Below are 121,896 nucleotides of genomic sequence, written 5' to 3'. Positions count from 1 at the left end.
AATAAACTCTTCTAATTAAGTTTCAATGACAGATTTATTCGATGAATAACACTATCTGAAAGTGAAAAGACTGCATTTTCACTAATCTTACGAATAAGACTTAATAAATGCGAATAAATTTATTTATTCGCACGTGAAAGTACCGGGCCTGAAATAAATAAATAATAGATATATCTAAATGGTTAATCAGTTTCATCCAAGTTCTTGTCGCTTGCGTTTCTAAGAATTATAAATCAGTTCTTATTTCACATTGATACATTTTATGATTCGGCAACTATTATATCATCGATAGTCAGGAGCGAAAATATTAAGTTATAGTAGTCCAATAATTCATCACACAACAAGACAGTAATATGTTGATATATCTGTTTAAGTTAAGATACATCCTATCTGAATAAACTTCCTGTCTATACACAGAGAAACATAATATTCGTTTTTTTCAAGTAAAATGAAAATGAGGAATGGCTAAAGAAGCAAAATCATATTTGCTTTACCAATATGCTAATTCGTTAATTTACCTAAAGTATCATAATTGAATAAATAAATAATAATGAGCCTCACGACGACACGCTACTTTTAAATGGAACTCCAGAGAACGAATAAAATCAGAATTAAAATAATGCAGTTGTACATTAACTCAATTTCGGTCCCGAATGCCGTTTTAATCTCAATTTGAATAGTATTTTTGTTTTTAGTCAGGGATTTTCTGAGAAGTTTCGTTCGGACAACACCTAATGGAAAGAATTATTAGTCTGGAACTAGCGGAATATTCTCTCCACGAAATGAATCATTGTCAATGTCATTCAGAATATTCAAACTGAAAATATTATAATAGTTTTTTTATAGCTTGAACAGAGTGTTCCTTCTAGGACAGCATGGATCTCGAGCTATTGGGAAATGTTTAGTATGTAATACTGGTTCAATGTCCAATAATGAATTATAAAACTCTTTAAAATGTTCGCAGTTTATTTAACCCTCACATTGTTATCGGATTCAAGTAAAACGAGTTGAAAGAATCTCGTATTAAAATATAATCGAAAACCATTATCACTTCTGGGGAATCAAATTGGGCGAGTTTCTGTATAATTTCACATGTGATTCATTTTTATAATCTATCTTATATATTAATAAAAGAGGATCTATGGTTTACTTCAAAATGCTTTATTGTTCAAACGATCGCACCAAATTGGACAATTCTTTTTTTGTTGTGTTTATTATTGTTAGGGCAAGGTTTATATAACAAAATATTCCAAAAAAAAATTGTACAGAACAGAAAAAAAGGCATTCCTTTTTCTTACGACCAATCGAGCAATCATAGAGTACTTATAGGTTTCCTGGGTCAGCTAGTTATCTATGAAAATAATCTATAATGTATGAGAATATTAATGTTGAAGTTATGTTATGTAAAATAAGAAAGTTGCATATCAAAAGATATTTTCCTTCAAAGTTGCTTGTTGCTTTGTTTGTAGAAATTGTTATTTTGTCACTGGTTGGTCCACTTTCTATGGTAATCTGTGAAAACTCAGAAAAAGTGGAACAGATTGGAGAGATATACATTTCTTTCCTCCATCTTCCCTATGTATATTTCTCCACTTCCACTTTTTCTCTTTTTGTCTTTAGTTCTCTTCCTTGTGTTGTTCCCATTTCTTTTATATCTTTCTTTTTCGTCTATTATTTTTTCATTGTAATTCCATTTGGTATTGTCCCCTAAATATATCAATTCTGGTATAATGAAATTTTCGTTGCTCCTCACTCTTTGTGATATCTTTTGTTTTTGTTCATTGTCCTCCATTATATTTATATTAGCATCCAATTGTTCCCTTGCTTTCTTCAGTAGTTTTCAATGTTTCCTGATTTCGTTTTCTTATTTCTCTGTTTTATCTACTCATGTATTTAAAAAGTCATCAATTTTTATAAAATCTCTTTCTATTCTATTTTTGAATCTATTCGCCATATCTTCCAACATTTTGTTGTTCCTCTTATTGCTCTAGAATTTTCTTTGATTTTCTTTTCCATTTGGTCTGCAAATTCTTTAATTACTTTCTTTATTTCTATAACATTTTCATCCAATTGTGTGGATGGTTCTTGAAATTTTTTGTCTATATTTTCTTTCATCTTCAGTAGAAGATCCAATATAATATTTAGATCATTATTTTTTGGTGTGCTTATTTCTTTTCTTTTTTCTCCGACTAAACTATAATAATTCTTGATTTGAATAAATATCCATCTATCTATCTAAACACTCGCTTCCGGATTCCATATTGTGATTGTTACCACCTATAGCTTGAATTGTATGAACAAATTTAATTTATAATATAACATACTACCCTTACTAATTTGTATTCCTAACTTGTTCCAAAATCTTATTCCCATTGAAGAAACTTACTTAACTTTCTTGGGAAATCTTGAACCTTGATTAGTGGTCAAAAATTTCTAAGAGTTGCGAAATTTCATCCTAGTGGAACCATGTCATATAGTTTGTGCAGTTCAAAAACTTCAATTTCGTTTTCTACGGAATTGGGATTTTATTTGGCGTCGTTTTTCTTTCATAGAGTCAATAATAATCAAGCTATATCCAAACTATGTTGCGAACGCAAAATAAAGGTTGCAATTTTGCGACAGCTAAATGATATTGAAAATGTTTTCTACATTTATAATGAATATATACGTCAATATTTGTTCATCATCGAATTTCCGTAATAAATATTATTTTTGAATTTTCATCCATTCTGAACACAGATTCATTGATATCGAATTGGAAATGGAAATGATTCCAATAATATAATTAATCATGATTGCTTTATTCCAATATTTCTTTCACTTTCCACTGAACATTCCGGCATAGTATTCACAATCGAGAACACATAAGAGAAAATATTTCGTGCAGTTTCGTTTACGATCTTTATCAAGGTATTGAAATTTCAAAACTTTATTGAGTTTTCTGATAGGAATACTAACTATTTCGAGTAAGTACTATTGAGAATCAACAAGGGTTATTTTTCATCCTCAAGATACTAAAAAAACGGTTACCGGCCAATAGCAGAAAAAATCAAACGAAAATAGGTCACAAATTATATGAAAATTTATTGCAATTTATTTATGGGGGTGTGTTTTTGTTCTGTGTAGACGGACGGAAAGGTTCTTATTCTTTCAAGAAAAAAGAAGTAATGTTTTATTTTTCGTGACTAAACTGACACTTCTAGTGAAATAATTCAGGAAACAAATAAATTTGCTGATTGAATTTGTCCTCTTCAATCAATTTTTAATTCCGGTAATTTCAAAGCCTCAAAAATTTTTGATGCATATGTTGATTTTTTCACAGATCTGTAATGAAATTTCGGAAATGAGAAAAATTGTCAAAACGTGACAATTGATAAGTGTCAGTCAACGGCCAAATTTCGCATTCCAGAATTAAAACAGTGGCCCAGAATAATATTATAGGGGGCACACATGGATTATGGGGGGCACATATATATTATAGGGGGCACACATGGATTATGGGGGGGCACATATGTATATATTATAGGGGTGCACACATAGCTCCATGCTTGAAGAAAGTAACACCGGAGACATTTTTTAAGGACTTAGCAAAGCAAAATCCCTTAGGTTTTCGAAGCTTGGGGGTGTAGGTACCCATGCCCTCCCTAGTCCCTGGAAGCGACAATGAATTAAAATGAAATTGTCCATCTAATTCGCAAAAAGGAGGGTTCTTACAACAAAAAATTAAACTACCCTTAACTGGCTTAATTTTGGTCGAAGTATCACTTTCTATCACTTTAGAAAGACCATGTATGGTATATTATGATCCACCACAGATGTCAACGTATAACGGCATAACGTTTCAAGAAACAATATATTGTATGCCTATATATATGTTACGGCTAAAGATAGGTGTGAACATAAACTTAAGATTAGCCGGCTAAACTTAGGTTTAGCTTCGGGTATTTGCTAATGTTAGTTTCTTCTATCTTTAGCCGGCTAAACTTAAGTGTAACCACATCCCATCGGCTAAAAATGTAGAAGGCTTGAGGGGCGCAAATTTTCGGCAATTAAAAGAATATAAAGAAATAGTGATACGAGTATAATCAAACTATTAATGCAATGCATTTTTTGCATGAATTTCACATATTTTAATAGCAGAAAAGCATTCTGTTGAGCAGTTGGATAAATGAGAATGAACATTATATTTGTTTCATCTGTGTCTCAACGAATTCTTTTTGACGAATCTAAAAATCTAAACGCTTGATGACAAAATTCATGACATGCTATTTTGAGTGTGAGGGAAAACTGTAGTGTTAATGATTATTTTTCATCTTGTTATTATTCATAATTTGAGGGAAATTGAATGAGCAGACAAAAACTTCTTCACCAAAATACCAAAGGTTGAATTCTAGAAAAATATAAGTAGAAGTGCCCAATCTTGTTTGTAGTTAACCGGACTATTTGGCACAAAGATTATAGAGTTAACTCTATATCCCTCAGGATGATTAATGAAGGGTGGCAACAGCCATATTTTGGAACCCGTATGTTCAATGACTCGGGAAGAAATTTTTAACAAAATCAGCTAGAGAAAGTGTTTTCAACTATGTTCATGTTCATAGTTTTTTTTTTGTTCTTTTTTGCGCAAGAATTGGTTGGAAAGAAATTGCAACATTAGTTCCTATTTCGTAATTTTTCCATAAACCCAATTATTGAATGGTAGGGAAAATATACTTTTGTTTACGGAAAAAATTTTCTATGTCTAATATCTCATTTTATTGTGGGGTCATATTATGGTTTTTCACGAATGAGGCTCGGTTTGGAGAGCATTAATCTCCTAAACAGATGAAAATAAATCGTTAAATGTAGAATTGAAAACCCATGGGCGTTATGTAATACTTCCCCAATACATTCGATGCTCTTTTGCATATTTCAATTCTAAAAATTTAAACAAAAAAGTGGACGTGAGCTTTCGTCCTCTCCCATCCGACCATTCATGATACATCACTTGTCCGCGTGTCCATCGAATACATTTTTAGCCGTTCCGTTTTGGGTAATGTGCACATTAGCCGGCTAAAGATGAAATGCCCTGACGCGGATGAATATTTTATCGAACTTTAGCCGATCCTCGAATATAAACCTAAGTTTAGCCGGCTAATCTTAAGTTTATGCTCACACCTATCTTTAGCCGTAACATATATACATATATATTTCGGTCCTGTCTGGCTAAAGACTTAAATCATCAAAACGAAATTTTCCCAGCTTTCTCGTTTGTTCATGCGATTCTCCGCCGACTAAATATTTGATGTGATGAATCTGACAGGCGGTACGACACTTGTGTTATTTCACCCCCACTTATTCGAGGCAGGCCGAAGCTTTACGCGATGCGCGATTGTCAAAAGCTTCACAAAGCTTCACAATTACAAGCTCACAAGCTGCGATCGCACTAAACGCTGCCCGATCAAAACATTCATTCAGAGTTTGGCCGCGCACAGAGTAGGATCGCTTTTGCTCCGTGACACCAGAGGCGCGCGAACATTTCGAATTCTCAACGTGTGCTTGTTCATTTAATGTTCCCAAATCATTTGTTTGCAATCTGTGTGTATTTCTATTGACGTGAATAATATTTGTGACCGAAGGAGTTTGATCTCGACCCGGAAAAATCACTGGGTGGTGAAAATAAGCATATAAGTGGTTTGCTAGAAGACTTCAAAATTAAAGCTGTAAGTAGATACCTATTCTCCTATTCATTTATGTGTTGTATATATACTGTATGTAACGTGTTGCCACGATATATGGCAGAATTGAAAGAAATCGACCTTTTAAATCTTATTCTGTCAGTAATACACGTGACAATTCGCAGCTGGGCTCTTAACCTGTTTGCTATGCGTTGAGTTTCATTCAGTGCGATTTATGCCTCATAATTTTCATGTTAATTTTTTATAAATACAATGAATATTCCATGAATTAAAAGTAAATCACCAAAATGTGTTATAATAAGTATAATATAATGAATCCCACTACCCCACATGTTCAACTCACGAATGCAAAACTTGCCCTAAGGATATATTGTTATACAATATTTTTTTATAATATGCGATATGCTGTTTGATTTGTGGGATTCGTAATTCAGATTTTTATTCTCGATGATTCATAAGATGAAGAGAAATCCCTTAATTCAGTAATTTGAATTTTCACGATTCAATATAATTTGTTCACCGCATGAATGAAACGCAAATTTTTACGTATTTACTTTTCGCGAATTGAAGAATGCAGTCGTAATTTCCTGATCCTTGACGTAAACATCCTTCAATGCAAACGATTGTCGTGAATCCAGGTATTATATTTTTATGGTTCATTGAAATGTAAAAAAGTCGTTATGCTGCGAGATAACTCCCTGAATCGGAATATCTGACAAACGTAGCGTGAAATCAGACGAAATTATTCAATAGTCCGAGAGAAACATACGTAAAATTAAACTGATTGATGGGAACTTCACGTTGAAAGATTAAAAGCTTAATTATGAACCCAATTATCAAGGTACACGGTTTTAATTAACCAACCATCATTGTTGATAAATAGAATGTTTACGTTCGATATCAATGTGAATTAGGCATTATTTGATACGGTTGCGGGCAACTGCAGTTGGAATTATGATTTAAGTGCGTGTAAACACACGGTTCAATTTGTTCTCCAGAAATGTTGAATTTGAAAATAGGAAATGTTGCCGTTTATGCACGATGTTTTCGAATTGATGTTATGAAGCTCAGTTTGAAGTTTGAACCGTCTGGAGGTTGGAGATTCAGCTGAGGAATTATGAAGCACATCTAGTGTGATGAAATATTTCATCTGCAATCTACAAAATGTGACAGTGGCGTTTATATAAACATTAACTTTTGGGGAGCTTAGGAAATTGAAAATTTTCATTTAATTATGTTCGAGAATAACATGAAGTAATAAAATAAAAATATGCACTGAAAATAAAATCTGAATGGAAATTGAGATAGAAATTATATGAAACTATCGAAGTTTTCAGAGCGAACGTGAAATAGTATAAAATTGTGTAAAGAAGCTACACACAATATAATATGCGGGGATGTCCTTGACTACTTCAAATGTTATACCGTGTTATACGTAGGGCCAATAATTGAATTGAATTTAATTTTGAAATTCTTTCTATGTATTACATCTATATATATCATGAAATGAATAATCCTCTATCTACACCAAAATTTACCTTTAAATCACATTCGATTACTTATACTCGACAAGGGAATATGGAATATTTAAAAAAAATTTATATTAAAATTGTTCATGACAATTTTATTAGAACTTGATTTATTAGTAGTTAGAATTCATTGAGCACTGAGAAATTATGAGAAAAACAGTCAGAAAAACTTTTCTTAGTTTATTGTGCGAGTAAAAAAAGAAAGCTTTCGGGAAAACCGGAAGTTAAAATAGACAAAAATAGTCAGAAATTGTCTGAAAAACTGCCAGAAAAACCTTTCTTAGTTTATTGTGCGAGTAAAAAAAGAAAGCTTTTGGGAAAACCGGAAGTTGAAATAGACGAAAATAGTTAGAAATTGTCTGTATACCATACAATTTCGAAAACCAGTAAAATTTGCAATTTTTTTCTTCTGAAATATGCGACAGTTTTTCCGATAGCATATTTGGATTGCCCTGAAAAACACTATGATAATGATGAATCCGAGGATGAATCACTATTCAATTTTGTACAGGATCACAGAGCTTCTAACGATTTTATAGAAGATTAACAGCGTGTGTCATAAAACTTTGATTGTCCGATCAACGATTTGACAGTCACTCCATTTCTAGAACGAGATCACTGAAATTTTTTCATTTCTGAATATATTGAAGAAGTAGCAATTGAGAACAATTCAATGGGCGTATTAACATCATAATTTGATGTGAGAATAATCATGACTGAATTATCGATTGAAAACAAATTGACGTCTATTCGTCAATCAAGCGTTGATTCCCCGATCAAGCTTCATAAAACCAGTATTTTAGCGCTCCATTCCGAAGATCAATTATTCAATAGGTACAATCGAGGGTACAATGATCAGAAAGCAGAGAACGCTAATAATAAGATCATTGCATTGTCTCTGAAGCACTCCTTGTATGTACAATTCATTAAATAATGCCATCAATCTTATCGAACGTTCGTGTTATTGTGATCGGTGTCTATTATCGAGGATAGATGATTTCTTCCACGACAAGAATATTGAATATTGTAATTTCCAGAGATTATCTCGTTTGCGTGTAGGTGGTAGGATATTGCAAACTGACTTCAATCTTATCAGCATACAAATGTTAATTTGTTTTAACGATCTTGAAATAATCTGAGTTTTTCAACGGGTAAAAGTTGATTTGAAATATTTATGCTCTTAGAGACCGAGTTACAGACATTGAGAACATGTTTTACTCTCCAACATGGCATCCTGTCAGAAGTAGTTTCCATGAATATGATTTGATTTGAAGAGAAACAGAAAAACCTTTGATAAGGTTCAGATTAGACGCGTATGAAGGTTTCAGCCTAGGTTTCATCATATACTACTTAGGACCGAGCTTAGGACAAAGTTACCATTCCTATACACAGAAGTGGGCAAAATATATACTTCACTTTAATTAAAATACGAATGACAGTCAGAGCGGTGTCTCATACTTATTTCAGTGATTGCTATTTTAACTGTTAGCAATCAGATAAATAAGTAAGCCTTATCGTCTAGCCTGCTTCAAATAAGTCGGTGCAAACAGGCACAAATGTATTTATCTAAAAATGCATTTTGAAGCCATAAGTATTTTGAATGCTAAATACAGAATACAGCGTCAGGTATTTGAAATACCAACTGCAAATAGAATTTTTGAAAAGTAATTTAATTATAAATACCCAATATGAGTTTTCATTTCAATCACAAATGACATATGAGTAATTCAATTAATGCCCAACCCTGCCTACACAGAACATGTCTCTACTAACTCGCACAAGTTCTTTAATGACCTTCTGAGAAGTATCACCTTGGTACCTAGGAGAATAACGATAACAATTATGATTTTAGAAGCAAATATTATGCAAGTTATACAATAGCACATTTCCCTTCTTGCAATAAATTGAATTAATGCATGTAAATGTATATCTCATTTGGGAAAAAAGAGATCGTTTTCCCATGCACATCTACGTCCAATATTATAAGAAATTGAAATTTCGGGAACAGAAATATGAAGTCGATATATCGTTTTCGGTAATGATGAATTAAATTTGGGTTATTACAGCATATGTAAGTTGAATAATTATGAATTTCATTCATGAATTTTTCAAATGCACCGCGGAAACTAGTCAAAATCATTCTTCAAATATGAGGTTTTAAAATTTAAATCGCCTCGTTTCTAGTTTACGATTAGGCAACAGCGCCTACTAGAAAATAAAAAGATCAATGGCTTGTTTATAAAATAACAGCTGTCGATTTACAGCTATCATAAGGCGCGTACTCACTGGCCAGCCCCAACAGCCACCGGCCATAAAAATCCCATAAAATTTTACGACCTTCCTTGTTCGTCGCAGACTTCATAGACAGCTATCTTTGTCTATCTCATCTCTCATCATGATAGTGTATTTGTTGTCCTTTATTATCAACGCATATTTCAGTCTATGTTGCCAACTTGTGCAATAGAAACGAAACGCTTTAAATTTTAAATACCCATTTTTATTTTTCATTTTTAAGTACTTAAAATAATTTTTTTTTTGGGAAACGGTTGAAATGATTATTTCAAAATGTGACGTTTCAAAGATATTTCATAAAAATACATCATTTTCATCAAAAGTCCAAGTGTTCACTATTGCTATTGATTTTCGTTTATCTCAATCCAAGTTAGGATATTTTTCGAGTTCCATTTCGATAGGACCATGGTTATCTCGATGGTTATTGAAATGAAAACTAGAATTGAATTAACTCATTAGAGTCAATTACAGACATTGTAGCAAAATGGTTTGCAACTTGTTCGCAAAAAGTGATAGCATCTCCTAAAGCTACACCAATGCTTTCCAGTTTGCTGGAAATGAAGCTGTCTTGGATCTCAATTGTTCATTAATGATGCATACTGTTGTTCGAGATCCTGTACAAAGGAAAATCAACAATTCCCTATTTGTCTAATCTAAGTCCGTAAGTCCGAACTGGGGGATTTTGATTGATACAATTCAATTACCTATACTCCATTCACTTTTATTTTAGCACTCGGTTGGCCATGGAAATTCGACACATTTCACTCTGTATAGTACGAAAATGTGGGGTTATGGAGCTTGTCAAAAATTTTTGGGTTTTAAATCAAAGCTATGTTGCCCGATCTATGTAGAAGTCTCAGTAATAACGTATGTTATCACAATGTCGAATCTCTTCGGAAAATATGCGACGAACATAATTATTGAAGTTTATACAAACTGATTGAAGACATACCAAATCCAGTCATTTGCATGGAAAATACAAGAGATCAGTATGATATCATAATATGCACTAACTTGAGGAGAGTTAATGTTCGTTAACTTCTTTGGCTAAAGTTGGAATACGTTACATCAGTTGTAGATTTCAAAAATATCAACGCGAAGATGAAATGCATATGATGCAGTGGTTGGTAATGGGTATCTCCCGAAGGAATTAACAGATAATTACAAGAATGTTAAATTCTTCAACAAATCATCTTGCATCAATATAAGTAAAAGGAATTAACGGAAGTTTCAAGTCTCGTTTCAAGTCAAGATGAACTTAGGTATTTGTTGGTCCTTAAGACATTTACAATGTATAGGACAAGTCGAATGAAAAATAGAAAAATCAATTTTCGGGAACTTATTCTACGATGACATTCATCGAAAATCCTGTAGTAAACTTTTCGCATTAATTCACTCAAACATAAAATTCTCGAATGCCACCACTTTTTTGGGTCTCCCAATGGAAGGAAATTCTTCGTCAGCCTCTTCATTCACAATCTTTCTGATTGTGGAAATATTCAGCTGAAATATAAGTCGTTTAGATACAGGTGAAACATTTTATAAATTCTCTTACATTGCATATGTTTGCCACCGTCTGACGTATTGTGGATTTTAGAATATCAGGGTATAACTATTTGAGTGAGCGGACCTGAATACCAAATAGTACTTCCTGAAACCCTGTCTTTTTTTCAACGACATTTCATGAGTGCCAACCTTACTCCGTTCTAGTTACAAAAACTTGAAAAAATTATTTCATGGCCCAACCGACTGCTAAAATAAATGTGAATGGAGCATGTCTTCATGTGATGTACCATCTCCTTCAGAACCACCAGAATCCGAAATTCTACGTGAATAATTCAACTTCCCAATTATCCACACCATTTGCGCTAAATTATTTCGAAAATATGAAATACCCGTTTTTATAGGAAACACGCTGAAATCGATTCTTTTCTGTAATGTTTCGCTTGACGTTCTCAACGGAAATTCAACACTGGGAATTGCTTTGGAAGTAATTGCGTGCTGTTAATACCGAAATGGTTCTCACTTCATGCGGAAATTACTCAATAATTAATTTCATACTTCTGGAACAAATCGATTGATAGATACTAATTACGCTACTCAAAAACGCCGAACGTAATTTTATTTCATTTCCACACAAAAAAGCGTACAGACTGTATTTTATGTTTTATTTTCGTTGGCTACGATTGCAAACCACTACTTTGTAATTTAACGGTTAGTAATTATATCATAGTGGAATTTCAGTTCAGGTATTTCGATGTAGATGTAACACGTGCAGTGTAGGAGTTCCCGCGAATGATTGTATCAGGTGTAATCTGCCAAATGCAAAGCAAGGTTTCGTGACATGACCATTTTTGTAGCTTAGTATATTAGTAAATGGTAATATGTTCAAATAAACGATTAAAATATTGGTAAATGAATCAAGAACTTAAATGACATTCAATTCGTTGGGATAATGCATGTCGCAATTGAGAAAAGGCATAATCAAATCTGTACCAATTATCGCAAACATTAATTGATCGTAAATAGAAGACTAATTCAAAATTGCCCTGCCGTAATAGCCTAATACAGGATTACACAAACTATGTCGAATGAAAAATAAAATTATTGATCGAGTTAAACGCCATAATTTTCTAGAAATTGGTTTGACCGAATGATGACGCTATTCTTGTCGATTTGATCAGAGCAAATTGCCAATCCTTCGGTTGTTATTTGGTGATAACTACGAGAGTCGTATAAATCATTTGTAATAATGTAACATTTCATTCAATCATGGAGCCAATTAGAAATACTATTAGCGATAATTAATCGATAAAATATCGTGGGGCAAGAAGCAATTAATAATTTAATCATTCTTAAATTGTTCGATAGTTCTCGTGTTTATCGCCAAGCGCCTCGAACTGTTCTTGAAGAGGAATAACTATTAATTAATAAAAGTACGAGATACAGTGAAAAATTTGAGATGTTTGATTTCATACAACTGAAAAATTCATTAGTTGTTCATTCATTTATGCACAATTGGTAAACAAAACATGAAGTTTTTTGATTTCTAAGATGTGTTCTCCATGGACTATTTATCTCATAAGCTCAACATTGAGATATGCTCCTTTCATCACTTATCGAATTTTGTCTATTTTAATTTTTTTTGCATATGTCTTGGACGATCAGTTTGATCGTATGTAATGCATCTGAGGTTTTGACAATTTATTGTTTCTGCTTGGACATTTAGAACAATTCAGAACTTAATCAATCACCCAGAATATTACTTCAGTATCGAAGAAAAGTATTTGATTAAGAGAACAGAGATAAAGATGCTCCATTTTTTGTTTTAATGCCAAACGAGGTATAGTTCTTTCAAGAATGATTGATATCTCGGGTGGCTATGGAAAATCGAATTTAAGTAAGTGATAGCCTCGGTAATAGCCCGTTAATGTTGATTTTGTGTTGCGGAATCCAGGTGTGTCTACCGTGATTTGTAGACTTAATATTTGTGAATCTACAGTATGCACTGACCAACGATAAATTTGAATTTTGTACTGCTGTTTATGTTCTTAATACAATAGTACAAATTAGAAACATAATTTCGAAATTTTGAATGCTGATTTATATACTCCTAATTTGTATATTTCTTTTTTTCAAAAACTCTCCTAGGTTATATTGATATATTCCTGTTCTGTGATTGAAATTATAAAGTGTGAGTCTTTTATCCGTACGAATATTTCAACAGTAGATTCTTGAGGTAAAAAAAACACTTTTTTCCTAAACTATTTTTTCCGATTCGGTTTTGATAAAATGATAAAGCCATTTTATGTTTTCATAATGAGCTATGCCACTCCTGAACAAACAAAACTCCCTTCAGAATAACAAGCTAAATCTATGACACTTACACATCTGTGGATCTTTTAAACAGAGTTGCATTCAGCTAAACCACATAATTTTTCGAATATCACATAATTTTTTCATTTGTGAACATCAAATTACTCGAAAATGGCGGATTATACGAGAAAATATGAAGAATACTCTAATTTTATAGAACGTTCAAATATTCATCAGATATCGTCCGACTTAGTTTAAAGAGTTGGGTTTTTTGAATTTTTGGTATGTTTATGGTAGGTAATGGTGGATAATGAAAAAACTGGAAGACGTGTTTGATAGCTTGTATTCGAAAAAGATTAATCAAATAAATGAAAAACTATATTCCGAAATACATTCCATTCGATATAATCGTTTATGAAATAGAACTAAAATACTTTTCAATAGCAGTTTTTTTAATTGGTGTGAAACATTCTATGCCATTGCACCCACAGAGAGACAAGGTTTTTTCCTTCTATTTTACTCGAGATTTTACTACTGATTGTGTGGTACCTCCAGGGAAATCACTAACTCTTTTAATCTGATTTTATAATGTATTGCTCATACTCAAAATAATATCTATACCTACAATGCTCGCTTCAAGATGTTCCAAGATGAATCAATAATCCTGAAACACTTCATAGAAGAGCTATTTGGTGATCTGGAATGAATACGAAAAATAATCTATACCTTATAATGTCTTTTTCAAAATATTGATTTCTACTGCATCAACGATACCACGATACAAATGAATCAAATATATACCAATAAGTATGCACAAAACATAATCATAAAATATCATAAAATGTGATGAATATTTTATTTTGTGACAGTTTGAGATGTGCGAGAGCCTGAGTGGCCAACAATTCAAAAATCTGCGCTTTTCCTGCAGGTTTTGATCAACTGGACTCTTACTAAAATGGAAAGTTCTTCAGCATTGACCGCTAGACTTCCTGGATCAACTCGATGCATAAAAATTTAACACTGATCAATTAGCGGCAAACAGCCGTTGCCCCTGCAATAATTAACACATTTCAGGCGTAGTCATAATATATTTAGAAGCAATTAGGACCGTAATTTGTTGCACTTGTTCCAGGCGCGAAATGAATTATTTCAAAATAACTACACTCATTGTTCCCGTACATATACGAGATAATTAAAATCACTAAGTGCTGGGCCAGGCGTAATTGGTTCAATTTGGAAGATGCCGAGTATGAATTGATTATTAAATATTCAGGTTTCGGATCCGTCCTGAGTTAACTGAACTGCTGCGAGCTCCTAGCCTGGATTTCATTAATACCATAATGTGTATAACTTTACTCGGCGATCGCGGCCTAAAAGTAGATACCTCGGTAGATACTGAAGAAGGGATGACGAGAAAGCGCTAATTATCTGTTCACGTTAATGAACCTCTTTTCTAGATGACGAATTCCACACGTGATAGATTGTGGGGGCTTTGGACCCTGCACCTGAAATTTTGGCATATTCTAATTTTAGATTTTCACAGAAGTACCGTAGGATATTTGCCTAAGAAGTTTTTCAATTCCATTACTTATTTTTCCCATATTATATCATAACTATTTCATCTATTGGGGAAGAATTCCCCAATATAACGATATTGTAAAGTGCAAGAATCTTTTCCAGCAAGTTAGATATTAAGTGTTTATAAATAAGAATTTATCTTGAGTCATCATCAGTACGGAGCTGTATCATACACTTTTCCATTGTAATCTCTTGTTTTTCCGCTTCGAATATAATTTTGACATGGAAGCGATGCGTACATTCAGCTGATTCCGTCTATAGGGTGTGTCTTTGACTTGCATTTTCAACATTTCAACACAAGATTTCCAAGGTCAAAAGGAACAATTTTTTTTAACCATTTTTTCCGTTTCGGCTAGGTTGAAAAGCTACATGCTGTTGAAAGTCTATTAAAAAAATTTAATCATGAGTTATATCCCACAAACGGTTTCATCGAATGGAATACTTTTCGCAATGTAGTTTTTCATTGCTGTGATGAATCTTCTCCAAACATAAAATTCACTCACATCTTCCAGTTTCCGTATTATGATCCTTCATACCATGAAATTTCAAAGAACCCAACTTTGAAAAGTAAATTGAACGCTCACTTATGATCATTTTGAAAAATATAGGTATTCCGTTTTCGAGTAATTTGATATGCAAAAATAAAAACTATCTGTGATTTCGACAAACTCTGTTTGAAAAATCCACAGATTAAGCACATTATTCTGAATTGAATTATGTTTTTCCAGGGGTGGCAAAGCTCATTATGAAAATTCAAAATGGATATATCTTCTTATCAGGGCCGAAACAAAAAAGATTTTAAAGGAAAAAAGTATTTCATTTGATCTCAAGATTCTTCTTCTGTTACGTACAAGTCAGAGACTCCTCGTATAATAGGGAATACCCCTTTTGACGAAAATGATGTATTTTTATGAAATATCTTTGAAACGTCACATTTTCAAATAACCATTTTAATTGTTTCCCAAAAAATTATTTTAAGTGCTTAAAAATGAAAAAGGGTATTTAAAATTTAAAGCGTTTCGTTTCTATTGCACAAGTTGGCAACATCGACTGAAATATGCGTTGATAATAAAGGACAACAAATACACTATCTTGATGAGATAGACAAAGATAGCTGTCTATGAAGTCTGCGACGAACGGGGAAGGTCGTAAAATTTTATGGGATTTTTATGGCCGGTTGCTGTTGAGGCTCGCCAGTGAGTACGCGCCTTATGATGGCTGCAAATCAACAGCTTTTATTTTATAAACAATTCATTGTTCTTTTTATTTTCTAGTAGGCGCTGTTGCCAAATAGTTAACTAGAAACAAAGCGATTCAAATTTTAAAACCTCATATTTGAAGAATGATTTTGAATAGTTTCCGCGGTGCATTTGAAAAATTCATGAATGAAACTCATAATTATTTAGTTTCAATTTGTATAAGCTGTGATAACCCAAATTGAGGAGAATTCCCCATTGTCCCCTCTACGAGGTGTGAAGTGTAGAACAGTTGAGTTTTTTTCGTAGGGTTTGATGAATGATGAAAGAATGCACATTGTCATTCATTCTTGTATATGTGATTTTCATTTCCGATGTTGAATTTCATCAATCACTACCCTATAACGAAGACATGTTTTTGTTAACACTTCAATGAAACAATCAGTTCATGTTATTGACCTCAAAATAGAATATAGAAAAGTAAGAAGTCGAGTTCAATAAATTACACTACATATTTCATCTTATGATAAGCTGAGGGTTGGTCAAAATCTCATAAATGACCATAATATCCTTACTTGCCCTTTGAAAGAAATGTCTAATTTGATATTTGATTAATTCGGTCTTTACTTGACGGAAGTTCATTTTGAATCAGATGAAATTAAACATAATATTTTGTGGAAATTGTCGTTTAATTTGATCTTATGTATAATTGAAACAAAAGTTGACCTGTTCGAGCATCTTTCTGTACAAAATAGTTAATATCGAAAAATATCAATTTTATGCGTTACTCTTTTCAATCTAGAGGGTGTTGAAAATGAAAATTGAAGCGTCTCAAAAATTTCTGGAATTTTAAAATCGAAAACGACATCCTTAAACGATGAAAAATCCAATTCGTTTTCCAATACTACTAGTACGAATTCTCTGATGAGAACCAAAGATTTAATTACGCTAGGATGGACCTCCTAACTAACTAACTGACGTTATTTTTTTTATATCAGGAATGGTTCGAAAATTGGGGAACGTTAACCCTTCGCTCTTTAGTTTGGACAGGAGGAAGTATCAATTGAATCTTATTTAGCATAGGATAAATTCAGTAAATTGAATCGAAAGCTATTTTATAAGGATGGTGCAAGGTCCTTAAGGCGGCTGTCCACTGAAAGCGTTCTTGTGTGGATAATATTTATACAAGCTATTTGCACAAAGTGGCAGTTCGTTCAAGCCGAATAAACGTGTGAACGCAGAAACAGAGTTTGCGCAGGACACAATAATTGGCTTATCTCTAGGGCAGAGAGTCGGCTTGCGCAAACGGCTTCAGCGTGTAAACGTGCTTCAATACTTACATAACTTCTGATTAGAAAGGGCAACAATGAATTAATTTTATATTTAAAACTTGGGAGATACATTATGAAATTATGTTTTAAGAGTTTAATAATGCAGCTATGAGTTGAGGTTATCAGTAAAAAATTACTCGAACCTCATCTGCATACGTCCCTTAGTTTGGATGTATACCCAAGCAAAACTCAACGTTTATATGTGAGCCACCATGATTTCGAACAGCAATTACTAAACGAACCAAAACAACCGATTTTCAAATTCGCGAATACGGCCAATCAGCCAACGTCATTACTTGAATTTAATTGTTGTCAGCATTGCTATTCATCATCTTCCAGAGATGGTAAACAGTCATACGTGTGTAACTCGAACCAAGGATCGTAATGAGAACCACCGGTAACCGAATACAGCTAATTGCCACCCTGTTTTTAATTGAAAAGCTGACAAGTAGATTCCATTAAAGTAATTAGCTCGTAAAAATAAGCTTTATATTACCTGAAAGCAGCATTATGAATATAAAAAGGGCGATATAGAATGAAAGCTGTAACGGGATACATTGTTGTAGGCCATGATGGGCATCAAAGTTGCTAATTGCAAAGTTCCATATATGTTCGTGTGATGGATTAACGTGAAATTGAAGCAGGTATTCAAAAACAGGTCAATGATTCGAATTGCGGTCGCTATAGAAGAATTGCTACCTTTGGAAGCGAGATACGAGGATCTGTTTGAATTTAATCTCGATAGTTCACAGAATTTCGAAATACCATGATGTGCATACAGAAACGTTTCGAAGGATGATAGTTGGTTCGAAAACAATGAGATAGGATGTAAGGATACCTAACCATAAGCCGAAATCTTAAAACCGCTGATCTGAAGAAAAAGAGATGTATGAATTCAACAAATTGGACTTTATGCTGTGATTATTCAGATAATCGCTGACACTAAACAATGATTATTGTAAGTGCCAACTGCAATATTATCACTCAAAACTCCTCAACAAGAAAGAATGAAACAGCATCAAACAATGGAGAAACTGGCATAGTTAGGCTCGTCCAATATGCTTAGGGAGAAATCCATAGGATTGAACATGAAGAAGTTTACAATCGAAGTAAGAAAAAAACGAAGAAAACTTAAAGAGCACCCTTCATGATCCATAACTACCCCTGTTAAGCTAGCCGAACCACCTTGATTATTTGGATCTTTTTCTGGTCTGAACTTTATAGTTAGAAAGCCGACGATGCTAATTCGGAATTTACTCGAGCGTCGTGGAGATCTAGTGGATTTTGAAGATAAGATTGTAGAAAGAAAAAAAAGGTTCTATGATGTATGCACTTTCAGCGGTGGGGAAAGCGTCTGCAGGTTCTCAGAGATGTAAAAAAATCTCGTGTACATACTCGAGAGAGTCAGATTAAGATACTCTATATGCCCTACGTGTCTCTGATAATAATTCATGTTAATCTGACAGTTTGCTTGGTGGGGCTGGCCGTACGGAAGATTTGAAAATGTTAAAAAAAAGTTTTCGAGCGTGTCAGATTTTTAGAGGATATATTAATTTTACCCAAAAAAGCTACTTTTGAAGGGACTGACATTTCAAACGTGATGCAAGGTCACAGCGATCCTTCGAAATTGCAAAAAAATCTCTACTTGTACTTACATACTCGAGCGTGTTAGATTTTCATACAAATTGTTTATCTCGGTGTTGCAGATGTGATCTGATACGCATAAGGGGGAATTTTCTGAATATGACAGTTTGAAGATGATCACGAGGTATTTTTTCAAAATATCTCCCTTCCTGTACCTCTAATCGTTTCTGTATTTATTAGGAAAAATATAACAAAATTCTATAACACTATTTAAAGGGCCAATTTTTATTTTTTCGGCTTGCTTCATGACAAGAAAAAAAACCACCGCGCTCGAGAATGTACAGGTGACGTTTTTTTTTTGCAATATTGGCGCCCTGCCACACATTTTAACGCCTAAATTGTCAGATTAAGAGAATATATACTTTCTAACATGTAGCTAATCAACCAAATATGTATAATATCTTAATCTGACACGTTCAAGTATGTACAATGATCGTTTTTTTTTTCATTATTCTGACAGGCTGTTCTAGACAATTCCCCTGATATACAGATCTAATTTTTGGTGGAAGTCCAGGTATCTTCACTTATGTTATTATTATTATTATTATTTTATTATTATACAATGGTAAAGAGTTGAGGCTAAGCCTATAAACTCACAAAAAAGAAAAAAAAAATAAGCATATAAAAATACACCAAAAAAAGTGAAATACAAAGGAAAAGAAAGGCAACTGACAACTCCTCAAGTAGCACTCACTCGCGACGAATCCAAGCATCATAGCTATTCTTAAAGGCATTCACAGAAACTGAGTCCACCACCGATGAAGGTAGAGAGTTCCACACCGAAAATACGCGGTTTGTGATAAAATACTGACCTCGAAGACGGTCGCCAAGATTCAACTTGAAGAGACTGCTGAGGTCAACTCCGAAAAAGTTGTGGAGAGCACGGTAGGTTATGATGAGATCCCCACGTTGCCTTCTTTCATCAAGTTGATCTGACACGCTCGAGTAAATCCAGAATTTCCCTCTTGGGCTCCCCAACTAATATAATTCTTTACACCTTGACAATCACCAACTTGAAGTTGATTTCTGGAAAACCTTGTTCAGATTTCAATGACTTATAGAATTTCAATTCAATGGTCAAACGAAATAAATACTGATTATTTTTCATGAAATGAAAGAATGGTTGATCAGATCTAGGTTAAACTCCTATTATTCTGATGTTTTCAAACAGACACAATATTCGATCACACTAATTCAAAAGTCGCCTTCATACCTATTGTTATTTATTCACACTCAACTGACTATTATGGATGAAGAAACCTCGCCCAGCAAAATGCACAAATCATACAATAAGTATATTCATTACGCTTCATTCCAGCTACCCAGCAATTATCATATAAATGGCACAATTATATTCAACAATAACAGAAGGGAACGTGGGTCGAAGGAAATGACAATTAAAAATATATAGATTACTCGTACATTCGCTACTTCTTCGAAATCACCGGAATGATAACTTCGGAGTACAGTCATTATATTCGAGGTAGGTTGTCAGGTCTGGTTTTTCGATGGAAAACCAACAAAGCGTTACCGTTCTGCCAATTTGTTACGACTGCATTACAAATTCATTGCCTGTTTTCACGGAAAGGCTATATGTGGAATATTGAATCGATCGTTGCTAATCAGTCGGAAGGAATAGATCTTGAGAAGCAGTAACTAATTTTTCATTCTTTTTCTATTCTCGGAAAACAACAATGCTGTTGTGTAGAATCGAGAACAGATTCAGATTAAAATTTTAAAATTTTACGAAACTAACTAACTGAAAAATATTATGGAAACTTGACTTCTACCTACCCCTATGATAAAACAAACTTACATTTGTATAATAAGATTGAGAACGAGTTGGAAGAAATCACCGAAATAATTGGTTGACGTTTGAAAATAATGTAACAATAATATCACTTTGATCACAGGCACTTTCTTCAATCAACGCTTGGCAAAATACAATAAATTCATACATCGCTTTAATTAATTGAAATTCGAGTCATAAAGTACTATGTAGCATGTACAAAATATAAAATAATTTTGACTCGTGTATTCGAAAGATAAATTACAAATGCAAAACACCCGAGAAAATACTACTTACTAAATACAGCCAGGTGTTTCAGGTTATCAATTGGTAAATGAAAAGTTTCCCTTTATGAATAATACATTTTAAAAGTACAGGGTGTTCCAAATTCTATACTCTCTGCAGCTTCTGGAGAACTTAAGATCAAGAGAAAACATTTCAAGAACTCTTTTTTCGAATTAATATTAGATATCAGAAATCAGAAATACTGGGCGTTTCTGCATAATCTTGGTTTCTGTTCACAATATTTCACTTACTATAGTGGTCTTTCGAGTTCGTCCTATATTGCAGTTTTATCGAAGTTTCGATTCAGTTTCTGTGTACTCTTCATGAAATTAAAACTGTCAGCTGATTTTTCCTTCTATGGTATCATCTTTATCCAAGAAGATGAGTTGATTACTCAAATATCTACGTCAAATTTTCAAAACTAGTGAAACTGAGGTTTTAACAGATTTAAACAGATTGCTGGGTGTGTTGGTCGGATCAACTAAACCTGCTACTGCGACCAAAACTGTCTATTGTAGCACACAAAGAAGCTAATAGAGCTAAACCTCTCCCTCTAGTCTCATCATACTCAGAAAGAAGATGATGTCAGAGGGGGAGTCTTGAGCTCTACTAGAGTCAGCTTGGGAGAGCCAAACACTCCAAGTCTCACCCTGTCTGCCGCTGGCAGTTGCGTCCTCCTCTAGACAGAGTCTGCGGAGTGATTCATTGACGATGTTGAGTTTGTGTAAGTGAGCTCTGAGTCTGCATTGTCCCTCGAAAACCTCCATTATAGATCTCGGATTGGTATCCTAGCTATCAACTGGTGTATGGACTGGAAGCTATTGAAATGGCCCTGCGCGAGTAACGCAGTCCAGGTACGGTTACAGCAGTATTCCAGGACCTTCTGCCTTATCCAGATGTTGTTCTGTTCCCTGAATAAGGAATCAGAAATTCCTATAGTTGGTTCCGGGCCAATAAGCGCTGAAGTTGCGCCTTCTCTGGCTAGAGCATCCGAGAATGCGTTGCCTCTGAAGCCTGAGTGTCCAGGAACCCAAATAAGTTGCAGCCTGTTGTGACTTCCCAAATTTTAGAGCTTGTCTCTATGTCTATGACCTACCCAGACTAGCACTGAGTTTGTTCAGCGGTCTACGACTGTAGACTCCGGCTCCAGAGCCCTGTTTGGTTCTGAAGCCATCAGTAAACCAACAAGCTTCTTGTTAATAGAATTCCTTGTGACAGAGCCATTCGTCTTTGCTTGGAATCAGAGAACTGAAGGTTGCGTCCGTGCTGGTTCTTTTGATTTTTTGGTGAGTTGCTAGTCTTGCCTCTCTCTGGACAAGAATGTGAAGGGGATGGAAAACTGAGGTTAGAACTGATCACGAAGTGGGGTTGGTAGTACCGATTCGATTCTTAGTTTCATTAGTCTCTGTATTTATGAAATGATGGATCTCCTAGCTGTTCGAAGCAAATTTGATATATTTTGCGTAATTCAATGTGGGATGAAACAGTAGAATCAATCATTTCATGTTTTCAGACATGTCCCTAATCCCTATTTCGCATCGTACAGCATTCGTGTTCTGCTCATCCTCCACAATTCCCTTCAATAGATAGTAAACCTACCTACCGCAACAGAAACTGCCGCAATATTGTCATTGTGCCGTTCACGCTCAACATTAAAGATCGCAACGACAGTGGGGTAACTGAATCGTAACCCAATACGGCCAACAAAAAAATAACAATTTCCCTTAACAGGTTTATTCAATCACGAAACACTCGAAATTATATTCAAACCAGACGCACGCATAAACAAATCCAATTAAGGGCGCATTTATTCTGACAAGCGACCCTCCCCTTCTGACTGGTCGCATATGTGTTGCCGGAACCGTAGGGGGGGTTCCGTTTTGCCAAGGGTGGCTCGTTTGCACAGAAATCGAATACGCGATCGAAGCGACGATTTGAAAGGGTTGTGTGTGCCTCCGCTGAATTTGGGTGTCCATCGCGCCTGGAGATAGTGATAGCGAAGGCATCGATCAGGAAGTAAAATCTCGGCGGATTTGGAAGTGCTAAATAGATGCATTAGGTTTTCTCATCAACAGAAAAAACTACAGAAGCTGGCGTGAATTTTTACGAAAACTATAGATTATGACGTATACAGTATTCAACCAAATGAGTACCAGATTTTTCAACGGATGATTCCTTGTCGAAAAGAGACCTTTAATTGAAATTAAAAATCTTAGGCCTTTCAAAATACAACATACTGTAAATGGAATCGAAAAAAATTCAGTATATGACTGTCAAGTCGCTTTGATTTCTGTTGTAGTAGTTGACAGTTCATAAAATGGCACGTCTTCAACACATAAAAGATATAGATAATTTTTTCCCATTTTTGACAGCTTGTAACTTTACGAGAAAGGGCCTAAGAGTTTTAGTTTACACGAAAGATCCCCTATTCGGTAACACCATGTAAATGATACGACACTCGACTTCACTCATGTGATCATATTTTTTGACTATCCACAAAGATGATTTTGGCAGTCAATATACACAAACAACACTACTATCTGTGTCCATATTCTTAAAGGGACAAATAAACTGCGCGTAACTTGTGAATATTCAGTGTTAGTTATAAGAAAATTTAATTTTATCTTGATATCTGGAATAAAAAAGCCATTCCATTTTAAAAATCAGGTTTTTAGTTGTAATATGAGCTGTGCCACCCCTGGAAAAACAAAATAACCTTCAGTATAACTACTAAATCTGTGACACTACACATCTGTGGATCTATTAAACAGAGTTCTATTGAGTCAAAGTACTCAATTTTTCAGATTACTCTGACCGAGTCTCAGACACATTTTAATTTTTGATCATCAAATTACCCGAAAACGGCGCATTACTTTTAGTTTACAAAACGTTCAATTATTCATTAGTTAGCGTCCAACATAGTTTCAAATGTTGGTTCTTTGAATTTTGGAATTTTTATGGTACGTTATGTTCTAGGTAATGGTCATAATGAGAAAACTGGAAAATCTTGTGTTCGAAAAAGGTTCATCAAATAAAGGAAAACTGTATTCCGAAATTCATTCGATTCGATAAAATCGTTTGTGAGATAGAGTTGAAAATAATATTTTTTATGGGTTTTCAACAGCCTGTATCTTTCAAACCGAGGCGATTCGGAAAAAATGGTAAAGGAAAAAAGTGTTTCTTTTTACCTCAAGAATCTACTGTTGAAATATTTGTACCAGTCAAAGACTCGCCCTGTATGGTTATGGATAGTGTTTTTCCTCGTTTTTTTAATGACAACTCTTTTTTGTGCTTGAAATCGATGGATCTCTTGTCACCGAGGACGATTTGGTTATTGAAGAAGTTTTATATCAACCATCTCGTTTATCAGGGAGATGAAATGGTGAAACTTATTGAGGTTTCACTTTATAATATATTTAGAGGTCAATAACATCTCACGGTGGATGACCTATCAGACATAGTTATAAAGAACTAATCACAGTTTTGTGCTGAAAATTCAAATGCTGGGAGTTCTTGATTATGAAATTTCTCCCCGAAATATTTTCATACCTATTCTGCTTTCGGTTATACCGAAAACAGCGTACTACTTTCTTATTTCAAATGTCACACCCGGTTTATCTTTGTACCGTTAGAAAATTTTCATATCAGTTATAGGGTTTACTCATGTAACCCCTCCTGAAGGAGGGTATGAATACTGTTGAAATTGCCATTAAATCAGCAAACTAACGAGGCAAAGATATTGCCATTTGAAATGATGAAGTACCTAGTAGGCTATTTCTAGTAAAATAGTACCTAAGCTGCAGATGTCTGAAAATATTTTAGGAAAAATTTCATAGTGGAAAATCTCAAAATGTTGATTTTTAGTACAAAAGTGTGATGAGTTCTCTAACGTGTCTAATAGGCCATCCACCACCGTAAGACACCCCATATGCTTCAGGCGTGATTGACGTTCTTGAAGTGGTATCGAAAAAGGCCTATATCTACTACTACTCCATGGTCTATCCATTTTGGCAAAAAAAAAATGGTTACCATCGATAAAAACTGAGGAAAAGCTCTACTACTCCCCTCCCCTCGTAGAGGGTGCATGGTACCTTTATTCTAAATGCAAATCTGTGAAATTTAAAATAAAAATTGACCTATTTGAGCAGTGTTTCACAAAATAGTAGAAACTGGAGATATGAATTTTGTCAACTACTTTTTTTCACTCTGTATTTCATTCAACCTTTTTCCCTTAGGGAAACATTCAAACAAGTCAACCTAAAGAAAGTGTAATATCAGTGAAACAATAACTGTTCACTTCAAATAAATTTGTACAAGTTAATTTTGTATTTAACTCATCAACTCTGTTGAGTCTACATTCGAAAATTATATAATATTATCCTCAAACTTAGGAGAATATTTCCAACTCAGTAAAATAAGAGTAGAAACCAAATTAAAAGAAGAACAATAGCATTTCGTATCATTTTCGCTACATTTCAATTCGAAATAATCCCTATAGTATTCAGTTCTATTCGAAAACATTTTTAATCAGCAAAATTTCATTTTCTCAGAAATTGGTTAATGAAGTGAGTTTCAGGAAGCGAAAACTTGCTTCGCTAATCGCACCCTACCTGTGTGGGTACTTTACCCTCTGTACACGTGAGACTCGCTCTATTCTCTCCTGAGTAATGGTTCTTAAGTAACGAACATTTTAATTAAATTTCTGAATAATAAGTGGCTCCATGTATGAATATTCCCCATCCATAATTAAACAAGACACGCATCATACCGGTTCGGGGGTGGAAAATTTATAAATTTGATCAAGTCTACAAAATAAAGGTCCGCACGGCGCATCTGCGGTAAATAGAAAACAAGATTTTCGGCATGGAGAGTTTGCCGATTTGCATACATAATTCAATGAAATATCTCGGTTCATTATTTCCACTGATTAATTAACGGAATAGACAATACAACTGCAATTTAACTTCTTTATCACAAAACCGAAGCTAACAGTGAAATTTTATTTTTAAAATATCATTTTGAAATTCCCTACAAAATCACCAAAAACTACCCAGAAAAAGTTCTTGCCAATATTTGTAGTACATGTTTATTTGAATTTCTGGTGAAAAATATCAGTTCATCAATGTCAACGATATGTTTTTGGAAGCAAGCACGATAAAATGACCCTCCTAGAATAATTATGTTTTACGACAGGAGAAAATTCATCCGGTCATCAGGCACTTCTTGTGAAACTAGAGGTCTAAAATATCAACATTATACATTAAAATAGGTTGTCCGAGTTGAAATGTCCTTATACCTTATTGTGGAAACTAAAATAGCAAGATGAAAAAGTTGAATACAAAACTTGTCTGTAATGGATTGAACTTTTATTTTTTATAACCTACCTTTATACAGGGTACTCCGCTTTTTCCTGTCGGTATCAATTTTCCTATTTTAAAAGGAACATCCTGTATATTATTGCATTTTTGAATTCGTTGTCAAATTTTAAGGTAAATTAGGTATGACAACCATGGTCCTATATAAAACAGATTCTGAGATATTCGACATTTTCCTAAAATTTTGACAGGTGCAGGTGCTCACTAAAATAGCTGATGCTAGTTTCAGAAATATGGACGAAAAAGTGCATTTTTCCGTAAGGACCAACGATAATTATTGATTAGTTCTGATTTTATATTGTTGGCTTTGATTTTTTCGATGAATTCAATTAATTAGATCGACTAATGAAAGACAAAAACTCTGAATTTTTTGTCCTTATTTCTGAAACTATTCACTTTACATAAAAAGTTTAAATACATTTTTTGCTCATTTTAACCTGTTCTACATAATGAACAAGAAAAAAATATAGGTTGCCATTCGAAAAAATTAAGTTCTTCTTCTATTTGAATTTTCAATTTCAATTTTTGAAGACCCTGTATATCAGATTGCTAAAAATAGAGATGTAACTTATGATCCAATATGTTGACAAGAGCTGGGCAAAATTTGGTTTTGATACATTCACTAGAAAACTAGTAAAAATCAGCTATTTTAGTGAGCACCTACACCTACAGCTATCAAAATTTAGGAAAAAGTCGAATATTTCACAATCGTTTATATAGGACATATGATATATGATTGTCATACCAAAGTAACCTTAAAATTTGACAAGGAATTCAAAAATGCAATAATACACAGGGTCGTCCATTTAAAATAAGAAAGTTGATACCAATAGGGAAAAAACGGAGCACCCTGTATCAAAGTGAGTTAAAAAAAATAAAAGTTCAATCGATTACAGGAAAGTTTTGTATTTAACTTTTTCTTCTAGCTCCTTTAGTTTCCACAATAATGTATAGGGACACTTTAATTCGGACACCCTGTACAAAGTTGTCACTTAATTTTAGTCAATTAATTTTATGTGCGCACATTCTTGCCCTCAGTCAAGATGAGGTCATTTTCGACATACTTTTGAACACGTTGTACCCATCTCTATAACCAAATATATACAATACAATAATTCTTGGTTATGTATCACAAGAAAATCAAAACTTCCTGAAAGACGTAGGCGGTTCGACTCGTTTATGTAGAACTCCTGGACTGAAAGCTGGAAGAGTTCCACTGGCAAACAAAACCGCACTCCACATTTCAATGAATCGAATTCAACTTCAAGCCTTATGTTGAAAGTTTATCAGAAAGTTTTTGGTGGAATGGCTTATTTCGATGAGTTGTACATTCTCTAAAAATGGTAAGACTGGAATATTTCGGTAGTGTCAGAAATAATGAACCTATGTCTATGAAAATGAACAAATATTGCGATATAATGAATCGGACTCACCACAAATTTGCAAAGATTGTTAAAGCTGAAAATTTATTCGAGTAAAATAGTCTAAGTGCAGCTTTGCATGCGTTCTGTGCATGATGGTAGGAATCTATCCGTTCTCACCACTGGAATAGCCAAGAGAGATAACACAATAGCCAACCACATAACTTTGAGCTGGGCACCATAATTTGACGTCCACTTTTTTCAAGAATAGGTTTGCCCACCCCAATACACTTGTTCAAACATTTACATAGGTCAATTCTATCCCAAACATCGATTCCTCAAGATAATTGTGGAAGCAACATCGATTTACCTCTGGACTAAATCTCTAGACCAGATGTGTTTACTTAGGATGATTTTCCCAATCAGTAGGAGCCAAGCAGAACGTAGGGTATCATGGCGATAATATCGGTCTTTTTTCGATGATATGGAACACTGGAGCAGTTAGAATAGAAATGTTGTGGTAAATATATTCTGTCAGGAAATACACAAAAAGTATCAATTGCATGCTCGTTCATTTCTGCAATTGTGATTTTTATTGAAGATAGTTAATCAATTACTACCCTACGAAAAATGCATGCGTTCGATAATACTGAAAAGTGCATGTTACTGACCTCAAAATAAATTAAAATTAAATATTTCATATTCACAATAGAAAAGCGTGGCCAAATCTATCAGTGGCCAAATTATTGTCAGCAGTACACACAAAATGAATATTATGAGTTACTTTTACTCACTCTGTATATTGGAGCAAGTCGCTGGAATTACCAAAAACTTACACAAAGATATTCAATAAAGGAGAATAATCTACAATTTTTGCTAACTTAGAATTTTCTGTGAATTGTACCTGTTAAATTCTAGAAATTCTGAAAGAGTTATTCTAATATTTTATTATTCATAAAAATAATCTCTTATTGAAATCGTGTTTATTTTTTCCAAACTTCTTTTCATTTATTTTAATAATTTTTTAAACGAGTTGGGATAATTGTACTCATTATACTTAACTTACTGTGAGCCAACTATTTGTGTCTCGATAACTTTCAATTAGATTTTCTCGAAAACATCTACCTTTTTGTGGAGAAAAGTCTAGAAAATCAGAAAATAACTTGCTCAATAAATAAATTAAAAAAACCAGCAAAGTATCTTGCTCAAAAAAAGTTACTACAGTGCTGGATGATAAAAATATCATCGTAGAATAAGTTCCTGAAAATTAATTTTTTTATTTTGCAGTCGACTTGTCCTTTACATTGTGAATGCCTTAATGGACCAATGAATATTATTATCATTTTTATTATTAAATAGCTCTAAAGAATCCCCATCCTCATTGGCCCAGAAGTTGGTGGTGATACCCCCGAAAACTACGTCATTTGGGCTTAGTAGGATGTGAAAAAATGTATGAAAATATTGAAAATCCTTTGATTACAATTTGAAAAACTAATAACTGCATAATTTCACGGCATTCCAGTAATACTTCCTCGTTCATCATATCACCGAATTCGAGCACGATCCAGATAATAATCAACTTCGAATAACAGCAATTTGGGAAACAACAGAATATGAAAAAAGTTCACCCTTCTCTATTCGTCCCATTGTGTATAGAATGAAAGCGGTCCCCCGAAATTAATTTCCTGAATGAGTTTTTCATCTTTGGGGAGCTAGGTGAGATACCCATCATCTGCTGCTTTCTATAAACACTAATTCAATTTGGTAATGGCCAGCTCGGATCCGTATGCAATTTTAATGGAAATTATGCTAGATTATTTAGAAGTAACTGACAGAAGGAAGGGGGGATCTAAAGACCCCACACACAATACGACTCGGGTTGCTCAATAGACGGATAGTTCTGTTGAAATAAACATTTGGTCCTCGATGATCTGCAGAAACTCTGGATTCCGAGAGAGAGATAATATGTTGCTCGAATGAAAAGAGGATCTCTACATTCCAATATATGGAAAATTCGAATATTAAGGCTGGATTCGTTTAATAGTTTTGATATTTGAAAAAATTGTTTTTTCAATAATTGAATCAATTTTACACATTCAACATTAATTTATTGTACAGGGTGGGCAAAATTCGTCGTCTACTGAGGGGATCTCGAAAACTATACGAGCTACAAGAAAACGGATGACGCAAATTTTTCAGAGAAACAAAGAATGGTAAAAACCGTAGCCTCCTACGATTCTTTGTTTTTGAGTTATTAGCAAAATATGAGATTTCGACGATTTCGAAAAGTTCTTATTGTTTGTCTTTAAAGTTACAGATCTAAAACTTGAACCTTCTTAGGCACTTTTATACGTAGAATGTACAGACAAAACTTTTTTTCCAATTCAAAAATAACAAATTCAATGGAAGTTTGCATTCAAAAAAACGAAAATTCGTCTAATGATTCGAAATGAAAAATATTTTGAGCCTGCCAGTGGATTCTACGTGAAAAATTGCCTGTAGAGGTTCAAGTTTCAGATCTGTAACTTCGAAGACAAAAAAGTTATGAGAACTTTTCGAAATCGTGAAAATCTCATTTTTTGCTCAGAAACGAACAATCGTAGAAGGCTACGGTTTTCATCAATGGTCACTCTGTGCTCCTCATTGAATTATTGATTGGTTTTTGCGCCACTATTCATCTACACCTGTATATTTGGCTCTGGGAGTCTGGGAGACTTGCTCAGGTAGGAGACTTGAACCACCTCAAATATTTCAATTCAAATTTCGCGCTACCGATATCGTAAATCGCTTGCGATATATTCGTAACAAGGCACAACTAGTGGCGGCTCCATTCTGGTCGCCATCAGAACAGTTCGGGAGTGAGAGGGTTGAACGTGATTTTGTTATTAGGAAGTATGAAATTGAATAATTTTTGCTTGTTACACTCTCTGAAAAGTTCAATAGGTGTGTGGTGTTATTTAGTTTTATTGCTTTCATTGATTAATATTGTTTTACAAACGATGAGCCTTTCTAATAATAGTTGTAAAAGTTTCAAGAAAACATCTGTTGAATAGGCTAAAAGGGAGTGCGGGAGACTTGACCCATGCTATGGTCGGGAGACACAATCAGTTGTCCAAGTTTCCCGCACTCAGCTTAGATAATAGTTCGCTTCAAAAAAAAAAAGAAAATTGACTAATAGAAATAAATATAAAAAAATATACAAAGGTTCAAAAAAGTTACACGAGTTCAATAGTGCGTGGTGTTATTTAGTTTTATTGCTTTCATTGATTAATATTGTTTTACAAACGATGAGCCTTTTTAATAATATGTAGTTGTAAAAGTTTCAAGAAAACATCTGTTAAATAGACTAAAAGGGGGTGCGGGAGATTTGACCATGCTATGGAGACACAATCAGTGGTTCAAGATTCCCGCACTCAGCCTAGATAATAGTTTGCTCCAAAAAAATTAAACTGAATAATAGAAATAAATATTAAAAAATATACGAAGGTTCAAAAAAGTAAAAAATATCTCGGAAATAAGTGGGACTGACCCTGAAATAGAAATTATGTATTTCATACGCTGATACATCTGATGATGGAAACCTTGACATACACAATCGTTGGTTGTTGGAAATTGATTTCTTTCAATTTATTTCCTGATAAACAAACTTATGGTAAAGTCTCTCTCCCCCTTGTTCAACCTTCCAATGGTTAGGGAGACATGAGCCAATTTGCGGTTATAAAAAAGGAATCGTTACCTATTTGGGCATGATATCTCCACGCAAAAAAATGATGATGCTACCATTTACAGATACAACTTGAGAATGAAAAGGAGTTCAACTCTCCTGGACTTCCCATACAATTTTAACACATCCAAGAATAAGTTATAAAAAAAATTTGGGTATTCTTCAGTTCATAGTTGAGGAAACTATAGTGATAGGGATAACAGTTCCCCAATAATTTCCATCGAAATGATTTGTTTTGAGTGAACGAACTGAATGGGAACCCGACGAAATGACCCATATTGTATCGTTTGGAGGCTGTTTGAACGCCCTCGTTTCATTTGATCCCTCAGAAAATGAAAGAGGTTCCGAACACGCTTAACGTCTGGTTCACATGTCTGTTTGACGAACTTGTTATTTTATAGATGAATTTCATCATTTGCAGGACCCTCTTCCGAACATGATTGAAAACGCAATATGCTCGCCTTGACGCGAAGTTCATTTATAATTCAATTTCCATCCAATATTTGTAATGCGTCATAATACTAGATGTTATCGGTTGATGGAATTGCTTGGCTTGGGAGTGAGAGAAAGGCTTTCACATAGATTGAGAGAAATATAATAACGAAATCAGAGTGGGCTAGGATATCCTGAAAGCGCCGACTTACAAATGATGGCAGTCCGAGGATATGGATATTAAAATTTGATAGATTAAGGAGGGAAGGATATTTCCATCTGTTCATTCATATCCATCAGTAGAATATGAATTAAGTTATGGAAAACTGCAAATGTGGCGTGCACGAGATGGAGGTGAAGTGCATTGGTCTTCTTGTATACAAATTCGATATACTTACGAGTAATATCCCCATAGAAATTGGTTCACATAAGCATACATCGTCCCTTTTGTTTCAAATTTTGGTTTCGTCATCTTTAGACATTACCCATCAATTAAAATCCCTATTCATACTTCTTGATAATCAATACCAAGCCTGGACTAGAACCCAAGGTTTCGGCAGTGTTAGTCTACTACAGGGTGGGCAAAATTGGTGATACCTGAACTACAACTTTTCAAACCAACGAGAGGAAAATGCATGGCACATTACGTTCGTAATTTTTCGAGTAACTAATGATGACATCAACTGCATTCCTCTATCTTCTTTTGTTTTCGAGTTATAGGCCAAAAGTAAAATCTCAACTTTGGTCATTATCTCCGTTTCTGTTTATGCTAGGATGTTGAAATGAGAAGGTGATACAGGCACTTTTTTGATAGCCATTTAGTGGCGTACTATGATTTTTTCCAACAGGTATATTTGCTGAGCTATAACATAAAGATATGTTTTTCTTTATGAAAACAGTAGTTTAAAATGACTTAGAAAGACTGAGGGTGATGTATGATATATTTCTGAAACAGAAAAAAATGGCGATTCTTCCTAAGTCATTTCAAACTACTGTTTTCACACGAAGAAATACAACTTTATGTTATAACTCAGCAAATAAATCTGTTGCAAAAAATCATAGTACGCCACTGAATTGCTATAGAAAAAGTGTCTCCATAATGTTTTTATTTCAACATACTGGCACAAACAGAAACGGAGGTAATGACCAAAGTTGAAATCGCCCAAATTTCAATTTTGCCCTATAACTCGAAAACAAAAGAAGATAGTAGAATGCAGTTGAGGGCATTTCTCGAAAAAAGACCAACGTAATGTGCCATTCATTTTCTTCTATCTCGTTGGGTTGAAAAGTTGTAGTTCAGGTAGCTCCATTTTTGCCCACCCTGTACATTAAACGCTTCGTTTCCTAAACCTATTGATTGGTGGCTAAAGTCGCGCTTTGTTGAATAGTTCTGCATTCTACGTTGATCTAATGTTTCGTACTGCTTATTGAATAAACGTTGTAAAGGCACAATAAAAACACGTTTCTTATTGGTGGTTAGATTAACGCATTTTTGAATGGTTTTATATTTAACGCTGATCTGATGTTTCTTACTTATTATTGCTTAGTAGTATTAGTAGTGGTACTAAAATGCTTATTGCTTATTACTCTGAGCCAGTACGATGAAGAATCGTTTCTTATTTATTGGTGGCCATATTAACATAATGTTGATTGGTCTCTTATTCAACGTTGATGTAATGTTTCCTAGTCCTTATTGGACATACGTTGTAAAAGCACTATGAGCAAACATTTTTAATTGCAGGCTTTGATAACGAGTGCAATCAATTAAGTTACTTACAGGTGAAATAAACGTGCTATGGAATTCAGGTTACGACAAAACAACAAAATTGAACGATTAATCTCTATTCAACCGCCTCTACCAAATTTAAACTATTCGAAGTTGTGTTGAGAGGAATAAAATTGGTTGAAAATATATATGAAAAAAAAATACCATGCACAACAATGTTGGCAGTTAATTAGAAACATTCATATTATGTTTGGGGCGTTTGGCAATGCCTTGAATGGAACTAGCGTTCTCGAAATCAATCATCAATTTTAGTCGCTTTGCAACTGGTTATAAAATTTATGAGTGAATAGTAGATAAAAAGCTAAATTGATTCTAGCCTGCTTGAACCGGATGAATATTGCGAACAATTACTGGCAGAAAATTAGAAGCTTGGAAACGGCAATTCAGGTTTCTATCTTAATTGAACACGCTGATTGGGGTAGATATCAAATTAGACGAGAGAGATGAAAAGAAGGGAAGGAGGCCCTGATGTGCAACACAAAATACCGACCGTTAAAACCCATTGAGTGTGGCTTGCCGTATATTTCATATCCCCAGTCAGGAACTAAATTGTATTACATCTTCCAATCTATCCGAGAGAGCCAAGAAGCCTCGCTTGCCGCCCCGAAACAAAGCAATCCCATCAGCCGATAGCATCGCACATTATGACGTATTATTAGCGCATTACCGCTATTGGAGAGCGATTCAATTATTGGAATAGCGCCGTTGCGGCGAGCCGACAAACTACGATCAAATATCGCGCAGATTTCCTCGCTAGATTGGGACTTTTTCAATGCGACCCAAAGTAATCAAGTTGGCGTTTTTAATCAAACCTTATTGGTATGTCCGTCTTACGTATCTCTGTGTGGGTTATTGCAGCTAGCTCGACTTTATCGGATAAGGGAGTATTGGCTTTGATTCCATCTCCAATATGGCAAACTTATAGTGGCGATGATCCAAATTGGTATGGATCTCTATACTTCCAGTCTCACTATGTCTACGCTTGCAAGGATAAAGAGTAGTTTGGCTGTGTCATCTGCTTTGACGACCTAGTAGCTAGATGAGAAAATGGAGAGTAAATATTTGAATGACGACTCACGTGGAGAGGAGAGCATAGACGCAGTATCTGTGGCCAAAATCTGCAGAAACTCGAAAGACTGTGCCACAGAAGACATCCTTGAGTCTGTTATCTGCAGAATTTCTTCAAGGCCTCTACCGCTGTCGGTCCTGAAATCTTTGCTCTTGGTCAAGATTTGGCGACCAGGCAGGGAAATCAGGAGAAATTTCCAACCGATTCAGTGAGGAAGGAACAGTAGTGAACAAGATGTGGAATGAGTCCGGGAGAGTTGATCCTCTTTTCACTCTTAAGTTGTATCTGTAAATGGTAGCAGATCATTGTTTTGCGTGAAGATATCATGCCCAAATAGGTAACGATAGATAAGAGTAGAGCGATGGTGAGATGAACATTTTGAGTACAGCAATTCTTCTTTTAGGAACCGAAAATTGGCTCATGTCTCCCTAACTCATGAGAGAGTTGAACAGGGGGCTAGAGAAACTTGACCATAAGTTGGTTTATCAGGAAAAACATTGAAAGAAAACAATTTCCAATGACCAACGATTGCTTATGTCAAGGTTTTCATCATCGTGCGAAATATATATTTTCTATTTCAGAGTTACTCTCTAATTTCCGGGATGTTTTTCACTTTTTTGAACTTTTATATATAATATTTTTTTATATTCATTTCTATCATTCAATTTTTTTAAAGAAAACTATTACCTAAGCCCAGTGCAGGAATCTTGGAACACTGATTATGTCTCCTGACCCATGGGTCAAGTATCCCGCACTCCCTTTTGGTCTATTCATCAGATGTTTTCTCGAAAGTTTTTCAACTATTTTTTAAAAGGCTCATCGTTTGTAAAACAATATTAATCAATGAAAGCAATTAAACTAAATAAAACCACGCACCTATTGAACTTTTCAGACAATGAAAAAAAACTATTTTGAGCACTTAAAAATAAAAAATAAAAATGAGTATTTAAAGTTTAAAGCGTTTTGTGAGAATTGTACAAGCTGGCAACATCGACTGATAATAAAGGACAACAAATGCATTATCTTGATGAGATAGACAAAGACGGCTGGCTGTCTATGAAGTCTGCGATGAACGAGGAAGGTCGTAAAATTTTATGGGATTTTTATGGCCGGTTGCAGTTGAAGCTCGCCAGTAAGTACGCGCCTGTAGATCAACAGTTGTTATTTTATAAACAAGCTTATCGGACATTGTTCTTTTCATTGTATTGTATGCGCTGTTGCCAAATCTTAAACTCCGCACGAAGCGATTTGAATTTTAAAACCCCATATTTGAAGGAGGATTTTGAATAGTTTCCGCGGTGAAATGGAGAAAATCATTAATGAAACTCATACTTATTCAGTTTAAACTTGCATATGCAGTGATAACCCAAATTGAGGAGAATTCCCCATTGTCATATATAATTTATCTGTGTGCCTTTTTGATGTGGGCCCCTTTTCTGACAAATTTAATAAATGTATGATTTTTCAATCGAATTTACGAAGAGTTTTCGGGTCTTCTTCCATTTTTCGGATCCCATTCTACAGGTGTCCGAAAGTCACTGCGATTTTTCGAATATGACACACTATAGTCATTTGGCGGAATATGCTTCACTGCATATTTTTCGAATCATTGATGATAAAATAAGGGTTGAATCGAATCATTCGATACAAAGAATTTCTGATTAGTTTCTGGACAAATCCTTAAATTTGATGCGGTTTTGATGAATTTGGAGGATCAAGAATTGAAAAAACATGATAATGAACCCGAAGTTCAGTTCAATCCTTTCGGAAACATCTGAACTGAAACGAAGCCGAACATCTGTTGATCCGTTTTCATATCAATAACTCTCGTCGACTGTTTCTCGTCCTGGGGCTTCACTATAAATTGGATCTAGTGCGTGAGTAATCAACTATTGATTCTTTCAGTCGATTTATTACCGAGCCATAAATCCGAACGTTTTAATTAACAATTCAATCAACCCACAAAAACAGATTTAATTTGTTCTATGCGATGAACAATTTGAGGAGGCTCATTTGAACACTGTATGGTTTTTTAAATAGAATTGCATCATCTACCGGTATAGAATAATGTTAATAGAATGACACGAATTGTGAATTCGGATTTATCGGGTGTTTCCTGTGTCGTAAAGCTCTCGTTCAACTTGGATACAGAATATCTGCATCGGGAATATGTGAAGCCTAAATGATTTTATTTGAATTTTTTGGGTCTGCTATTATAGCAGATCGAGTATCTGGCTAAGTGTAGAAATATTATATAACAGGAACTTTTTCATTCCACGTAACTTATCATATGGAAAATAATTATTGGAGACGACGCAGAAAGTGAAGGTTAGAATAACTCGAACACACCCCTTAATCGGGCTCCGTTCGATTGTCATTCTCTACTATAAAAATGAAAGAGCATAAATTTTCTTCCAAGGAAGGGTGTTGGAATTTATGGAGGCTGAGTGTAGAGTTGTGATTCCCAACGAGACGAAATTTCAGATAAGACATGAAATCTCGTATTATCATAATATATAATACCACTAGAGATGAAATTATACCGGAAAAATCTCTCGATTGTAGGTAATATGAAAGTTTGTCGCTTTCGTTCGCTTTGTCGCGAATGACATTTGTATCAAAATCAAGAGCCGTAAGGCGAAGAAACAATCGCAGTCCACAATCTGATTTAAAAATCACGATATGGCTCATCACTATTGTTACGTTGGCTGCAGTCGTCGTCGAAAATTACTGAAGGACGTCCATGTGTTTGCTAGGTATATGGTTCTATCGAATCATGTTAAAATCTAAAAGATGGTGCCTTAGTAAATCTTTGATATCAAGTGTGCCAAGTGTTGTAAAACTGAGCATAAAACTTATATTCCATTCACTGTTATTTTAGCACTCGGTTGGCCATGGAAATTTGACACATTCCACTCTGTATGGTACGAAAATGTGGGTTTTGAATCAGCGCTATGTTGTCCGTTCTCAGTAATTACGTATTCTATCACAATGTCGAATCACTTCACAGGAAAATATGAGTCGAAAATATGTGACGAACATAATTGAAGTTTATACTGATTGAAGGCATACTAAATCTAGTTATTTGCATGGAAAATACAAGAGATTAGTTTTTAAATATACTTTTGCTATAGAAGGAAATTGAACGATTGACACATAATTTGCAGTAGCTTGAGGAGAGTTCTACTCTGTAATCTGTGGGAGAGTTAATGTTGGTTATGTTCTTCGGCTAAAGGTTGAATACGTTACATCAGTTGTAGATTAAACAAAAAATCAACCCGAAGATGCAATGCATATGATATAGTGGTTGAGAATCGGTAACTCTCGAAGGAATTAACGTATAATTACAAGAATGTTAAAGTCTTCACAACAAAAATCATCTTGCATCAATGGTCAGTCAAAAGAATTAAAGGAAGTTTCAAGGTAAGAGGAACTTCACCTTTAAACAAAAAAAAACAAAACAGGACAACTAGCTCGTTTTTATGGCTGTTTATTTGTGATACTTTGATATAATAAAAATAATTGTATGTTTATTCACTCCTTAAGGGTGGGTTGTAACTCAGTTGGTTAACCAACTGGTTATGGGACCAATGGTTAACCTCGAAAATCTGAAAGTAAACTTCCATTTTGTGTAGTTTGACTATGGTTTTGTGTATTATCCTAGGAAGGAGCATTAACGTACAGTAAAAACCCCATTATCTGGACTAATTGTTGTCCTTAGGCATTCGGATAATCGGAGATGAGGGATTATTATACATATTATTGAAAAAATTATCGTGAATTTATTTATAGAGGAAACTCGGCAACATAAATGAATATTCATTAAAAATAAATAAAAAAATGGACTAGATTCTTCTTGAATATTTAATTGATTTCATTTTGGCTTTGAATACTCCGTGCTTTCATTCCTGGGACGTCCAGATAATCGAAAATCCGTCAAATTTTGTAATTCGTTGCTGAGTAGTTTAATTATAATAATTTTTATTCGTGGGATAGCAGCAATTATTATTTATATTATGAACAATGTGAACCCTTTTATCTTGATAAATAAATATTGAGCGATTCGAAAATTCTGTTTTGCCCTTGGATATATTTCCAATTCAACGAGTTCTAAAAAGTCTCATCTTCATCGTCCGTTGAGTTAAATTCACGCAGATTCTCCCTTTTGTGTTATTCATTTACACTTTTCTCTATTTATTTATGATATATAACATTCATCATATGATGGATATTTCTTAATTTGGGTTAGTTTATACCATACTCTCCAATTTTATATATGTACATGTATCTTGTGCATCCTGGCATAAACCTTGGTTAAACCCCAAAAATCGGATGGTAAACAATTCGACAGTTAACCATTTGGTAGCTCTCGAAAGTTCTGTCATACAACAACCCAATGAACGATAACCAGCGGTAAACGAAAACCAGAGTTTAACCAACTGACTTACAACCCACCCTTAGACATTTACAATGTATAGGACAAGTCAAATGAACCATAGAAGAATCAATTTTCTGAACTTATTCTACGATAACACCCCTCGAAAATCCTGTAGTAAGTTTTCGCATTCGTTCACCCAAATTCTCAGGTATTTTGGTAATATTAATTGATATTAGTTGTAGCAATGGCGTTAATGACAGTAACGACATTTTATGAGTGCCAACCTTACTTCGTTCTAGCTACAAAAACTGGAGAAAATTATTTCATGGACAACCGAGTGCTAAAATAAAAGTGAATGAAGTATAATATGTAATTCTCTGTCAAGAATAAGTTCATATCTTCTTCAATTAAAGAATTTAACAGTTGAAACGTTTAAGTTCGACATTATCGGTTTATTCTGTAATTGGCACGATTTTTGAAGTCGCTCCATTATACAACCATCCCACTGAAAGTATCAACGAGATGAATCAGAGGCTGAGGTTAGTCAGCGTGCCCGCCATACCCTTTATTCAGTTAATATCGAGGCAATATTTCCGATGTGAAGTTTTTCAGTTAGCCTATACAGCCCGGGTCCAAGATGGAGAGCAGGGGCTGAAGCCATGTGAGCGTAATAACTTGATAGGGTCCGGGGGATTGAAAAGCAATTTTCCGCGTCCAGCGGCGTTTCAAGGAAAACCCCCGATCTATCGCGCCCCGTCCCGTTCCGAATTTATATTTGAATATTTCCCGTAGAACAGTCGTCCACCGGATGAAATATCTCTTGCGCGTTCTGTTTTGTTTACATAATTCATCAGTTTTTCGTCGTTCCTTCAACGTCCGACCGGATGAATTCCTCGTATTTCGCGAAAAATCGTTTGCTCTGTCGGTATTCGATAAAATTTACAAATTGAAATTTTTACGTGGTGGGAAGATCGTACGTTCAAGCGTCGGGTGGTTTCTTGCTTCGTTCTCTGTCGTTTTGGATATTCTAATCTGCGTTATCTTCTGCCAATCTACATACGAGGATGTATTGATATCTAGTTAGCCTAGATCAGTTCCATGCATAAGAAAAATATTGCGTAAACATAGCAATGAACAATAACTCATTAGAAGTGTCAGTGTGAATTTCAAGGTCAAAAAAGTAAACCACAGATATTCAATAAATTGAAAGAAAATTGTGAAAATCGAAAAATTGGTATTTGAAAGGGTTAAGAGGTAAGCAGATTTACGAAGATATGTTTAATACCCTTGGTTATCAATGTCCTTCTTATGCGAACGTGAAAAATTGGACTGCAAGCTTCAAAAGAGGTAAATTTTCCACTGAAGATGATGATCGATCGGGAAGGCCAGTTTCTGTGTCAGTCCCCGAAAATATCGATGCAGTTCATGACATGATTTTATCAGACCGTTGAATTGGGCTAAAACAGATATCTGAAGCACTGAATATTTCATACGAACGCGTTCATCATATAGTTCACGTCAATTTGGAAATGAGAAAAATTTCTGCAAAATGGATCCCGAAATGATTGAATGTTGACCAAAAGCGTGCAAGGGTAGAAGCATCGCGTTCGATCTGTGCTCGATTTGAAAACGATGTAGACTTCTTAAACCGAAATGTTACTATGGATGATATGGATGAGACTTGGGTACATTTCTACGCTCCAGAAACAAAGCAACAGTCGATGGAATGGCGACACTCTGGTTTTCCAAGACCTAAGAAGTTTCGAGTCTGAAAATCTGCTGGAATAGTTCTTGCTTCAGTTTTTTGGGATTGCCATGGAGCTATCGAAAGGTGTTTTGTTTTTGCAGGACAACGCCCCTGCATACAAATCTCATGTTGCCTTACAAAAAATTCGTGATTTAGGGTTTGAATTACTAGAACACCTCCCTTATGCACCAAACTTGGCTCCATCTCTTTCCTCAACTGAAAAAAAGTATGAAAGGTTGAGAATTTTCTTCCAAGGAGGAGGTAATAAAAGCTGTTGAGGTCTGGTTTGCAGAGCAAGAAGAAAAGAAGAAAGGTCTAGAGACGTTGCAGGTTGGCCGTTAGTCTTAAATGTATCCAATTAAGAGAAGAATATGTTGAGTAATAAAATATTTGGACATTGAAATTTTGTTTGGTTTTATAGTAGGCTAAGAATTTTTCAATATATCCTAGTATAGTATTCCAAACGGTACCGACTTTCGTTTTTGCGGGGATTCTTATAAGTATCACGCTCGGTATCACGCGTTCATTATCTACTTTAAGAGCGGTAAAGTGGTAAATTTCCTTTACCATTTGTTCTTTTTGACCTCAAGAAATGTCGAGAATCTACTGTTAAATTATTTGTACGAGTCAAAGACCAACCTGTATAGATCATAATTTGATGCGGAAATGATATTCTGAATTATCGATCGAAATCAAATTGACGTTTATTCGGCCATCAAGATTTGATTCTCCGATCAAACTTTGCGAAACCGGGGATAAGGGTAAGTAACACATTCGCTAGTTACTGGAAATTATCACAGCCACAATCTTCATATTGAATTACGAGCTGAGTCAGTTGAAAAGTAGTCATTTTCACGGGCGAGATCCAAAACTAAGCTATGCATGCAAATTGGATATAGGTACTCGGAAATCACTGTTTTAATGTAGGGTGTAGCCTCATCCCATTTTTTTGCAAAAAAAAACATTTTACAACCTGAAAAGGACTTCTTTCAAAAAATCCTCATACCTGCTGATCAAAAATGAAATTCTGGTATTAAAAAAAAAAAAATTTAAAACGGCTGGGTCGATTCCTGTCATAAAAGATGGGCTTGGTCACCCTTCAGATGAGCACCAACCTTCAAAATTACACTTCAAAAGATTCAAAATTGCGATATATCTCGTATCTAAAACATTTTTCCGAACAAATACATTGTAATCACCAAAGAAACTGCAGATGATTTCTTGTTCGAAAGCATAAGTTAGTTGATCACTTATTAATCATGAAATGGCTGAGATATCTATTTGTTTACATAATGAGCTTTTACTACTGAATGGCATCTTTTCCATTCACATAAGAAATTTTATCCTCTCTTCATCTGGAAATTATAATACATCTGAAACAAAAAATTCAGAGCAGAAAACGAGGAAGAAAAAGACTGTTATCCATAATACCGTTTCAATGCGTACAAAATTTTGAGAGCAATGTTTTGTATTTTTGTCCAATTGGTCAACTACCGTAAAATACTCGTCATGCTTGCTTAAAAATTCCATGAACCCATTTACTTTAATGTGTATGCAAAATTACAAAAACCACAATCAATAATGAAACTTTCCACCGACAGTCATCTCTTGATGACAACTGTTAATCTATCCCAACAAATTGAAATGACCAAACCGCATTCCTTCATTCTATTTCTATATTGTCCACATCGTATTACAGATTGAAGAGGCCAATTTAAATATTTGCAATGGCAGAGCATTAATCGCGCGAGTAATGTAAAAGGTATGGTATTTTAATAAGGTTAAAATTAAATCTTATTCCGCTCATATTTACATACATCCCTATATAATGGAAACAGGTTTTTAACGAGGGACCATCTGTGTAAACTTTGGACCAATCGATTGAGCTTATTACCAATTATTCCATGATTTCGATCGATTTAGATAACTGGCCAATTTCTATAACTTAACTTGAAACAATCAAGAAATTAAATTTTTTCTGCCTACAGGTATTTGCAATCGGATTTCTCCTTCTACTATTGTTTTCATCCCATATTTCTCTGTTTTATTCAATATGAACCACGAAATGATACAACTTTCTAATCGTGACAAGAAACCTGACAACGTGCAACACATAAATGATACTGATACTCATTTGTGAAGGAATATAAAAATTTTCTTATTTTGTAATTGGAGTTGGTGGCAGTTGATTTTGCATTTTTACTGATTATTTTGCAACTTGCTAGTAGACGTCCTTTCTACTTATTTCCACATTTGGTTGAGGAACATGATTTGAGTATAAAGATTTTTTTTTAATTTTTCAATCTGTTTTGTTTTAACAATATATTATAACTCTAGCTCACATTTTGACTAATATGGGATATTTCTGTTTCTTTTCCACCCTGTTATAATTAAATTCTTCACAAATTAGAGCTTATTTCCTTCGACCCAACCAAATGGTGGAATTAATTACTTCGATGAATATCTAGAAATTGTCACAACTCCCGGAAAAGCTTCCAATTAATTCCAGTCGAGAATTTCTCGTCAACGGTCGAAAGTTGATCATTTTGATTGCATTCCGAATTGAACTCTGGTAACCCTTACCCCTGTTTTGGTGTTTCTGAGGATTTGGAGAATTAAACGTTTCGTCCTTGCCAGGGAAGAGTTGTCACTTGTCGCTGCTAGTTTCAGAATAACTCCAGAAGATAGGAAATTTTCCATCACGATTAGGAATCCTTGACAACGGCGGCAAATTTCAATTTTTGAATTCTAATGCAACCTCGATGCCTTGGATGACATTCTCAATTTTCATAAAACTGCCTTGCCAACAACAAAGGTCCTATCTGCAAAATGTGATTAATGTAATATAATATAATCAAACATCTACTAACCGGGAAGAGATAAATTAAGATTATGTTTTGCAATCAAGTTCTCTTATTCGACATAATATAATATATGAAATGTTTGTTGAAATACTACGTGCTGTACAGGGTGGGCAAAATTGGTGATACATGAAATACAACCTTTTCAAACCAACGACATAGAGGAAAATGCTTGGCACATTATGGTCTTCCTTTTTCGAGAAGCTAATACTGCCATAAACTGCATTGCTCTTTCTTCTTTTGTTTTCAAGTTATAGGCCAAAATTTAAATTTCAACTTTTGTCATTATCTCCGTTTCTGTTCGTGCTAGGATGTTGAAATGAAAACATTATAGAGACACTTTTTTGCCAGCAATCCAGTGGCGTACTATGATTTTTTCCAACAGGTCGAGCTATAACATGAAGATATATTTTTCTTTTGAAAAGAGTAGTTTAAAACGACTAAGCAACACTGAGGGTGATGTCTGATATATTTCTGAAATGGAAAAAGAATGGCGATTCTTTCTAGGTCAATTTAAACGACTGTTTCCATAAGAAAAAACAAAACTTTTTGTTGAAGCTCAGTAAAAGTACCTGTTGGCAAAAATCATAGTACGCCACTGGTTTGCTATAAAAAAAGTGTCTGTATAATGTTTTCATTTCAACATCCTAGCTCAAAGAGGAACAGAGATAATGACCAAAGTTGAAATCGCCCAAATTTTAATTTTGGCCTAAAATTCGAAAACAAAAGAAGATAGAGGAATGCAGTTGCTGGCATTATGAGTTTCTCGAAAAAAGACGACATGAATGGTACATTCATTTTTCTCTATCTCGTTGGGTTAAAAACTTGTAGTTCAGATATCACCAATTTTGCCCACCCTGTACAATAAAAAGAAACAAAAACCCCGGATTTTCTCAAAACCTAAATTTTGCAGATAGGACCTTTCATGTTAGGACGGCAGAATAGCATTCGTCATATTTTACACACACCCATTTCGGAAATTCGCTAAAATCTGAAACAATCGACTATAAAATAATAATGAAGATAGTTAAACGCCGGAAAGCTATGAGAGATAACAAAATAAATCGGACTGGCAGAAATCTTTATTTTGTTATAAAATTCTAATGTTATCTATGGATTGTGAGAGTATAAACTCTAATTATGCAAACATATTTCTAATAACTTTTTTCAAGCTAAATTTGCATGGTTGAGACAGATACATTCATAAAATGTTCTGATTGAAAAAACTTTGGAAAGAAACCATTGTTCCTATAATTCCAAGAAATTCAATTGCTATATCTAGACAAAGATAATCTTTTCGAAGAGAAATATCAAATAAATATAATCTAATCATTTACTATTCATGAATGTTGGCAGTTATGAATTGTGAATGAAAATCATGACATCATCTCTTTCTAGTGGCGCAATCTTATGATTTCTGCAATGATTAGGGGAACATTGTTCTTATAATAATGAATATTTATTCTAACTGAAACATGATTCATTTATGTTACATTGGTTTTGTTTTCATCGTTTTAATATTGTTTTTTATTTTCAGGTAAGTTGATGAGGCTATGAGTGTGCATGAAATTCTATTGGGTGAGTAAAGAACAGGATTTAAAATCCTCTTATTGAAATTATCCTTGATACCCTATGTTTTATGAAGGTTAAGCGACAAAAAAGCTGAATCATCTGGCGTAATTTCATTCCATGAAATATTTGCGAACTTCAACGACTAGAAAGAATAGATCTTCGACTACTTGTATGATATTGGCCCTTCATTGTTCCATAATTTTGATTCGAATCAAGGATTCAGATATCGTTGGAAACCGTAAATATTCTTTAGTTCTGAAAAACGAAGTAGCACCGTGAAAACATCCTAAATTTGGAAATAACCGTTTTTGTTTGTCAGTATTGATATGCCAGAGTAAAGACTGATTTTTATCATACCGTTTTTGCTTCGTGTGGTTGGGTGCAAAAGAAGATTGTCTCCCGGCGGTCGATCATTCTAAAGGGTGTTTCAAATTACGCGTTTTTTTTTTAAATCAATAAAACACATAATTTGCAATCGTTTTCAAAAACATTTTATTGGTAATTGAAGTATCAGTTATGACATTTATGTACGAAAAATAATATCTGCCAAATGGCCTCCTCTTGCAGCTCTACAGACGTCTACTCTTTTGTTTAAATTTTCAATGAAATTTTGACCTAATTGAGGCTCTAACTCACTTATGACACGAATAATTTCATTCTTTAGTTCAGGAATCGATTGTGGATTATTCTTATTGACCTGGCTTCTCACATAACCCCCAAAGAAAAAAGTCCAACAGTGTCAAATCACATGATCTTGGTTGCCAATTGACATCAGCGTTTCTGGAGATTATTTTTCCAGGAAATTATTGTTTCAATAAATCAATTCTGTCATTTGCAAAGTGAGGTGTTGAAACCAAATGTCCTCTTTATCAATATTCTGGCCACAAAAATTGGATTATCACAGAACCGGTCTCTTGAAATTTGTTAATAATTCAACAGTGCTTTGAGATGGACGATAATGTAAACCATAAAATTCACGTAATTTTCTAAAAACACTTTTCACAGAACGCTGATTTTCATGAAATAATTCAACAATTTGAACGCGTTGTTGTATCGTGTACGGAGTCATTTTTATAAATGCCGTACATCGTACTTTTTAAATGTCAAAATACCCAGACGAATTCGGTGCGCCATCTATATTTTATTTATTCTCAAAAAAATCCGCGCAATTTGAAACACCCTTTATATTGAGTAGTCATTCTGTATTGAGCATTCATGCTGTTTTGAGTTTCCTGCGGGTTCAAGAGTTTTAGTTTGCTCTACGGATAATCAGAATGCCCTTACAGAATGGCCTTACGTCCAGTATTCTTGTTTGAATTTCTCAGTCCTGCCAATTCAATTTTTCTCCGGATCTGTTCTGTACAGAGTATTTAACGCTCAGAGACTATTCTTCTTGTCGTTTACCTGGTTTATGTCGAGTAACAGAACAACCAGTGGGACTTATGTCAAAGAGGGGACGTGTAGCGAGTCTAGAAGTCAGTCATCCCTCCGTAGTGTTAACATACGGAACCTCAGCTACAACCCCTTCCTGGCCCTTTTACCCCTGTTGCGATCAGTGCTAGCGGCAGCGAAAGCCTGTTAACCACTCAAAACATGCACATGAAACAAGAAAGGAGATATACCTCATCCTATCCGAGTTATACCTCTGTTGTGGGTACGATACTTGGCTGGTGCGAAAGCCCGTTGAGAGCAGACAACAGAGCGGAGAAAAGCCTCCCACCGCCGTGCCTTGTACCCCGACCAGCAAACCAGAGACACCTCGTCCTGTGAGAGTTCTGCCCCTGCTGTGAGTACGATTCTGGTTGGTGCTAAAGCACCAGCAGAAAAGCTGAAAATATTCAAAAGAATGGCTGGTTCTCCGAGGAAACGCCTTTACCAAAAAATGTGATCTCGCTGATTAGATGCGCTGCATTTGTGATATGAAAAGTTACATGAAAACAGTAGTGTTCGACTCCGTGGGTGAATGCTCCGCCATCTTGAATGTTGCTTGTAAACTGTTTCTGGTGAAAGGCTTCATGAAGCGGGTGATTTTCTGTGTAAAAGACCCGTTTTGCTCTCGGATACGTGCTCCATCAAACATTCAATATCCAAACAGACATCTGAAATGAGACGGATGCGGAGGCCTGAGTGGATATGCATAACAGGAATCACCTTGCAAGGCACAACCAAGAGCGATGTTAATCGAACTACATCTCAATTATATCGGAATCCTCGTTAGACAGACGGATTATTCCTGGAAGCGCAATTACTGCGAAAAACACTTCACAACTGACCAATACCATCCGTCGACCCTACCGGTGGATTTGATCGGCCAGTGAATCCAGCCCTCTATACGGACAGACAATTCATTATTGCAGGAACGAAGTATCGGAAAGATTAATTAAACTCCGTGATTACTCTGGCTGTCCCGTGTATAATTAAAGACCACATCGGGCTCATTTCCATAGGAATCAATCGGAAACGTTTTCGACGCCCACTTGGTACAGAGTATGATAACTGATGGAATGAATTCCGACTTAATTGAATTGTTGCTGATTTGGGCTTGTCGTGTCAGTTTTTTATCGAATTGTCGTTAAGAATGTTCGGTTAATTAGATTTCGAGTACTGCGAGCTACTTGTTTCTACCGATTCGATATACCTGGAGTGGTAGAGCCAAAGGGTGCCTCCCAAAAAAAAAAAAAACAGCCAGTCAGGGTCCATCAATTTCCTTCGAATGCGTACGGAATGTGTAATTGATTGAACGAATTAACTTCTTCCTGAAATATGAAAGATTAAAAGAGTCATAAGTTAATGAATAAAACAGTGATATATTGCGTGTGCAAAAATTTTGGAAGGGTAAAGTTTTTATGTGGAATCCAATAGAATGCAAATATACATAATTTGCCTGGCTTTTAGTTGTTATGCTAGCAAGCTATGAGAGCCAGGAAAAAGGGTTTTTCCAAATACCTGGAAAATCGCCACTCAGCCAAAATTTTTAGCATCTGTTTCTATAATTGATGAAAAATATCTTAGTTGAGGAGCCGACGAAGCTAAATCGGGATTTACTCTAGCATCGTTGAGAACTTGTGGATTTTGTGGGGAAAGCGTCTGCAGGTTCTCAAAGATGTATGGTGTACATACTCGAGCTTGTCAGATTGAGATACCGTATATGCCCCACGTGTCTTTGATAATAAGTTCATGTTAATCTGACAGTTTGCGTGGTGGGGCTGGCCGTACGGAAAAGTTGAAAATGGCAAAAAAAAACTTGGTGTTGCAGACGTGTTGACCCATTAATCTGACAATAATCAAGGGGTATTCTTAATGTGACAGTTTGTTTAAATATCTTTTTTCCTGTACCTCTAATCCTTTATGTATTTATTATGGAAGTTTCAGAGAATAGAATTCTATACAAGTTTTGTCTGAAGCAATTTTACATACTCTTAACCGTTTTAGAGTTAGAGGGCGATAAGGGCGATGAGCTTAGCCACACATGCGAAAGGCCAAGGTCAATATTTAGAAACCCAGTCTAATGTACATACATCGCCATATATGTATCTCGAAAACTTTCAAACGTAGAAGAAATTGCCTCGGACAAAATTTGTAGAAAATGTTATGCCCTACAACTTTTATAATGAATGCGAAATCAATATGGAGCCCAGGAGAGGAGATAATTCAAAAAAACTTATTTTTGTGACATTTATGGCCAATTTTTATTGTTTCGGCTTGCTTAAACTGTAAGATTATATTTTTCCCGTTAATCTTGAATCATTAGCTTCAATATAACAAAACAAGGTACTTTTCAACATGTAATTAACCACATATATTTCAATCTGCCACGCTCGTGTATGTACAATGATCGTTTTTTTTATATTCTGACAGACTGCACTATATACAAGTCTAATTTTCGGTAGAGATACACCTTACAGGGTCCAAGGTATCTCCCCTTATATTAATCTGACATGCACGAGTAAATCCCGAATTTCCCTCTGGGGCTCCCCAACTATCTGTGCCGCCTAACAGAACTGATGACGATGATATAAAATGAGGACTGATTTTCAGTATGGATTCCGAAGCTTTGATGATTCATTGGATGCAGTGGATGCTCGTGTATCAAAATGTTGAATTCTGCAATTTTTTATTATTACTAATAATTTCATGAAAATGTTAATTAATTTATGAAAATTTTAATTCACTTCATTCAGTCCTATTACATGTTTCATAATAATCTGCTATTTGTCATCCATATTTTATAACGAAATCTCATTCAAAATAAATTTCAGCTGGTCCAAACTAATATTATTTTCATGCTTTTGATATATGTTTGATTCGGTACTTATAATTCAATCAAACATGTAAAACTTTCATGAAATTGTTTTGAAATAGTATTCGCACTAATTTCTCGATCAGTTGTGACTGTCCGTCGTTTATAAAATTGCACCCTTCTTCTTTCAAGATACGAACTACTTCGGGAGTGGATCATTGGAATAAGTCTCGGAGTTGGTCAGGTTGTAACTGACATGCAATTCGACTTGAACGACTATCGATAAATCGTCTCGGAATATCCGTAGGTAGTGGAAGTTGACTGAAGGATAGAATTCAGTTGGGCGTTGTTGGAGTAGACCAGAGAGCGAGGTCGACGTTAATTGAATTCTGTGTTTGCGGATGCTTATTACCAAATTAGCAACGCTTAATTACCGATGTGTTTTATTAGTAAACACAACTACTCGCTTACATTAGGCCGCATTAGCGTTCAAAGCTCCGCACTTCTGCCAAATCAGCCTGTTCTATTTGGTTTACTCGGCTGAGAGGCTTTAATATTTTTCTGGCTTTTCAGGTACCCCATTAGGGCGAAAGATAATATTGCGTTTAATCTATAGTGTTATACACTTTTTACAGAAAGAAAAAATTCAAGTGCCCTTGAAGTCCCTTCTGCATAATACATGGTGAGTCTTTGACTCGTAGAAATATTTTAACAGCAGATTTTTGAGGTCGGAAGAAAAACTTTTTTCCTTTACCATTTTTTCCGAATTGGCTCGGTTTGAAAGATACATGTTGTTGAACAACCAAATAAAAATGTTATTTTTACTTCTATTTCATTAATGAAATGAAATTCGAAATATTGGTCTTCATTTACTTGATGAATCTTTTTCTAACACAAGATATCACCCACGTTCTCCAGTTTTCTCATTATGACCATTACGTACCATAAAAATACCAAAAATTCAAAGAACCCAACTTTTGAAACTGAGTTGGACGCTATCTAACGAATATTTGAACGTTTTGTAAAATAAAACTACTTATGCTTCATATTTTTTCGTATAATGATGTTCAAAAATCAAAATGTATCTGTGAAATTTTACAAATTGGGTACTTTGGCTGAATACAACTCTTGTATGTGTAGTTATTCTGAAGGTGATTTTGTTTTTCCAGGGCTGGCACAGCTCATTATGAAAACTTGAAATGGCTATATCTTTTTATCAGGGCTGAATCGGAAAAAATGGTATAGGAAAAAAGTATTTCCTTTGACCTCAAGAATCTACTCTTAGAATATTTGTACGAGTGAAAGACTGTCCCTGCATAGTTGCAGTGCTTTGATATGATATGATAACGAAATCTATATTTATATTGAGGTTTTGTGCTTCGCTGACTAGACGAAGATTTCGATAATAATCAAACTGATGATATTTCAACCAATTGCTTCAATAATTCAAAGCCAGATGTTCAAATATGAATCTCATAAAAATAATATTGTTACCTGGATGCATATCTCAAATTTCATTAAATAGTCAGGCACTTCCTTTTCATTCCAATGAGGTTGGATACGTGTTGCCCTGATGAACTCTAACGAGACGAAAACTATGGTTAGTAACCACTCATACAATAGGGAAAAAATTCTTGTGGAATACTTCGAAAACAATGCAGATTGTCCAGGTTAATTGCTATGTCTCAGAAATTGCAGGAATTAATTATAGGTAGGGTTTATGTGGACACAAAAAACAACCACAAAATGAAATTGACTAACGTCCGTTTACAAAGTGAACAACAATTCCAGACATTGTTTCAGTTAAATATGATCACGCTTATGATTCTACATGAATTATTGGAAATCTCTGCTCTACTCGTTATATATGTCCCCAGCAAACTTATTGCCCCTATAAAATATCTACTTAAATTATGCAGTGCGCGGAAAGAAAAATTATATTTGTTTTGATTAAAATTCATGCTTCATTTAATCATTACCTCAATTATTCCCCTGATGACAACAAATATGTTGGCGGTTGAATGATATTTGCCTTTCTTTTGCCAGCTTTTATAAAAATATTTGTTTGCCAGACCACGAATCTGAAATCCTGAATAAGTGCGACTAGGAATCAGGGAAAATACGGGATGAATCATAGACAAAACAGTTTTTTTCGTGCCTAACAAATTACTATACCACATGCCCCCAAATTTCAAACCACCAATATCGGATGTTTATAGCTATAAAACTTGTCATCTTCCTTTCGCACAACTAATTAGCCTATACCCCCTATTTCCTGCTAGATTAACGACAACGTCATAATAAATTATCTTCGGTTTGTAACCATTTGTCACATCTGGAGTGCGATATTTATTTTTTCTTATCCTACGAAGATGAACGAATATCGTATTTAACAGATATTCCATGCAAGTAGCTTGATGATACAAAAAAAATGAATAGGACACAAAGTCTTTCAGATTGAAAGACTTTGACTTTCAAATCATTCATTCAAGTTTTCAAATATTAATTGATTTTCAAAAATATATTTGGTGTATTCACCGTGATAAAACTGTCACGTATTATCACATTTATAGAAACTACAAAAAAGTGGGATTTTTTTAGATTTCATGCTCATAATCCTCGTGTGAAACTACATATGTTGAAATTCTGCTCTAAATATCCAGTTTGGTATAATCAATCCTCTTAGAGCTTATTATATTATTATTATTATTTTATTTCCCATATAGTTAGTTCTAATTCGCAGTTTGCCTAAGAGTCCAAAATCGTATTAAAAACTATTTCTGGAAACCATTTACCATTAGTTATCCACCCCGTGGAAGATTCGACTTAAAATTCAGTTAGAAAAAAAAATAGATACTTGGAAACTTTAAGAACATTCGCCTATTATAGTTCAATTGAATCACTATAGATACAAAGAAACACATGATGAGAAATATTGTAGAAATATTTCAGTACTGTGACAGTTTTATACAGGCTGATTCATAACTATTTAGACATAGGCTAAAGGCAGATTATTTGAACCAAAATATGGCGATAGGACCAAATACACTTCAATAAAATATTACTGTGAAAAAAGATGGAGGGCGTTAAAGTTAAATTTTTTATAAGGGACAGAATAATATTTTCTTCGAAGTTCGAAAGTCCTTTATTAAAAGAATTAGAAAAGGCATAGAAGTCGGAGGAGGCCACGTAGAACATTTAATTTAAGTTTATTCTTTTTATGTTACATTGTTTTCAATTATGCTTTATTGTCGAAATAAATAAATGAAATAAATAAATCGTTACTTCAAATCCCCTTCCGATGCTTTGAACTGTTCAATTGTGTATTTCTTAAAAACGGATGAAAAAGTATACAGTGAAATTATTAGCAAAAAACGAATAAAAAATTAAACTCGCCCTCTATCTTTTTCCACAGCAATATTTTATTGAGGTATATTTGGTCCAATCGCCATATTTTGGTCCAAACAATCTGCCCTTAGCCTATGTCCCAATAGTTATGAATCACCCTGTATAGGAAACAGATGGAATATTTTTGAAGGTATGTGTGAAATCTCGAGCTCCATATCTAGATTAGTTCCAATTGAAAAATTGAAAGAGATAACAAAAAGTTATAATTGAAAAAACTTAAAACTCACTTTGTAATTAGGCATTCTTCATATTTCCTTCTTTTTTTTAGGTTCAATAGCTCTATGTCAGAATCGAATGTCGTGATTCGCATACTTTTCAATTGTTTTTTTTTTCTCGTTGTATGCTTCTCAACTTCTACAACCGATTCTTTTCAATTGAATCAAAAATATTTCTGTCCTCGTTCCCAGTGCTCTATCGCAAAATGCTGCAGCTCCATTCATTTATTCCTATTTCCTACTATTTATGTGAAGTTCAATGAAAAACGGAATATCTATGAAAATTAAAGACATACTTGTTGCTCTCACATTTCTATTCCTCTCGAAAACCGCATCCTGTAAGGTATGTTGAACTCCTGGATATTCTGCCACCATAAATTACACCACTAGGATTTAGAAGAACTTCATACATCATTTAGCAATGGTTTCAGATGTTTCTCAATTTACAATTCATCACCATCTCACCTACACGGACTATTGAGAAGCACGATTATGTATTCCCGTAGAGTCCTTTGAGCAGCTTATTCTTAATGACCGCTATTTTAGGTTCTGTAACATCAAATTAGGCATGTCCAGGTGTTCTAGGAGCGTGACTAAAGGTTCCCACACACGAACTTTTGAAATGTGCGCAATATTTCATCCATACTATTCCTAATATTCACGAAATGGCCCGATGGATGTAATGAGTACAGTTAATTGAATGTGAAATATACTGCTTTGGGTCATTTTGCTATTAATAGGTGTTTCATAAATATTTTGAGCACCAACAAATTCGAACTCATACATTAATTATGTCGATTTACACGATGGAACAATTTCAGAAACCTCGTAGTTGTTACGTTTCGAAGTTTTGTTACATGTCTGTATACTGATTCAGTTAACCAGTGAAAATGAAAACTATTATTTTTATGATTATTATTAGTTCAGCTATTAGCAAAACTTCGAACTATCGGATAATGTGCTATAAAAAATTGAGGATATGCCGTCATTTTGTGTTATATTATGTGTAAAATTTTTGCAGGGGTATCTGAAAATAAATTCAAAAAATTGTGGGATTTGTCGGGATTAGCTAACTCGATGAATGAGTAAGTGGTACTTCTTATAAATTTTTTTCGATATCACCTTCCCTTCAAAGATACAGCTCCTAGTATAGAGAATTTTGGGGAGTTATTTTTTACGTATTCTGAAAAATACCGAGTAATATAATTTAACATAATGCGAAGAAGTGCGAAAATATTCTTCGCACTGTAGGTTCAATCCTTTCATCTCATTTTTCGAGCTTAAAAATAAGATATGACCTAATTTTAGGGTGTTTTATTCTATGGTGCACTTATTTCGTGAACTGGAACGAAATGCTGGTCTAAACTACTTGTATGTTTGTATTTCCTGAAAGAAAAGTATCGAGTGCATAAAAATTCTGCAGAAAATTGTTAATTCACAATTTATTGAAGATGTCTACAAGAACCAAATTCATCAAATGTTTTTCTCATGAAAACACTATTTGCAGAAACCTCAGATGCGAAAGACTACTTGAAATTGTTCTATATATATATAGTGCTTCTCCCCATTGTGTAAAATGTTTTTCAGCACTTAAAAAAAGATGAAAAAGAATCATCAATGTGTTAACGACTTGTTTTGATTAAAAATACCGTAATGTATTCGTTACCTTATCCAATTCTATAATAGAATCATAAAAACATCGTGTAATAAAAACGTGGGTTCCAACTTTTTGTACTTTCTGTCCTTACTGGTCGAATTTTTGCACCATTCGACAATAGCTGGCTGAGAAGGTACTCACGACATCAAAGAAAAACAACTTTTCTCTCAGTTTCAGCAAAATTTCTATTGTCTATTGATTTAATATTCTTTAGTTGCCACCTGTCAAAAATTGACAGTTCTTAATATGACAGCTGCTAAAAGAGCGGGCTATTCAAAATGAAACCTGTACCTCACTAATCTATTTTTTACTTATGTGCTGAAAATTTATAGTAGATTCTGATAATCCAGTCTGTATTCCTAAGAGTATGGTGCATGGGAACTAGTTTTTTCTTACAGCCTTTTATCGGGTCATGGGATTTTTAAAAAACCAAAAATCTGTTATGATTCTTATGGGATGAAAACGGATAAATTTTCAATCAAATGTAAATACGGAAGCATTAAAGACAGAACTGAATGAGTACAACTATTAACTTGTCTCTTTAATAGAACTTGGGGAAAGCTGATCCCTTGATTTGGGTTGTTGAGAATTCAGGTAACCACAAATATATGTGAGATATCCAAAGTAGGAATCTCAGTCCGCAGCAAATTGATATATAAATAGAAACGAATTAAATACTCTGCAGTTAGTTGTCTGGATTCAATCCAGAATGGTCCCAGCTTCCGTTCTAAATGATCCGACAAGAAAATCTGACGATTTATTGCGGGGATGGATTATTTCTTGAATGTAGTGTCGGAGAGACCGCCCACAGTAAGTAAACTATACGGGGTGGAACTTTAAAATAGACAGAGTATTTCACAATTCGGTAAATCACTTATTCGACACAAAAATCTTTATGTTCTCGTTTACTGAGAATGTTGTTCTTAACTGGAATCAAATTATTAATTTTAATATTTCAACCATTTGAAGTTCATCCAGAAATTCCAGGAATATCAACTCCCTGACGAATTGAGCAATTTCGTGATTGGGACATCAATTCTAGCTCGAAGAAGTTTGGACATGAAAAATTTTTCATAAATTTTAACCGATTCTTCAAATCATAAAACATTTATATAAACAGTGTTTCCTTGCTGAGTAGGGTATATTCGAGGGTATATTCCTCCTTGTTAATTCCCTACCGGGTAGGTATATGAACTTCCACTAACAAATTTTCGGTAAGGTTATAAAATTGTTCGAAAAACTTTGCTGAGGACATACTTAAGCTTTCGATTAGGACTACCATGGTTAAGTCGTTTTATAATAGATCCGGATACATTTTTTTGAATATTTTAAATTCATTATTCCATTTCAAAGAATTACGAGAACAGCTGTTAAAATGATAATAGTCTTAAGGAAAGCTTGCACAGTAGTCACGTTTGTGTAGAAGGAATCCGTCAAAATCTTTTCGTTGAAGATTTATGTGTTTGTATAGGTGCCACGAAAATTATTTATGAGGGGACCCCCTAGTAGTGAAGCACTGTAGGTAGAAGATCTATATTTTCAAGTTTGGCAAAAACTTCTCTAGAAATTTGATGAGTCATAAAATTAAACATAATATAAATCACTAAGTAGATGTTACACACAGAATTTCTTTAGATTTCATAACTTTTTTATTAAGGGTTGAGAATAACAACCCCTTATGATTTTCTTTCAAAAATTGTTTTCGTGGGATAGATTTTCGAAAACTAAAATTCTCTTATGGTTTCCCATATAATTCTGGAGAAAAAACAGTCTCTTGCAGAATTTCGATACAGTCGATACTTTTTTCGGAATAAATAAAAACTTACAAGCAATATATAATACGAAGGTCTATGAGGCAGAGATTTGATGCATGTATTTTAGCAGGAGGTATTCATTCTATGGAACACTTATATGATGAAATGGAATGAGAACTGCTTGTAAGTTTGTATTTATTCCGAGAAAAGTATTGACTCTTCCGAAATTTTGCGAGAGACTTTTTTTCTCCAGAATTGAATGAGAAACCATAAGAGAATCTTATTTTTCGAAAATATATACCACGAAAACAATTTTTTAAGAAAAATCACAAGGGGTTGTAATTTTCAACCCCTAATAATAAAGTTATGAGATCTAAAAAATTTGTGTGAGTAACATCTACTTAGTGCTTCATATTATGTATAGGTCTATGACTCAGTTTTTTGGAACCCGTGAAAAAAATTTAAAACAGAGGCTATATCTTGGAAGGGAAGTAGATTTAAAAAAATTATAGGAACCACCCCTGCTTATTTTCATCGAGGAATCATCTCCCTAAGTCCTTCCCATTTGTTTACAGACACCCTGTATTAGAACATCAAATAATATGCCGCGTTTTTAACAAAGAAAATTGGGAGCAGACATGAAGATTTCTTTTCTATTATCAAATAATATTCCTTTCAATGTGTTGCCATCGTTTGAGACCAGACCACCTTAAGTTTTCAGTTCGTCCCTGTTCTCCCGCATTCAATTTATTCACTACGATGAAATATTTATGTTTTGGGGATATTCAGGGATCCATAATTGAATTAATCTATTCTACGATACATCCGGTTTCAATTTACACAATGGACTTCATGAATCACCGAAAAATAATTCGGAACAATCAATTTTTATTAACATTCAATTATTTTCGGTGCACAATGGCATAGTGGGCACTGCCAAACTCGTGTTGAGTGCTTAAACGAAATGAATTTCTGTCATCAGATTATGGAAGTGACTGCGAATTCGAAAACGAACTGATTATTGTAGGAGAGTCGTGGGCATATGCAATATGGTTCATTTGAATACAAAATAGACCATGTCAGTTGAAAAAAATTGCTATTTGAAAAACAAAGTGAAGCCTACGAATAAAATAAAATCCGAGGGGCGCATATCAAGAAAAAGAAATTTAAAAAAAATGGAAACAATGACATAAATTTTGTTGTAAGAAGAGTAGATACTGACCACGGTTTCGGGCCTATTTGTCCTCGTCAGAGCCTCACAACTTCCAGATCGATGGACAGTATTTTATCTGGCAACATTAAAGCAAATTCTGCAAATGGATGCGTTGCTAAAGCTTATGAAGTAAACAAGAAAACATAGTTGCAAGTTTCGTAGATCTAGGTTCTATTATTTTCTGAAATATATTACTTGAAGAATGTGTAGTCTGATAAAAGGATTAATTTCAAGAATCGGTTCGAATATTCTGGAGATTACAGTTCTGTTTGTTTAAGCTTTTCACATCTGCCTAAGTGCTATGATGTTTTCGTTAACTCTACTATTCCGTAAAATTTCGACATAAATATGACAGATTTGAAAGTTTAGATGCAGCTGTTCGTTCAAGTAATGATTTACGAATCCGCATTAATGTACTACTCAAACGAATGAAATTTTTATTCATCTTAAGTAGTCAGTTTAAATGACCAACGTATAGTGCATTAGTGGCCTAGATAGTCATAATTTTTGTATTCGGTGTTTGTTTCTGGATTTACGAAGCAAAACAAACATCAGCTCTAAAAGTCTATTCCTCCGAATTGTTAATGTGCCTTCGTAGCGGAGTTGAATGAGTATTTTTATGGTAGTCGTATAATGAATATAACAGAACACCCAGTTCGATTCAACATATTGTTTATCCGGGGTTTTCAAGATTTGACTATTATACCAAAGTAGGATAGTCTGAAAGATAGACTAAGGTATGTAACTGCCTTCACAGTGATTAAGTGCGACAAGTTCAAATGACTTCTGTTATATAACTTTTGTCCATAAATGCCTTCTAGCTTCCATATAATGTTAACGCAATTTAATTCCTGTCAATTTGCTTAGTTTCTGAGGAAAAAACTTAAAAATTGCTTTTCAACTGCTATCTATAGGGAGATGTATCTACCAATAGGGTGCTCAGAATTTTTTTCTTATGAAAAACCCACACAATTTTTTGAGAAGCAATCACCGCTCATATTTTTTCCTCATTTATTCATTATTTCACTCGATCTTTCTACGTTTTTTTATATTTTAGCAGAGCCAGGAGAAATTTGGACAGAGGCTTCACTGATTTCATATAATTGGACGACAAAAATCAATTTGGGGCATGGGAATACGCTTGAAACCATGCCGCTGAGGAACCTATTTCGTTCTTGGGGCTAGTTTTTCTGCTCGACCCTTTTACGAATGAAATCACTCGCTTAATGATCAATTAACGAAATTATCCAATCAGTCTTAATTGGAAACGACTCAGTGTGTTCTACTCAACCAACGAACTGAAATAAGGCCTTTTTCATTGATTAAAATCGACTTAATGAAATCGATGTGTTGTAAAGGGTTCAGAAAATCTATTGATGGAATACGGATCCTGAATTTCGCTAAGAGGCTCTGAAGCAACGCTAAGCCCGATACGTATTGGTTCTCCACTTCTTGTGAAAAAATTTTGTATAATATGTTTCCAACTCGGTTAGATTTCTTTCAAATCCACGAATAAAATTCACACTTCTCACATATTCACAAAAATAGATAAATGTTAACTCCATTATTTCATTGTCCGCATACCCTCAAAAAGTAGCACTTAAAAACGAACAATTCCACAAGCACAACCGTGTCGCAATTCTGTTCCGAAGTGGCTAATGGCAAGGTTATTTTCCAGATTGGTATACTAACAGCGATCAACGGTTTGACAGTTATTCGATTTCTAAAAGGAAATCACTGAAATCTTCTCATTTCTGAATATATTGGAGAAGTAGTAATTGAGAATAATTGAATGGACGTATAAACATCATAATTGGATGCGAGAATGATATTCTGAATGATAATGACTGAATTACCGATAGAAAACAAATTGACGTCTATTCGTCAATCAAGCGTTGATCCCCCGATCAAACTTCATGAAACCCGGAGTGAATCTCATCGAACCGCATTGATAACTGCGCTAAAAGGAATTTCTGGGAAAATGAGGTATTCCTGAGCTCTATCTTCTGTCAGAAAACTCATCTGTGAGGACACCCTATCATTTAAAATATCATTATTATAAATTATTATCCTGATTTTACTACTTACCAGTAAATGAAAACTATTCTGTTTTCGAAAAACAAAAAAAATTTAATTTTGACATTAGAACTCCAATTTAGAAATATACCTGTGGCCTGTCCTGTACCGATAATGTGTTTATTGAATTGGTGTTCAGTGCTTTCAAGGCATTACGTATGGAAATAGTGGCAGAAAATCACATGAGCAGTACGATCAATGTTAAGAACGCTACGACGATTTTAGGCGTCGTCGTTCAGATGTTTGTAATTATTTTCGAGAGCACTTTAGACACTTAATTGCATTTGCATCTTGACAGTTTCTTGCCTGGTCGCCATGTCAGTCCGCATTAAGGTAAGAAAGATGTATAAGTGGGCTATGAATTATTCATTTTGATACTCTATTGTTAATTGGGTCTACGGTGACGTGATTTTTGAAATAGATTGTTGAGCGTTCTGAAATCCGTTTCCATTAACTTCATCTCGTGGATTTTCTAGCGAGTATTTTCCTAGAAGATTAACTCCGTCTGTTATCACTTAGGTTGAGTCGATTTATCTATTTTGAAAATTTTAGGAGATCCATGAATACTCAATGCTATATGCAGGGTGAGCCTTTGACTCGACAAATATTTAAGCAGTAGATTTTTCAGGTCAAAAAAAGATATAGCTATTTGAAGTTTTCATAATGAGCTGTGGCCTCCCTGGAAACAAAAAATTATCTTCACAATATCTAACTAAATCTGTGACATTACACATCTGTGGATCTTTCAAATAGAGTTGTATTCAGACAAAGCACCAAATTTATCAAATTTCACAGATACTTCTAAATTTTTCAACATCAAATTACTCGAAAACGGCGCATTATACGAGAGAAAAAAAATGAATACTTTTATTTTACAAAACGTTCAAATATTGAATAGGTAGCGTCTAAATTTTTTTTATATGGTTTTTCAACAGCCTATATCTTATAAACCGAGCAGATTCGGAAGAAAATGGTAAAGAGAAAAAGTGTTTCTTTTGACCTCAAGAATCTACCGTTAAAATTCGAGTAAAAGACTCACTCTGTAGAGTCATCGCTATACGACTATTAAGATTGTAGTAGATTATTGCTTTTTAATTATGTAATGATATTAAAGAGTAACGAGAAGCAATTTATTTCTGACAGGGAATTTTGAATTTTATTTATTATTATCACCGCAGAAAGCCAATGAAACCAATGGGGTATATTCCTTAATTTCAAAATATATGTCATTAAAATCCTTAGAACTCAAATATATCGAAATATACTTTTCTCGAATTTTAACATATTGCGTTTTATCTGTATTCACTTACGAAAATTCAGAACTGCTCTCTTATGAACATTCTACGTCATTTTCACAATTCGGCAATGCCCATCGAGTTAATAATGGTCATGAAAGTTTTTTAATCATCATAGACTTAACAAATATCAAGTTTGTTGATCACATTTGACAAGGAAAACAAGCAATGCATAGAAATATCAAAGAATCACACAAAATGTCATCGGTTTTAGGAAGGCATAGACCATAGACATATTAAACACATGTGTTTTATAGGTCTATAGTATAGACACATATTACAGAAACAATTTTTTTAAATCTATGGATATAGAATTCTATATCTTCTTGATCAGTTCCACTGTTGTCGAATTTACAAAAATTACTAGACTTTACTAAAGGCATTCTACGTCACAAGCTTTTACATATTCGAATATTCACTAAGTTTCGGAGGGTATATTTCTGAAATTCCTGAATTTTGAAGCAAATCCTTTACGTGTTGGATAACTAATGGAAAAAGGAATCCATAAATAATCTTAAATTCGATTTTGGAGTTTTAGAAAACTTGCCCATTGGCATCATTCAATTCGTTGAAACTAGGGCAGTTTTTTTTAATAGAGGTTTGTAGATTTCATTTTCCATGAAATATGGTGTAAAAATTTCGAGTAGCTTTATAATTGATTTCGAAAAACCCACTAGTGTTCTGAAGTGGAATCTCCCGTATTTCTCGTGTATCTGCTAAAAACGTATGTTTAAACAGAGTCATTTATGTTTGGAGATATCGTCTTCTGACGATCCGTTTCCATTAGACTCAACTCGTGTTTTCCTCGATGTTTTCGCACCTACGTAGGGAATTTGGAGTGTTTGTCTTATATCCTTTGTATAATTAATATGGGAGATGACGAGTGACGTTTTAATGGTTGTTATTATCTAATTCATCAGCGCTAAGCGCTTTAATGGGGTCCATTAGAGAGGAATTGTAAGAAATTGCCCTTTGTGCAAGAACGTTACATTCAGGGATTCTGAACATCTTTGTTATAAGTTTTGGGTGACGTAGAAGTTTTTCATTTGATGATAAAATTTTCAACGCCATTGTTAAATGATTTCTCTCTATCAAAACAAATCACAAACTATGTTTAGATCGATCTTTATTGGTAAATTTTTCGAATTCGGGAGCAACAAAAGTTTGATTTACATGATAGAATTCGGACTCGAATAAATGCAGGGTCTTTTAAAAGATCTGCATCGTGCGTGAAAATTCTCTCATTTTTCTGATTTCACAAATGTTTTTAGGTTTTGGTCGTAAAATTTCAATAAATATTAAAAATCTCAAAGGGCCCAACAAATATCATACAATTTCGTAATTCACAGTCCCTTTTATTATTGTGTTTTCCTATATTTATATGTCGACTTTCCATGTCCCATTTCAATCTCCCAATTCTCTATTGAATTAATAGTTTCGCAAAAATTTAAGGGATGATTCTTCCTAAAAAAAATAATGTGGGTCTTTCATATTTTTTAGAACAGCGCCTATTTATTTGTTCATATATTAGGATCATTGAAAAATTAATTTGTGGTAGTCAGTAATGTCTCCTGAAAAGTTTTGATGAAAGTAAAAGTTTTCGAGAAAAATAAGTCAACAGGTACGTAACGTGAGTCTTACATCCACGAACTTAAATTTTCAAAGGCGTAAATCATGCTTTAATTATAGGGGAATACCAAAAAAAAAAATTATTGATGCTTTCTCGCTCCCATAGAATATGTGCTCAATTTAAATTTTGGCAGCTTCCCATGTCAAAGAACAAAAAAATGGAATTAGAACGCAGTGTGTTAGTAGAAGCTGCTCGAAAAAATTACATGAAACACCTACACAAAAAATACTCCCTAAAAATTTTTCGCAACTGTACATTTACTCCCTGTATATACAAGAGACCACAAATTATCGGCTACACCCCGTATCCTAGAGTCAAAACTGAATCCCATCGACGAACATGAACAAGCCAGATGTTGCTATTAGCAGACAAGTGTGAATTTGGTGTCCGCAGAATGCTGCAGTATTATTTACCTAGATCCATTAGGATAATTAGTAACTGAATACCGTAATTATGGTACATGGCGTCTCGGCTAGTAGTCAAGAAGGGATTAGGGTGGATATACCTGATAGGATTCCTTGTTTGGAATATATACGACTTTCTGAATACGGTAGTCTTTGAACTCATAGCAACTTAGCGATTAGTCATTATAGCGCTATTGTTTTCTACAAAATGCCTTTCAAATACTTCATAATTATTTTATTTTGTTAATACGTATTCCTAGTTATTTAAATAACAAGCCATTTTGATTAGGATTCAAATAATAACACTCTTTTAGAAAATTATCTAATTCATTAAATCACAGGAAAAATATCGCTTCGATTGATTGTTGCTAGGGCATTATTCAATCCATAGCAATATTATCCAATCATACTCGTGGTATTTTATCTCACTTGTGAATAAGAAAAAAAATATTTTACTGAATGGATAAATGTCAACTTATCTTTGCTGCTATGGATTGAATAATGTCGTCTTTAAATTTCCATTGCGCACCATTATCGAAACGTTTAATACTCAGTGACGACTACATTATTCATGAAAATTATAATATGTCAAACTCAAAACTGAAAATTGTGAACATTTTGTATTAGAACCCCTCTCCACACTTGAAAATTTACTTGATTCCCTTTCATTCAAAAAAAAACCTGATATTCTATAATCTATTTCTATAATCCAGCATAGGATTCGCTCTACAGCAACTAAACAGATAGAATTCCAGGAAAATTAATATCTGTCCACGGAGAGAACTTCCTTGTTTGATTGACACCGGCTATACAACACTCGGTGTGCCATTTCATCGCCAGAAATTATTTTATGTCTCACACGTATCAAAACCACCATCCAAATATCGTATATCATATAAATAGGTTTGTAACAGACCTACCACCTCGAGATATTTCCGAGAAACTTGAATAGTATGCTCTCGTGAAATTTGAGAGGGTGAAGTCGAATAGATTGAGATTATGTTGAAAGAAATATTTTGCGTGTGTTGGTTCCAGGGCTATAATCCACGATGACATTTAACAGATCATATAATGACACGATTTTCTCATTATCTCTGGTCCTCCAGATGAGAGATGCGATTGAATAAGCGAATATCATTCTTAAACTAGCAGGGTTAACAGAATCTTTATGAATGTCTATCTTGTTCGGACTCGTTTTGAAAATCTTCGCTTGTTGCAAGAGTTATTGTCTTTTCGCGTAAAAAATTACTTACATTTCTTTTTTTAAGAAAAACGAAACAAGTTGCATTCTTATGTGGAATGTGCCTCAATTGATGCGAAAGATTTTAGAAACTGATACTCCAACAAAAATTATTTATTGGATAAAAAAATCCTTTCCCAACAAATGGCAGAAAAAATATGGTTTAGTCAATAATCACGAGATTAGTTTTTTCCCATTGCTTTGCGATAATTCAACAATTTATTTAGGTTCGTATGAGTAATCATTTTCAAGATTTTTTTTTTACTTTGTCATTTCGAAAGTTTTGTTTGGGTGACTTTTTGTGAAACGTTCTTTTTTGACTAGTTCAACCTTCTGTTAAAAAAAAAGCCAGAGCTTTAAATACACCCTGTATTTCAATAAAGATTTCTGTTTCCTATGTTAGAGAAAGAGCCTCAATGTGAGAAAAATGATCTACTACAGCTTTGTGAAGCTCGAAAAAAAAGTCTCAGATATCATCTTTCTAACTCTCTTGGGTGAGCTACAGTAATTAGTTTCAACATTTCAAATATATATTTTTTTTGAATGTTCCATTTAAGAAGGCCTTTCCACTATCATGAAATAAATTTCTGAGGAATTTGATGAAGTGTATAAGGCATTTATTTCTCATTAAAAATGCCCTCTACTGCATAATTTTTATGCCAGGTTGAAAAATTCCGAATTCAAGCAAGAAACTATATTCACTGCTTTGCGCTTTCGGCTTTAGTGTAAGATTATGTTAGGAGAGGGGATGGGCATTATCGAGTCATGATGTTGCATAGAATCTGCGTCTGCGTGCATCAGCAACGAATGAAAAGATGCGTAGGTACTCAAAGATTGTTTGTTGACTTGTTGATTTAGTGGTTCATAACGGTTGTAAAGAGCAAGCGCAATTCCATTTTATACTAGGGAAAATCCATCTGCGCTTACTCTGTGCAGTTCACAACCGTTGTGAACTACTCTACGAACAAGTCTTATACATAGCGAGGATTGTAGTTACAACTTTTCAATACTATGATAGTCAAAGTATTGGGAGTTGAAACATTTGTAATTCAGACGGTCTAATTGTTCCTCAATGATTTTAGGCGCAGTAATGATATTTGTTAAATCTGTTTTCTCTTCAAGGAGATTGTCAATTAGTCGATGAATCCTTCTGAATAAATTCGTCCAGCAAAGAGGGCGGTTAACTATAAGTTATTCAGAATTTTCGTTGTGTTGCACGAACCTCTTCCAATAAAACCTATATAACAGACCAGTAATAAATTGTTGATAAAATTGCGAATATTCTATTAGAAATATAGCCCCAATATTCAATTCAACCAGAGAAATATCGTAGCAGTTCAGCCAGAATATTGAGAAATTACTTCAATTCTATCTTATTAAACGAGGTTTCAAGACCTACCTATATGTATCATCCGGATATCCCAATAAAGCAGAATAAGAACCCATCAATTTGAATGTACATCCGATATCGGAGAGAAACGGTATAATATATAATCAGTAATAGAGAAATGCACTTAAAAGGGACATCCCATACTTCCCGAAATTTGGAAATAAATAAGAAAAATTGGACATAACTCAGCTCTATTCGGAGATGGAGGAATGGCTGCTCGAACCATTCCGCTAATAAGACTCGGCCATTTGCTGTATTAGAAATAAAAATAACACAAATTGCAATAATAAAATGGACTTGGGATGTCGTCATCAATACTGTCCTATTGCTGTCTGTAATATACTTAGGGGTCTGCATATATCAAATATCTGACCATTATCCAAATTGACTGCTGTAATCAACTGAAAAGAACCCGTTTAATCTTCTTTTATAGACCGCCATACTTTTATCTATGTGTTTTTTATGTACGGATATCCCTTTAATTTTATAATGGGTTCCTCAATTCTCTTTTCAATTATACCACAGTAAATAGTTCTTTGATTGCAGAATGGTTGCTGATACGTAATTTTATGTAATATAGCAATTACTATTAATGTTTTTATTAATATCTAATCTTCTTAAATTTCAATACAAACAACATGATTTAAGCGAGATCATTAGAGTTTTGTTGGTCAAATGTCAATAAAGAATAAAGGTAAACTTAAACTGAAAAATTTGAGATATTGTTGTAATCAACATTTTTGCCTTTTCAATTACAAAGATTTCTCCTAGAAATAAAAAGCCAACATAGTAATTTTAAAAGAGTTTTGGATTTGTGTTCACCCAGTGATGCCTGTTCCAGTGTTTATTCATGCAATTACTGCATTTGTCATTATTCACGAACTTTAAAATATGTATGTCATATCATTCGATGTACACCGACTGTTTTATTTCAACAGCCTACCCATTTGCAACTGATTTTAAAGCATTCATTTCTGAACAAACTGGAACGATTACTATGTAAATATCTTTATCTTTGGTGCATATACAGGATGTGAAGTGGTTGATAACTCAAACATAGATTTATTTTGGTCATCTGCTGATCGAATATTTATATTCATTTATCTGTCCACTTGCTGACTTGATTCTTAGTAGTTTCAGGTCTTGTTATCAATTCCTGGCTGAAAAATTTAAGTTGTCGAACGGAAGGTGATGCCTTCGCATTTATTCACCGTTTCGTATTATTCTGATATACATATATATTGCGCGTCTCCAATTTGGAAAAAATTCAGGAAATGAAAGACAGATTTTTTCATACTAGCGATGGTTGAGATTAAGTGATACCTACGCGTAATTTTCGTGATTTCGTTCTAGAATTAACAAAAATATCAGATAAACTTACTCAAAACTTTGTGGAAGTTATAGAAAATTCAGTTATTTTAAATTTCGACTAGGTATGTATTCAGTTGATTTACATCAAGTAAGATCCAAATTATTCGTTCTATGAATTGAATTCAAATTACTGTTTTTGGCTGGATACTTCTCACAAATTTAATGTCATCATCCATTTTTACTGCACTCTTTTTTTTTCTAAAAAAAAATTTAAATATATTTCTGGTACCGTAGGTATGTCGAAAATAATTGTCCTTTAGTTGACAATTCGGTAGGGAATCGACTTTCGGGCCCTTATAATTTAGGGGGTCCTCTAAACTTTGCTAAGAACGAAATCGTAGTGAAGTGTCACTTAAATAGGCTTAGGTGTCAAAAAATTGTTTAGGATCTTCGGTGAAATAGGCATTAGGAAAGCGTTTCGTGGATGAAGCTGACAATGTTCAGATGAGTAGTGGTCTTTTTCAACATATACCTATAGTGTAGAAATGCTGTGGTTTCCAGAACTATTAATCGAATTTGTTTATTTTTTATCATTAAAATTTATTTATTTTCTCTATTTACGTGTACGATACATTCTCCAATACATTCTATTCAGCTTCTCCTTGCTCAACTTGTATATTTATGAATAAATCCATTTTCTCATCGGATAAGAGAAACAACCCTTGAAAAAATGACCAGAATGAAGCAGAATTGTTATTTTTCAATAGTTTGGTTTTCATCGAAGCAACTGATACCCCTCTGATCAAAATTACAGAGTTCCACAAGAAACTCTGATGAGACGGGGACGAGAAAAGAATGAGGAAATGAGATATTCCGAAAAAAACGTAACATCCAATTTCATTACATTATCTCAGAAAACCGTTATCTGGCTATTTTCCCCCTATACATCGAATTGAAAAACGTAAAATAATTACTCAGAAACAATGGAAATGTAATGGAAAGCTGAACAAAACCGAGCCTTAGAAGAATTCCAATAAAAACGATATCGCTGAAACTCAATAAGTGAGTAATATCTGGAAACAATAAGTTCCAGGCCACAATCGCAATCGCATAAAGTCAAATATCAAAGAATCCTGAAAATTATTAATGAAAGCAAGCAGACAGCGTGCGGTTATCAGGACGGAGTATTTCATCGAATTGCGATTAAAGGGCACCACCCACGTTCGGTTTTTGCGTCTGCCAGGAAATTCGGACCGGATCGGAGTGAGACTTCTTAGATGCCAAACAAATATCGACATTTTCCACGATACATTCAAAGAGTGGAAGCCGTTTGCAAAACTTTCCAGTTTCAAATTTTTTTAATCGGAGTTCTTCAGTTTGATCTGGCAAAGTAGAAAGAGCTGCGGACTTACTCTTTTAATTGTGAAATAAGGCATTTGATCACTTTTGGCGACTTCCAGAATATATACAGGGTGATTCAAAACTCGAGGCGAAAAATTGATGGACTGATATTCTTGAATAAACGTAAAAAAGTTTTTGGCCGATGAGGATTCGTTTCCGAGTTTTTGGACATAATGTTTCTTTATGCAACCAATTAAATTTCATAAATCACAGTAAGGCTAGAAATAAATGAGATGAATGTCACCTGGTGACAGAACACTTATTGTTCGCCAATTTAAAAGTTGCTTTGCTAGTTTGGTCCTTCTGTTAAACATGCAGTTTTCTAACGAAGAATATGCAGATATTATTTTTGTGTACGGTTTTTGTGATGGCAAAGCATTAAAAGCTTGTAGGAAGTAAAACATGAGATTTCCTAATAGTCGACAACCATCTCGCCGAGTGTTTCCTGACGCTTATCAAAGGCTGCGACAGTTTGGAATTGGCATTTCTTGTAGTGGTGCTAGTGGTGCTACCCGGAATAATTACTATGATGCTATGAGAGAAGAAGAAGTGATAGATTGTGTGATCGATGATCCGGAAATTAGTACCAGGCGCATTGCTGCCCATCTTAATGTGTCTAAAAGTTTAGCTTGGAGAACCTTGAAAACCGAAGTTCAACATCCATTTCATAAACAAAAAGTACATAATTTGCACCCAGGAGATGACATTCACAGACTCGCATTTTGTCAATGGCTTCTTCAGCAGAATGAACAAAATGAAAATTTCTGAAGGGAGACGCTATGGTCGGACGAAGCTACTTTTACTCGAGATGGCATAAAAAATTCCCATAATGAACATGTATGGTCTCCATTAATGTAATGACGGAAAATTACTACCAATCCAAGTCCTGCTTGATCATTTGAATGCCGATGCGTACTTGCAGTTTTTGGAAAACAATCTCGATAATTTGATAGTAGATTTTCTTGTGGATTTTGGTATACAATCGTATGTGGTATCAGCACGATGGAGCACCACAGCGTGTTGGACGAATTGTTGTCGCCTGTTTAAACCAAAATTTCAATGGTAGATGGGTTGGCGTGGTCAGGTGCTATGGCCATCGAGATCACCTGATTTGAATCCTTTGGATTATTTTGTATGGGGACATTTGAAACAACAAGTTTATGCAGTGGAAATTAATGATAAAGAACAATTAATGGAACGAATTATTAAGGCAGTCGAATCCACTAAGAATAGGGAAAACATGCAATTAGTGTACAATTCCCTTATTCTGCGTTCCAAGCATATATCGATGCTAATTTTTGAACATTTGATTTCATTTTTTCTGTATTTTTATCAGCTATTTAAGTTCAAAATTGAAGACATGCAGAAATTTTGAACAGTTATATCTCGGAAACAAGGCAATATCCAAAAAATTTATTTTACTTCTTTTATCAAGAATAGTAGCCTGTTTGCGTTCCTCAATTTTTCGCCTCGAGTTCTGAATCACGCTGTATATTCTGGAGGTTCAAATAATAGTAATGAAAAGTTATTACTGTGTAATATATTTGTCTGGCCAGTCTGGCAGTGGCATGGACTCCTTAGAAAGGAGCAATAGGCCGGTGGAACGAAGGACTGAATGGCGATTAAGGCTGTTAAAAAGAGAGAGGAAGAGCCAGGGATTTTGAGGATCAGGGTAGCCTTTCAATTAGTTTTTTGATTGATTTTGTAGCCGCCAGGAGCTCCACTTAATTGGAAGCGTTGATTACAGTCGAGGCCCCCTTTGATGTTCGCTCGGTATAATTGGTCTCTTCAAGATTGATTATGAATTCTGTTAATCGATTCCTCAGAGTCGGTTGCAGTTGCAGATATTGAATTTGTAATGAACAACTTCGGATAACTGAAGTCCCAGGGTTTGATTTAATTCCCACTCTTGCCATGAAATATAATTAACTAATTGGTTTTCGGGCTGAAACTTCTCACCCCAGCACGGATTTATTGACATTTTTCGGTGGTCCCGACACGGACATTCGAATATTGACGTTGACAGCTGCAACGGGTTCGGTTTATATCGTGATTGCTTTTTCGGTGTCACATTCTCCGTTTGACCTGATGCAATGAGAATTTGACGCTCAAAATCCTTTCAAACACAGAACCTATTTTTTCCGTTATTATTTTTTCCTGCAGTTCCAGTTTTTTCATTCATTTCAGTTGATTAGATTGAAAATTAATCAACCCTAAATAACAGAAAGAGTCGGGGCTTGTGATATAATATGATGAAAGTGGGTAAAATCGGTTAGGATACTGCAGTGTTTTTTTTTTGTGCTTGGAATCGAAAACTACCCCAAATTATTATATATACAGGGTGAGTCTTTGACTCGTACAAATATTTCAACAAGAGATTCTTAAGGTTGAAAGAAACCCTTTTTTCTTATTCTTTTTTCTCCGATTCGTCGCTGATAAAAAGATGTAGGCATTTCAAGTTTTCATAATGAGCTGTCACACCCCTTGAAAATCAAAATTACTTTCAGAATAACTAGCTACATCTTTGACACTACACATCTGTAGATCCTTTAAACACAGTTCTATTCAGCCAAAGTACCAAATTTTTCAAATATAACAGATACTTTTTTGTTCAAATTACTCGAAAACGGCTCATTAAACGAGAAAATATTAGGAATACTTTTATTTTACAAAATGCCCAAATATTCATTAGATAGCGTCCTAATTAGTTTCGAGAATTGGGTTCTTTGAATTTTTGGTATTTTTATGGTATGTAATGGTCATAATGAGAAAACTGGAAGACGTGTGGGTGATATCTCGTGTTCGAAAAACATTAATCAAATCATCAAATAAATGAAAAGCTATATTCCGAAATTCATTTCATTCGATGAAACCGTTTGTGAGAAAACATTTTTTTGTGGTTTTCAACAGCCTGTATCTTTTAAACCGAGCCAATTCTGAAAAAATGATAAAGGAAAAAAAAAGTTTCTTTCAACCTCAAGAATCTACTGTTAAAAACTTTGTACGAGTCAAAGATTAACCCTGTATATGTTGATCAATGGGTGATATTATTTATTTCGTACATTGTCCAAACACTTTAAGCCAAAAGTTTCAAGAATTTCCGAATATTATTCAATTGTAGAATTTTTTTCTTCTCTGATGAATTCATAATATGACAACCTTGTTCCTTACCTCTTATCTTCATTATACAAATACAGTAGATTTTTGACGTCAGAAGAAACACTTTTTTTATGGTTTTTCAACAGCCTGTATGTTTGAAACCAAGCCAATTCGGAAAAAATGGTAAAGGATAAAGGTGATTCTTTTGACCTCAAGAAACTATGGTTGAAATATTTATACGAGCCAAATACTCACCCTGTATACTTATCGGTATATAATAATTTTGTAAGCACCGAAAGGGAACGGTAAGAGGGGAAATCAGTTGATTTAGGGGGCTGGGAAATAGCTTCTTGTGAGAGAGCCGCGGAAAATGCTGAACAAAAGGCAAATAATTCTGGTAGCCAGATCGGAAATAGAGTGTAAAGATTCAGAAATCTGAGATTTTTTTGACGTTTACCAAACGCAAATATAAACAAATCCATGTCAGTCGTGGACAAATCTGACAGAAGTCAGGTTAACACCGATCGAAACCAGTAGCTACAAATCATTCTCTTCGATATTTCAAAAAGAAATCTCCCTCTCAAATGCACCTTAATGCGTCTCTGACCGAAGTGCTTCTTCGACGCCTGTAACTTATACGGTTATTTTCAATTTACTTAAAAGGGCCTTGGCTACTGTAAACTCGGCTTCCTCACAAGAATCGACACTTATAATGCTGAAATTATTACACTTTCGCCAGATTACGGTTTTAAACTTATTATGGGAATTACGAAGATTAAAAAACATTTACAGACATTGTTTCTCTCTCCCTCTCGCTCCAAGGATCGTTTCACATAGGCTGAAAGTGAGTTGGTAATGGATTTTCATTATTTGTTGTGATGTTTATGTCTCGTCACTTTCGCAGAATATACATGAGATAAGGATACTCTGGATGCTTTTGTGGGTAGGTAAGTGGGATAATTTTTCTCGGGTTTCATAGATTTTGCAATGAGAAGAGTGAATTTTTGTATTCTATAACGGAGATATTTCTACTGAAACATTATTGGGGATTCAAATGTAGATTGCTTGGTAGATACTTTTCTAGGTTATATTTATTTATTTCAATTCTGTGATTCAAACTACAAATTATTGAAGATCTCTTGTGACCAGATATTAAGCTGCTTCTGGACTTTTAAGTCTTACTGGGATGTCAATCATTCTTGAATGGACTATACAGGTTGTCTGTAAACAAATGCGAAGGACTTAGGGAGATGATTCCTCGATGAAAATAAGTACGGGTAGTTCCTGTGATTTTTTTTCGAAATCGACCTCCCTTCTAAGATACAGACTTTGGAAGGCGAACACGAGTTGACAGTTTTTAATTTTTTTTACGGGTTGTAAAAAACACTGGGTCATAAAATTATACATAAAATGAAGCACTAAGTAGATGTTACTCACACAATTTTTTTACATCTCATAACTTTATTATTAGGGGTTGAAAATACCAACCTTTTATGATTTTCCTTCAAAAATTGTTTTCGGGGGATGGATTTTCGGAGAAAAAAATTCTCTCATGGTTTCCCATTCAATTTTGGAGAAAAAAGTCTCAAAACTTCGATACAGTCGATACTTTTCTCGGAATAAATGAAAACTTACGTATAAAATTGAAACCGTTAATTACAAACTAGTGAATGCCGTTTTTGTATTGAGATTCTTTATGTATTACTCCCCCTGTATATCGTATGTCCTTTTTTTCTGTAAAAACATCAATTTTGTTTTTTTTTTTTAATTTGAGGTATTGGAGAATTTTGCTGTCATTGAACGAAGGAGTGAATCGCAAGATATCGTTCGAAATGAAGGTTCATTCCACCCTCAGCGGTTAGCTACCCTAGAGTTCCCCTAATATAATCGTTCCAGAATGAAATCAAGGAATTAATTCGTCCAGTTAGGTTCGAGAGTCGATCCCCGTTCACTTCAGGACTTCCCGGCAACACAAAAGAATAATAACCTGAACGATAAGAAGCACCAAACTTGAAAGTATCTGTGAAATAACCCCGTTAATTAAGTTTGTCATTTAACTCTACACTGACGGGGCAAATTTGGGTTTTTAATTATTTCTGTTCAGCATTTCCTCAGTCGGTTCATTATATAAAATTTAATTAAGCTGCAGACTGGTTCTAATTTAACGCTACTAATCAAGTATAAAGTTTTTTCGTTTAGACTACAGCTCGTTTAGCTGTAGAATTGACGTACGTGCGCCGGAAATCAAGCGCTGCACATTCTGTTCTGTTATCCCTCTTGTATAGTCACTCTCCGTCTTTTTTCCTATTCGGTGCCACTGTGAATGTTTTGGTTATTTAGTTCTCTGCAATGTTTAATTAGAATTTTAATGGAGGTCAGAAAAAGGAGGGGTTATTCCCTTCTTGTTTTCTCAATTGGACGTGACCTATGGAGGTCCAATTCTACTCAGGGTTGGGGCATATTCACCCCTTCTTTCATCGAAATGAAATGCCCGGAGATAATACTCATACCCAGAGCAGAAATTGAAGATATTTTCTATTTGTTGCTAACGTAAATGAAAAAAACATTCTCGCAGATTGTTTCAAATATGGGTTAACATTATCATATGTCACTTTCATTTTGTCCGATTTAAAAAAAAAGGAATCAAACGAAGTATAATAATTATTCTCGGAAATTTCGTTCAAGCTCATTATTGCTGTATAGAGTTTTAATTGATTCTCAATAGTTCGATTCACAATTCAACATGAATCTATTTTACATTTTTAAATGTCTAAATATCTAATCTTCTTGTCATCTCCTGATTTTTAGCATATTATTCCGACTCTTTGTGAAGGCCTTTGTTTTATATGGTTCCTAGTAGGAATGATTACATGATTCGAAAGCCAATTTAACATATGTGTAGCCTATGAACAAATTACTTGTGTGAGACTTTTTTTGAAAATTTGACCACTTTTAAACATGAAAGTGGTGAAATTTAGGAAATTTTGATTATTTTTGAGCTATTCATTTTTATTTTTCTATTGCTGATTTTTCTGTAATTGGATTTTTTTAACTGTAAAAACGTAAAGCTATTCATCTGTTCATTTATTAAAGTACCTGAGTTCGATATAATTCCAATAAATAAAGCAGTACAACAATTACGCAGCTCGTGGTAGCTTCAGAAGCTTTCTGATGTATGTCGGTGGAAGCATCACGAATCTTTCGGCCTATACGAGTCCAGAAGTGATACTCCACAGAGCTGTTCTATTATTTTCCTCAAATTGTTAGATCCCTTAGATAGCTAAGGGATTGGCATTTCCCAATCCCACAGAAAAGTTCACATCCACCAGGTGTTAACCTTTCCTCAATGCCCAGCATTGCCACCAATGGAAGACTCAACTTATTGTATCTTGCAAGTTGATGGCTGGGGTATTAGGATAAGCCAAGGTCATTAGAATAGTTGACTGTGTGAATCCATAACCTTGGTTGGGCTGTTCGTTAGGATGTAAATGTGATGTAAGGGTTCCATTTAAGGCACAATTGAGCATAAGTGAAGACAGCTAGTGCCTCTGTAAGATAGAGGACTTATGTCCCAAGTCAAATAGATAACTTGATTTGGGTTCATACTTCAAATGCCCCAATGTCTGCAACTCTTTCTTATTTTGCTCTAAGTTCATCAAGATGATTAATAATTATCCTTTCAAAGGTTTCTTCGAAATGAACTATAGTTGGCATAACATCCGAGATTTAAAATTGATCAGGTATTCACATTATTACAAGTTGTCCAAAATAATTTTTTCCTATTCTTTGTTTTTTACCTATAAAATTTGGATAACTCGTAGAATCATCGAGTGATTCCTCTAAAGTTGATTGTTATTGCTATTTAAGAAAGAATGAAAATATGTTTTCATTGATATCTCTTCAACACCTCTTCTGAATTATAAATTAACATACTATGTTATCCCATAAAATTACGTTTTTTGTATCATTTGGAAAAATTTATTTTATCAATAATAAAATTTCAATTATTTGTTTGTTCACGTTCGACCTAGTTTTTCAGGATCCACAACGGCGTATTTCCCTCAAAAAAGGTCTCGGCTATACAAGACACTTGAATATAATATCATCAAATGAGAGTTGTTTCAAATGTTCCATCCCTGCGAAAAACTAAACTTCAGTGGCAGCCACGTTTTTCATGCTCATCCATCCATCTGAAATATTCCCTACCACAAACAAATATCTCCCTAATTGGGTTACTCCATACTTCATTATAAGTTTCAAGGAACACGCTTATAATTAACGTAATGAACTCTTTGCTAATTAGCTGAATGCAAAGTTCGTTAGAGTGAGAACCCCAAATGGAATACCTGTTCCGATACAATGTATCACATAGAAATCTTGAATATACAACACAGCTGTCCAGAAAGTTTATTTATAAGCTCGACGTTCAATTAATTAAACGAACTTGTGAAGATACTTCGAACATGTGACGAATTTTCAATTTTGTGCTTGAATATTCAGTTCGTTCGCCTACTCCAACCAACGGGATACTGATTCTTTCATTTTTCCCTTGCATGCCAAGAAGAGCATATATTAAAAGTTTCAGGAGAATTCTAGATATCTACAGAGAATAGAAATTTAATTACGAATGCATATTATTATTCGTAATCTTCTGTCAAGTAGATGAGTTTCGAAAGATCTAGTAAAAAATGTTGCAAATAGGCTTGTGTTATTTCCGTCTTCATACTATTACGCAGACTTTGGGGACGTTATTTCATGGGATGAAAAAAAAAATTTACTTTCTTAGGAATTGGTGCCTGTTAATCATGAGCCCCAAGGAATCCTTTATTTTACGATTATTCTGTCGAAATTTGACACACACTTGCAATTCAGTTTTAGGGAGCAGAAAAACAATTTTTTTTGTCGGAAAGTTTTATACCAAATATCCGCCTTAATTTTCACCACACAACAACCCTTACATATTTTAGGTGGTATTCAGACACACCCTGTGTATGTTGCTTCGGGTTACTCACCCGGCCACTCAAGGTACATTAATATGTTGCATTTTCCATCTTTCGATATTTCCTTCATTTGTTCTCTTTCTTTTAGTTCCCAATTTTTTTTATTCCGTCTAACTTAGCGGAACATAAATATCAGAATCTATGCCTTGGCTTACCAATGCCATCCAGATTATACCGTGACTGTGTTGAGTTCACTCCCCCCAACCCCCCATTCAATTTATTGCTATTGGATTGCTGGTGTTCAATTTTCCACATTACTATGTTTTTATGCTGTTATGGTACACCTCTTTCTCTTCAATTCAAATTTTAGGCCACCTACAAGGTCAATGCATAGTCATGTAAATAATTCCAAATGGTAGTGGTGGTCAGAAAAGTCTAATCTGGCAGAAAGTCCAAAACTGAAATTTTATTTTTTTCGGGGTAATTTATAATATTATATTATTAGCTCTAGGGCTTCACTTTCAGAGTGTATTCAGTTTGCTTCAATCGAAATAAATATTAGGTTCATTCATGAGAATCACAAAAAGTTTTCAAACTGATGAACATCCTGAAAAATTTCAGAAAATGCAGAATCCAGATTGAATTTCAATCGATTTCTGATGACTGAACCGTGCTGACATCTTTTTTCGGTACTTCTTCGAAGAGCCCTCAAAGTATCGGCATCCAAAGTGTCTCAAAATGACAACACTGTAACACTGATGCCATTCTGGCAATTACAGTACAAATACCCTGAAATGCCAAATAAATGTGCAGTTTATAACATTGTAACCTAATTCTAACCTAACCAATTAATCAAGTGTTGATTTTTTTTCTACTAAAAATCGATCCACGAGGATCGTCCACAATATGGAGGAACATGCAGGTCTACAGGTAAAAAATCTCCTGGAAAGCTTCTGATAGTAGATGTTCCCAAAGTCTGGATACTCTGGTATGAAAAATCGGTCTTTCGAGCTTCTCTATACTGGGTGTATTTAAAGTTGAGGCTTTTCTACTTTCTGCAAGGGACAGAGAAACCATTGGACTAAGATTTCAAGTTGCACCTGCTCCAAACTCGAATTTTCGCCCTGGACTATAAAAATCTGATTTTATTAAGCCTCTTCAGGTATCAGTTCTTTCGAACACTCAACTGCTTTCTGTACTCCAGCTTAAGAATCATGACGTCAACCGTGGGGGTATAGGATTGCAAACTAACAAATCAAACCATCCAAAACGAACTTCATTCGGGTCTAAGAATGGACCTTGTGTAGTAGGGATCCGGAAAGCAAATAGGTAATAAGATGATAAATTGAATGAGCCTAATCTAAAATAAATAACCGGAAGAAAGAGAAAGCAAAACAGAATTGAAGTAAGTGGCACTAAACGAACTAAGTGACGGATGGGGGACGGACAAAAGGATACTAAAGGAGGATACACACGGCCAAAGGATCGATTTTTTTGATGAACCCACCATTGAAGTGTTGAAAAATCGTGTTGCAGCAAACCTTCAATACATTCCTATATATTTTTATGGGATTTGTGAAAGCCATATTTTTCGATATGATTGATTTTTTGATATTCCAGTGGCGCAGGTAGTCGACTAGAATTTTTTAATTACGCGTCTGCGCTTCTTTCAGAGGAAGGATGTGATTGTGACCCCCCCTTTATTTGAGGAAAAATTTGATTTCTTGGCCACAGTTTGTGCATGTTTGTCCTGATATTATGTTGTGTCATTTCTGCGTGTGGAAGAAATAAAAGCTTTCTCTGTTTCTTTATGATCAAACAATAAGTATTTCTTTATTTTCATCGCTTCAAAGAAGGCCGATGAAGATATTTTTTTTTTAATTTTGGTAGCTATGCATGAAATTTTTTTGTCAATGAATATAATTTTTTTTTCACATTCATCAGTTCACTTTCGTTGTTTTCCCCAAAACTATAACTCTCTGTAGCTCAGTAGTTTGTAAGCTTAGGACAGGTTTCTAAAAAAAAAATAAATAAGAATATCATATTCTGAAACAGCCTGTATAATATTTCTATATTGCGTGACATTCAATAAAAATGAGTGAGTTAGCCACTCGGTTAGCCATAAACACGAACAAGTACTAGCTAGTGTATCGTGGTTCTCAGAGGTTGTGTTAATCAATCGTCAAAAAGATGGCAGATTTCATGCAAGTTTATTTATCTTAAATCATACAAAATAATGCTCATTAAAGACTTAAAGCCCGTGACCCACGACAACGTCAAATTATAGTCAAGTCTACCTCACCAAAGCTTCTGAAGAAAATTATGATGATTGTGTATCAGATACAAAGTTTTCTAGCCTTTTGTCTGATTTACAGTCAAAAGAATACAATTTTTAGTGCGGTGTATTAGCTGATAGTAACTATCCTCTTTGAACATGGCAATTGCAACATTCTTCAGCAGCAACTGTCAGATCTGAGGATTGAACAAGATCATACTCCATTGATAAAAAACACCTAAAATATGGGACCTCTATAGATTCTTACTCAAGTACCTACATTACAGATCACCGCTCTTGTCATCTACTATATCGTGTTATTTGAATATGAAGGTAATTCTTCGCCAATAGACCAGCGTTTCTATTGTTCTATTGAGGGGAAACAATCCCTTTGAATGAAGAGAGTGGTTCATAATTAGACAAGTGAACACTAGTTGAGATCAATATAGGTTGTTGAAGAGACTATGTTGAAAATGAACAACTCCTTTTGGCAATATGTAGGCCCGAAAACTCTGAGTCTGGTCGGATGTTTCTGCGTATGCCACCCTTTAGCAGGCCGCCGGACGAAGAGGAAACAGAGAGCGCAGTACCGGGGACAATATAACCGTGAAATTGATCAGAGATGCCTCTCGAAGAGACCGCGAACCCATTTAGAATCGTTGATGCCGACAGTGTAAGCAAATCCTATTGAAACGGCTTGCTAGTGTCGATCAATCGAGAAAGATATCGATGATTCGGAAATTTGTCTTTTCCAAGGGGGGAAAACAACTACCTTCTCGATAAAATAACAGCAGATGGTAGTGTTGCCATTACTTGATGAGTTGGTTAACAGGATAGGTGATGAATCCCATTAAAATTTGTGTCAAAACTTATATAATGAAAAATACCTAGGGAATGTACAAATAACTTTAATCAGTTGGGTAATGTATGAAATACTATTCATTTCATACAGTACCTAGATATTCTATATAATACCTGATTACTATATAAAAGATATATCAAACGGAAGATGTTCGTATCTTGAAAATATGTAGGTACTGTTTTTGTCCGTTGTTACTGTCTTTTCTTTATTATTTTGAAGTTTCACTTTACATCAACGGAATCACAACTCCTGAAACCATTCAATTATTTCTCAACTATATTAAATTATATTAAAATATAATTGAATGAATCTTCATACTATAAAGGGTGTATTCAAAGATGAGGCTTTTTTCTCAACAGAAGGTAGAACTGGGCAAAAGAAGCGTTTCACCAAAAATCACCTATAAAATACTTTCAAAATGACAAAGTTGAAAAAAAAACTTGAAAATGATTACTGAAATAATATACGACCCTAGACCATTTGTTAGCTGAATTATCGCAAAGCAGTGGGAAAAAACTTATCTCCTCATTCGACCATGTGGTTTCGTTACAGATATTGGCTCGTTCGATATTTACGTGGTAATGAAAATGGCAACTTAGGATTGCCAAATTGTTCTCATTATTTTTCAGTAACTCACACGATTTCATGAAATGTCTCATTTCGATACCAACTAACAGAAGAGACTTAGGATACAAGTGTAAAAAATAGAATAATACTTCAAAATCTCACCAATCAAATTCTCTAAATTATTCACGATTTTTTTCACAATGAGCATCACAATCTTCTTGTTCGAACATTCCAACAATCGTCGTAAAATGGGATGATATGGGAAAATTTCATAGCACTTTTTCAACATAACTAACATAAGCACTTTCAAGTAACTGCCTCGATTTTCTAAATTTTATTTCATTCTGAATTGCACGATACAACAATTACGATTCTCTCAAAAGTGACCTGATACATCTAATCGGACGAACTTGGTACTGAACCACTCATTGTCCAGCCATATGTTTATGATTTGTTTCGTTTTTGCGATGCTGGAGTCGCCTTCCACAGTGCCGTACTTAAAATTCAATGAAATTTTGTCGAACTTCTAGTGGTTGTATCTCAGCCGTCTTGGATATTTTATTTAGACAATTTTTGGTTAAACGAGTCATTTTGATGAGTTCTACCTTCTGTCAAAAAAAAAGCCTCACCTTTGAAAACACCCTGTATATTCTTTCTGTTATTCATAGAAAACTCGCCTCCTCGTTTTTGAATTTTTATAAGTTTCTCACAAATAAATTATTATTCTGTTTCACAATATAACAGCTTCTGAGAAACATCATTTATTTTAGATTTCGATTATTCGGAAAAATTTATGTACCTATACCTATATATACATGTTGAGAAGGCTGGAGTAGTTTGGGTACCAGGCAATCGTTAATACAAAGATCAACAATATATCGCTCCATTCATCTATATTTAGCGGTTCTTCCTCAGAATCATAAAATCATATGAAAGACAAAATCACAGTTGATTGACTGGTACCCGAACTACTCCTCCCTACTTTCTTCGACGAATAAATAATTCATTACATTTATGTTGATATTTTTTGAGAGATTCATCCATGAAATTAATATAATAAAAGTCTTTCAATATACAGTAGTGTAAATATTTTAATTTTTTTTTGGTACTAGCGGTCCTTGTTCAGGAAGAATATAGTTATAAGCAATAACTTATCAAATTTTACTGATGAAAACCTATATATTTGGATACTTCTCTATCAGAAATAAGAACTCTTTATAGTGAATGTCAGCAACATGTCTGAAAATCTGATCAATAAATTTTATAAGCATTTCTATCCAAAAAATATCGAATTTTTAAAATATCCAATTGTTGTTCAAGCCTATAACGAATTGAGGAATGTATACTCGTATATAAATCATAATACTTCCTCCTTCTAGAGGATACAAATAGAAATGTACCCATATTTGATCGTCTTGGGAATCCGCCCGTCCTGGATTTGATTTCTCGTAAATATTAGGGATACGTCCATCCTTCATTACTGCCAGACTTGGAGGCGCTACCTCAGATCGATCTGATCTAGTTAATGGATCCAATCAGCCAGTAGTGCAGGACGAATGACTCCAGAATAATTCCGAATTCAATCATGAAAATGTTCCAATTCACGGTTTTATTGGCTCACAATCAGGAAAGCAATATACGAATTGCATAGGTTATTAATGATGTGATTCATGAATCGAGCCATGACCTCTTACCAGATACTGGATGTTTTCTCCTCCTATACGATTCCTCAGTGTCTATCGTATCGGATTGCTGCTCGTGTTTCGACACGACAGCCAATCGGTCAAAATGTAAATTTAGAAAATTAAATGGTCAATTGTGGCTACTTTTCACAAAAATGTTTTTTTTTCTTAATTTCGTCAGTGGAACATTCAAGTCATTCTTTCAGTTGTTTGTCACCTCTTCTTTAGAAGTAACGTGCTTAAAAATAAAAAATAAAAATGGGTATTCAAAATTTAAAGCGTTTCGTTTCTATTGCACAAGTTGGCAACATCGGATGAAATATGCGTTGATAATAAAGGACAACAAAAACACTATCTTGATGAGATAGACGAAGATGGCTGTCTATGAAGTCTGCGACGAACGAGGAAGGTCGTAAAATTTTATTGGATTTTTATGGCTGGTTGCTGTTGAGGCTCATCGCCAGTGAGTACGCGCCTTATGATGGCTGTACATCAACAGCTGTTATTTTATGAACAAGCCATTGTTCTTTTTATTTTCTAGTAGGCGCTGTTGCCAAATCGTAAACTAGAAACGAAGCGATTTAAATTTTAAAACCTCATATTTGAAGAATGATTTTGAATAATTTCCTCGGTGCATTTGAAAAATTTATGAATGAAACTCATAATTATTCAGTTTAAACTTGCATACCCTGTGATAATCCAAATTGAGGAGAATTCACCATTTTGTATTTCCATAGCACTCTCAGATACGCGGTAAATTTTGAATTGATTCCAATTCTCTTTATAGTTTCGATATCTTTTTCGAAACGGAAAGTGCGCTCGAAAACGAAGTCATTTCAACATCAACTTTTCCAATCAGAACATGCTACATCTATTGCGGGTTTTATTGGAAAAACTTCTGCTTTTTATAAATTGCATCGCCCTGGACGTGCTTCATAAAACAGGGCCGATTCCATTTTCAGATATTAGGATACTTTATCCTACCTCCGAAGACTGCCTGCGCTTCTTTTCATTTAGTATCCGTATTGTATGTTGGCGATGGCGAATTTTTCATGGAAGTGTCGCTTCACCAATCGCCGTTTTCGAGATTATTCATTTACATTTATCCTATTAGCCGAAACGGAAATGGAAACATTAGATAGAGTTACATTTTAAATCGAAGCAACCCATAGCGAGCGTGCCTACATCTAAGAACAGTAGCAATATACCGGTTTCGCTCTTATTTGAGCTCATCAGTATCGCATAACTCGGAATTGAGATTTCTGATAGTTCCATTATTTTCATTATTTTACATAGTTTATTTGGCCTAATCCTTATTTTACAACATTATTTTCGTGATAACTTCCGAACGACTTAACCCATAAATTAAATTAAAGAATATAGAAAAGAAAGGGATTCAAGAAGTGCTATTAAGAATTCAGGTGCGCTCATTCAAATAGTAGGTAACCCTGATATTCTAATATCAACAACATATCAGACGGTAGCGAACATATTCAATGTAGATGAATTTATATCACGTTTCATCTGAAACTAAACAACTTATATTTCAGCTGAATATTTCCCCAATCAGAAAGATTTGAATGAAGAGGATAACAAAGAATTTTCTTCTATTGGGAGACACAGAAAAGTGTTGGCATTTGAGAATTTTATATAACTAGCTGACCCGGCAAACCTAGTTTTGCCATTTAAATTATTTCTAGGGTAGATAATAATAACTAACTCATCGTGATTGCTCGATTGGTCGTAAGAAAAAGGAATGCCTTTTTTTCTGTTCTGTACAATTTTTTTTGGGAATATTTTGTTATATAAACCTTGCCCTAACAATAATAAACACAACAAAAAAAGAATTGTCCAATTTGGTGCGATCGTTTGAAAAATAAAGCATTTTGAAGTAAACCATAGATCCTCTTTTATTAATATTATAATATATAATATATAATTATTATCATTTAACAGAGTATTAAAAATAAACAGCCATAAATAGGAGCCAGTTTTTGGACTTCCATTGATGCGAGATGATTTTTGTTGCAGGATTTAACATTCTTGTAATTATCTATTAGATACCCATTCCTAACCACTGCATAATATGCATTTCATCTTCGGGTTGTTTTTTTTGGAATCTACAACTGATGTAACGTATCCAACCTGTAGCTAAAGAAGATAACCAACATTAACTCTGCTCAAGCTACTGGATATTGTGTAAATTAATTCAATTGTCTTCCATAGCAAAAATGAATATATTTAAAAACTGTATGTCTTGTATTAGCCATGAAAATAACTAGATTTGGTATGCCTTCAATCACTTTGTATAAACGTCAATTATGTTCGGCACATATTTTCCGAAATGATTCGACATTGTGATAAAATACGTAATTACTGAGACTTTTATGTAAAACGGACAACATAAGGCTGATATAAAACCCAAATTTGTTTTGACAAGCGTTATAACCCCATATTTTCGTACTATACAGAATGAAATGTGTCAAATTTCTATGACCAACCGAGTGCTAAAATAAAAGTGAATGGAGTATAGCTGACCTGGCAGATGTCCTGCATTAGTGATGGATTATGAAGGTAGTAATTAGCAGTAAAATGGGAAGAAAAAATCAAATAAGAATAGTAGTAGAATACAAAAGAAAAAAATTATTTTGAATTCTTTATCGAAAAAATAGGAAAAATTAATTAATATACTTTATCCACAACTGAGATAGATTCAAGTAGTGCCGGGACACCCTGTATAGTTATCTCACCATTGAATGAATATGGGACACCTCAATACGTTATGTTGTTATAATAACACCCCAATCAACTAGCTGCAACTGTCAAAACTGCATATATGCTTTGAAAAATTATCTGAAGGAGCTTCATTCAGGACGTGAGGTAGACGACTCTATGTATCGAGGAACTTGTCAAGAAAGTTTCAAGCACGTCTTGCACCTCGTTTCATCTTGTATTATATGGCACGTGACGGATGTTTTTCAGACGAATTAATTCCGTTTGGGGGAAATTGGCATGAAAACCCGCGAAGAATATTCGAAATTCAAATGAAAAGTGAATTGGCAAATATCGCGCAGAATGAGGAAACATGGGATGAATACGAACACAGAAAAGGGATAAACCTCATGAAATAATTGTTCTTTTTGATGGCAACTTTGTTGCAAGCACACAATAAAAAACATAACTAGAATCTGAGAGGACGAGTGGAGAGAGCCTTATGAAATAATTTTTCTTCCTGGAGGAAACTTTATTGCAAATATACCTTTTTTGTTTTGAGCGAAAATAATTAACTTTATAATGATAGGGTGGAATAACTGAACAACTGGAATGAGATTATGAAAAAGGCGGCGGGAGAATTTTTAATTTTTAGGGCAGTAAAAAGAAATAGGTAGTAATTTTAATTAAAAACTTGAGAAGTATCTTTTGTTTTAGTAGCGCGAACAAATAAAGTTTGAAGGGCGAGTGTTTTGTATCCCTTAATTAGTAGGAAATTAAAGTCTCACTGGATGGTCATTCACGGGAATTCTTAGTTTACTCCTTGTTGATTTACGCCATAATTTGAACGCTTGTTAAAGCTTCCAGGCCAATGTATATCCTTCCAGTAATTCCGAACTTTTTTCGATTAAACGTTCAGACAAAGCCGTAAAAGCGAACAATATTCTGGATTCAGCTCAGTTATTTGAAATTGAACTAACGACTAATCGGATATTTTATTCGCTTGAGTGCCATATAATTAGCAGTGGTATTTATTTTGTTTCATTGTTTGCAATAACGAATTTTCAGAATCGAGCTAGTTAAAATTCCAGCTCGGCAGAAATTTTCAACCAACATTTTTCACTGAATTTTCGGTCAATTTCCACCTCGACCAAGTCAGGGATGGATTCATAAAAATGAAATTAGCTACTGCAGGCATGCCATTTTCACGTTGTACGTAACAGAATTAAAAAATATTCTATTTTATGGTTCGACAGTTATTCAGCTGTGCCTAATAGTGACACGCTCGGTGACACGTTTTGAATGCTTCCTCAGGACAATTTTTATCATCAGGATTCACATGATATGCAACACAGATGTTTCATCAAGAGAGCCAAAATGGCATAGCATATAAAATCCTGCTCTATAATTATTCAAACATAATTTTTTCATAATTGACTGCTATCATTCAGTGGTTAAAGTCCGAGAATATTTAATTTATTAGGTTTATACCAATAGGAACCAGTTCTTTCTTATACCTGAAGAATGATCAGTAGTTGGGGAGCTAAAGTGGGAAATTCGGAATTTCCTCGAGCGTGTCAGATTAATATAAGGGGAGATATCTTGGACCCTGTAGAGTAGCTCTACCAAAAATTAGACCTGTTTATAATAATTGTCTAGAACAGCCTGTTAGAATAGTAAAAAAACGATCATTGAACATACTCGAGCGTGTCAGATTAAGATATATATCGTTAATTACATATTGAAAAGTGTATATTCTCTTAATTTGGCAATTTAAGCCTGACGAAAATGTCACTTGTACAGGGTGGGCAAATTTCGATGTTTTAGCACTACAGCTTTTAAACCAGTAGAGATAGACAAAATCTGATACCCCATTCTCGTTCTCTTTTTCTGAGAAACTAACAAGAGTAGTAGTCATTTTTTGGCCACCTTCTTTTGTTTTCGAGTTCGAAATAAGTTTATTCTCCGGTTTGAACTTTTGACGAGCACAGAAAAATAGAGCTTTATATAACAAGAGCAGTTTCCTTCCGGCAATTTCATTCTTACTATGCTTTTCACCAATTTTCACAAAATTTGAATCTAGATATATTTCATAAATTTTTATAATAATGAAAGGACTAATAGAAGGAGACTGTGGTAATCATAAGATGCTACATTTTTCTATTCTCATCAAAAGTAGAAACCATAGAAATATTGAGAAAATATTCTATATAATTTCTATTATTTATAACGTTACAAACCATATGATGTTATATATTTTTGAAATCAATAAAAATTAAGCTTACAAAAAATTGCACAGAATTCTAGTGTTTCTATTCAAAAAACATAACTTTGGGTCATAGCTTCATAATTAAAAATCCTGCTGAAAAGGCAAGCACGCCACTGGATTCTACTTAAAAAAGTGCCTATATAATGCTCTAATTTCAAAGCTGTATCATCAGTATTAGCGGAGATATAAATTTATTTCGAAATCACCATTTTTTCAATTTTCGCTTATAACGCTATAACTGACAAAAGAAGGTGGCCAAAAATGACTGCTACTCTTGTTAGTTTTTCAGAAAAAGAGAACGATAGTGGGGTATCAGGTTTTGTCTGTCTCCTCTGGTTTAAAAGCTGTAGTGCTAAAACATCGAGATTTGCCATCATATACATTCTCGAGCGCGGTAGCTTTTTTCGTGTTTTGAAGCTAATGATTCAAGAATAACGGAAAAAATATAAGTGTTTTCGCATTCATCATCAAAAATTTTTAAGCATAACATTTATCACAAATTTTGTCCAAAGCAATTTTTTCTACGTTCGAACGTTTTTGAGATATATGGCGAAAAATGTACATAAAACTGGGTTTCTACAATTACCTTGGCCTTTTTCATGTGTGGCTTAGCTTCTCGCCCTTATCGCCCTCTAACTCGAAATCGGTCAAGATTATGTAAAATTGCTTCAGACAAAAGTTGTATAGAATTTTTTTATCTACAACTATCATAATGAGTACAGAAACGATTAAATGTACAGGATGGGAGATATTTCTAAAACTGCCTTATTATTATCTTCAGTCCAGTAGTGTCGAAGGTATATGTGTTATGTGTACTCACCGAAAAATTTCATTAATAATTTTTTTTTTATTTTAAAGATATTTAGTCGGTACCAAACCTCATCCCAACCCTATTATTATATCTTGAATAAACCACTTTGAAAAACAATTTCTGGAATAGTAAGTTCTGATTTCGTTTCTTTTTCTCGGCTAAAATTCTCCTGGCAATCGAATATGATCCATTCTTTGCATAATATATATTATTCAAACCCTTATTTATTTCATGTATTGGCCTGTGCACTCCAATTTTGATACGTTAATATTTTATTGGGACGTATACGTATACGTACGTTCGGACCGAGGGCAAACATCTGCATGAAAATAAAATTTCTAATTCGTTTATTAATATTGGATGTGGAAGCGAATAAGAAAAGGTCTCCCCTTCATTCCCTGCCCTGAAAAGTCCACCCCGTGTAGCCAAAGGAGAAGGCTTGACGTTTTTATTAAACTAGCGAGGTATGTTACCGCTGGCCGGACTTGCCATATTTTATTATTGCCTTACATTATTTATCCGCATACACTGCCTTGAAATATGCAGGGCAGGGCTCGGACTGAACCGTTAAACATACTTCTCATCCAAAAGACCCAATTCAACTGAGTGGACTCGTGTCCACTGAAGCTCACAATTTTAGATGGAGCAACTAATCATGAGACAATAGTTGGAATCAACTTAGTAAAAATCTTAAGGAAAAATATGGAGAAATCTAAAACAAATTAAAGGAAGTTTTGAAAATACCCTGCTCATTTTCCAAACATTTACATATTTTCTTTGTAAGAATTGAAGAAGATTTCATATAGAATTTCTGAATTACCCACCTACTTTCCTTACATTTTTAGTTTATGAATATGTTTACAAGCCGACCCAGCAGCAGACGACCTGCCAAAATGAGACAATATTTCATCGATTGGAAGTAAAATCAAGCTGGAGTAGTATGAAAAGTGATTAAAATATTTATTTTAATTTCTTCATTGAAAAAATTGATTGAGTACATATCTATACATATAATATCGTGTACATTTTTCAGTTGAAGGGAAAAATGAGCTCTTTATGGCCGTTCCTCTTTGTAAACAACATTTTTTGTTTCGCCTGTTGCATAAAGAAACAAAGTTGAGGATTTGTTAACACAGAAACAAGCTACACACAATTGACCATGTGAAAAGCATGGATTTTCGAGATTTATGCTACAAACATTCAAGGGCTATTTATTTTAGTCATTGCGAATACAAGCATACTGAAAATTGCAAAACACTCATCGTCTTTGAAAGTAAATGTAACTTAAGAATTGCCTTGAAATAATCATTTAACTCATAACCAAAATGCTGAACATTGAGAACCTTAAATCAATATTGGGATCATGTTATTCAGTAAGTTCATTTGTGAACTGTCAATCGCCAGCTGATGGCAATCACTTGTCCATGGAAGGTAGACTGCCCAACATTCACTTGCGCACGAAATTTAAATTTCGTTTATTTTTCTTGATTTTTTACAGTTTCCTAGGCAACTTTTCCAAATTCTTCTTCCGTTAAAACCCTCTACAAAGTATGAGGAAGGCTCTTAAGAAAATATGAATGAAATCGGTTTAGCCGTTTTTAAGTGATGCGATGACAACGCAAAATAGGGCTGCAATTTTATTCAGCAACGTTGATCTTTCTTCTTTTACCGCTAACTGTTCGAAGATAACACCAGTTAATCCAGAAAAATTTCACAAGTGTTCAGAATTATTCGGTTCATCAATCCTGAATTCAAAAAAGTGGCGGCTACTATTTTTGCATATTCCTAATTAAAGTATTAAAAGAAGAACCTAAAATTATTTATATGTTGTTATCCATGCAATCTTGAAGTATTTTCAACTAATCATGTGGAGAATATAAATCAACCAAAGTTTTTCAGTTTTTTTTTGTCACTATTAGGAATCAATAATAACAGTTTCTTGCTCCAAATACAACCAGAGAGTGTGTGATACCGAGTTGAAAGCTATTTTCAAACAAGAAATAATAACCCTTATATACCCTAGCCTACCTGGTGCATTCAAAAATCAATTATTTAAAACGTCATTAAAAAGTCATATAACTCCATATATTTACTTTCAATATATTAGCCTGCTAATAGAACACTAACCTAATAACTAATTAAAATATAATCCCACAACATTAGAATTTTTCCACGTAAAAACCAATACTGGAAATTGGGATAGATAGAAGATCAACCGATTAACAGTAATTATTATCATCATATTTTCCATCCTCATTGAAACTTCTTGAACCTTATGTATCCAAAACCCTGAGCGAGACCATGAGAATAATTGATATCAGGGGAATGAGAATATTCCAACGCCCACTGCAATATTACAATCATTTAAAACAACCCTGTACCATTATTTGGTGGATTTTATGGCCCCAAGGCTATGATTTTTCTGCATGCCACTGTTTTATTTTGACTATCAAACTGCATTAACGTCCACTATATCAGTCTCGTTTATTTTTGTTGTTGCTGCATGTTAAGTTTGAATCAATTTTTGTAATTCATACACAGTAATATCAGCAAATTCAGTTATGTTATGAATGGCAGTTATTCGTTATGAATGTAACAACCCAATTTTGTTTTTCAATGAGAAAAGTGCAACAAGGAATCAACTGTCCCAAAGAATCAAGCTATTACTGAGGGATTTCTAAGACGTAATATATCAGAAGTTAGTACATGCTTGGAAGCGCATCATGATTCATAATGTCCCTGATATGCAGCTCAATATGAAACGCCGTTCCTGTGTCGAGATTTTATGAATAGGTTCAAGTAATTTGTGGAAAATTGGTAGTATCCATCAACTTCGACATCAACATTTTCATCTGCGATGGAATGTGCATATTCCATAGGTAGCATCCATTTTCAAATCTTCATTGAAGGAAAAGATGAAAAATTTATGGTATGCTACGAACGCCCCAATATTTCAGACAATCTCATTATCAATGAGCCATTTGGATTTCAATCCTAACATGTTCATCATAATATTATATATTTGGCAAAATTAAGAATTCGATTATTCGGTATACATTGTCTGATGACTTAATCATTATTTGATTCGAGTTCTTCTGATTCTGATGCGTTCTAAATCAACTTGCTATTCGAATTCCGACCTATATGCTAAGAGTCCGAATTCTAAATTCATAAAATGATGGGAATGACTTTCAAATCAATTTTTTTTCTGAAAGTAAAACTGAAATAGAAATGGAAATGATTTATAAACATAGGATCTCATGACTCAAACATTATTCAGGTTGGTTTTTCTTCTTCCACTCAATTATTATACAGGTATCTGCACTAATTGATTTGTATGCCAGTTTGTAATAAACATAAAGCACCGATATCCAACGTCTTATTAACATAAATGCAACGTACTAGTTAACTCGATTCAAATGGATCGAAATGTTGGGAGGAATAAAGAAATTCTTCTTTTCATAGCAGAAAACTCTTTCAGCGACATCTGCAATCGGTTAGGTTCAACTTGCCGAGAATACGACCTAACGGCTCCTTTCTCTCATGCAGGACGAACTGGACGAAGTAAAGGAAACTGAAACCTCATTTCGCTTGCAAGGATCCTTTCTCAAATCCTTATATCCCCACTTTAGCACCCATATTTAAAAATGAATTTCAGAATCTTTGACAGTTTGCTCGAATTTTAATAACTTTCAAATCAAACTACGTATTTTTTTCATTTTTGGGACTTATAAAGATGACGAGAGATGATATCTGAATTGTTCTCAACCATTTTTGCATCATCTGTAGGGGGGTAGGAGGTAGAAGTGGATATTGAAATATTTCCTTCTTGTAATAGTGCCTTAAAACACTACATGTTGAATACCACATTTTGAGTTATGGTATTCGCCAATATAATATATATTGCTCGTTCCTTTGTTTTTCAGTTATCGATTTCGATTTTTCTTTATATTTTCAATATGTGCTTTGAATTTTCTTGTTTCGGTGACCAAAGCTAAGGAGGCATCAATAATCTTGTTGTAGCTATGATATGAAAGATAATTATTTTCATACCAAACAATTTTCTTTTTTTGAATAGATAATCTCATATAATGTATACTGGTGATGTGTATCCTTACTTATAAATGTTTGTTAGTACCAAGGTTAGTTTATGTGTTTGTTTGTTTGTTTGTCTTTCCATATCTCCGGAACCAGATGTCCGATTTTGATGGAATTTCAATTATTTTATTGTTCAATTGTTTTATCGAAATATATTTTTGTTTGATGAACTGTTCAATTGTTTTATCGAAATATATTTTTGTTTGATGAACTTTATTTTCAACTAAAAAAGAGCTTAAGATTATTTGTGTTCTGTGCTTGAGATGCCAAAGTGTTTGCGTGACATAAATAAATATATTTTGAGAAAAACATCAGCCTCGAGCCTGAGGACAAATTGTTACATCAAAAAACAAACTTATGTCCACAACATCAACAACAACAAACTAGGTAGCAGCCTAGTGAAAACTACTCTATTCTTCTGTGAGAGATTCTATAAGTGTGCTCTTTTCTTTTGATGCTTTTCGTATATTCAACTATTTCGTTAGAAACATTTTTACTAGGTCACGCATGTTTTTCGTTTTATCCACCCCCAAGAAAGGTGCTGCTTTTTCGTAGGTCACCATATATGACCATTGAATGTGATTCAAATCCATAAATCACTATAATAAGTATTTATGTGCCAATGTCTATTATAGTCGAGCCTGTGAATTGATAGCCGAGGCGCAGCAGAGGCTAACAAGCAGGCGGGACGATATAGACAGTTTTGTGCCGAGGAGCATATTTCAATTTTCTTCGTCAGCCTCACATACTTTTATGAAAAATGGTAGTTACCCGTTTGACCCTCTGGAGGAGTGTTACTGATATCAATTATCGCTTTCACTATCCATTTTTGATTATGATGAACACTAAAATCAAAACCACCTACCAAATTCACTTGTAGAATCTAGCAGGTTTAGTGAAGATTGGATTTGACAACACAAAATGTGAGTTATTGTCACGTGCACTTTTTCATCAAATTCTTCTTCTTAAAATTGATTCATTCGCCCCTCTATCTACTATGGGCATCTTAGTTACGAACAGCCAGACGAAAAGAGCTTGCGGACGAAAGGTACTTGCCTTAAAATAGTTGACTTTTCGGAAATCAGTACGTAAAATGTCGACGACAAACATTTATCAATACCGAGTCTATCTCGTGTACCGTTGATATTGTACTGATTGCTGGGTGTGTTGCAAGGTTTTTTTGTTGCATTGCCGTATGTGGCATTACATACTCTCGATTGCAGTTGAGTCTGGGTGAATCTCTTATATACTTTTTTTTTACAGATAAAGAGCCGGCCTAACGGCCCTATGATGACAATGGACGTGTCCAAAAGCGAGGCTCCCAAGCCTGGCACAAACACCGGCCAGCAGGAGTGTGCCGGTTGCTGTAAACCCATAACGGAGCGATACCTCCTGAAGGCTCTGGACCTCTACTGGCACGAGGACTGCCTCAAGTGCGGGTGTTGCGACTGCAGGTTAGGCGAGGTCGGATCAACGCTGTATACCAAAGCGAATTTGATTTTGTGCAAACGGGACTATCTGAGACTCTTCGGAAATACGGGTTATTGCGCGGCGTGTACGAAGGTTATACCGGCTTTCGAAATGGTGATGAGGGCAAGGAATAACGTGTATCATTTGGAGTGTTTCGCGTGTCAACAGTGCAACCACAGGTGAGATTTTTATCACGATACGCTCTTTGAAAATTTTCCGCAACTTGCGTGTTCCCGGATATTATAATTCTGTGTACCTACGTATGAGTTGAGAAATGTAATATTTTTGTATGTATTCGGTGTTTTTGAGGGGAAATGTTTTTTTAACTGCACGAAAACTGGTCAAAATAAACCTTTTCCTCATAAATTGCCCAAACGAAACGTACAAAATAATGAAGTTGGAAAAACCATTCATTAAATAGATCCTCATCCGGAGGCTGAATCATGTAGTTTCTTAAAAAATAAAATGACTCTGGTCCAGTTGCAGGAAATTCCGTTTTCCTGCACTTGGGCCTCTTAGGCCCATTTTTCAGTTCGGGATTAAAGTTGATCCTAGATTAATTTTGACATTTCAGTTCAGTTCAGTTTAGGATCAACTTAAATCTCGACTTAATCCTGAACTGAACAACCTGCCCATAGTGTAACAACCTCAACGCCTATATCTCAAATAGGGAAGATGAAGTTACAGATTACTCTGACGGGACCTGGGCCCACGTCATAATGCGCATGATTCAAAAATCTAACATAGGATTTCGCGCGAAAGCATTCAAATTGTTCTGGCGTGACGTAGGATACACGTCCAACGTCACGTCAGATCAATTTGAACGCTTCTGCGCAAACTCCTATGTTTGATTTTTGAATCATGAGCATTATGACGTGGGCCTACGTCACACCTTAAGTGATACCTCAGTTGAAAGGCCTTTCTATTCTGAATTCAGCATATTCAATGTTTTTTCATTCAATCCATTTGTTTTTGAGGTACTCAAATTTGAATTTTGTTCCGAATCGGTCATTTCGTTGTACAGTGAATCAATCAAATTTTCACTAATGTATTCTACGGTTTTGACGTTAACTACCATATACCAGACATCAAAATCTTACTGGTTGATTCTTTCATTACCAATCAAGTTAAAAGTACTTTATTCATTGGCAGAAAGAATTGAAATAATTTCAGCAGATTTATCATCGACATTGCATAAGAAATGAGTGAAAATTCGATTAATTTACACAGCATGCTTGAAGAAAAAACCATAGTTGTTTGAGATGAAAATGTGAATACATATTTCGATAACTAATGTATTGAATAGAAACAAAATTCAATATGCTCAACTTGTAATAAGTCTTGCTAGGGGGAGTCCGGGAGATTTGCTCAGATAGGAGACTTGAACCACCTCACATATTTCAATTTTAACTTTGCGCTACCGGTATCGTAAATAGCTTGCGACATACTCGTAACAAGGCACAACTAGTGGCGGCTCCATTTTGGCCGTCATCAGAACAGTTCGGGAGTGAAAGGGTTGAACGTGATTTTGTTGTTAGGAAGTAAGAAATCGAATAATTTTTGTTTGTTACACTCTCTAAAGAGTTCAATAGGTGCGTGGTGTTATTTACTTTTATTGCTTTCATTGATTAATATTGTTTTTCAAACGATGAGCCTTTCTAATAATAGTTGTAAAAGTTTCAAGAAAACATCTGTTGAATAGGCTAAAAGGGAGTGCGGGAGACTTGACCCATGCTATGGTCGGGAGGCACAATCAGTTGTCCAAGTTTCCCGCACTCAGCTTAGATAATAGTTCGCTTCAAAAAAAGAAAATTGAATTATAGAAATAAATATAAAAAAATATACAAAGGTTCAAAAAAGTAAAAAACATCTCGGAAATAAGTGAGAGTGACTCTGAAATAGAAAATATGTATGTATCATACGCTGATACATCTGACGATGAAAACCTTGACATAGAATATCGTTAGTCATTGGAAATCGTTTTCTTTCAATGTTTTTCCTGATAAACAAACTTATGGTCAAGTATCTCTCGCCCCCCTGTTCAACTCTCCCATGGGTTAGGGAAACATGAGCAAATTTTCGATTCCCAAAGAAAGAAAAGTTGTATTCAAAATATTCATCTCACCATCACTACACTATTATTATTTATCGTTACCTATTAGGGTATGATATATTCACGCAAAAAAATGAGTTGCTACCATTTGCAGATACAACTTGAGTGGCTTCAGAATGAAAAGGGGTTCAACGCTCCCGGACTCTCCATATATCACTATTTCTCCATTTAAAATATAGGGGTTTTGAAACTAAGGGTTGAAGCGATACGGTTTTCAATGGTTTCAAAAGTTGTCCCCCAGGAATGGAAATCGATGTGTCCGAACGATTTTAGATAATTCGGATTTGCTGATCTAAAGAGTCGTCGATTCTTTTTCAATGGCCTACTCTGTATACTAATAGTGGACTTCATCTGTGAATAAAATATCTTTTGAATTTTTTTTTCTGGGAGAGCAATCTTTTAAAGTATTTGATATTGTAGGTGTAATTCTTTGGTAAACTTTCTGGCACTTCCACTGCTCCTGCTATGGATCTTGTACAGTTGGCTCATCCCCAACAGAATTTGTTTATCGCTTTCTTACTTTTGAGCCTTTCGAAGTACATGCTCCCCGAAATTCTTTCGAAAAAACCATTCCATTTTGCTTGAACCCAAAATAGGCTAAAATTATATCAAATCTTCGACCATAATATTGTTTTCTACTTAAGAACTTCTAATAGTTATGAATATGTTGAAAAAAATTCCCGAAAAAATGATTCATAGCAATTTTGTTTATATCCGATAATAGCTCCAACTTAAGAGTAACAAAATGCAAGTCCGCAAAATGTATAGCCCACTTTATAAATTTTCCTCACCCTCATAAAATATCGAGTATACACTTGAGTTGATTTGAAAAAGTATAATTAACTGAAACACATTTGCCTGAAAAATCATCCTAAATAATATCCTTGATTTCATAGCACATATGACTGTACCCTGGGTAAAATTTAGCCATATCATTCCCACGAAAAAACCAATTTCCCTAACTTCACGCACCCTTGAATTGAGAGCGAAGGAAAGACATCACTATTTTCCAATTTCACGAAAGAAAACTCCCGAACTGGAAGGTCCTGCTAGAATTCCATTTATTGAATCACCGAAAGACATATTCTTGTCCCCGAGATTGCCGTCCATATCATGATTTTTTCATATTTTCATTCTTCTTGACACGTGTGCGCCCGATGTAAAATTGATTCGAAACGAATGAAGCTGTCCTTTGTGCAAATAATTCGTCCTCTTGGATCCTTGAAGGGGCGCAGGACAATCCGAAAGGTAATAGGGACGAGGAGCCGGCCACATATCTATCAACTCTCAAACAGCGCTAGGGTTCCGAAGTTGATGCGGAAATGATTTCCCATATGACCCCTAAAGTGTGTAAGAAAGACTATACTGGTCACCCTTGATGGAATGGGGGTGAGTGTATGCAAATAAAGGTAACTCAGGATGTCTTCTCGGTTTCTGACTAGGCAAATTGGTCGCACAAGACCATATCCATTTTTAGCGACTCTGTGATATTATTTATTTAGAATAATTCGCATGTCACATGTATGTTTTAGGGCAGAAACTGCTTGAATTGTGGGCATCCACTGACTCCCCCATTCAGTTCTGGGAAATCTATGTACTTAGACGTCGTGCAGTCTTGCTAACTTGTTTCTTCAAATTTCCAAAATATTCTTTTTGTATCCCATATACAGGTTGAGTTTTTGACTTGTACATATATTTTAACACTTGATTCTTCAGGTCAAAAAGAACACTTTTTCCTTCATTTTACCCGATGGCATCCTAGATAAAAAGATATAGCCATTTTAAGTTTCCATAATGTACTTTGAGAGGTGCTTTGCCACCCCTGGAAAAACAAAATTCCCTTCAGAATAACTGGCTCAATCTATGACACTACACATCTGTGGATCTTTTGAACAGAATTGCATTCTGCCAAAGTACCAAAGTTGTTGGGAATAGTAAAGAGAAAAATTCATTCTTTTGACCCAGGAATCTTCTGTTAAAATATATGTGCAAGTCAAAGACTCACCCTCTATATCTATGATATCTATCTATCTATCTATCGATATTGGTCATACCCCTTCTACAGTCCAGAGAAGAATTGACATGAATGATAATATGATTTGCAAGTTGCAAGCTGAAAAATATTTGCGATTTGCAACAAGAATACCAGCTTCCTTCCAGCAGAAATCGCCAAGTCTTCTTCACTTCACGCCTATAAGCGTGATCATTCTATTATTATTGTACCGCTAGTATCATTTCTGCCGTGATCTGAACGTGTTCCCAGACTCAATTCGTCACAGGGTCTGTTGTTCGCAAAGCTTATCGGCGTACTGAATTAGAGAAAATATGGGAGTTATGGGACATATGCTATTGTCTTCGTCTTGGTTTCTATCTGGAGGGAATTGAATCGGACACCGTTTCATATTGGGTGGCGCTCTGGGTAAATGTATAGTACTCAGTAGCGCTTGCCAATATTGAATAAGGTTCCATCAATTCCAAACGTTCTCCATCGGAGAAAAATGCTATGTTGCTCTGATGAGGTCAAATTAGACCGAAACCATGGTCAGCATCTGCTTTTCTTCGATGGGGCGTACTGCATTTGGGGCCTTGACGATGGCAAATTGGCTAGTTCAATTCAGATCGTAACACTCGTTGATATTCATATTGGCGGGTGGTATGCATCTGAATTTATCCTTATTATTGTATTCATTGCCTTTAGGCGTGATCATTCTATTATTATTGTATATAACTTCGAAACTATTGGGACTTCGTCGATTATCGACCAACGCATTGGGAATTTATCCTGAAAATGTCAATTTTCATACGTCTTTTGGATTGGGAAGAATAAAATCATTTTGCAATCAATATGCAATTTGAAAGTTCATCGTTACGTTCCTGAAACAAGTATTTCTACCAATGTTTTAATTAATAGACGACCAAAAAAGACGACCGAAAGAGAATTCAAATTCGAGTTTCAGAGCGTCACATAGATATCATCACGAATTTTATCCTGTAGGGACAAATTGACAGCCGCCTATTTCGAATATGACACAGAATGCAGGGACAATACCTTCGTAAACGCAGCATCCACACACATACAGGCAAATATATTTGTACACGGAGGACGAGGGGCTCTTTTATATAAACAGTTTAATTGGTGTTCTAAATCATCCTCATTACCAAGGGATATAAAAGCATTGTGTTGACCTACGCTATATTGGATGGAGCACTGCTCTTGTGTCCAACAAATGCTAATAACAAGAAAGAGCAGGAACGTCTCCAGAGATTTCAGCGTGTGGGTAGCATCCAACGAATTAATGACGTTTTGAGGACAACTTGAACCTCTTTTGACCCTCACGGAGGAAGGATTCAAATTTTCATTTCGATTTTGCAATTTGCAAACTTACTCAATAAAAACCGCAATTTTATTTGATGAAAGACATTTTTTGCGAAGTCGTGGATAGGTATCCCTTTTAGTGGGGTGATTAGTTACCCTTTGAACAGTCACATAATCAATAGAGGTCGAATGATAGGTATACCATTTTGCAAAACCTTGAAATGATTATGCACAATTTCACTTATGAATATGGCTAAATAAAAAAAAACTATTTTTAATTGGTTCCTGGCCATAGATTGATTGAATTTTTAAGTTAATCTATGGTTCCTGACATGGTCGAGTTTCTGAACGACTACTCCTTGATGAGATGATTAAATTGTCTACCGCTCAATTCTCTGCAGAATTTCTTTACATTCTCTAACATTTCAGGTGTTATTTCATTTCATGCTTGCGAAGTTACTGTTAAATACAATTGATCCTTTGATCACATCTGAAGTACAACACGATAAAAATATTGAATAAGAGATCCTTTACTGCATGAAAGAAAATGATAGACAATTTCAACATCTGAGTACCAAAGATTAGTTAAGACATTATAATACTTTAAGTCATCCACTATTGCTTTTTAAGATTCTTGAGGAAATTATCACCCATCATATACCCAAGAATTTGCAATCGAAAGATAGCCCTCTCCAAATATTGACAGGTGCAGGCTGTTCTGTTCACAGTATCCCATTCGGTATAGTTAGGAAATTGCATAGTGAAAATGCTTGCTTCATTTTTATTTTCCATGAATTTTGATTTAGTATTTTCTAATATGAATGTAATAATTTGAGTTTATATTAATGGTTGTTCTTTACTTTTACTTCTAACTCAATTTTTTCATTCTCAACGAGGCTCTTTATTTTAAATATTTTTGGAAGCTTTCCACCCAGGGAATTACGTTTGAAAGAAGAAGTTATGTATTTCTCATCGATGATGAAACAATATTATTTTTTACTCTTCTTTTATTTAAATTGAGTGTTGTATAAATATTGAATTACGCTCAGTTTTTAGAAGATTTAAATAGAGATTCTTTTTATCAAGCAAAATCCCAAATTCTTCTGTGGCGTTTTTTCACTTATACTTATAATGATGAAAAGGATCCAAAATTGAAATATATTTTTGTCAGTGTCCTGATTACGCCGACCAGTGTGTATTATGTCTCCGTTTCCTGTTTACATATTGGCTACCGAATGCAAAAACAGATAATTCCTGTCCTGCCTTATCCCAACTTCACGTCCTTTATGATTGCACATCCACCACGAACAATGATAATCGCGAACAAAACATCATGTGTTATTTAATTAATCTCGAATATACGCGGAGTTTCCCTACCGTTATAACAACGTCATTCTGAAGGCTCATAAGAGATTTCCACGTATGGTAGGTACATGTACAGGATGTAAGTACATTACAAACCAAATTCCTTTACCCTCATTGGTCCATTCTTTAAAGATTTCTGACGATTTCGAAGGGGACTAGCAAAAGAACTTACAAATATTCTTTCTTCATACCAAGTGATCGGAATCTGAAATTGTAGATAGAGGAATGAATCAGAAGACTTTTTCTTGTGTATCTTCTGTTACCCAATTCTGCAAAACGTGAACACAAAGAAGCGACAATATTAGGATCTACAAACTCGTGAAGTCCAACAATGAAAATTTATACAACACAATAAAATAACTTCATTCATACACATTAAATGATGGTCGTCAGAAACGATGAGGCTAAAACTTTGAGGAGCATTGGAGTCAACTCTTCTCATTTGAATAATAAAAAAAATTTATGTAATAAAAAGTGTTTTTTTCTGAGATTGATTTTCATTGGAAATTATTTCTAAAATATATTTTTTGCCAGCATGAACTAGCCCATAGGTTACAGTTATTTTTTGCCAGGAAGATCCAACAGATTGAAATTTAACTTTCAGCATTCAATATTTTTGCAATGTTCAATTTTCTGTCACTTCTTCGTTTTATTTGACTACTGATTCCTCACAACAAAATCACGAAGTTACCCTAAATTCGATGCATTTAATTTCAAATTGAATTTTTCCTTCATGCCATGAAGTAGGTATCGATTAAAATTCAATCTGGGAAGATTCTGCATCTTCTGAATTCTCTGATCTCTAATCTCTGAAACAAAATCAATAAAAAATTGAAGTAATCGATAAGCTCCTGCGTGAATTCTTGCACCAATTTGTCAGCAGCAAATCAGATAGAAAAAATTGTTGCCTGACAATAAACGGAAAATCTAACTTTATGGTAAAACTTCTTATCGTTTCGAAGTCTATATAAGGCTCCTTCATAAGATGAATTCTTGAAATCTTCAGAATTGTAATTTGTCAATTGACGTTTGACAACACACGGAGACGTGTGTCAAATATATGTCTTTCAGTTTTATAAAGGGCAACTTTTTTGTTACCTCTAATGTAATCATGAAAATTTTTCTATCTACGTCAACAGATCCAACTATCTTCTAGTATTACCTTATAAAGAATATTCTTTGGCATTCTGTGTCGATCTGAATGTTTCCAACGCCACTGAAAATTACATTAATGTCACTTGAGTGTGTGCATAAATCATTCTCCAGGTTTCCAACAAGGTGGAGTTGCTAAATTAATTAAACTGTCCTACTTCATTATATTTCGCGTGGAATTTTCATCAATTTTATGATCGAGCAGTCTGGTTGAATTGAAATTGATGTAGTCGTTATTGTCGCACTTGGAATTCAATGAATTATTATCGATTCAACAGCGAGGAATTTATACCCATTCGTTTCCATTACATCAAGAATGCCGCTATATTGAGGATATTTTTGATTTAGACGAGCTTGTTTATTTGAAGGCATGAAAAACTTAATGGTAGGCTATGCAGCATTACTAAGAAGAAAGGTACCAATCTAATTGGTACATGGCATCATATTCTAAGGAATGCTGTGTAAAATCACCATATTAAGTGTTAATGCTTATGATTCAAAACAAACAGAAAATAAAAGAAAACAAGAATAATTTTGATAACTATCACATGGAATTTTGGAATATCCTTGTTAAAATGCAGGCTTTAATGCTCAACCACACTCATTCAAGATAAAACAGGCAAGATTCCTCAAGAAGTGAAGTTTTGTAGGTGTAGGTGTAGAAGTTCTTCAAATTCAAAAATGTATGCCATAAAGAAATTATGCCAATCACATCACAAGCTGAAAATTTTGATGTATCATGGTAAGCGAATGAGTGATTCAGAATTTTTTTCCCCCAGCATGCTCAGATTCATTCAGTATTATAGCCGAGATTATAGATTGATAAAGAAATATCTCTATATTTATTTTCCTAAATGTTCATCGATCGAAGTCCTTCAGCCTGTACTAGCATAATGATTAATTTTGATATTATTCGATTATGAGGAGTGTTAATGATCATAATATATGTAAGTGTCTTTATCTAGGAAAACTAAAAAAAAAACACTTGGAGTGAGCTACTCCACTCAACCGCCAACAAAATACAAAAAACAAAATAAAATATATCGATTGAAATTTATTTTGGGAGGATTTTGCATCTCTTCACAAACCTTTTAGGGCTTTCACTCCCAATCTCTGAAACAAAATCAATTAAAAAAGAAATCAACGATTTGCTCCTGCGTAAATTCTTGCACTAATTTGTCAGGAGCAAATTAACTAGAAAAAATTGTTGCCTGACAATAAACTCAAAATAAATAACGTTGAAATTATAATTTTTCGTAACGCAGGAGCAAATCGTTGATTTCTTTTTTAATTGATTTTGTTTCAGAGATTGGGAGTGAAAGCCCTAAAAGGTTTGTGAAAAAATAAAATATGCATTTTTGTCGAAAACGATGCCTTCCAACGAAAAGTATACCTATTATTTGAGTAGATAGTTATTAGAAATCAGCTTTTCCAAATGTTGCTTCAAAATTGGAAAATATTGAAGTATCTAGGTACGATAAAGTTGTAAAATTCACCCTTGAGGTCCTCAGTTTTAGCCTAAATTTCAAGATTTTATCTGTGTCAGTAGATCCGAAGAAAATTAATGAAATACATCTTAAGAGTCGTATGTACATAGGTATCCTTGAGGAGCTGTAACTCAGGTAAATTTTAAAAAATAATGATTTTTAACTCCCCCAATGTTTCTTATCGTAGGAAACGGTGGTGAGTATTGACTAATACTGGAACACCCCGTAAAGACAGATATAGAAAAAGTTCAACCATTTCATAATGCGATTTTCTACCTCATCTGTGAAATTTATTATAGTAAATTTTGATGCTTCAATATATTTTCAATATCTGTAAATTCATTTTCTGTGTTTTTCAAGATGAGTTTTTTTTTATTTCCTTAACGAGTCACTTGCATATCAAAATTGTTTTCTTTATTCCATAGCCTGCCAATTACCAGTGTTTTTAAACGTTCAATAGCGTCGTTGAGTGTTCATGAAATAATTTTTTTATTCGTGATAGTTTGAAAGGCATAAAAATCCCCCAGGACAACTGTGATATCATGCACGGTTATCTGAACAACGATTTAGTCATTGTATTTCTAGCTTTATATGTGAACAGGGAAGCTCTGTATGTATTTGCCGCTCGACTACAATACGATGGCAAACTGCAGCTGATTATCAACTTTTGTGACCACCAGATAGCAGTAGTGCCCGGATTTAATTTGTACAAACATAAATTCAACAATCAAGTAAACAATGGTTGGTTTATCACGATGTTCAGATTTTGACTTTATGGGGGCAGTTAGGTGGAAATCGACGCTAATAAACGAAAACAAGTAGACGCAGGGACGTACTGAGCGACGGAAAGCATTCCGTTTGGAACTAATACTGAATTCAGTTATTTATTTCTATTCCTGAACTATACAAGGTGTTCATTTCTTCAATATTACTTTTTCGCTGAACCTCTTTCAGACATCGATTGAAATTCAACCTGGGAGGACTCTGCATCTTCTGCAACTCTTTAGAGTTTTCACTCTCATTCTCTGAAACAAAATCAATTACTTCAATTTTTTAACTGATTTTGTTTCATAGACTGGGAATGAAAACCCTTAAGAGTTTAAGAAGATGCTGAACCTCTTTCCTTCCAAATTATAGGCCTTTTTGACTCTAAATATTTTTTTATTTTTTCTCATCGAAGAAACAATTTTGTGAAAAAAAGTCAAGTCAAAAAAATTTCAGATAAAATTCTTTTAAAATATGAAAATGCAGCCATATCAAAAAGTTATAAATAATAAAAGTGTTGCTTCTTCACCCCTTGTGTTGTGTGTTACTTGTGGTAACATTTCTTGGTTAAAAAAAATTTTTTTTGCTAGAATTATTGATTTTTGAACCTTTACCAATATTCTTTTCCTAGAAAAACTGAATTAAATCGATAATTTTGCCCTAACTTCAAGGGGCTGCAACTTGGAGGGGATAGGGTGTTTTATAAGAAATTATATGAATGATCTTCCTTTGAAATTGTTCGCATCAATTCAGAAACACCCTGTATGTTCGAGATCAGAAGAGAACGAGCTGGCCAACACTTGGAAAAGATACATGGTGTTGAGTTCAATCTGTTGTTCATCCTGTGTTTAGTTCATTCTAACTTTTATGAATAACATTTTTGTATAACTATTCGTAACTCAAAGAGTGGGTTAGATTATAGTGAAAAACCCAGTACATTCATTTCCAGAGATATATAAGTGTCATATGAAAAAAGACTCAAAATATCTAATGCCTCTTCAGAAAGAAAAAATATTATTATTATATAATTATTTAAAATCTTCCGACCATCTCAAACCTTTTTGTGGGGCATAATATTTTTTCAATAAAAAATATACAAATTACTTCAGATTTCATTATATTCATAAAAATGTTTAAGACCAACTTACACGTAATCAAGTTTCATTCTCTTATTCATTGTAGTCGAAAAAACATTTCGTCCAGTTGCAGTGGTTAAAGGGACAATTATTTAAGTTATGTATTCAGCGCATTAAATAGCTGATGGTTATGTTCCTCCTGTTTTCGGCGTAATTGAATGAAAAGGCTGACCGCCATGAATTGAATTTGTTATCTTCTTTTGTCATCGTTCTGTTACGATATAGTAATGGCGGTGATTCGCCATTTTATGTCCACAGTTATGCCGAAAGTTGCAACAGATTTGCTACCATACGCAGGAATATCCGGCACAAAGAAACTCGTATACAAGAAATATCGCTGATTGCAAAATGGCGGAGGAGTTGGTAATGGGTAAAATCTCATGATTATCTTTCATAAATTATTGTTACATCGGAGTTGGCCTTGAATCATTATGTGCTGCTCTTCACCAGAAGGTTTTAAATTATAAATCGTTAAACTACAAAATTGACAATGTGATGCTACTATAATTTATAAAGAAATTTTGGTACATATTTAATTTGTTATGTGAGTGGATAGGTGAATTTCCAAAAAATTGAGGAGGCACTGGGGTAAAGTTGGGGATTTCTTGTTCAAATTCATAACCAAAGTGTTCACCTATCCAAGTAATGAACAGAATCAATGGAACAGCCAATCTGTTAAGCCAACAATTAATTGACTTATAAATATAACTTGCAACGAAGTTAGCAGAAATCCTGATTTTATAAGACGAGCAGCCATTGGCATCATCGAGTGTGCAAATGAGTGTGTTGAAAGTGATGGGAATTACTTTGAACTGAGCTTATGACTAAGTTAACCATAGAGAAATAGTTCATCAAGAAAAATCTAACTAATTGCTTATTCGTTCCATGATTGAATGGTATTCTTTGCATCTTCTGAAATTTTTTAGGGTTTTCACTTCCAATCTCTGAAACTCCTGCGTAAATTCTTGCACTAATTTGTCAGGAGTAAATCAGATGGAAAACAATGTTGCCTGACAATGAACGTAAAATAGACTGCATTATAAAACTTCGTAACGTTTCGGAGTGTATATCGGACAAATGAAATTTTTCAATTGATTTTGTTTCAGCGACTGGGAGTGAAAACCCTAAAAAATTTCAGAAAATAAATCTGTTCATCATGGAATCTGCAAAGATGTGGTATAATTTCCAGTTTTGGTTATCAGTTATCAGTTCAAGTGCTTTGAGAATTCCAAAATCTTATTCCATTATATGCGACTTTTCTGAAAAGTATTTTCACGAAAAACAATAATTCATTCGAAATAAGCCACAGATGAGTCATAGGGCATACCAATGATTCACTTATTTTCAAGAAATAATGCATTCAGGCAAGCATAAACGTAAAATGAAAAACTGATTAAAGTTTTTCGCTTGATTTTGAATGAAAATATGAATCCGTTGTTCTCGAGGTTTTTCTACTCGCTAACATTGTGCCCGATAGGAGAGATACACTGATATTTGAGGTAACCCTAAAGAAAGTAGTCGCAGATGCTCAAATCAGGTGAGCGCGCTGGCTATCCCACATCCTCTCTCAGTGAATCATCTGGGAACATCTGTCTCGAAACAGCTGAACCAGATGTCGCCTAGATCGTCTTCTTTTTCCTATTAAGACTGTAGGAAGGTTTTCAACATCGAAATGTAACGATGAGAAGTTACTGTGACGGTGACATTTTCGTTAAGCTTACGAAGAGCTCATACCTGATGCATTTCGTTCCAACTCATGATACCCACTAAAAACTAGAGACCCTAAGCAACACAAAGAACCCTTCGGCATCACAGCCCCACCAATGACCCTTCGAAACTTCCCAATCGACTATACCGCACCCTGTATAAGGTATAGTCGGTGTAAAGCCGACCATTTATTAACCAACTCTGAAATGAAACGAAGCTTAAGGCCTTAGACTCAATATTGACAAAACCAAAATACTGGCAAGTCCGCCAGAAAGCCTTCAAACAGATATCAGCCTAGAGGATGGAACTCTAGAACAGGTCGAGCAGTTCAAATAGGTATTTGGGAATCTTCATAAATACTTGGGCTAACCTAGACACGGAAATAGACAACCGTATCAATTCGGCATCACAGGCATTCTGGAAGCTAAAGGTCAGAGTGTTTCAAAATCACGACCTCAATCTGACGACCAAGACAGCTGATCACAAAGCAGTCGTCCTCCCAACACTTCTTTACGGAAACGAAAGCTGGGCGCCCTACAGGCGACATATTAAACAGCTTGAACAAACGCAACAACGTCATCTAAGACAGATGGAACCATCAGATGGTTCCACAAAGTTTCGAATGCAGAAGTCTTGCAACGTGCGAGTTGTACAACAATTGAGACTCAAGTAACGAGGGCCCGACACAGTTGGAGCGGCAACATTCTGAGGATACAAGACACAGGACTTCCCTGACTTGCTCTGTATGGCGAATTCACAGAGGGTGCTCGGAAATCAGGAGGCCAGTGAAGGCGGTTTAAGGATATACTGCATAACTCCCTGAAATCAGTTAATGCCAATCATAACTGGGAGCAACTAGCGTTAGACAGATCACAGAGGAGGTCTTTGGTCCACAGTTATAATGGAGACTCAAAAAGATTACAGCGGCGGCAAGATCTGGTTGGTGACTATCCATGCTCGGAGTGTGGAAGGATCTGTAGGTCACGGTTGCGTCTCTTCAATCACAGAAGGGCAAATAGTCGCAAGTTGCCCTAAGAAATTATTAGTTTGATCGCACCGATAGTCTTTTTGTTGATTTATTATCGGTAACGGGATGTAATGAATGAGTGAATGACCCTATATAAGGGTCTTTTCCTATCTGGCACACCCTGTGTACAAAACAAAGAATTGAATTGACTTATGGTGCAAAAAATTCGAAAGAAACATTTCGAGATTATCGAAAGCAAGCGACTTCGCTTCATTATCTTGGCGTATTTTATATGAACCGCCCTACATTATCAACTTTTCATGGCATATCGATGTTCACTGAATTATGTAATTGAAAATTTCAACCGCATGATTGCGGAACCGCCGCTGTTTCGTCGCATCGAAATCAAATTCACCAGAATCCAATAAATATTTACACCTGACACAGTGAAAATTCATTATGCCGGACAACAGTTAAACTGCAACGGAATATGCAAGCCATCAACACAGCATTTAGGACCTTTCTGTTCGGAATTATGACAGGGATTGGTTAGTTTTTCATCGGGAAATGTTTAACGCCTTGATTTACGCATAGCGGTATCGCCGGTATCACGACCGTTGAATAGCCCTATGGCGCTGAAAATGATTTAGAACGGCATCAAGTCAATATTGAAACCGTTTTCCAGTGCCTTTTCCATTAATCAGAACGGTCAGATTGCGTATTAGGGGATTTATCTAGGCGTAAATGAAAGCGAGAATATATGTGAATGAAGGATATATCGGTTGTTCCTGTTATGAAAGTTTGATTTCCACAGATTTATAAACCAAGGTTTGACCGTTTGGGAGGGTATACAAATCCATAATACTACCAATGAAAATTCTGAAATGAAATTTTGACGTAATGTTACATGAGGAAATGTAAACTTAAAAACAAATTCGTGTTGGGCAAAATTAAGCTAAAGCTAAAACCAGGGTTGGCGATTATTGTATAACTTGTTATTTTACAAAACTAGTAAATCAAACGTCACACCACGATAGAGTAGACCAAATATTATCGATTGACACCAACATTAGTTCAACGAAAACGTACCGTTTCCAAAATAATCAGAATTTTATTCAAATACCTTAAGTTGCCGATTTTCGAACTATTTTTCTTATTCACAGGGCCAGTTTGTGAAGAAGGATATCGATTTTATCTTATATTGAACTGAGATTATTGTTTCATCTCCCTAATTGAAATTATTTTAAGTAGTTAATCGATAACCTAAGTAAATGTAAATTAAAACAATTGTTTTTTCTACATGATTTTTATTACTCAGAATAAACCTCCTGTATTGGGGTGATAATATGGGAGAATCTATTGTGGTGTGACGTTTAATTCACTAGTTTTGGGACACTTTTTTCCTTCATAATTTTTTCCGAATCAGCTCGGTTTGAAAGATAAAGGCCCATTTGCAGGAAAGTCCATTAAGATTTGATGCCCTATCAAAATTTAAAACTGTCATTTTTGAAGGGGAAAATGGAGGATTAAGATTTTAATGAAGTATTAAATTTTAAAGGACTTTCATGCAACTGGACGACAGACTGTTGAAAAATTATAAAAATTTTTATTGTTAGTTCTATCTCACAAACGGTTTGATTGAATGAAATGAATTTCGGAATATAGTTTTTCATTTTTGTTTTTTGGAATAATGTACCATTTCCGAGTTATTCGATAATCAAAAATAAAAAATATTTGTGATATTCGGAAAATTGCAACTGCATTGGCTGAATGGAACTCTGTTTGAAGATCCACAGTTTTGTAGAGTCACAGATTTGGCTTGTTATTATGTTCTCCAGGGCTAGCATACCTCATTATGGAAACTTGAAATGGCTATTATATCTTTTTGTCAGGGCCGAATCGGAAAAAATGGTACGGGAAAGAAGTGTTTCTATCGACATCAAAAATCTTCTATTAAAAATATTTGGACGAGTCACCCTGTTAAATTATTTAAAAAAAAATTATATTGAATATTATTATGATTCATAATAATAAATAAAAAAATGTTAAAATTTGCAAAAAAAAACGAATTTATTTATGCAAAGCAGTAAGAATAGTTATTTTCCTAACAAGTATGGAAAGTGGTACTTGCCGCACGAAACTGCCGTTGCTCGAATGGAAGTTGTCATAACAAAGAAATTATGAAATTTTTTCGGATGGGACTCAATAAATGAAACATCTCAAAACGGGTATTTTTAAATTTATTCAATAAAATATGGAGAATTATTAATTCAATGACATTAACTATTAATTTTTTTGGGATTTTTTGTCACAAAAATTGAACAAATCATGCAAAAATGTACATATGTAGTTTCAAATATCTCAATTGATAGAACGAACTTTGAGTTGGAAACAAAAATTCCTGATTTTTTTTCACTACATCAAAGCATGTGTGTATAGGTAGTTCTAGAGTGGATCATCTGTTGGTTGACTGAAAATTTCACGTCGATTGTAAAACGATCTGTTTTTGAAAACGTTGCTCAGTTTTCCAACTGATTATTCATTCCACAAACTGACGGATTTTATAGTATCCGACTGCGACATATTCATCCACATCATGCTCATAAATGACAGTGAAGGACGTGAAGTTTTCAAACTGATGGCTGTATTCATGATAATGTTCGTTTTCTCATAAATGTTCATCGGTCAATAAATTGCCCGAATATTCAATGTAGTTCCTACTGCCGTGTAGCAAAATATTCCAACATATTTTTGCAGTTATTTCTATTTCGCGAATGATGGGCGATATTTCACATGGTAAAATTGTCCAGTATTTCACGAATGCAGTTTCAGTCTCATTGTTTTGTTGTTATCAATATTATTTAGCTACGTTAGAGGGACCGGTAAATGTATTGACAAGTTTATAATTGCAGTTTTTGTTCTGTTTCCGATTCACTTTATAGCACCATTAAGCCTTTTTATTGCTTTGGAGCTTCGTTCGACTGCATATTTTATTTGTTTTAATCATACGGGCAATTTGAAAACGAAATAATCGAGTCATCTACTTTCAGCTGTTTTTTGTTTAGAGATTCTGGATAGAGATTGAAATCGTAGAACGCATTAATTAATATATATACCTACGGTTGAACTTTGTATCCTCGGTAGAAGAGTATCAACTACTGAATATTTTGACATAGAAATTTCCCTACTATTTCAGTTAATATTAGCTGCTCGTTATTGGTCAACTGAAAAATGATTAATCGAAACATCAGACATTTATTCAATGGCCAACTTATTTGACTAATGTTTATAATTTTTAATTTTCGTACTGAAATATTTTTCTTCTTTTTCAGATTCTGTGTCGGCGATAGATTTTACCTTTGCGAAAATAAAATACTTTGCGAGTACGACTATGAGGAACGTCTAGTATTTGCAAATATGGCGTATAATCCACCCCCATTATCACACCTCAAAAGGCAGACATCTATACCTCCTGTAAGTATCTCTCGACCCTTTCATTATTGCTAACAGTGATTTCGTTTGATAAACTTCGAGACATGAATGCGGATCTCAATTTCTGGAACATATAAAACTATGAGGAGTTTCATAAAAAAAAAATTTACTAGGATGTTGATTTAACGGAAGTTAAGTATAATTTGTGGAAGGGCTCCATTTTATCTAATTTAAGTGCAATATTTCTGAAAAGAAAGGAAATCCTTTAATTGGAGTTATCTTAATCTTTCAACCAGGATCCTTTACATAGGACAACTTAAACAAAATTCACAAAACTACAATGTCTTGTCCGAAAGCTACGCTAAGACAATGAAGAGCTAAAAACTTGAGTATTGACTACATACCCGATCAACTTTCCGTTTAGTTTTGTTATTTTATGTTCGAAAATACAGTAATGACTTTCCGAACCAATCTTACCATTCGTTTTAATTTGAAAAAATTTGTCAAAGTTGAATGTCACGATGAGAAATGCGAGCGGCGAATTTTATGATACGTGCAAAGCTATAAGCTATTGTGAGTATTGCGTTCAACTTGTCTGGAATGTTCGTCTCTGGTACCTACGATTTGCAGTTTAAAAACTACTACTTACATACTTGTTGTAAAACACATCAATTAAATTCGATATTTATATTGATAAAAAGCCGAATGAAAAACTTTACTTATTCTATACCCAGAGCATGAATTTTTCTGAAGTTTTCCAAAAGGAAAAAATTATTCTTGACATCACTCGGCTTAAAATAATATTCCGTAATTTCAAAACATTTCTCAACAATATCACTCTGGTTGTCGAATCATGAAATAATTATAAGTACTCCATTCACTTTAATGAAAGCACTCGGTTGCCCGTGAAAATTTGAAATCTTGTTCAGGATTTCTCATAAAAATATCGGACCTCTAAAACAAATTCCCGAATTACTAATTTTTCTGTGACATCTATATTATTGATCCTTTTTTGTTTCAGACACCTCTTCCTAATCATCTCATCAATGGGCATAGAACACCTCTACCACCATCCAATGGTGATCACAATAACAACATGTCTGGTAATGGTCCACTTCCACCATCATCTATGGCAAATTCCCCTTTCTCAGTAGCTGGTCATCTGAAGAATCCACCGATGTCTTTAGGTGCCACCAGCTGAAAATTTTAAGTTATCTGTGATTTAGCCTTTCAATTCCTACCTATACTACTGAAAGAATGCTCAGCTTCTTTCTTCATGTGCGAAAAATGAGAGAGTGTATACGAATGATGGAGTGAAACCCGCGAAATGTATAGGATCCAAATTTCAATTTTCTATTGTAAATAGTTCTTCAAATGCTCAACTCAGTACGTAAAATTTTGTAAATTATTAAGAGTGCAATAGAGACAACTCAAATTTCTTATAGCAAGTTGCAAATTTTCTCAGCGTCACTGCTGATGATTACTGAGTCTCGAATGAAATGTATCGTCTCAATAAAAGATTGATATTTGTACATAATATTGTTAGCTTTAGAATGAATGTTATACCAGTAAACATAATTGTTTTCTAAATAGATGTTACAGTTATCGACTGCATTTCATTTTGTTGACGTTGCCATTTTCATATAATTTGATTTTTATAGTTTCAAATTGTAAAAAAACTATAGCCTTTGTTTTGTACATAATAATATCCTCAATTAATACATGTTTTCGTATATTACGATGAATAGGTGCCAATTGGATTGAAATTATACTTTGTGTAGTACAAATACACTGTCGAATGTATTCAAATTACCAATGATTTGACCAAAGAAATAAATTTTACAACCAATTTCGGCTAATTCTGTTCAGTGGTCGGAGAATCCGCATCCGCTCCCTACAGATGTCGCTAAATGTCGACGATGCCAGGGTAATGGGTAAAAAGGATCTTGATGATCACTGAAAGTGAATGTTGTTCCCTTCCACCTCCTAACAATCTCTAACCCTTGCGAACAATAAAACGTTCGCGAGGAGACCCGTACTAACCGTACTAACATGGATTCTGATTCAGTATAGGTCCGTCAACGCAGATGGAAACCGTGACCTCTGGTGGCTTAGTTGGGTAGAGCACTTGACCGGTAATCAAGAGGGGCGCGGGTTCGAATCCTGCCCGGAGGTGTACTTTTTCAGAATTCAATAATTGTCTGCATGCCGTCAATATATTCATTTATTTAATTCTCAGACATTAATTCTACTATTCAATTTAAAAAGTCTTTCCTTATGTCGTAGCTCACTATATAATATAGTTATATATTATAGATCAAATGATTACACCAATGGGTGGATCGTTGGGTTTCTGTGGAAGAAAAGGTAGCCATGGTAAAAACAATGGTAGTTACACAAAAAATAATAATTCTTATGAAGCATTACAGAGCATTCATTAGGCAACTATTGAATATAAATTGGGTACAAAGTAACGCACAAAAACCATATGCGGGGGTTATTTGGTCATCTATGGGTTTGTTATCAATCCTTTGTTCATTATAGGGATGAAATAATTCAACTTATTAAATTCGAATTTTTATTTTTATAAGTCTTTTTGTATCAATGACATACAGTTCAGGAGGTTTAGGTATCAATTATATATCCATTTATTTTATAAGTGTCATTTTCATTCAAATATAACATCGTTTTATTCATTGACCTCAAAAGATATAAAGAAAATTGAACTTCGAAGTCAGTGAGTTTAACTATTTAATCTCTAAAATGAAAAAATGGTGATAAAAAAAACCTCACCGATGAGCAAACCTCTACATCAATGAAGATCTGTCCATTTCTGGACATTTTTTATCTTTGAAAAATGACTAAGAGACCTTTACCGAGATTTCAATTTTCTCATCATATAATATTTTTCCTCTGTGGTTCAAACCAAAGCGTTACTCATATTCTCGATTAAATTTTTTTATCTATGACACTCTTCATTCTGTTCTGGAAAATAATAGTATCAACAAAAAGAATTAATTCAGATGCATACCACCCGTCGATATGAATATAAACAAGTGATCTGAATTGAACAAGACAATTTGCCATCGTCAGGACAACTAAATCGAGAACGTTCCACCGAAGAAGAGCGGATGCTTACTATTATGGTATATATGGTTTCTGTCTTATTTCATCGTCAGAACAACACAGCTCTTCCTCCGATGGAAAAACGCTTGGAATTTATGGACTCTTATTAAATACTGGTAGTAGCTTCTGAGTATTATAGAGTTCAATCGGGTTCAACACCCCATATCGAAACCCAGACGATGGCAATGGTATATGTCTCATATTTCCTCTAATTAAGACCATTCCTTCAATATAGTATCAACTAAACATATCACATAAGATAAAAACGATTTATTCCATCGATATGTTACAATGGATGAAGTATGAATCCACCACTACACACTCTCGAACCAAATCGGCAGTCAGCTGAGTGGACTGCAGCCGGCGTACCACATCCAAAGCTGCAAAAGGCGCAAAAACAGTCAGCTGGCAAAGTTATGGCGTCTGTATTTTGGAATGTACGCCATCAATAGCGAATACTATATATCGTAATTGGTGCGTTTGAAGAAGCAAGCGGCCGCAAATGAAAGAAAAAAAGTGCTCTTCCACCAAGACAATGACACAAATCATTGACTGCCATATTGCACGACATGGGCTGGTTCCGCATCCACCCTATTCTCCAGATTTAGCCCCCAGCGACTATTATCTGTTAGCCAGAAAATGATATGGCTTGAATGAAGAGCAGCCAAAACTGAAGCTGATTTTGAGGCGAAAGATAAATCGTTCTTCAAAAATTATATCGAAATGTAAAAGCCACCTTGGACTGATCGTATCACTTTAGAAGGAAACTATGTTGATTAATAAAATATTTTTCGCCGAAAAAATGTGGTTCAGTTTGCTAGGCCGGGAACTTTTCAGCCGATGTGTTACTCTGGTATCTGATCAAAATAAACACCTTGGAGTGATTATAAAATTGAACTAAATTGATGGGAAGTCAGTGATCCCTATCCCTACATATTTATGTAGTCTGTTTCGAATCATTTGGAAATCTGCATCCTTGAACATTTTTTCCTTTATTTCCCTCAATTATTTCCTGCTGATTACTCCATATTTCCCCATGTCGAAATACTCACGGCATTAGTTATAAACCCCGCATTTCCACCTATCAAACAAAGACTAGCCCCCTACTAGGAGATCTAGGAGAGTTACTAACAAGTTCATAATAAGGATATTAGAAAGTTAGTAAGGAGTCTCAGCTCTTATAATGTATGCGGACACGTAACCCTCATAAAGCTTACGTCAAGCTGTGAAACTATTAATTTTTTTTTCGTAATGTGTAATGTTATAAATCCGGCTTAAATCCTTAAAGGATTATTTAGAGTTTGCGTGATGAGCTAAAAACGTTCAACCGTCACGAAGGTCTCGGAAAAGGTTGATTTCGTTTTGCCCAACGTATTGTTTACCGGATTTACTCGATAACATCATAGGGGATCTAGGGAGATTCGACTCACGTTGAAGGGTTCGGTATATTGTTGTATTTCCCTTTTTATGTTTCCACACAAAGTATGCAAAGGAGCTTTCCTTTTTCTGGAAAAACCGAATGTGGATCGTTTTTTTATTACTGAAGATATACAGGGTGTTTTTAAAGGCGAGTCAATTTTCAAGATGACCGAGCTATCATCTGCCTTGTCCAAGGCCATTGCCTATTCCGGTAAAATTTCAAGTACCTACCTACTTACGCAATTCTATCCACAAGACACGAGTTGCGTATTTTGTTTGAATTTATTGGTAGTTAGCCCAAAATTTCTAGTCACATTGAAATGCATGAGTTTCAGTAGCTAGGTATAGGAAGATCATCATTGTCTTTTTCTAGAATTTTTATTGGTCCAATTTCACGTCCACAGAAAAGAGACAAGTAATAGCCGTTTCGTTACTTTCTCTCATTCTACAAAGTAGACATTTTATTCTCCATATCTATCACCCAGAATTACGTTGACTCATTTTGTAAACAATCAAGTCGATTTGTTGTGTTGACCCCTAGATATCCTGGTTTTTTACCCTTAGAGCACAAACTCCATTTACTTACCAACATGAGAAACAAGTTGTTTGGAATAAGATACCTTTGGTATATCGGCCATATATTGAGCGCAGAAGACATCGTGGAGGTCAGACATATTCCTTGATTTTCCCCTTATTCCTACGTTAAATTTTTGTCAGATTTTGATCGATTAGTCCCCAACCCTCAGACACATATACAGGGTGGGCAAAATAGCAAAATTCGTTGTCTACTGAGGGGATCTCGAGAAGTATAGCTAGAAGAAAACGGATGACACATTCTCTAGCTTTTTTTCATGACTAATTCAAATCTGAAAACAGAGTCGGCATATAATTTTTGGATTTCGAGTTATAAACAAAAATTGAGATTTTGAAGATTACGAAAAGTTCTCATAACTTTTTTGTCTTTGAAGTTACAGATCTGAATTTTGAACCTTCTCAAGCACTTTCATACGGGGAATCTACTGAAAGAAGATTTTTTTTAAATTCAAAAATAAAAAATTCAATAAAAATTTGCATGAAAGTTCACCTAATAATATACGAAGTGAAAAAATATTTTGAGCTTATCAGTGGATTTTACGTAAAAAAGTGCCTGTAGAAGGTTCAAGTCTCAGATTTGTATTTGTATCTTCAAGGACAAAAAAGTTATGAGAACGAAATTGTCAAACTCAAAAACGAAGTATCGTAGGAGGCTGTGGTTTTCACCATTCTTTGTTTCTCCGAAAATGAGGTCGAAAATGTGTCATCCGTTTTATTCCAGCTGCTATAGTTCTCGAGATCCTCTCAGTAGACAACGAATTTTGCCAACTCTGTAAATGGTGAGATTTAGATTTGTACTTTTTTCCATTGCCGTTTTTTTTCAATTCGGCTCGGTTAGGTAGATTCAGGCTTTTGAAAATCCACAAAAATATAATTTTGATTTATATTCCGCAAACGATTTCATCGAATAGAATAGTTTTCGGAATATACAGATTTTCATTGTTGTGATGAATCTTCTCCGAACACAACAATCTACCTACATTTTCCAGTTTCTTTATTATGAACATTAAACACCATAAAAATACCAGAAATTGAAAGAACCAAAATTTTAAAAGTTTGTTGAACGCCCACTAATGAATATTTGACCATTTCAGAAAGTAAAAGCACATGTTTTCTCGAATAATGCGCTGTTTTCGAGCAATCTGATATTCAAAATGAAAAAATATCTGTGAAATTCGAAGAATTGTTTACTTTGGCTAAATGGAACCCTGTTTAAAAGATCCACAGATGTGTAGTGTCACAGGTTAAGCTTGTCATTCTGAAGGAAATAATGTTTTTCCAGGGGCAGCATAGCCTCGTTATGAAAACCTTTACTGATTCTCTTTATATAGGCTGAATCGGGAAAACGATATAAAAAATAATAGTTTCTTTTGTCCTCAATGACCTCAATAATCTAATGTTGAAATATATGTAGTCAAAGACTTACCATGTAATGAAAAAATTGTTTTAATAAATTCATTTGTACTATGTGTTCTGTTTCCTATGTCAATTAGTATCTTTGTTCAGGGGAGAGCCATGAAAAGAAGAAGACTAGAAGAAAAATTCTACAATTATACAGTGGTCTCAACGAACAACTAACATACTCTGCGCTGCATGCTCTCTCTTCTAAGATATTCTCTTCGCGTAAATATTGTATCCATTCTAACACTTGTAACTGTTTTTGTTCATTGATTGAATATTGTATAAGTGTATGTGTATCGACTGGTAGATTCAATATCCAAGGGGTAGTAGTCGGGTTAGCAGTCAAGAGTCTTTATTGTTTCGGTCAATCTTTCGGAGATTGTCATCTCCTTCTTCAGGGCCACTAAAAAATTACATCGGTAGTCTATCAAGAAAGCAATATTATGGCAAGAAAGGAGAGTTACATCGATCTGAGACAAAAATATGAGATATAATGCATACAGTTTCTTTGGTTGTGCAAGGAGTGTGAATTATAAGAATATGTATGGAAGTAAAACTCGAAAACAACACAAAACAACCAGCCACGAATACAATCCAGCAGTGGTAAAAAATATTTTTCAGATTGATAGATCTGAGGTTATAAAAGGCTCCAAGAAACTTCATTTATTACGCAAATGTCAGACTAGAAACACAAAAAAAAGGAAAAAACTAATGACATGAAGGAAAGCATAGTGTCTTGGGAGCCTGGCTTTCAATAGTAGAGTCATTCGGGGCAACTGTGCGCACTTTTGCCTTTCCAGCCATACCCTGTTTCAAATGTTGAAGCTAGGAAAATTAAAACATATTCATAAGAAAGAGAATTTTCTAATCTATAAGAAAACAAAAACGTTTTCTTTCCGCAAAAATGAATTTAATAGAGAAAGTCGGAGTGCGTTCACATGCCCCGTATTGCGGGTAAGTGTGCGCACCCTCACGGGGTAAGTGAACGCAGTGCGTAGTGAACCACACAATCAAAACAAATTACAAAATAATGTCATCAAAATGTTACAATATTAGAGAAATGCTGTTTATTGTCAATATAGAAGCGCCTTTTTACAAGCAGTGCATTATTGTTCGTGCCACAATTCTTGGTGAACACAACACTTGATACATTCCCCTGTTGATGGCTCTTCATATTTTTCTGAACAAATAGGACAATATTGATCGAGTCTTAACCAAGAAAATCAACAATGTCATAATTTATTCCTCACTGAACTAATGCCCATATAATGAATCTATGCGCACACTTACCCGCGCACACTTTCCCCAGTAAGCCAAAATTTGAATTGACGTTCTTATAGAGTTGAGCAGCTAAGAGAACCTAAAATTTTTAATTATATATTTAGATTAATATGCCCATGATCGAATAAAATATTGTTTAACACTGAGGGACTCGGAACTTGGACCTGGCAGAATGTGCAGAGATGCTAAAAATTAACAAGAAAACTAGTGAATTTGAATGATTGCAAATAAAAAGTTAAAGAAACGTGGCCTGGCGCACTTCTATGAAAAACTAATATGGCGATTCTGCGCCCTTGCTTCACCCAAATGAACCCCTCTTTCATACATTGCATAGTCGAGATATACGCATTGCGCACACTTACCCACTGCGCTCAGTTACCCCGAATGTCTCTATAGTTAAATGCTGTTTTGTGTTTTACCTATTAATCAAAAGAACTCTATGGTAAACATCACTTGCAGACTTAGAGCCAATTTGACCAAGGATATAAACCGAGATTAGAAGTAACTGACGCTCAGAAAAGTAAGGATTACGCTAACAAATAAAATATATTCAGACGCATAACACTCGCCGATTTTAAAATCCACAAATGTTACGATCTGAATGAAACTAGCTATCCACCATTACTGAGGGTGCCAAAAGAAAGACCATCTCATCAAGTAAGAGATGGTGACCATGATTTCGATCTTGTTTCATCTCGTCAGAGCAACACAACTCCATCCCTTCGAGTATGTTGATACTGGGTAGAACTTAGCAGCCATTTGATATAGTCAGGATGTTCGGTAACTGTTCTCATCAGGGTTGGAGTTGTATTGTCCCGACGAAATCAAACAAGATCGAAGCCATGGTCAGCATCTACTCTTTATTCATGAAAACGTCTTTCTTTCGGAACCATTGAACTCTAAAAGAACTGGAAGGGCCTCTTAGGTACCGAAATACGACGAAAAGTGTGTCCAAGTGAGACGGAAGATGTAGAGCAATCCATCTCTTTCTAATGGTTCGGCAACCAATCGAATAACCGCATCAGACGTCGGACGCAGCAGTCGTCTCACTTCAACGCCCTGGGTTGTTTTAGTTTACATCGTTATAAACCAATTGACAGAGCGCAGAGAGAGATAGATTGCTCTACATCTTCCCTTTCAGTCTTGCTCAGTTTGCCTGCATCGAGATGCCATTCTAGTTCTTTTAGAGTTCAATATTCGGCACTCTCAGTAATGGTGGATAGCTAGTTGCATTCATATCGTAACATTTGTGGATTTTTGAATCGGCGAGTGTTATGCGTCTGAATAGCATTTACTTATTATCTAGTTTAAATTCCTATGGATTCCACCTTAATAATCAATAATTATTAAGGAGTTTACGCTTATGCATCTTAACTTCAGTTAAAATGGAGAGTCTCTGTGTTTCGTGCTTTCTCTACTTATTATTATTTCACTGCATAGACAAATCAGTCAAAATCAATATTTGGAACGGTTTGTTTTAATTGAGTTTAGTTATGTTTGAGTTAAGCGGAGTTAATCACTGTTTGGTGAAATTGGCCCTAACTATTCTCTGCTAACAAGCCACATCTTGTGATCCGATGGAATCCCGCGAAAAATTGCAATAATTCCGGGGAACGATTTTTTCTTGTCTGGGGTGATAGCATCCCCTCTCAAAGCGTGGTCGAAATAATAGTGTACCCATTTTCCGTGCAGTAGTCGTGTGCAAATCTGCCGTCAGACCGATTCAATTACGATTTTATCTAGAAAATAGATGACAGTTATTTCCATGAAAGGGCAATACCCGTAAAGTTCACGTCCCTCCGTCCGAAAGCGACACTCTCGCCCTTATTGGCGCTCTGCGAGATTCGGGACTGAAGACGTTTTTCATTTTATTTAATTTCGTGCGTAACCGAAAGATGACACCCGATGTTGCCCATTTTGTTTGTCCCGGTAATTGGTATTTCACCAGCGGAACATATTCCCAATAAGATTTTGGACGTACAGGGGTGTGCATTGTATCTTTGGAAATTTGCATGCGATTCGTTTATTCTTGGGTCCAATTCCTCTATAATAGTTACATTTAATTTATTGCAATCAATACGTTTCCATGTTTAACTGAAAAAGAATGATTAACTTGATCGAAGTAGAAACTCTTTGATGAGGTGCTCTTGTAATAATGAGAGATATGGTGCGAAAAATCAAGTCAAAAATTTGGTATAGCCGAAATAAAAAATTAATCACAAATTAAAAAAAAACACTTTTCAAGACACTGACAATGGAGAATTCTCCTCAATTTGGGATATGACAGCATATGCAAATTTAAACTGAATAGTTATGAGTTTCATTAATGAATGTTTCAAATGCACTGCGGAAACTATACAAAATCATTCTTCAAATATGAGGTTTTAAAATTTAAATCGCTTCGTTTCTACTTTACGCATTGGCAACAGCGCCTACTAGAAAATAAAAAGAACAATGGCTTGTTTATAAAATAAAAAATAACAGCTGTTTATTTACAGCCATCATATGCGCGTACTCACTGGCGAGCCCCAATAGCAACCGGCCATAATAATCCCATAAAATTTTACGATCTTCCTCGCTCGTCGCAGACTTTGTGATGGATTTAGATGGCTGTCTACATCTTTGTCTATCTCATCAAGATAGTGTATTTGTTGTCCTTTATTATCAACGCATATTTCAGTTGATGTTGTCAACTTGTGCAATAGAAACGAAACGCTTTAAATATTATATTTTATTATTCATTTTTAAGTGCTTGAAATATTTTTTTTTGGGGAACGGTTGAAGTGGTTATTTCAAAATGTGGTGTTTCAAAGATATTTCATAAAAAATACATCATTTTCGTCAGAAGGAGTATTCCCTATTCCGACGTGACGCAAGGTCACAGAGGTCCTTCGAAAATGCAAAAAAAAATCGTTACTTGTACCTACATACTTGAGCGTGTCAGATTTTCATACAGATGGTTAATCTCGGTGTTCCAGACGTGTTGACCCATTGATCTGACACTAATCAGGGGTCAATCTGACAATTTGAAGATGTATTTTTCAAAATATCTCCCTTCCTATACCTCTAATCTGTATTCTTTATGAACGTTCTAGAGAGTAAAATTCCATAACTTTTGTCTGAAGAAATTCTGCATACTCCTGAGTTTGAGCTAGGAGGTGATGAGGGCGAGG

The 121,896-nt window shown here is 34.6% G+C and overlaps 1 protein-coding gene across 5 annotated transcripts; it reads left to right on the top strand.

Annotated features, from left to right (window-relative positions):
* Positions 1-5,398: 5,398 nt before the first annotated feature.
* LOC123310084 (LIM domain only protein 3-like) lies at positions 5,399-112,752 on the top strand. 5 transcript variants are annotated; one of them, XM_044893463.1, is made up of 4 exons: positions 5,399-5,702; positions 93,256-93,641; positions 110,803-110,944; positions 111,924-112,752. In XM_044893463.1, exons 2-4 carry the CDS (start codon positions 93,280-93,282, stop codon positions 112,101-112,103), a joined length of 684 nt encoding a protein of 227 aa, XP_044749398.1. In that variant the 5' UTR covers positions 5,399-5,702; positions 93,256-93,279; the 3' UTR covers positions 112,104-112,752. The 5 variants fall into 5 exon arrangements, with proteins under 5 accessions (XP_044749398.1, XP_044749396.1, XP_044749394.1 ...); XM_044893461.1 differs by lacking the exon at positions 5,399-5,702 and adding an exon at positions 45,409-45,449; XM_044893459.1 differs by lacking the exon at positions 5,399-5,702 and adding an exon at positions 55,674-55,773.
* The last annotated feature ends 9,144 nt before the right edge of the window (positions 112,753-121,896 follow it).

This window comes from Coccinella septempunctata, chromosome 3 (genome assembly GCF_907165205.1).
Source record: "Coccinella septempunctata chromosome 3, icCocSept1.1, whole genome shotgun sequence".
Classification (NCBI taxonomy): Eukaryota; Metazoa; Arthropoda; class Insecta; order Coleoptera; family Coccinellidae; genus Coccinella; species Coccinella septempunctata.
This window is presented reverse-complemented; position numbering and strand designations above follow the sequence as displayed.

What these genes read in the sequence shown, in the direction of transcription:
- LOC123310084 (XM_044893459.1), top strand. Translation starts at nt 55,732, where the DNA reads ATGGATTATTTCTTGAATGTAGTGTCGGAGAGACCGCCCACA. An exon ending in TGTCGGAGAGACCGCCCACA is followed by an intron (nt 55,774 to 93,255) that starts GTAAGTAAACTA and finishes TTTTTTTTACAG; the next exon opens with ATAAAGAGCCGGCCTAACGG. An exon ending in TGTCAACAGTGCAACCACAG is followed by an intron (nt 93,642 to 110,802) that starts GTGAGATTTTTA and finishes CTTCTTTTTCAG; the next exon opens with ATTCTGTGTCGGCGATAGAT.